At 39.9% G+C, this 143,262-nt stretch overlaps 9 protein-coding genes and 1 long non-coding RNA gene across 19 annotated transcripts in view; 5 read left to right on the plus strand and 5 right to left on the minus strand.

The window, feature by feature from the left end:
- Window positions 1-7,163: 7,163 nt before the first annotated feature.
- On the plus strand, window positions 7,164-37,639 carry LOC112562082 (rasGAP-activating-like protein 1). Of its 2 annotated transcripts, XR_003098782.1 has the most exons (21): window positions 7,164-7,311; window positions 7,808-7,864; window positions 8,657-8,770; window positions 11,977-12,047; window positions 12,296-12,431; window positions 12,869-12,950; window positions 13,665-13,805; window positions 14,557-14,657; window positions 14,803-14,920; window positions 15,463-15,619; window positions 16,689-16,753; window positions 16,897-17,006; window positions 17,288-17,477; window positions 18,291-18,428; window positions 19,454-19,595; window positions 19,958-20,133; window positions 21,019-21,156; window positions 22,924-23,059; window positions 23,610-23,730; window positions 24,081-24,353; window positions 32,507-37,639. XR_003098782.1 is itself a non-coding variant. In XM_025235082.1 (20 exons), the coding sequence occupies exons 1-20, from the start codon at window positions 7,244-7,246 to the stop codon at window positions 24,247-24,249; spliced, it is 2,427 nt and encodes an 808-aa protein (XP_025090867.1). In that variant the 5' UTR covers window positions 7,164-7,243; the 3' UTR covers window positions 24,250-26,356. The 2 variants fall into 2 exon arrangements, 1 of the variants encoding a protein (XP_025090867.1); XM_025235082.1 differs by lacking the exon at window positions 32,507-37,639 and having other exon boundaries at window positions 11,980-12,047; window positions 24,081-26,356.
- Window positions 37,640-38,426: 787 nt separating this feature from the next.
- On the plus strand, window positions 38,427-55,489 carry LOC112562232. Of its 2 annotated transcripts, none has more exons than XM_025235345.1 (19): window positions 38,427-38,707; window positions 39,769-39,940; window positions 41,420-41,537; window positions 42,911-43,033; window positions 43,689-43,818; window positions 44,271-44,444; window positions 45,115-45,198; window positions 45,451-45,579; window positions 46,659-46,768; window positions 47,192-47,335; window positions 47,913-48,004; window positions 48,170-48,247; window positions 48,786-48,918; window positions 49,449-49,579; window positions 49,917-50,023; window positions 50,741-50,843; window positions 51,286-51,431; window positions 51,881-52,058; window positions 52,250-55,489. In XM_025235345.1, exons 3-19 carry the CDS (start codon window positions 41,441-41,443, stop codon window positions 52,373-52,375), a joined length of 2,085 nt encoding a protein of 694 aa, XP_025091130.1. In that variant the 5' UTR covers window positions 38,427-38,707; window positions 39,769-39,940; window positions 41,420-41,440; the 3' UTR covers window positions 52,376-55,489. The 2 variants fall into 2 exon arrangements, with proteins under 2 accessions (XP_025091130.1, XP_025091129.1); XM_025235344.1 differs by having other exon boundaries at window positions 39,818-39,940.
- A 517-nt stretch (window positions 55,490-56,006) lies between these two features.
- Window positions 56,007-59,803, minus strand: LOC112562233 (zinc finger HIT domain-containing protein 3-like). The gene is made up of 5 exons (XM_025235346.1): window positions 59,676-59,803; window positions 59,489-59,520; window positions 58,719-58,790; window positions 57,274-57,348; window positions 56,007-56,490 (listed from the first exon to the last, which is right to left on the minus strand). Exons 1-5 carry the CDS (start codon window positions 59,741-59,743, stop codon window positions 56,294-56,296), a joined length of 444 nt encoding a protein of 147 aa, XP_025091131.1. The 5' UTR covers window positions 59,744-59,803; the 3' UTR covers window positions 56,007-56,293.
- Window positions 59,804-66,927: 7,124 nt separating this feature from the next.
- Window positions 66,928-72,469, minus strand: LOC112563081 (sulfotransferase 1A3-like). Of its 3 annotated transcripts, none has more exons than XM_025236801.1 (6): window positions 72,319-72,469; window positions 69,856-70,076; window positions 69,106-69,435; window positions 68,536-68,639; window positions 67,669-67,828; window positions 66,928-67,358 (listed from the first exon to the last, which is right to left on the minus strand). In XM_025236801.1, the coding sequence occupies exons 2-6, from the start codon at window positions 70,046-70,048 to the stop codon at window positions 67,246-67,248; spliced, it is 900 nt and encodes a 299-aa protein (XP_025092586.1). In that variant the 5' UTR covers window positions 70,049-70,076; window positions 72,319-72,469; the 3' UTR covers window positions 66,928-67,245. The 3 variants fall into 3 exon arrangements, with proteins under 3 accessions (XP_025092586.1, XP_025092584.1, XP_025092585.1); XM_025236799.1 differs by lacking the exon at window positions 72,319-72,469 and adding an exon at window positions 70,605-70,802; XM_025236800.1 differs by lacking the exon at window positions 72,319-72,469 and adding an exon at window positions 70,428-70,574.
- Window positions 71,582-76,809, plus strand: LOC112563080. 2 transcript variants are annotated; one of them, XM_025236798.1, is made up of 5 exons: window positions 71,582-71,739; window positions 72,557-72,612; window positions 73,669-73,800; window positions 73,929-74,420; window positions 75,009-76,809. In XM_025236798.1, exons 3-5 carry the CDS (start codon window positions 73,674-73,676, stop codon window positions 75,530-75,532), a joined length of 1,143 nt encoding a protein of 380 aa, XP_025092583.1. In that variant the 5' UTR covers window positions 71,582-71,739; window positions 72,557-72,612; window positions 73,669-73,673; the 3' UTR covers window positions 75,533-76,809. The 2 variants fall into 2 exon arrangements, with proteins under 2 accessions (XP_025092583.1, XP_025092582.1); XM_025236797.1 differs by having other exon boundaries at window positions 72,562-72,612.
- A 7,139-nt stretch (window positions 76,810-83,948) lies between these two features.
- LOC112563249 lies at window positions 83,949-95,284 on the minus strand. Its single transcript, XM_025237080.1, has 6 exons — window positions 95,190-95,284; window positions 89,934-90,260; window positions 89,179-89,381; window positions 87,397-87,700; window positions 86,911-87,040; window positions 83,949-86,546 (listed from the first exon to the last, which is right to left on the minus strand). The coding sequence occupies exons 1-6, from the start codon at window positions 95,236-95,238 to the stop codon at window positions 86,486-86,488; spliced, it is 1,074 nt and encodes a 357-aa protein (XP_025092865.1). The 5' UTR covers window positions 95,239-95,284; the 3' UTR covers window positions 83,949-86,485.
- Window positions 95,285-105,239: 9,955 nt separating this feature from the next.
- LOC112563226 lies at window positions 105,240-107,535 on the minus strand. The gene is made up of 4 exons (XR_003098989.1): window positions 107,502-107,535; window positions 107,126-107,155; window positions 106,203-106,232; window positions 105,240-105,611 (listed from the first exon to the last, which is right to left on the minus strand). It is a non-coding gene; the product is annotated as an uncharacterized LOC112563226 (long non-coding RNA).
- On the minus strand, window positions 105,584-115,857 carry LOC112562507. Its single transcript, XM_025235787.1, has 9 exons — window positions 115,634-115,857; window positions 111,267-111,656; window positions 109,706-109,822; window positions 108,362-108,407; window positions 107,976-107,996; window positions 107,502-107,582; window positions 107,126-107,155; window positions 106,203-106,232; window positions 105,584-105,611 (listed from the first exon to the last, which is right to left on the minus strand). The coding sequence occupies exons 1-9, from the start codon at window positions 115,722-115,724 to the stop codon at window positions 105,584-105,586; spliced, it is 834 nt and encodes a 277-aa protein (XP_025091572.1). The 5' UTR covers window positions 115,725-115,857.
- An 8,775-nt stretch (window positions 115,858-124,632) lies between these two features.
- Window positions 124,633-130,935, plus strand: LOC112562893 (structure-specific endonuclease subunit slx1-like). Its single transcript, XM_025236478.1, has 6 exons — window positions 124,633-125,028; window positions 125,930-125,981; window positions 126,999-127,254; window positions 128,444-128,577; window positions 128,833-129,045; window positions 129,307-130,935. Exons 1-6 carry the CDS (start codon window positions 124,856-124,858, stop codon window positions 129,364-129,366), a joined length of 888 nt encoding a protein of 295 aa, XP_025092263.1. The 5' UTR covers window positions 124,633-124,855; the 3' UTR covers window positions 129,367-130,935.
- A 4,977-nt stretch (window positions 130,936-135,912) lies between these two features.
- The window catches only part of LOC112561804 (putative leucine-rich repeat-containing protein DDB_G0290503), a 59,542-nt gene continuing 52,192 nt past the window's right edge, over window positions 135,913-143,262 (plus strand). The window contains exons 1-2 of one of the 5 annotated variants that reach the window (XM_025234540.1): window positions 135,913-136,266; window positions 137,591-138,191. The gene's annotated coding sequence lies outside the window, so the exon portion shown is untranslated. The other 4 variants (XM_025234542.1, XM_025234541.1, XM_025234543.1 and 1 more) reach the window with 4 other exon arrangements.

Genomic DNA, 143,262 nt, shown 5'->3' on the forward strand with positions numbered 1-143,262 from the left:
AAGCTCTGAAGCGAAGTTGAGCTGTTGTCCTGTTGCGAAATTGGGAAATCATTGTCAGAAGTCTCGTCTGCAGTTTCGCCATCTTTACCATCACTTTACGACTACAACCCCCGGTGTAAGGCAACATCTGCGGGGTAAAGACACTATTTTATAACTGTGCCCTTAACTTCCCCATGCTGCACAATGGCAACGACTTATCCTCTCTTCGATACTGTGGTTCCTAGGCAACAGTGTTGTGCCATTATTCAGAGAACATTACTAAAAATACAAATGTGAATACAGAAACAAATGTTTGATAGACTAAGTAATTTCGTTAACATATAACCTCAAGATGTTGGTTTTCGTCCCAAGCAGTCAGTCGTCTGTCGTCTACCAACAGCTGGTCCTCAGCAACTGAGAGCAACTGTCGAGTTTGGTCGAGTTTCTACCATCGTCTTCTTCCTGGGGATGTCCCATCATTATATCAACATGCTGCAGAATATAATAACACGAAATGTTCCTCATCTGTTTATTCTTCACGGCAATGTGAAGCATCAAACATTTATCTGTAAGACCGTTCTGTAATATTTACAAAAATGTTTATTTTTCATTGGGTAAATGAAGACGGAACAGGGGAGATTATTTCAATCATCTCGAAACATCTCCAAGTTAATCAAGGGCATATCACCACAGGAATTAAAAACATGTTTGTCAAACTATTCTTTAATATTTAAGAGAAATATGTTTTTAACTTCATAGGAAAAGGAAAATAAGTGAATGGTATTATAAACTTTCCTGGGAAAATGAAAAAAATATTTTTTTAAATTTTCCCAGGAAAATGAATTGAAGATGGAGAATAAATCGCAACAGAGTTTAGGGAAGTTAATTTTTTCCCCAAAATGACGTCCAGAACATCTCAAACACTGCAAGTTAATCAAGGAAACATCACCACAGGCAAGATTGGATTTCATACCTTTTGTTCCAGGAAGCCGTGAAGTTACTCATACTTCCTTTTCTTTCTTTTTTTTTTCTTTTTTTTTTACAAAAGTCGAATCTCTTTCCTTCCGTGTTCTTTCATCTGCCATTCCTTCCTGATGTTCATCTTTAGTGTTTACTCCCGTTCACTGTGGCATTTCAAAGGCAGGATTTTTTTCTATCCCTCCTAGCCAATCACGACAGCCGTTACCTTCAACGCATAAACTGAGTACAAAGGGGACAACACGCTTTCCTTTCTGGGATGTGGTGTTATAGACTGTTTCCCTCAGAGAAGTAAAGATAAAGAACAAAAGTTTCCAGAAGTGATACGAAACAGTGTGTCCCACGTGCTTACTCTGAAAATCGTGGGTAAAGTCATGAGATTAAAAGTTTGCATGGCTTAAATAAACTGAGGAGAACAGTACCTGCCGCCCACCTACTTCCCATTATGTCAGGTATACAGAACAGATACACCTATGGAAGAAGCAAAACCCTTTCCATGCAGGTATTTTTAACAGCTACTGATACATCATTTTTCCTCTACACAATAATAGGAATATAAATAAATAATCTCCTATAATGCATCTAGACAAGCACATATTCATTGTACCTGGGGGTTGAGGTTCAAGTGGGTGGGTGTTATGGTTACTGGGTATTTTATCCAAAACTGTCACATCATCAACAACATCCATACACATAAAGCATGGAGATATTGATAAAGGATTTGTTGCAGTCTTGACCCTAGAGAAGAGCTGGACATTTTGCCTTCAAACGGCTCGTAGGTCAGTAACGCATCACAGCACACGAGCATCAAGCACGCGCATCACATGTTCAATTATGCACGACATCCTGCACCTCTCACATCCTCCAGCCACCGGACAAGGCTGTCGCCTAATGAGTTCACGCTTATTTCAGCTGAGGAACCAAGTGAATGTCCAAGACATATATGTGAAGGTGCAAACATGCACACTTTGCAATCGATCCTGGAGCACCAGGTGAACTACCCGCCCCCTGTTCTCTCTCTCTCTTGACCAGAAGGTAAACCACTCTGAAAAACCAGACCTCAAAACAAGGCGATTTTCACTCAAATAAAGACCATATGACTAACAGATTCTGTTCTTTCTCAAGTGTATGCGTGTGTCTCTGTGCATAAGTGCGTGTGTGTGTGTGTGAGGGGGGCACGTTAGTATAAGAAAGAATTTCGTGCCCCTGTTGATGTGGTAGAGGGTGTACGTACGGTTCGTGCCCTTTTGTCGTCCTCACGGGTAGTTGATTATAAGATGAAAAATACGCCCCGTTCCCTCCCCTCAAACTTTCCCATCTCACTCTTTTGTGTGACAAGGAAACTCAGAGGAAGAGCTCCTCACGAAACCAATTACCCTTTCCTTCTTCCAATGAATGAACAGCTTCGTCTCTCCTTCAGTCTTTCTTTGGCTCTTCAAAGAACCCCGTGACTCTTTAATCATATCTTCTTTTGACATCTGCCACCAAGAAGCAATAAGAAAAAAAAGTATGTCTCCACCGAGCTACATGGCCCACTGTGAGAGGGACTGAGGATAGCATGAAAGCACTTATTATCCATGGATGCACATGAATAGATGAATGCCAGAGAAAGCCTGAGTTTACCAGTGGTATTTTCAGAAAAAAAAAATAAAAGAGGAAGAATAAAGAACTCAAAACCAAGAACAGCAACAAAGAGAATGTCTTCCAAAGGAGAATGTATTCTGTATTGTGGTGTTGGCCATTGTGTAATTGTGGTTTTAGCCTTCCATATTGTTTTCAGTTCTTGTGTGCTGTGAACTATGAACAGTGAACTCCAATATTTTTATTTTGTGGTACAGCATCATTTGCGGCTTGGGAGTCTGTTACTTTACTTGATGGAACCATCTGCAAGAAAGCAAGAAATATATAAATATATGTGTGTGTGTCTGTGAGAGAGAGAGAGTGTGGGTGGTGGTGGAGAGAGAGTGTGGGTGGGTGGTGGTAGAGAGAGTGTGGGTGGGTGGTGGTGGAGATATTGTGTGGGTGGGTGGTGGTGGAGAAGAGATCAGATGCTGGCATTCAAGCCTACAACATCTATCGTGTTGTATCGAAACAGACGGGTTATAACCCTAGAAGATGTAATATGAAGGTGTAAGTTGCACTCATTACGCAAAGATGTCTGGCCAGCCTGAGTATAAACATAAATCTGTTGGTAAAGCTCTCAGACGATGAAGAAAACATACGAGTCGCGACGGCGGTACATTCTCCTGGCCTCCCATCCCTGTGCCTGGATGCATGAAGTGGACTGTAGGGCTGGAACTTAACTCCACGTTATCACAAAGAGTAGTCTGCTGGTGTTTTACGTATAATAATAATATTTAATAATATAATAATAATAATACCATAAATTTGGCAAACCGAAGTACGACTTGTTAAAATCATGCGCTCATAAAATGGACCTCCAGGCGTTGTTGAACAATTGACATGTAGGTTTGTCACAAGGTAGAGCTGGTTGGCATGATACATCGTGGATCTTTTTCCTGACATATTTTCCCCCATTGCTCCAGACCATCCTCTGGGCACATGTATGTGTGAAAAGGAACTCTCTGGGCACATGTATGTGTGAAAAGGAACTGCACACAATCGTCATGCAGCCGACTCCAGTCGTCTGCACTCTTAGCGGCGCAGGACGCGGAGGTAAGTTGTGGAGCATGGAAACAGCCGCATCCATCTATTTTGGTCCGATGACGTAATGTCTGACCATGCGCTTATTAACTGGCAAAGTCGTTTTCCTTTGATGGATGCTTGTTTCATTCCTTGCTTCATCACCACGGAATGGATGCTAAATTTATGGTCGGCTAACTATTGCCGTGGATACTATTTGAATAGAATTTTTTTAAGTTTTGAAACACGCTTTGTTCGGCATAGCTTGGCTTGTGGCTGAGATGTGTGAGGACCTTGATAAATTATTATTATAAGTGACTCTTAGAAGCCTCAATCTGTTTGTCCTTAATGGGTTGATAGCCAATAATTTCAATTACAGAGAGAAAAAGCAGGGGGGGGGGGGGAAGAGGTGAGGCGGAAGGGAAGGGAGAAATTGTGTAGAGTGCCGCGATGGATGACCTGTCTATCAGGCAGCTTCTAAACATATAATGAACAAAGTCGTTCGTGCTTGCGGTGTTTGCCACCGGACCTAACTCTGGCTTTGGCCGCTCTTACTCGGGATGTAAATGACAGACGGTTTTCCCGGAGGGACACTTGCTCGCTTATCGTTATTTCATTTTGGCTCTTAAATTCCGTTAATGCCCGTCAAGTGTGGAGTCGCCAACGTTTGTAAGCCAAGACAAGAAGTAGTGTCTAATAAGATTACAAACTTCGAGGAAGATCCCGCGAATTGACTTTACCGACTGTCTCGCTGTCCCACCAAACGTGTAAAGTAATTACACGGGTCAAAGGCTGAACGACTCGCCAGGTCGTCAGCCGGATCGAAGAGAAGTAAGTATTAGGATGAAATTAAGAGTACGGTACTTGATTATCCAGTGTCTACGGATAAAAAAAAAAAACTCTGACAGTCGAGAGAATTTGAAAGAATGACGAATAATTGCATCTTTGCGTGCTGCAGTCATCGGCTGGAAAGGAAGAGGATTAGTTCTGTATGGCCAGTGGCAAAGTCGGGCCTGATTTTCTATCAAGGGCTCATTTCGATTAATGACACTTGACTCTGATGAGACCTCAAGCAGTCAGAACGGGACGTCTTTCTACCTAAAGGAAAAATGGTTGGGCTAAAGGGCCAGAACTTATTTCGCCAGACTAAGAAAAGGTCAAGTTTTATAGGAATGGATCTGCTAACGTGGTCGCACTTCTGCCTGTTTTTAGTAGTTGTTGGTGAATAAGAAGGCAGACAGTGCTTCTAAGGGTGCTCAAGACAGCCTTGCGAGAATGTGCCGTGGGCACGAAATGTTGTCCAGTAATTTAATTAAGCTTTTCCCTCCGTTCTTTTTTTCGTTCCAGATTGTGAGAATGGACAGCTGGAGCTTGAAAATTTTATTGCTGGTCTACACTGTGAGTGCGCCCACGAGATCTGTAAAGAACTGAGTCAACTGTTATTGTAATCTTGTGGATTCCAATTGCGACAAACTTTTCCACTGGGCAAACTGACGGCCATCTCCCCGGGAATCTGCCACGCGTGCCCTGTCACAAGCATCTCTTGCAGTACCTGTAGCAGAGCCACATTAAAGCCATCTTCCCTCTGATGCTCTCAAAGTAATCAAGAACATGGTAGAATGGGTTCCTTGCCTGCTATTCTAAGCGTAGAAGGAATGAGCTCTCAGGGGACAGTTCCCGCTGTGACCAGTACTCTGTAGAGAAAGACTGTCTCAGAATCAGCAGTAAACTGGAACAACTATTAAAAATGGATTGTACTTTATGTTCACATATTTTCTCTCTAGTATGCTTCTTTTGGTAAATGGCGTTCTTTGAAATTTTAAGTTTTCCGTGTTCTAGAATACCTTTTTGTGGACGCATGCTGAAAACAGATTATACAAAACCAGAAGACATAGACATATACACAAGCACACACAAACATATATATATATGGGTTGGAATGATAGATGATGACATTCTGAATCTTTCCCACAGCACGATTTTGAGATCCAGGAAGCCAGGGTTTTCAGGACAACAGCTAGAAGACTGCAGATGATTTTATCGACAATAAAACATGATAGCTCCCGAGCTGAGTTTTCAAGACGATTGTATGATGAATGGTTCTGCTTCAACCCGAAATTGAAAGCTTAAATGTTTCATAAATTGTATATCAGTTAAGTCCGGCTTTGTCATTCTCTTTAAACATGCGCGAAGGAAAAATTGCAAATCGACAAAACTCTCATTGTCTTCGTCGTCAACGTCATTAAATTATAGCTGAGCAGTCCCAGCTGGTGATAGCAGAGTTGTTACCCAAGCTCACAAATAAAGGTGGTACCAAAGATAACACGTGACTTTCGATGTGTATGGATATTTGTGTGGTTAATTGAAAATTAAAAATAAAAATCTGAAATATATCAAGTAAAGGTCTCACTCTGATGACACTGCGGACAGTATAAGAGGTTCACCGTATCTAGAATACCCGCAGCCCTCTCGTGTATCGTCGAAAATGAATTCAGTACCCATTGTTGCTGTGAGATAGCACTTATGGCTATATATCTATGGATTTAGGCGTGACTGATCTAAGTCAACAGCGAAGGAGATGGGGGTGGTGTAAACCTAAAAGCATCATCTCACATCCGTTAGTCTGAGATTATAACGCCAAAAGGGTATTTGGGAACAGTTTTGTCCATAATATTTTAACGTATTGTTCTATAAATTCTCGAAAAGTCGATCTGGTTTTGCCTCTGCTCGAGTTAATAAAACAGAAACTCCTCGATCATATTTACCCAGACTATATTATATCTACGTGGAGACGTTTATCGGCAGGGCCCCCCTTCGAAAAATTAGCCCCTAGGTAGGAAATATTACCCGGATCCCATGAAGACTGAATTGATTCTTCCCGGCAACAGATTTACCCCGTTATGATCTCCTCCTCCTTTGTTGGCCATAGGAGTGCCTCAGCTTTTACCGTTTTTCTGGATTCTCTGCCACTCTCTGAGATGTGCTGAATGACAGACCAGCCCACTTGTATTTTCTTTGCTCGTTCGTTCTTTTGTTTACCCAAGGACCATAGCCTATGTACAGTTTATATGGTCTGCCTCCTGTCTTGCCCTGCTGCATATCCAGTCCTTTTGCAAGTGTTGAGTTCGGCCCATACCACCAGTCTGCAACTTAACACTGTTATGTCAAACCGACTTTGAAAGGGCCAACTATTTGTCGTTATTTTCTGTCTATTGAAGATTTAATCCCACTGATAGTCTTGGAGTTGAGAATGGTTGGGAAGTAAAACTAATAATTCTTTTAAAAGAAAAGCGTTCAGAATAGATTCGCGGTTCAGGGGAAGCAACCATCAGGTTTAATCGCCCAGTCAGTACACTCCCTTTCTTTATTTATTCCGAATGGACGGTTTTTGTTATTTACATATTATAGTAATTAATAGGTACAACTAATCCTTCTATCAAATTAACTAAACCGTTCTTATCAGTTTTTTAAACTATTCTATCTACTTTGTTTAGTTTTTAAAAAATGTCCAAGGAATCATGTCGCAAGTAGTCATTAGGAATTAGAATAGCTTCCCCTGCTAATATGGCGGTATGTGGAAGTGAAAATCAGTACCGCTATCAGTGTCAACATTTTCGTCACGACAGCTAACTGGATATATAACATGATATCGAGACAGACTACGTTATACCTCAGAGTATCTGAGGCCAAAAATCTTTTGGCGAAAGATTTGTAAGTTGTCATGTATGTTATATGTATACATAAGATTCAGAGTTGTGGGTTTGGGGAACAAAAATATCTGTTTATTGACTTGCCTAAACAAATCAGGACTGTGCCTTATGACAAAGGCATTGCTATAAATACCATCCTCGAATGGCTTCAGGTGTTGACCATAACATGACAATGATGTGACTTGAATTATAATTTTTGTACAAATAATGTAAACCCATATTGCAACATTTCAAGATATTTTCTTGTATGCATTGAAACGTATTTAAAAGCCAGTATTTACTTTTCTTATTCTTATTTTCAGGAGAAACTGACTTTGTACCACACTGCATATTTAAGTTATGAGCAAAACGTTCATCACTTGTACATTGCCCAGCTTAGTTTCAATTATCTTGCATTTTACTATGGTCATATGTTATTGTAGGGACGAAACAAAGAGTATGTGTGTCTTTACTGCTTTGCTGATCAACTTTTGTGTTTATCTCTTGTACAATTTCAGCAATGGCAAGAGCGACCCATATTGTGTCATCAAAGTAGACAATGTTGTAATTGCAAGGTGAGTGTATAGTGTATAGCAACTAGTGCCTTTATCTTAATAGCTGTATGTACATTAGATGCAAAGTTGTAGGCTTGGAAACAAGAATATCTGTTCATTGATTTTCCTGAACATATCAGTAGCAGTGTCTAATGACAAAGGCGTTGTTATAAATACCATGCACAAATGGCTTTAGACTGTATGTCAGTAGCTCTGGCACCCGGTGTATAAAAGCATGCAAAAATAATTTGAACGACCTCCACATCAAGTAAAGAAAAGTTAGTAAAGGGTATAAAAATGTAAGCAGTTTGATGTTAGGAGTCTAGAAAGTAAGGATTTTAGAATGGTGGTCTCATTGGGTGTCATATTTGTTCAGTACTTAACATGCATGTCATCAGTGTACTGAAATAAATATGATATATGTATATGATCAAGTGCTTATGCTGGTTTTATGTCTCACTCTCTCCACCCCCACTCTTTTCTCTCTCATTTTCTCATTTGCACCCAAAGGTTAACCAGTGCAATGATGGCAATGTCAGTTATGTGAAATCACAATCTTTGATAAATTTTGTGTAACATTGGTTTTCATTTGTAGTTACTGGTAACATAAAGGAAAACATAAACATTACAATAAGGATGCTTTAGAGCAAAATGCATGCACCAAATCTACTTTAAACCTGACTTTAGACAAAGGAAATGCCTGCAAAATTTGGTTGGGATCATACTAAAAAAACCACTCATGCACTGAGGGCATGCCACAAACACACATACCACAATCCACTATGTATTTTTTTTATTTGAATGCTTTTGCAGGACAGCTACAGTATACAAGACTTTGAACCCATTGTGGGGTGAAGAGTTTGTGCTACATATGCCCAGTGGTTTTCAGAATCTTAGTCTGTATGTTTATGATGCTGACAAAGTCAGGTAGGTGCCATGTTTTAGTCAAATTTAAATATGTGCTATTGAAAGAAGAAACTAAAAATATTTGTTTACAAAATATTAGTTTATTTGGATAGATGATTTGTAATATTATTTTTATAGGAAACAGAAAACAACCTATTTTTGAACAGAAGATTGTATACTTAAGGCTCACGGGGATCAGCAGTTGATAGCTCCCTCAGACGCTTATAATTTAATATATTCAGCCATAGTTTCAGCTATTATCATCATTCCTGTCATGGCCTTCACTAGACGTTCTCCCTCTGTGCTGCTAAGCAGCGGAACTCTTTTCCACATAAGATTCGCCACCCTGACTCAAAGCCCACATTCAAATGCTCTCTGAAATCATATCTGTTTAGAAAGTACTATTCCTGAAATACTTTACTATTCTTAACTCCTTTGTAATATTGTCTGTCATGCTAACCATCAAGTATTGACTCCATCTTGCACTGTTATAGCTCCATTGATACTTTCATCCTTTGCCTTTACATTGTACTCTTGTACTTAATTTTCATGTTGTTAGGGGTGCCTGTACGTACCTCATTGCCCACTGACTGTTATCTTTCATTTATCATGACTTGCCTGCACAGAGAGTGCGATCTATCTTGGTCATGATGCTGCACGTTATAAGTACACATTATTATTATTGTCATTTTCTTAGAAAATATCTTTAGTTGATTGGAAGATATCAAACTCAAGTCATATTCTGTGATTTATTTTACAGACCATAGTGAGAAAGGTTAAGGAGAGAAGTGGGGTGGGAAGAAATATATATTGGTTGGGCTTCTGTGATTACAAACATTAGAAGCAGTGACTGTAAGAGTGTCATGCATGCATATGTTCTCATTCACATGTTCAAAAACTGCTTTCTGTGTATTTCACATCAGAGTTGTTCCTGTCCTTTTTTGTTCTTTTCTGCTGCTTTTACAATTTCAGTTGCCAACACCATCAAATTTGTGTTTTTTTATGCTGTTTAAATTTTGAATACATTGCAGCAGACAGCTTATGAATGGATGTGTCACAGTGTGTATTTTGTAGAATATGTAGTTTTTAACAGGTAATGGTAGGTGTATGATTTAAAGAAATGGAATAAAATTTAATGGTTTATTTGGTGATTCCTTTATTTTAAATGGTAAATGTAGAATATGTAGCTCTTAACAGCAAATGGTAGATGCATGATTATAAAAATGGAGTAAAATTTAATGTTTATTTTTGTGATTCCATATTTTTAAATGTTAAATACCTCATTAAATTATTAGATATATCTGGCTATACTAATTTTTTATTTGGGTTTTTCTTTCTTTTCCTTTCTTTTTTTTTTTTACCCTCTTCATTTTGCAGCAGGTAGGTTACACAGAGATTTGATTGCTGATGGATTTCTTGGCTTGGGTTTTATTTTTATATAACCTTCCTTACTATTAATACTTGATGCATGTAGGGCCTAAAGATTTTGTTCCTTTGTGGTGGTCATATTACTAGCAAAAAAAGCTTCAATAATGCATGCGCATGCACACATGCATATGTACAAAATGATAGATATATACACATACATTACAGATATCCATGCATGCATAAGCAGAAAGCAGTAGTAATTCACTATGCGTGTATTATTTCTTTTAGGGCAATTAAATGTGCCTCAAAGTCAATTTGATTTGAAGCCTTTATGTAATCTGGTTGCAGTTTGTTTTTTTTTTGTTTTTTTTTTGCATAGTTAATAGATTTTCTTTTAGCTTTTGCAAAATGCTGTTGTTAGTGAATGCTATTTTTTCTGTACATATATGATACAGATTTCAAATCAGCATTACATATTCTTTCAAGAAAAATCTTCAGAATGTAGCACATTTTTGTAAAATTAGGCTTAAAATTTAGCATACTTTTAGAGTCTTATTATTTTGTGAAAAATAGCTCAGTTAGAAGATATTTTGTGTGCATGCAAGTCAGAAATCATCTTTAAATAGATTACTAATTTAGAAAGTAGATGGCACTTAGTATTAGGATGTTCTCATTAAGCTAGTGGCATAGATCCTAAACTTATGCTAACAGTGCTACCAGATTAGCATTTTGTTGTGGGTCTTGAACAGATATTACAATCAGGAATTAATTATCTGGTGATACAATATGATATAGTTAATAATATTCACTGTTTAATTAGATCAATGTTTTGCCAAGTAGTAAGTTATTATTTCTCTTTATGCGCACACACACACACACAATTTAGTGTTTACTCAACTCTTTGCCAAGCTGACCATATACCCAGGGCTTGGAAATTATGCACTTTGCTTTATAATTAAAACTGCTTTTTTTATATAATTTTTTTTTTAAATATATAAGCCCATCTCAATAATATATGCGTATTTTCAATAATTTTTTTAATAGGTTCAAATTCTAATAATAGGGTTTTCCCTAGAGCCTTTGCAGATGAGGCAATAGTTTATTGCATGTTTTCCTATTTATCTAAACACAGAATTAATGTTTAAGTTTTATTTTAGAAAAATGTTTTACAAACTGGTTTGGGGATTGCTGCGCATGTACATGTTTGCTTTGTTTGCCATTCATGTTGAAGAAGACAGATAATTCAAAAATAAATCAAATGGAGCATTTAATATGTATGTTTTAGTTTCTGTTGTGCCATCTTTAATATGTTCAGATTCCTTCTAGACCTGTGTGAATAATATTTTAAAATTGTTCCCAAGTTTATTTGACCTCTCTTTTTTTTCCATGGGAAGAAGTGAATTTAAGGGAGTTATGGTATTATTTAAACACAATACATGTATATATGTTACAATAATATTCTTATTTCACATATGTTGAAAAAGCTTTATGCAGTTCAAGTTTCTTATAAAAATAGTATGACTAATACCGGAGTTTTCATAAGGTCGATAGCCCTTTACCACTATGGTAATTAGGTATTTCACATTTCTAATGCATAAATTCTTTAATTTCATGTTATATTTATGTGTTTATCTTTACCAAAGACCCTTCTGCTGAATGTGTTTTGATATCACATTAAGAAGAAATGAATGAAAAAGAAAACTATAAAAAATTAACATAATTTAGAGCAGAAAGAAGAGTTATCATTTGTAGATTTTCTGATATATATATATGCTTTTCCTTTGTGAGGCTTTTTTGTTCAAAATTGACCTTTTTCCTTATTTTATTTACTTTTTCTTGTTTGTTGCTCTTACTTTCACCAGTGGCGATGACATCATTGGAACAGTCTCAATTACCAAAGAAATGTTAAATAATCAACGAAACTTAAAAGGTATTTTTTTCTTATCTTAAAACATTCTTTTAATGCTCTAGTAATAATAAATGGAATATCGTCATGTATGCATGTACTTGAGTCTGTGTGAACTGGCTTGGTGTAATGAGCAGTGGAAAGAGAGGAGGGGGGAAATATCAGTATTCAGAAATGTTTATGCATCCACATAATGTGCTTGTTTTTGGGGTTTTTTGGTCTTATTCTCCTCTTAGCTGCTCTATAGGAACAGTTGAATGTTTTAATTATAGGACTAGAGAGCTGGTTTCCACTTCAGAAGGCAAACAAGGATCTTGAAATACAGGGGGAGATTCTCCTAGAGTACGGGATTCGCACGTCTGAAGCCACTGGACAGTCTCATTTTTTTGTGACTGTATTAGAAGGAAGGTAATAGATACACATCAGTACATGGACACATAGATATGCATACACTTGCATATAAACATAAACATACAGTAACTCATACATGTCGATTGACCTCTCATTTTTTTCTTCCATGGGAAGAAGGAAATTTAAGGGAGCTATGATTTTATTTAAACACAATGCTGCTTGATTCTTTTGTCATTTGGGGTTCTTTACACATTGGAACAATCTTCATATTGTAAATAAGTAGTTGCACATCACTTTATTTTTTAGTTTGTTGGAGGAATCAACTCTGTGCAGTTTAGAGTTCCTTGCTTAAATACTAATTTGATTGTTTTTTTAGGCTATAAAAAAATCTACTGAACTGTAAAAAATTCTAATATGGTTATTAACAAGTTATCTTGAACTGATTGTAAAGTTAAGATATAGTTCTTTTTGTTCTCTTTTCTTTTTTCCTGTAGGGACTTGGCACCCAAAGACAAGACAGGCTATTCAGACCCATATGTTAGTGTGACTTGCTTTGATGAAACAAAAGTGACTTCGGTAGGTAACTTTTAACTCAGTGAAGACACTTCATCAAGTCAGAGATGAATATTATTTTCTCATACAAATGACATTTAATATTAGAAGGGTTTTTTTTTTGGCATAATAAAGACCAGAGTGGTTAAGGAAAACAATATTGCTACCGGGATTTCTTTTTGACCACAGATTGGGTGGGCAATCTGTGTAAGAAAGTTTATTTTTCTGTTGTGCCCTACTGGCACATGTTTCAGATGGTGAACAGATTGCATTTTACACAGTATAGATTTTGTTTCTTTTGTGGTTGATAATAATCATATATGTGCAATGTGAGCCCCTTGTAGTGCATTTTCTGCTTATAACATTCAGCATTCATATGTGTCTTGATGATTTTTTGAGAGTGTTGCTTCAAAGACATCTTTTTTAATGTGATTTGATATTAGAGAATGTTCATGAGGCATTCAGGTAGGAATGTTTAAATTTTTCATATTTTTACTGGTTTTTTAATCAGTTTACCTTTCCAGTATAGTTCTAATTTAATATGTTTTGAATATTTAATTTAATTTTTTAAACTTGGTACATTTTTTATCTAATCCAATGTTTCTCCCTCAGTTGAATTATAAAGGGATCAGGTCTCTAAATTAGCGCCTTGCTCATTGGCTGATGTTGAAGTCAAGTTAATATAAGACAATTGCCAATTTTCTCAATATTGTTAACACATATGTATACTTTTTTCAGAATCAAAAGAAGACGCGATTTCCAGAGTGGAATGAGACACTGGAATTCTTACTGCCATCAGATACAACGTACACCAATATGTCGATCATTGTGACAGTGTGGGACAAGGATAAACTGAGTAGTGATGACTTCATGGGCCAGGTAATTAATATACTATGTTTTTAGGTAAATGTGCATATATTTTTATGTCTTTGTTTCTTTTGTCTTATTTCCTTTATGCTTAATTCAGTAATATGGAATGTTAGGAACAAATATCTAAGAATTACAAGTTTTTTACATGACAGCCACTTCCTACGCTGTGAACTGTGATGTAAGAACTTATATAAGTTAAATACTATTGACTGTATTTCCATAGAAAACTGGCAGGCTGCTAAAGCTTGGCTCTTGAATTTTTTTTTTTTTTTTTAAATATATTTATGCAAACACAATGCTATTGTGGGACATCAAAATTTTGGCAATAATGTATATAGGTGAACATAGTGCTACTATGAGACATCAGAATATCTGCAAAAATGTACTTATGTGAACACAGTGTTATTGTGACACGTCAGCAATAGTATAAAGAGAGTCATGTCCCTTCGCCTAACTGGCTGGAGGGGACTAGCTATCTGTCGTTTTGAAATTCAGAACATTGCTTCAATGTCCTTTGCTGGCGGGAAGGGAGTGAGCATAAATAAGGATAAAAACACTGAAACTTATTGTCTTTGAGAGCAGCATCCATTATTATTATGTTTGTATGTTTTTCTTTTTAGTAAAGCGCTTTGAGTCCACTTTAAAGTTGGGGAAAAGCAGTATGCAAATCAACTGTATTATTATTATTTATGTGAACACAGTGCTATTGTGACACATTGGAATATCAGCAATAATGTATTTTTCTCATGACACTGCGCAGATCCACCTCACAGTTGAAGATGTCACACATGGAACTGTTAAAAAGTGGCATGCAGTAGCTCGCCGTCCACACGTAGATGCACTGACAGTGCGCAGGGGAAGGTGAGCCCATACATCTGCTAATAAACAAGAAAAAAGAAAACCTGTTCAATAGTTTTTTTCTTTTAAAGATTCTTTCTTTATGCTGAGAACCATGACATGCATACCAACATGGTAAGCCCCAATTATTCATAATTTTGTATTTCAGCCGAATAGAACGGGGCAAAATTCGACTCAAATTACAACTTTTAGAAGAAACTGTTCTCCCTTCATCCTGTTATGAGCCTGTGGAGACACTGTTTCTGGAAGCAATTGATGAACACAAGGTAAAGAGCTTCTAGAGATGCCTCACACTCACCCACATAAAGTTGTTTTCAATGACTGCTATGTTTATGATATGATATGTTTATTTTCAAAATCTGAGCAATTTACTTCCTTCTATACACATGGTACAAGCCTTGTCTAGTTAACATCTGCTTTATTTAAATATGCTTGTATTGGTTGTAGCCTAAACAATGTATGTGTGTGTCTGTTTCAACACAATTTAGTCATTTTTACTTCTTCTGCTGGTCAGTATTTCAAGGATTGTATCATGAAAATTGGTATCTTCCTTTGAACATAAACCAGTTTATTTAAAAAATAAAGTGGTCAGGTGGCACTTTAAAAAATAAATGTGGCGGTCATATTGGAATAATTAACTTATGCATGATTGCGCAATTACAAGTCAGAACAGAACTTTGACAGATTGTGGGTAAAATTTGTTCTGTAAAATTGTGCTTATATCTGAACAATTTCAGATTATGAAGTCTCAAATAAACCATCGTAGAGAGAGTTTATACTTGGAGTTGTTAATGTTCTATTCGTTCAGGCACCAGGTCTGGGAATGATGTTGTGGGAGTTGCTGGAGCAGGAAAGAACAATTGAACTGAGTCATATGGCTGGTGCTCTAGTTAGGTTTTACCTGGCGAAGGAGACTGTGATAGAGTACCTGGACAAACTTATGCAGCGTGATGTAGACAACACAGGTAAAAGATCTTAAATACATTTTTTCTTTGAAAAATCAGTTCTAAAATTTTTGCAGAGAAATAGCTTTTATTTATAAGATGTTGTAAAACTTTGCTACAGTTGTAGATATGCTCACTGCTTTGTCTGTGCCAAGGAGTCTGGGAGCACAAAGAATTGATTGTCACTAATCGTATACCTACATTCCTTTGAAAAAAAAGAAATAGGAAACAGCAAACAGTTCCAGAACTACAGAATAATAAATAAGCCTACTCAGCCACCCAAGAACAGGCTGGCTTCAAACAGCTCGAAGAGGTAACAGCTTTAAGTACTAGGGAGCCATCCTCTCTAAAGACAACAGCTTCACAACAGAAATGTACATCAGGATTGTGGCAGCAACAATAGCTAGGCTGGCCAGGGTCTGGCACAGCCAGAAAATCTGGTTACTACAAAGTACAGCAATCTTTGCAAGTCCTTAATAGTACCAAGCCTCCTTTACAGATATGAAACATGGACTCTGCTTGCAGATATGGGTAGGAGAATCCAGACATTCAAAAACAAGTGCCTGAGGAGGCTGCTCTGTATCCTGTACTGAGAGCATAAAACCACTGACTTTGTAAACAGTGTGGCTGCCATACTCACAGAAACCTAGCAGTCAGGAGGCGTAAGGTTGTTTGGTTTGGCCATGTGACCCAGCAGGATATGTTCTCACAGACTATCCTTCAAGGTACATAGTACCTTAGAGGGTGGTCAATTTTCCAGCTGCCAGAGGAAGAGCTGGAAACAACTGATACATCAAAGGACGACTGAATGACTAACAGAATTCAGAAGTTTGGCCATTGTGCATTCTGTCTTTTTTTTACCCCAGCATTTGGAAAGCCTTGTGCCTGTTTATCAATTTATGGATGCCACAAGCATTCCAGTCTGGATTGAGAACATATCTCATTCAACAAAACATTCTTTAATAATTTGAATTTCTTACTGTCCTTTTCTTTCCTCACTTTGAATTCGTGTTCCTGTGTTGGATTTTGGGGTTGGTAAAAGTTGAAATACTTTGATCTGTATCAGTTGTGATCTTGCTTGTTTATACAGAAGACCCCAATACCCTGTTCAGAGGAAATACTTTAGGGACCAAATCAATTGACCAGTTTATGAAGGTAAGATGTTGGTAAAATCTTTTCACTTTGCTCTTGACTGCCTAGTGTTCCATTGGCATTTATAAAGTTTCTCATAAATTATCTGTCTTAATAGATTACATCATTTTATGTCAGTAAACCTCGTGTTTTGTGTGCATCTTTAGATCCTGGGTGTGCCTTATCTTCAAGAAACCCTCCAGCCAGTCATTGAGCGCATCTTCAATGAGAAAAAGACAATAGAGCTTGATCCCAGCAGGGTCAACAGTGTGCGCAGGTAGACTATTTTTATCTGTCAGTTAATTGTGTTTACAGGATATGATTACATTGCCAGGACTTAATTACCTCCCTTTGTCCTTTAGTCCTCGTCCTAATTCTGCATTTTTCTACTATCTCTGCCTCACCAAGGAGAATTATAGAAAATTAGATGCAGCACTTTTGATATAATTCATGCAATGTGTAGGAACCTTATGTGTTTATTTATTCATTTTTAACATAAACATGGGCTACTGTGTATTAGTTTTAAAAATATTTAATTGTGGGTTCATTGATTGCTAGGAGACACAGTCTCCATCGTGAGTCAGAGGAAAGCTTCATTCATTCGAGTCAAGATGTAGTTGAGTCATACATGAGTGAAGTCATTGACTGCATCACACGTTCTGTGTCTGCTTGCCCGCTGGCACTGCGCATTGTTCTTAGGAACACCTATCTTCGGGTTCGCTTCAAGTGGTCTCACGAGACTTATGAGGTAGAATATTGTTTTATTTGCAGTACTAAATGAATTATCTTTATCATCACTGCTATCAAACTATATGTCTGAATTATTTATTTTATTATCAAGTTTCCTTGAAAAGTAATGTTTTTAAGGACTATTTTGTTTGAGATTGGGATCATTTTTAATACACACCACCTGAGTATTTCCTGAATAGCCTTTATCCCTATCGCATGAATGGGCAGTAACCAAAGGTCAGCTACTTAAATGTTAAAGAACCAAAGGGTAAAAATTCATTACTAACGCCATTAGGAACATGGGAACAGTGTCTTTACAAGAAAATACTATTATCTGTGGCTTACGTATTTATGCATTTCTTTTTCTGCACTTCCTTCAGATAATTTTTTGTTTAAGTTTTATTGGTGATAGTTATTACTGCCCATTTTGAAAAAAATGTAATCATATCATTTCACGCCAGATTAACAGTGACACTTCCCACTCTTCTTTTTACACCACTGTGACTGTTTCATGTATGTTCAGTGCAGTGAGCTTGCTTGTTGGCCAAATTAACTTTACAAATTAGCTATCCAAATTAACTATATTATTATCAGTTCTTAATTACAGAATAAAAGGTCTAAATAACTTATAAATTATTTTTAATAGATATATTTAGCCAGATATATTACATTTGTCATATGGGAGCAAGATACATCAGATGCAGTAATAAGAAATAAACTTGTAGGAAAGAGTGTCCATTCCTGACCATTTTATTATTTGCTAGAATATTTTTAAATGAACATCGGGAAAAGAATGACATCATTTTGCCAGCATCTTCTGGTTTCTTTTTAGGACACACCATATCTTGCAGTCAGTGGTTTCATCTTTCTTCGGTTCTTCGCACCAGCGATTCTATCACCTAAGCTCTTTGCTCTGTATGATGTTCATCCCAACCGCAAAATTCATCGAACTCTTACAATTATGGCTAAGGTTTGATACTTTAGTGTTGTTTGTACCACCTACTTTGTGAAGTAGCTAGATTGAGACAGCATGATAGGTCAAATTGTTGTTGCAGGTTGTCAGTCTTCCAAGAAAAATTTCTTAACTGTTCTTCTGTTGTCTACAAAATATACAGAGAGGTTAGACTGTTTTTAAAGGCCCATTTATTCTGCATTAAAAGAGTTCTTTACAAACATTTCCAGTATGCCAGCTGAACAAATAGCAGGGTCCGTACAGGTCAGGAAAAACTTGAAAAGTCAGTTTATTTTGAAAAATGATTTCTAGGACCTGGAAAATTCAGTGTTCGAAGAAATTCATTAAAAGTCAGGGAAAGGTCAGAAAAAGTAAAAAATATTTGCTGAGAATAGATTGTGCTAAATTTCTGAAACATTATTTATTTTATTTTTTTAAAGATTTGGTGTGCTTGTTTGTTTTTCCATGAGTGGGAAATTAATCTATGGCTGCAGAATAACTTTTTCCTGCTGATTTGACTGATGCCATTTACCTGGCAGTGTCATCCTCTTACAATGTTGACAAAGCAGACTTACAAACTGTGGCTTACAGATGAAAAATATAATACTTTTTGGCCATGGCTTCAAGAAGTGAAGAACAACAAAGACAAATATAAATGTGATCTTCGCGACAAGGAAAGGAAACTTTTGAACATGAGTATAGATGTCGTATTATTCACATGGAAAGGAGCAGAAACAAAAGACTCCTTCTGTCAGAAAAAATCATCAGCGATGACAATTTTAACTAGCTTTTTTTCCAACTGTACTTTATTCTATGGTATTTCATGGTAATGTTAACTGAGTGCATTTGAATAATTTTGTATTTTTGGACAAATAGTGTATTGATTACTCCTGACAGTTCCGAAATATGCTTGTGGTATCAGTCATTGGGTGGAGTGGATGAATGATGTTTATCCTGGAAAAAGGGAAAAATCAGTGAAAAGTCAGGGCTTTGTTTTTTTTTCATAATTGTATGGACCACGAATATTTTTGCATGATTTGCAGATGACACAGACACTTGGTAACCTTGTCACACCACAGGGATGCAAGGAACCATGGATGGAACCTGTTGTTCCTTTCATGCAAAGCAAGATGTCTGCCATACGTAACTTCCTTGAGGAACTGGTTACTATTAATGTGGAGGATGGTAAGTATTAAGACTGATAAGAAGCTTAACCCATTTCTTCACAAGGAGAAACAAAACAAGGAGATGACACAGTCAAGAATTAATGCATGGGAGACAGTATTTCAACTATAAAGCATCATTCTTGTTATGACCACTGTATTATGTGTATGTCCCCATAGTTGTAGAGCATTAGAGAACTTGCAGACTGATGAGCAGTCTAGGGTAAAGGTGATGATATTACAGGTGACACATGCATATGATGATTGATACAATACCTGCTTGCTGGTCGACACAGAGTTCATGGGTGACACAAGCAAGATAGATACTTATGAAACATGATGCTTATGAAACATAAGTTATAAGTCCACCCCAAATTGTTTCAGTGTCTCCAAAATCACTCGTACGTCAACAAAGCAATGATACAGTTCTTCAACAAGGCTATCTGTACCTATGCCACTACCACTGCCATCGCCTCTTCCGACCTATTGTTCTGAGGAAATGCTATTTTTGTCTAACCCGTGCCATGCTGAGCTATAGCAAGACACCTGATGAGTCTAGTGTGAGTACTAATTTTCATTTATTCATTCCCATGGCTGCACAATTATGTCAACCTACTCTGTGCCTTTTCTGTACTAAGTCAGTTGTCTGTAGCATTCTTTCTAAAGTATGAATCTGTCTGGTTTAATTTGTATTTTTAATTTAATTTGTATTAATGAGTACATAAAAGATTGCTTACTGAACTTCAGAACCTGATATTGATTCATTTCTGCTGTGGACAGATTTTCTTTGCCAAGTGTGATAGCCGTCATTTTAGTTAATATTTCTTATGTTATGCTGTTCCCATTAGCCAGCATGAAGCCATAAAAATAAAAATTAGATAAGTCTGGTATCAGAATCATTGTTTCTTGGGCACATCATCTTGTGTTTTGATCAAAGGGTCATGCGAGGGATTTGCTGTCACATTACGTGTTTTCCATCCACACATCACAAGCGTGCAAGGTCACCTATTCTTTTTCGTGTTGCTTTGTTATACAAACCCTGTTCTATGGAAGGTCCAATGGTGCAACAGTTAACCCTTGTCACCAATACAGTGAAGGTTGGCTGTCCTGGGTTCATTTCTCGTCTCAGGGATGTGGCATCAATTTACAGGGCTAGCCGCCTTGCCGTGATAAAGCCTTAGTTGCTAGCTCAGCTTAAAACACCAATTTCTCCTTCCGCAATCCCTTTCCATCGAACCTCTAATAAAATCCTCAAACCATAAAATATATTAAATATATATGTAGAGGATGTGAAAACATTATCAGAGTAGGCTTTTGTTTTCACGTTCTTATATAGTTGTTAGGTGACAGCACATCAATGAAAGACAACTGCAGTCTGAATGTGCAAAGTTTTTCCAGAAGTGACATTTTCCATAATTCACAGAATTTGTTTGTCTGGTTCCTAGGAGCAAACAATGGTGATGGTAGAAAACATCTGTGCTGTTGAGATGTTAGATTACGGTGCGCTGGGCAAGTCAAACATGGGCCAGATCATCCATAAAACTCCAGACAATGGAACTGGCATCATATACTTTCAGGCAAAGGTGAAAATATGCTTAAGTTAATCTATAAACTAATGTGGCCATGTTGTATCCCTCAGTATTGTACTGTATCAAAATAACAAGATTATAAATGGAAGTTACGACTGTCACACTGTTTGTATTGTTGCTCATCCTGCACTTTTCAATTCAGATTGCTTACTTTCAAATAGATTTGCTACTTAAAAATCAGTTAATCTCTTTTTGTGCTCTTGGCATATTTTATATTTAAAGAAGTACTCTTTCTAGTGTGATGAAAATTATGTTTATCTCACTAGTATAGCTATTTCAACTTAAGACCTTCAAAACCGCCATACAACTGTGCTAAAGACATAAGATGCATCTGGTTTTGTTGGACACTGTGAATAAATAGTCAACAATGAGATACAGAAGTTACAATATCAGAAATGAAGGATGAGAAACATTCAGGTTTCAAAACTCAAAGAAATATGAGAAAATCAGCAACAGCAGCACCAACAGACATCACACCAGCACAACAAGATGACCTCCACCACTATCATCAACATCACTACTACTTCAAAGAAAATCTAAAGTCCTTAAACTATACGGTCCAAATACTTGAACACAGTTCCCTCTCCAGTTAAAATTCCAGGTTTTGTTCACTTCTGACGATGCAGTCCTCCACGAACCTTCAACTCCTAAATAATACTCAATAGTCTCCACTTCTGCCGTTGCCCTTCCCAAAGCTTGGTACGACCCAACCACTGACAGCTTGCAACAAAAGCAGATAGCCAGAAGAAGAAATAACAAAATAAACCTGGACAGAAAATTTACCAGTCTTTAAAAATTGAGATATCACTTACTAAAGCATTCCCCCAAACCAATAACCTACTTTCAGCTATTTACCTCATACAGAAAAACTATAAATCACCCTCTCAAAACAAGCCACCAATAATTTACAAACATCCAAAAGACACCAACCGCCATTTTTAAACAAAATCTGACACAGACTCACCCAACAGGTTTGATTTTGAAAATTTCTCTCTTAAGTGTGGTCAGGACATTTATACAAGGTGTGGTCAGGACTTGACTTTTTACTCACCAAGGAGACTTTAATGTTTTCGACTGGTCAAAGGAGAGACTACCACAAGATTAAAATAAAGCACAACAAAACACTCTTTTCCATTCTTCCCTTTTTTGACATTTTGACCTTTCAACAACCCTTAATTAAAAACTTGGCTGTCTCATGACTCAGCACCCAGACATGCCAATTCCTCACTTCTGCACCTTCCCCCTTCCTTCTCCATTTTCTATCCCTTTCCCACCTAAAAATAAAACAGCAGCTTTGTGGCAAACATCATTGTAGTTCTCATTATCATTATTGTCATTACCATCGTCCTCCATCATGACAATGGCTACTGTTGAAAATGGCCTTTGTACAGACTCTGTGATCACAGGGATGCAGACAAGGCCTTGAAAGAGTGGATTATACCATGCATTTAAAGTTTCTTTGATGTGGATGTGTGTGAGCAGCCACTATGCCACCTTTGTAGCTGCTCTGCATGATTGTATTGAATGTGTTGTGACACTTTAATACTTCAAAATATTGTTTACAACATGTAGATTGTCAAGATGTGCTGGATTTGATGACAGGGATGGTTATAGTATTGGTCGCTTATAAGTAATGGTAAGTAATAAGTACTGGTCACTTGTAAGTAGTGTTGCATAATAAGGAGAGAAAGCAGGCCGACAAGAGTGAGGGAGAGTGAAAGTAAAATGGAAACAATTGCATCTTGGCTTTCCATCAAACAGGATGTGAATGAACTGACAGGATGGATTTCTGCTATTCGTAAAACCTGCAAGTACAACAGCTGCCGAATAGACACCTTTCACCCAGGTGTCTTTAAGGGAGACAAGTGGAACTGTTGCCATCGAGAGCAGGATGTGGGTGAGTGCCTTATCCTAGGTTTTAAAGAAGATTCTTCGGAAGCTGTTTTGCTGAGAGGAATACTAAAAAATAAGTAGTTTTATGCCTGTGGTGTTGTTTATTCAGCTAACTACACTGTGTGTAGTGCTTAGAAAAAGTCACATTTTGCTGGTCTTGGTTCTTGAAAAGTAAAGCCAAAAGCACTACAGTTTATTCTTAAAATCAGTTTGCTTCTTTTTCCCCCAGCTTGAAAATATTTCTGTCATATGTTAGTCATTCTCAGTTAAGCCAGGGACTTGTTTGTCTTCCCAGAATGAGTGTCTGATTTATCATGAAAGGTTTAAGACAGAAGGGTAAATGGTTTAGCTATCTCTGACATCCTGTACTCGAGTCATAGTGAACCACATTGTTAAAAGGTAAAGTTCTCGTGATGGCAAAGGGACTTACTGCTCCCTAACAAGCTATGGAATCACCACAATAGTTATGATAGTTGTAGCTCACTGCATCTGTTCACACTAGTCCATGGAGCTTTTATTTCTCTGTGCTCGGTTATACATTTGTCCTATTTTAGCACCTGGGTGCAGCCAGACATACAATGGTGTAGTGCTGGGAGACTGGCAAGATCCCCTTGACGTGACATTGGATGCACAGATTATCTACTCACAACTTTTGCATGGCCGAGACTTACTCAGGTGAGATTATATCCATTAAATATTTGTGAATCTATCACTCACCATTTCAGTTACAGAATCATTGTATTTTTTTTTTTATTATTTCTTTTCTTTATTACCTGCGTCTTGCTGCTGTATGATTTACATTGTGTTGCATACTTCTGCAGCAGATAGAAGCATATGGCTATATCAAACAGCATGCATGTCAATTACTGAATGGATTGAAGTTGACTCAAATGAAGTAATAGATTGAAAGTTGATTATAAAATCACAGATAAAAGAGTTTTGAGAAGTAGCAATCTCTGCTGACATGTTTTAATACATGCTGTACTAAAGACCTTGTGTGTGGTCTGCAATTCAACTTTTCACAGGAAACAGCAACAAGACCTGAGGCTGCAACTAACACGGGAAAGCAGTCATGCTGCAGAGGAAGGTGATGAAAAAAGCAAAAATCTGCTGACTCGGCTGAAGTTGTTGTCTCGCATTTTAGATGTAATCGAACAAATGTCCATGCAGCATGAAGCCTTCAAAGATGGTTGATCTCCTAACTCCAGCCATCAAATTTTGTGGGGATGACCATTCCTTGAACAAGTCGCTACCATTGCCCTCCTTACTGTACACATGTTTTCTGGTGTCCTGAGAAGGTAACTTACCTGTGTTATCTTGAGTTTTTGGCTGTTTGCTGCATAAATTTATTCTCATGACTATATTTACAGTATGTTCTCTCATTTGACCTCTACTTTTTCCACCAGAACATTCCAGTTGCAACATAACCAACACATACAATCAGTGGTGTCACAGACCATGGATGACAAAGAGATTTGTCATAACAAAGCAAATCTCACTGTAGTAGCTTAATTCTATTCCTATGTATGGATTATATGTGTTAACCCAGTATCCATTTAAACAAAATAAATCAGAACAAAAATGTGTTAAAACATATGCATACCATCCTTCTTAGCATTTGCTTTATATTTTATTTCAACCTTGCAGGTTTGTACACGTAATAATTTTTTTTTTATTTCCTTTTTTTTTTTGGACAAATTGAGTGTTTTCAAGGAAAACAAGGATATAGATTTACGTTTGTCTACAAACTGAGTCTTCCCTTGATTTTAGTGAAGTTTTCACTTTTCTTTTATGCACAAAATTGTAAAAAGTTATTGATGAAATGTTGTACAAAACTTACAAGAGTGTTGTGTGTACTGTAAAGTATTTTTGTTTTGTCTTAGGTATCACAAAATCTAAATGAAGCCCAGAACTTTAACAATCAAATAATCTGTTACATTCCAAGGTCTTTCTAAGTGACTTAACCAAGTCTGACTTATTGCTTTTATTTTGTGTTTCTTGACCTTTTATAATAATTTTTTTTTTAAAGAAAGAGGATCATACAGATACCAGCTAAAAGTCATTGTACATAATACATGAATTGCAGCCTTTGTAGTATTAACATTTCTTTCAAACAGGTTTTGTTTCCTGTTAATTTTGGAAATATAAGTTGGTGTACAACTGACAGTGGGGATCAGTATGTATAGACAAACGTAGTTTGAAATTGTATTGAGGAGACCAGAAAATAAGAGCTTTGTCAAGACTTTAAGTTATAACCAAGGACAAGGATGGCACTACTTTGTAATAAGCAGTAACAAAGTAACTTAGTGAAGCCTGGGATATGTTTTCTTTATCTTTATTCTTTACAGTTTAATGGGAAAAGTAACTTAATGTGGATTTTGCGAAGACATGCTGTGTATTCACCAACAGCTTCTGTTTACTTTTTTTTTTTTTAACCTTGTAAGAGCAAATTGTTTTGTTGTTAGCTGATTATCAATTCACATATGAAACATTTTGTTGCACTTTTATAGACATATTCTTCTGTCTCTGTAAGTCATTGTTGCCATGACCACAATGACTGCACTACTTTATCAACCCACTTTACACCAAAGTTACACACTTCCAGATGCACAAAAGAGTCATCATGAGACTAAATTCTTTTCAGGAGAGAGATTTGTTGATATATATATATTATGTCACCAGATTCCTTTTAAGATCATGTTCATTTAACTGATGTGTCCATCCAGTAGTGATAAAGTCCTCCTCTAGTGAACATTCTCTGTGATCCTCATTTATGAATTGTGTCACTATTTGTTTATTTTAGTACATTCCTGTCGCATGACTGTATTGGCTGTTAAAACCTGTTAGCCTCTGTCTGTGTTCATGTTAGCTACATGAAAAATTTGCTCAAATTTCCTAATATGTCACATATTTTTCTAAAGAATTTTATCTACTGTTGACTGGAGTATGCCATGGGCATGAGAGTTTTGTGTCTTGGCATAAAAGCTTAATGTTGTCATCATGAATGAAACTTTTGTCTTTTCTTGGCTTGTCAGCTTTTGTTTTCCAGACATTGAGGGATGGGTGATCTGACAATAGCAAATATCACAGGTTTTGTGGGCATTTTTTAAAAATTTATTTTCTCATGTGCATTTTGAAGAGTTCCTTAATAGTAGTCATTGATGACATTGGCACTCCAGGGCAAGGCCAGTGACTGAAAAATCTCCTCTCTACGCAGCAACAAATGGCAGCCTGATTCATAAGGAAAGTAGGAAGGCAGCGAAAGGAGAAGGCTGGTCTCCCATTCACATGCCATGTCCAAGCAGGGTTCCCAGGTCCTTGCAAGGTCCTTTTAAGTCCTTTTATATTGAATTTTCGCCAAAAGGCCTTTTAAGTCCTTTTATTTGCCATGCGGTCCTTTCAAATTCTCACACAGGTCCTTACATTTTCTCTGTGACCCTTTTAAGTCCTTTTATCGATAAAATATTACAACAAATTTATTTCCGGAGTAGACTTTGGCGCAAAATACCGACGATTTTTCGCTGCATTGCTATTTTAATCACATGACTACCCAGTCTCGCTCGCGGCGGGAACGTCCGTTTCGGCCTTTCGCGAGTTCACTCTCGTCGTGTCGACCACATTTCTTTGTCTGCTTAACAATTTGAAAGATGCCGGGGAAGTGCTCTTTTCAGGAGAAGTGGCTAAAGGAAGACAAGTATAAAGATTGGTTAATAAAAGACTCGAGCAATAAACATTTGGCACGATGTGCTGCCTGCAAAATATCTCTGAATCTTTCATCAATGGGCGAAAGTGTTCTGAAACAGCACATGGTTACCGAAAGACACCAAAGGCAAATAAAAGTATTTCTGAAAGATGCGCGCTTTTGTGTAACTGATTACTTTCGTCATCGAGAACATCCACAGCCCGCTCAAAATCAGACGGCACCGACCAGCTCTGCAAGTGTGTCCAGTAAGTTGACAATTATTTATCTTTAGCGATTCATTTAGTTAACGATGTGGGTACTTAGAAAAACACATTAAATTAAAGCGTGCATAACATTTTGCGGTTTTTTTCCACTCTTTATTAAGCCTGTCGTCTAATTTACGGTGAAGCCAATAGCTTAAAGATCAGTAAATAGCAAAGAATTATTTAAATTAAAAAGTTGAGATTTTCATTTTCTCATGATTCGAACTACAAATAGAGTTTTATACAATCACGAATCTTACTACAGCTTTGCTGCAGAAAATTGATCTGAATTTTTGGCATCTGATCAGGAAAGATTAAAAAGAAAGTATAATTAATAATGTATGCTTATTATCCTATTTTACCAGCAAATACATTATTTTTTGGATTTTTAAAATCAAACAATTTAACATTAAAGCTAAATCAGTTAGCTGAAAATAACTTTCATTTTCAACTATGCTGCCATCTTTATACTTTAACTTAGTTTAGTATTATTTATATTATCATGTCATTAATTATTGCTTTTTTGAAACCTGTCTTTTATTCAGACAGAACATAATGTTTACAGACATAATGGTAACTTAAATGTTTTCTTTGAATAGGTTTCGTGATGAGCAATGAACGATTGAAGGCAGAGATCCTGTGGACTCTCAAGATTGTGGAATCACACTACAGTTTCAGATCTGCTGAAAAGTCTGCTGAACTGTTTCGACTTATGTTCCCAGACAGCCAAGTAGCTGCAGAATTTAAGTGCGGTCAAACAAAAGCCAGTTATCTAACTTCATTTGGGCTTGCTCCTCACTTTTCGAAATTGCTTCTGGACTGTGTAAATTCGTCGCCTGAGTATGTTCTTTTGTTTGATGAATCTTCTAACCATAAGACTCAAACTAAACAGCTGGATTTCCATGTTCGTTACTGGAGTGACAATGCTGTAAGGACTCATTACCTGACCTCGGAATTTTTGGGTCATTCCGCGGCCATAGACCTTCAACAAAAGTTCAGTAAGGTAATTAGCGAATCAAACTTCAAGCAAGCTAATTTACTTCAAATTTCTATGGATGGACCTTCTGTAAACCTAAACCTTCTTGAGAAAATTAATAACGACATGATTACCAATCACAATGTTGGTTTGTTAAATGTGGGCAGCTGTGGACTCCATGTTATGCACAATGCATTTAGGCATGGGTGCGAGGCTTCTCAATGGGAGCTTGAGTCATTTCTTACATCTGCTTATATCTTGTTCAGAGACAGCCCAGCCAGAAGAGAAGATTATATAAAAGTAACTGGTTCCACATCTTTTCCAGCCAAGTTCTGTGCTCACCGATGGCTTGAAAACAATTCTGTTGCTGAAAAAGCAATTGTTATGCTTCCATACTTGGAAAAATTTGTCAAAGCTGCAATGGAGAAAAAAATAACATTGCCAAAGAACAAATCTTTTGATATTGTAAAAGCTGGAGTCTTATCTACCCTTTGCTTTCATGTCGTCTGGCTTTCTTTAGTTTAATTGCCAGTATACTTGAACCTTTTTTGAGAAAATACCAAGCTGATCAGCCTCTTCTTCCTTTCCTTTGTTTAGACTTACATGACATTATGAAAAATCTGATGCACAAATTTATCAAGTCAAATGTACTTAATAAATGTGAAACTGCCCTCCAACTTGTGCAGGTTGATATATGCAACAGTTCTAACCATGTCAATCTGAGCATGATCGAACTTGGCTTCAGGGTTGATAGACTACTGGCTGTAGCTAAGAAACAGTCATCAGTAAACGATGGAACTCTCATGGCCTTCAGAGCTGAATGCAGAGATTTTTTGAAAGCAGTTGTTCTAAAATTGCAGGATAAATCTCCACTGAAGTACACCCTAGTGAGAAACATAACTTTCTTAAACCCAAAGACCATGGGGGAAAAAGACAAATCAATACAAAAAATGAAAAAGGTTTTGTTGTATTGCCAAGGTGTGAAAAGGTTTGATGATGTGACTTGTGACAAGGTATTGTCAGAGTTCCGTAATTTTCTTGACAGTTCTGCAGGTGAGTGTGGTAGTAAGGCTTTTGACCCTATGACACAAAGACTGGATAGTTGGTTTTATGATGCCCTTGCTGGAAAAGCAGAGTTTCAGGTGTTGTGGTCTGTTGTCAGACAGTTACTCCTACTCTCTCATGGTCAAGCTACAGTGGAAAGAGGATTTTCATTCAACAAAGAAACAGTAGCTGACAATCTTAGTCAGACTGCACTAAAAGCACGCAGAGTAATTCTTGATCATATTCACAGTGTGGGAGGGTGGAAAATGTTGAGATCTCCAAACCACTGATGATATCCGCTTCTAGTGCCTATGGCAGGTATGAACGTTACCTCTCTGAGCAGAAGCAGCAGAAGGAAACAGAAGAAAAGCAGGTCCACAGAAAGAGATTAGGAGATGAGCTGGTAATACTCACAAAAAGGCTAAAGACCACCAGTGCCGAAGAACGACACCTGCTGGAACTGGCTGACAGACATAGTTTCCAGGCTGAAGAGCAAAAAAGTTTTTTCACTTATTGAAAGATCTAACAACATGCGTTTGTTAGCCAAAGACAAGAAGAAGGAGATAACAAAGATTCAGTCAGACATTGATAGATTACAGGAAGAAATTAAAAGGTGTTGAATTGTGACATTCAGAATTAATGTTTATTTCAGTTTAAATAAGCCTGCACAATTCTGTACATGTATGCTATGGAACATGTTAAAAAACCAGAACTATTTAGAGGAAATTAGGTTGTGTAAAGAAATTGTATTGTTTAGTATTGGTAAAGCTGTAGGGGTGACAAAGAATTGAATTTCATCAATGAAACTTTTGCTTATAGTAGATGGATTGCTTTGTCATTTTGTAATCTTAATCTTATGTGTATTAGTATATCATGCTGTTTATGTATATGTTTGCATGTGTTACATGTATGTGTAATAAGAATGCTTAAATAATATCTCAAGGTTAAAAATAAATGGGCTGTAATGCTTGACAGTTTCGACTCATTCCATCTTTGGTTTAGCATTAGGATCACACTCTTTTCATTCCTCATCTGATCCTCCAATCCTTGGCATTCCTTGTAGTCACAAGAAAATGTTTGGTCTACACATCTGTACAACACTAGTTGCCCTTCCGTATTCGCAAAAAACGCTCTTTTTTTCAAAAGTTCTTTAGAAACTTACTCTTTCTTGAACTTTGATCTTCTAGTACTACTGTGCATAGCTCTATTTCTATCTCTCTCTCTTCCATTAGAGTGTGTGTGTGCGAGAGAGAGACACGTGAACTGACTTTTGTATTACACCAAAGAATGGCTTTCAGGTTTTGCAATTATTATTACTTAGATTTCTAGAAAACTTGGAACATTAACGGTGTATGTTATCAGCGCGCTAAGGACACTTTTTAAGTTATCTAATCTAAATATGGCAGACAGGCATCAAAATTAACTCTTTGATTATTTATTACTAGAAATACATGTATTTGAGAACATAGAGAAGACCACAGATTCATAAATAATACATCTTTCCGACCACACAAGAGAAAAACTTAAGCATTGATGACTGTCACTTAGGTCCTTTCGAATGCATGAAAGGTCCTTTTAAGGTCCTTTTAAGGTCCTTTTTTGGCACCATCCCTGATCCCTGGGAACCCTGTCCAAGACATCACTGTATATAAAGCTACCCCAGCCAAACAAACCACCTTTACCTGGACATACAGCTCTCCAGTACCACTGATATCAATCACACAAGATATGCACACACATAAATTCTGCTCTCCACACATCCATGCCAATGCTTTAAGTTATAGCTGGTTACCAAATTCCTTGACAGGTTGTTTGATTTCTGCTTGTGTTTTATGGGACTTATTTAGATCTTTTATCTCCATTACTCTTACATTCTTATCTCAGTACATTTGTGACTGTGCATACATGCACAGATGCATACATGCATGTGTACATTCTCTTCTATTTACTTTGTGTGGGTTTTGAGGGCTGCAGACATAAGATTGTAGTACAACATCTGCAGGTAGGATAATGTAGTCAATAGTTATTACTTTAAAACCTCTTTCAAAGGCCATTGATCTGAACAAAGAATATTATAATTTCCTGTCTTTTAATGTTGTATTTTCAGCGGTGCCAGTAGAAATAGCTAAATTATTTCAGTGGATAAATGATGGGAGTGTTACGTAGTTAAGTGTTAAGTTAACAGTAGCTGATTGTTTAGCTTATAAATGCACTTGTATTTGAATTTTTTTTAATTTATTGATTGTTTATTGTTGTTGGTTCTCCTTGAAATTACTTGTTCTGTTTATTTTCTTGTATTGTGCATGTGGTATCCACACATAAATGACTTAAATAAATCACCATTTAAATTGAGATGTAATCTCTAAATAAGTTCATTTGTTTTCTTCCTTCTGACATTTCTTTAGTTTTACAAATTCTATTTTTGATACCATCTCAGGGCTATTTTTACATTGCAGTGTGAAGTTTTCCTTATTAATTTTTACCAGTTAATTATTATTATTAGCAGTTCAGTTATGAAGGATTCATGCCAAGATGGGTTTTGAATTCTTTGGTTGTGCTGCTTGAGGAAAATGCAGGTTTTGGGAGTATTTTTTCTTCTGCTGCTTTGCCAGTTTGTAGAAAATTTCATATTAATTGGCCTATTAATTGGAGTAGTCAGGTCAAGTAACATTTCTTTTGATATGAGGGGCTGGAGAAGGGGGCTTGGAATCAGTTATTAGATGAGGTCTATTTTAAGTGTATATGCTGCAGAAGTACCTGTATTAGAAGGATATTCCTGCTTATTCAGTCCAACACTTGAAAAGTAAAACCTATATGGAAAAAAATTGAAATAATATAGTAATTTTTGTAACGATAATAAAAAAACAGGTAAAATCCACATCTTTAGCAGCTGTTTCTTAAGAAATCTTCATCTTTTGTTGGAAGGTACTTTTGTGAGTTATAAATGATATTTTATGGGTGCATAGCACTGTTTCTGTTCCTAACTTACTAGTGAAACTAGAAAGCTTGAATTGTTTTTATTCCTAGTACAGAAATGTACTTCTTTTATCCTTGGTAAACATGCAGGAAATTTGATTATGATCATCTGAAATGTCAGGAAAAATTAATGTGAAAGGAAGTTAAGAATTTTCATGTGTGCATCCATATTTGATGTGATGGAACTGTCATTAGAGCCTTAAAAACTTTATTGTTCAGCAAGTTGACTAGTTACGTTAAAGAAATAATAGAGTTAGTGAAAGGAGAGAAGCTTTGTATTGAATTAAGTATAATACTCCAAGAAAGAATGGTTTGAAACTTCCTCACATGTATGCCCATGTTTAGTCATATAAAAACATCATGTGAAATCGATGATTTATTTTCTTGCAATGTTAGCAAACAATTCAGACCTTTCAGTGTTCAGATTTATTATAAAAACATGTTTTCTCCTTTTGTATGATTGTTTTTATATGTTGTTTTATATGCATAGAATGTTTTGTTTATTTTCAGCTGACAATTTTTTTAGAGTATGGAACAGATTTTCTTTTCTTTTGGATGGAGAGGAACAGGGAATTTTGCTGTGTTTGTTATTTCAATTCTCAAGTCTAAAAGAGGTAAATTTTTGCCTGATTTAATGCTTGTAAAAGTCTGCATTTGTTAAGCAAAGTTTTGCTATTAGCCATAATTAAGACTCAGAATAATAAACTGGCCTGTTTGCTGTTTACTTTCTTTTGGGTCTGAACGGTCTTGATGCTTAATATATTTGTAGACTTGATTCCAAGTTCAAACATGAAATGCAATATTCTTTGTTTTTGCTTTTCACACTGCCTTTTTCACTCTATTTCCAGTAACATTCCCACAGTGTTTTGGTCGTTGTTACTATTTGTTAATTTGTTTGTTGTCATGTTTTCTATAAATATTATTTTTCAAAAAGTATAAACACTGTGCTTATGAAGTGAGAAATTTGTTGTGATCAGGTCTGCTTAGGATCTGTGATTTCATTTACAAAATCATCATCACCTCAGTTGTTGTTTTTTTAAATTTTAATTTGTATAATTTGTGTATAATATATATCGATGTGCTCTGTAACAATTTGAAGACATTTCTAGAAATTGCATTTAAAAATGAATCACCTGCCTGTCTATTTTCAGAGTCAAAACTTTCTCTTGACCATACATCTTATATTTTATTCTTCATTTTTACATTTTTCATCTTCGCACATTTTTTGAAATTTAGACATAAAATCTGTAGGCATAAAATTATAATCACATGTTAACTCGGTTTTTGATGTTCCTTGTGATTTTTTTTTTTTTAAAGCGTTTAATTCTGACCATCATTTTAAGACAACTAGAAATGCAAAACTGGTTGAAGTCATAAGAATTTGATATGGTGTTACACATTTAAGAGCTCAAATGATTATTTCCTTGTAATGTGTATGTGCATGTATGAGAGCATGTGGTTGTTAAAGAAAAGACCCTAGCAAGCCTTCCTGGGGCTAGCATACCACAATATTGATAATATTCCTTTTGTTTCTAATATTATTTTCTTTTTCTTTTTACCCCGGTGAATTGAGATTGCAGTTAAAAGATGAAAGTTAAATTTTTTCATTAGTTTTAGGGGTTTTTTTTCCCACACTCTCTCACTTACAATATTAATTTAACCCAACCTCACCTACAGAAATCTTTATCAATATATATATATCCCTGTATTTCTTCTTATCTAATGATTATTTTATCATAGTTTTATTTTCATGGCATTCCTGTCTCATATTTGATTGGCATGGGTAATTAATGGTTTGGTATGTTATGTATGTGGTGGATATACGACTCCCTCTGAAGAAAAAAAATCCTTACATCACCAACTCTGCTTCAATTCCTGCAGTACCTTTTGATGTCTAACTGTACTTTTAATTTTATCTTGACTATACAGTAATACTAGATATAAAATAAATCTGAAGAAAGTTTTCTTTAGAGAACAAAAGGAAATCAGTCAAGAAATCATGACTGGGAAGATTGGGTGGTGTCAAATTATATTTCTTGTGAAACATCATATAGAATCATGTTTCTGCAAAATTGTGAGATCTGTTATCATTTTATTGTTGTATCTGTGTTCTTGACATTCTCTTGAAACTGGTACTTGTAAACATAATCCTGTTTTTAATTTATATTTCAACTGAGCACATTGATACATGCATGCTTGATAATTCAGCATGCTTTTGATTTGAAAGCCACGTAAATGTTGTGAGAGGAGAAGTGTTTGTTGTGGCACAAATTCATCAGAAGTTAAGACTTTCTAGAATAATAAATCCAGTGCCATTATCAAAAAAGATTATATTTTTATCATTGTTTTTACAACTTGTACCATTCTGTTTCTGTGACAGATACATTTACCTTATTACGATGTCCACCTCTATTTGTCTCAATCTATGGTCATAATCAAGTTGATTTGTATCAAGCTACTGGTAGAACGCACTTGATTTCCCCAACATTGGTGTATTGCTTATACACTTTGCTTACGTGCAATACTTTTCCTAACAAAATCGAAACACTTGCCATACAGTACACATGGTGCAGAGAATACTAAAATACCTACATTATTGACATCACCTGCAGCAAACATTTAAAGCACCAAAACTGAAGCAATGCATGTAGTTGATTTAATTTGGAGTGCTAAATATTTGGAACACCGGTTATTGCAACACCTCAGTCATGGTTCACATCTAGTGAGATATCAATAGATATGAGACTTCATTGATATGTGATTAGTGGGCTCCACTCCAGAACAGGTTTCAGAGTCTAGGCTTGCCCAAGCTAATGACTGGTCCCTGTGTCCATTCAGCAGTGTCTGGGTACCGGATCAGAGAGCATCCAGCAAAAGGAGAGGCTAGAACTCTACCTTCCATGTGTTGTTCTCTAAAAACCGTAAACCACTTACAGTTCACGGCAGCTAGATTAACAGACCTTTACCTTTTTCGGTTTTATAAACTGTTTATCAATAAAACATATTTGCTTTATGTCAGTGTTTTTCAGGACAAAACACTGTTTATGCCATAGCTTGCACATTTCATGTCATTTCTTGCTTGATAACATGCCCTTCCCCTCCTTCATACTATGAGCTAATGCTGTGTTCTGATTCAGACTAAAAATAAGTAGATATTACTCTCACAGAGCACATGCACACAAAGAGTTGGGTATTTTATGCATAATATGTAATTATATCAGCCTTTTTAGCATATAAAGTATATATTTGCAACATTATTTTCAAATTAAAGTATTACTTTCATGAAAAGGTATTCCTAGAGCCTGAGTTCTTCGTTCTGTTTGCAAGATACTAGAATTTATATTCAGTTGAGCAGATAAAAGAAATATGCAGGTCTGTCTCTGCCCACCATTCCTACTCATCAGGATGACTAAATGGCAGTTAAAAATGGGTTCAAAATTCTTTGCTACTTTGTTCACTATCAGGAGCTTCACAGCTGGACTGCCCTATGATAGGTGTATAGGGACTAGGAGCTGGTCGGCAGCTGTGAGAGACATTCCTTAGCTTCCAAATGTTCTAATGTCTGATCTTATGTGCATAGTGCCTTGGCAATGTGTATTGTAGTTTTTCTCCCAGGCTAAATTCATGAATTATGATGACAAGATTTATGGCAAAATATGGCATTTTTGCAGATTATTATAGATTGACCTCTACATCATATTACAAATATTTAAAAAAGGAATGCCTGCATTAAAACAAAACTGTCAGGAAATTATCATGGGACTTCTGTAGTAAATTGCTTTAAAGATTGAAACTGACATGAAAATAAAGTTTGTAAATATCTCTTTTGTAAGCTATAGCCAGAACTTTGGTCAGTTGCTGTAACAGATTAGGAAGCTTTCCTCCTTGACAGTATTCTGTGGTTACCTGTGCCATTAAAACACATTTTTTTGTTCTTCACAGGATGTTTGACAGCTATTTGAATTCCCAACAATGAAAAGCTACAGCCGAACAAAAATTGTTTTAATATCTCCACAGAGAGCATGCTAATTTCATTTATGTTGCTGCTAATTGTTTTTGGTTTTGTTTTGTTTTTCAGCTCTGAACTTTACTGTTTAAAGCCTTGCTCTTATACCCTTCAGAATATATGACATTACTGCCATTAAAGTGTGATTAATATATATCTTAATCCCTCTGAATGTTGTACAGAAGATGTGCACTTTTACCTGCTTATTGTTCCATTCCATGCACTCGTGCATGCACACAAATACACTCTCAAACATTTTAGACATTTTGGTATTTGGGGCCATGTTGAAAAATCTTTATTTTCCTAGTGCAAAAGGATAACACAATCTTAGTTTCATTATATAAATAGCACATAAATGCATGCCTTTTAACAAGCTTATTATTTGTGAGACCCTGGCAAACAACGAATCTCCATTTTGCTTGTCATGTGCAAACCTGTAGTGCCTAACAACAAATAACCTTTATCTTCACCTTGCCACTTCCTGCCTTTTATTGAACTAGATCACATTGTCATTTTTATCACATTTTAAATAGAGTGATTACATTTTTTTTCTATAGGTCTTTCTCGCATTAGTAGTTGCAGTTACAGATGTAAATATCTACTTGACCCATAAGAGCAGTCAACTTTCAGTTTAATTAGTTTGAAATATGCTTCAGCTGGGAAGAAAATGTGGACAAGAGACATACAAGTAGTTATACTTGTTCCTATTCACCATCACACATTCAGCCCCCCAGGTACACACAAGTAGATACAGATGTGCAGACATTTACAGTTGGTCAATCTTCATAACCATGCTCAGTATTTGACATTTAAGATTTTTCTTGGTTTTCTTTTGTCATTTTTGTAACATCCATCATTTAAAAATTAAGTTGAACTTTAAGATACAAAACTCAAAGTATTCTTTAATCCCACCCACATTTATTCACTGCAGTCTCAAGAACATTAAAATCTTGTATTCAGCAATAGACAAAAGTGGGAAAAAAATTATCTAATATTTTTGTATTTGGATTTCTTGTTTGCACTGCATTCATGATAGTCTGCTACATTTGTGAAAAGCATATTTTTAACTGAACAGTTTTGTATTCTGCACATTTTTTGCAGAGGGTGTCTGTCTAGTCAACATTATTGTTACAGCTTAAAACAGTTGAAGTCTGTTCCTGCAGAACTTTATTTATTTAGTGACAGCATGTGCAGCTGTTGATAAAATTTTCATGATTGTGTTTAAATAATACCCTTGTATCAAACTATCTCATGAAAGGTTGTTATAAGAAGTCAGACATGTCACTTATTTTTGTTATGTTATAAATTTTGTTGAACAAATGTCCTTTAATTTGCATTTCCAAACAAAGCATTTACATAAATTTATTTATTTACAAAGTTTATTTACTTTCAGACAAATTTTAATAGTTTACGTTCATGTATTTCTTATAGAAGGTAATAGCAGTGTAACTATATTAACCTTGTTCAGAGTTTAATAGATCAGCTTTTTGGTCTCATTTTTCACCTTAGATATTTCAAATGTATTCTTTCATACAAAGTGTTTGTGTATTCTTTCGCCACTTTCCACCTTTTATTTGTGGAGTTCATAAAATTTGTTGTCAGCACCCAAGAAATAAATATATGCCTGACCTTGTAAATGAAGAGTTCTTTGATTTCAGCAGACGTGTGCGAGAGAAATTGAATGAGAGAAAGATCATTAATACTTAAACAACTGACTCAAGAATTACAAAACTAAAACATGACAACAACTAGTGGAATACCTAACAGCTGCTTGTACGTTGTATGCTGTATTTTTTGACAACTGGGGACCATAGGACTATATGTATCCAAGTGCAACACATGAAGGAGAATAATGGGTTAAAGATCAAGGGCTTAAGCATAACGAGTCAAATGAATGCTTCTCACCACTTTATAATTATATATACCCACACATTACAAATTACTATCTTTTGACAGGTAAAACTATAAAATTTTTGTATTTTCTTATGACAAAAATATTACTTTGGTAATACCAAAGTGCTGGTGGAATGGCAAATTAAGTGCTTTTCTCCCACTGAGAATATTATTCAGTTAGGGTGTTCTAGGTTTAGATGTTTTTGGATGACCTGACTGACGGTCATCTTTCACATATTTTATTGATCATCTAAACTGTAAAATTGTTCTATAAATTCAAGAATGTCTGGAGCGTTCTTGAAGCTATTCAAATTTGGTGCAGCAACTCTTTTGCACTTAGTTGTGGTACAACGATAAAAACTTATTCTTCTGAATCTCTACTAATTTTATTTTGTGGTGGTGCATTGCTTCGAAAAACAAAACCACTTAATCAGTTCAAGAGGTTTACCAACAGTAACACTGAAAACTGAATATGACGACTGTGTTACGAAGACAAGACACATAAAAATCAACTTCCGGTTAAGCCATTGCTCTTCACCGGAAGTTGTTTTTTTTTGCTCTGTGTTGCGAGTCCCGGGAGATGATGCGTGTTATCTAATAGTACAGGCATAAAGGCACCGTTTGGTCGCAAAGACCTCTTAAAGACAAACATGCCATCACGTTGCAGTATGGAAATTGTCAGCGTACTAATATTTGATGGAGACGATCGCATTCTTTTAGAAAATTTCCAAAATCGTGGACTGTGGTTGCCCACAGAGCAGAAGCAGGAATCGTCAACTCTTCTTTCTGCTGTACAGAGAATTGTTGATACTGTGAGTGTAGAGATCAACTGTTAATATGAAAGAATAAAAATTGTATTAAAGTTAACTTCAGAGGAGTAGCCAGACAAGTGTTATTTTTCATGTAAACAGCATGAACAATAACATCTGATGACTTGATAAGGCGATGCAGTGATGATTACAGTTCCACCAGAGTAAATACATTTTCCCAGTGTTTACTTTTAGAAAAATTAGTGATTTCAATTCGTTCTGTTACTTTTGTTCTCAGATAATCATTATTATTAACATTTGCTGACTACCTCTCATTCATATTGAAAATGGCATATACACCATCAAACTTACAAATTTTCAAGATATTTGAACATTTGGCATTTGTATTTAACCTTTGTAGCGCTATTTGAACAATAGAAAAAATTTCAACATATCTCAGGTTTTTTCCCTTGGTACTGTATTACATGCTAATACACTAAAACTTAAAAATATTAGGAGAGGATTTTTAATCATTTTTCTAATACTTATATATCACTTTTTAAACTACAAGGAATATATAGCTTTATTTCTCTTCTCTGGTAGGATTATGTACTACATCAACATAACCTGACAAGGTGCTTAAATGTTTTAATTTTAAATTATAAGGTTAAATGAAACTGAAGTATATATTATGACAGAAGCATGAAAATACAATGTGCTGCAGGAGAGTGTAAAGAGGCTGTTTTGATGTCAATAGGGGATTTTGGGGGGAGGAAATTGATAGTATGTTCGATCATTAGGCACTTGGATGGGCAAGCATTTTAATTACCCTAGTAACTGTAAGATGATAGTCTTACATTAGTTTTCTGAGAATTTATATACAGACAGTACTTTGACTAGCTTATGCAGGAGGTCATAGTGTCTTTCAATAGTTGCACTTGATGACAACACTAACAGTAATAATATTCACTGCATCATGCTTCATGACAATAACCAACTTTATTAATCCCAATGGGCAGTTATACTTATGAAGTGTACTCAAGATACATTGCTGTTATTATACTTTTGATATCCACTTTTGTATTGTATAGTGTATGTTGTTTATACCTTTTATTTTTCCTTAGTGGCTGCTAAATCATAAGTGAACTACTTTTTTTAAACAAAACACTCTAGTACACTGACCAAAAGGATGCTCTGAGAGGTGTTTTGAGAACCAACTTCACCCGGTTTGCAGATGCTGCACCAATTGTTCATGTTACATTTTGGGCTGGGCCCATTTCGAAGGAAAATATAAAGGTGAGTGAAAAACTTGACTACAGCAACATTTACTATATTCTTGCAATTAAGGCTTTTAATTGTTTAAAATTATTCAGCTCTTAAAAAGTTTAGCTAATGTGAAATTATTGGTAAACTTTTAACTCTAGGTTGATAAGCTGAAAATTGCTGATACCTCAACTTCAGTTTTCTTCAAGATCATTTATAGTAGTGCTGGGTTGGAAATTTGTGTATATGAGATAAAGAAGAGTACAGCCAGCTCTTTTGTTTGCATTTTAGAAAAAAGTAGCTGACTTGGAGTTCAGTCTGCATCTCTCTTTTTATCTCTGTCTTTCTCTCTCTCCCTCCCTCTTGGTGGTCTGGTGGTACAATGGTTAGTGTCTGTCACAGTAAACTGATACATTCAATACAATACAGTGAAGGTTGTCCTTGGCTCTCATCTTGGGCACACAGTTCTTTCTCTGCATGTGTAATCCATTTACAAGACTGGCTGCCTTTTCATGATATAGCCTTGGTTGCTGGCTCGGCATAAAATACCCGTTTTTTCCCCCTCCCCATTCTCTCTCCACTTTATGGTCTTTGTACTTTGGAAAAATCTGTGAAAACTCTGGTGCTGTTCTTCTGTTCAATGTAAAGTAATTATGCAGTCATACAATTGGTCATCTTCCTGATGATCATAGACTGGATTATGCATAAGACGACCCAAGACAACAACACCGGTATCCAGTGAACTTTCACCAAACATCTAGACAACCTGGACTTTGCAGATGACATTAGTCTCCTATCTCATCAGCAACAGCATGCACAAACTGAAAGACCTATCAGAGGAAGCAGAGAAGACTGGGTTAAAAGTCAACAGAAAGAAGACCGAAGTGCTGAGAATCAACAACAAGGAGGAACTCCCAATACAACTTTAAGGAGAGAACATCTAGGAAACAGACTGCTTCACATATCTGGGTACCATTGTCAACAAGAATGATGACATCAAAAGCAGCTTCAACAAAGCCAGGCATGCTTTCAACAGCCTACGCCCCATCTGAAACTTTTGAGCATTATCCCCCTACAGCAAAACCTGCATCTTCTACTCAAATGTAAAGGAAGTCTCTGTCATCAGCATGTGGGAGAAAATACCAACCAAAATCTCAGTAGCCAAGACATCACAAAGCTCAAATGGGGCTGGATAGGACACATCCTACCCAAGCCAGCTGACACCATTGCCAGGCTGGCACTTGACTGGAACCTTCAGGGGAAGACAAGAGTTGGGAGACCAAAGCAGATAGAAAAGAACAGTAGAGAGTGATCCACAAGATGCCAGAACCACATGGGCTCAACTGAAGGGGGCTGCTGAAAACCGGGTCCGCTGGAAAGATTGTGTTGTCACCCTATTCTCCTCAAGGAGTAACAAAGTCTAAACAACAAAACAAAACAATTGGTCAGTAAAAAATCTGTTCCAAGTAAAACAACTTGTATGCAACACTAATGACAAAAATCTTCATCTAGTTTGTGGCAGGTAGCCAGTGGATGACAGTTGAGGAGATGAAACAAAATCTGGAAGATGCCCTTAATCCAGGCCTGATGGGACTTGAGCCAGTCAAGTTTTTTACTCAGATTGAAGAAGGTAAATGAGAGCACATTTATCATGCCATCAAACTTAACATTATCTTTCATTCATATAAATGACCTACACTCTGTGGCTGTATCTTAGACGTATACAGTCAAATCTCCCTACTATGCCACCTACCGGGACCGAGCAAAAGTGGCATAGTAGCGAGTGTGGCATAGTAGAGAGGGTTCGTAAAAACGGCTTTATTTGTTCAAGTTACCCGTCAGTCCAAAGCAGGGGTGGGCAATTAATTTTCCCAAGGGGCCGCATGAGAAATTGGGATGGTTTTAGAGGGCCGGACTAATATAGTTAACTCAGTTTTACACAATACTGTATGTATAGTATATATACTGGCGGGCGGGATGGTCAGAGACAGGAGGCCTTTGCCCAGGTCTGGTCCAAAGCTCTCAAGAATCGTCGGCTTCGCTAGCTGTCTCCTCTCATTCTCCCCGTCACCTCTTCATCCTCCACCCCTTCCAACCACATCCGCGCACCTGCATCCTGTCGCTAGTCGACCCCCTCACACCTTCCCTCTGTCACGTGGCTGTCACCCGGCCAGCGACCACCACCCCCCCACATTGCCAGCCTCCACCCTCCCTGTGTGCGTGCTAGGTTCCGTCCACCTAACTGCGATGTCCCACACTACCGTACAGTATAATAATCGAGCACTGCGTGGAATTTCACAACTTGTGTCTTTTAACAGTCACAAAAAAGTGGCATAGTAGCGAGAGTCTGGGGTGGCATAGTAAATTTTTTTTTACATTGAATTTATAGTCGGGACCGAGCAAAAGTGGCATAATACCGAGAGTGGCATAGTAGAGGGGTGGCATAGTAGGGAGATTTGACTGTAGTGACAAATTATTACATGTTTTAAGTTAAATATTATTAGACATGAAACATGGAAAACAGCAGCAATTATGTTACTTGAAGCATTTTCTTTAGGCTATAGAAGATAAATAAATCAACTTTGACAGGAAGTTGAAAAAGTTTCCATCACAACCTTCCTTTCTGCATAAAAGTAGTGATGACCAGCAGTTCAAAGGTGAAGCACTAAACTACAGACCATATTAAATGCAATATTATTCATCACCATCATTATAGGCATATGACATTCCAGGCAGACTAGTACAGGAGAAGAACATCATTGTTGTCTGGATGTCTTATGGGATTCTGCGACCAATCCATGACAATCAGATTTTTGCCCTTTTAGGTTGGACAACTACAACACAAGCTTTGATTATTAGAATTAGACGAAGATGCTTCTGTAAGGCTGTCAGTTTTTAGTTACTTATTAAAACAGTCATCTTTGTAGTAAAATGAAATCTAGACATTCTTATGAACTATTAGAAGAGCTCCTTAAATTTGTTTTTAATCTGTTTGTCTGTAAGAACACAACATGCCAATGTCTTCACTTGGGGAGACAACCCTGGAGTACATTGAAGGACCTGCAGATGGCTCCCAGCAAACACCACAACAGGCTTTGCTGAAATCAGCCAAACTTGGCCGGAAGGGTAAGCTGCACAATTGTTTTATCTGAGATGTTGTCTAATTGCTAACAATAGTCAGCATCTGTACAGGACAGGAACAACTTGAAAAGTTAGTATATTTTGAAAAATTATTTCCAGTCACTGGAAAGGTTGGTATTTAAGAAAGAAAAAGACAGGCAATTAGCCAAAACTATTTTGATATTTTTTCAAGATAGTGGTTTCCCTCTAAGGCAAAGAAGCATGGTTAGAGGTATTTCTCCTACCATCCTACCAAACCCCCATCAGCTTGAAACAGACTACTTTTCAGCCTTTGTAACTCTGATTCTCTTACCACCAAAACTTAAGATGCATGTGTTTTCAGAACAAGCTTCACTGTGATCCTGTCCTGATCATAAGAGTGCATAATGTGTATCGGTATTTATCTTGTGTATGCCTAAGTGTGTTTGTGCTACATGTGAAATGGGGGCATGGTATTAGTGATTCGGTTTACCTAAATTGGTCTGTATATCATTTCTTTAAAGTGCTCTAAGCAAATTATTTGAAAAAGCACCATATAAATGTTTATTATTATTAGTAGTAGTAGTATTGTTATTTGTTTACAAAGAAGGGAAAAGTATCTGGCCTGACTGGAATGGTACTTGCAGAAGTCTATTCGTTGTGTATGGTATGTAATTTTCAGAGCAAGAGCTGCTGTTTCAAGAGTTCATGGAGACATGCCAGCCTAGCCACTACATGAATAGAGCCACATTCAATGTGTACATGACCACTTTGAAAGGTGCACGGCCAGAAATGGTTGATGGATTATTCAGGTGTGTGTCTTTTTAGAAGGTGTGTTAGCTATCCATAACAGAAAGTCTTTCTGAACTCCACTGTACCTCTTGTCGGGACCAGTACTAGGTGAATTTGGCCTTTTGCAGTCTATAGCAGTGTCTGTGTCTGTGATACAAGGGGAGTGTGGAAGAGAGAGCAAAAGAGGAAGAGGGGTAGTCTTGTTTTTATGTATAGGTAAGCTTGATTTCTTTTTTGTCTCTTCCATCATCAAGTCATATTCTAAGTGCATTGCCACTTGGCCAATAAACAAATTCTTATTCTTATCCTTATCTTCTAGCATGCCGCAATGTGTACAGTACAAACATCTTTGCACTCATTTCCATAGCCCCCCATAGCACTACTGTGATGCAGACCACACACACCCTCTACTGCTACCCTTCTTCCCTGGACCAATATGAGCTAATGTTTCTTCATTTTAATTGTTCTTCAGAGCCTTTGATGTGCACAGACATCATTTGCTGACATTCAAGGAGGTGCTTATAGGATTGGCAACACTAGAGCCATGCACACAGCATGGTGGCGCACCAGCAGAGTTACGATGTCGCTACATGTTTCGCTACTATGATGCTAATCATGATGGATACCTGCAGTTTGAGGAATTTAAGTGAGTATAGAGAATGCTTGGCAAAAAATCAAGATTATATGACTGTACCACCATGTTTATGCATCTGCACATAAATGCACGAGTGCATGAGCAAATCAGCATAAATATTTACTTATTTGTTTGTCTGCATCCATTTCACCTTTTTATATAACTGTTCTATTAATTAATAAATTATAGAAATGCCAATTTGTCCTCATGTTTTGTAAGAAATTGTCAATATTCATTAAGAAACTATGATTATAATCTGATCTTATGTATGTGCATATGTATAGGTAGACCTGATTATTCTTTTCCATCATCAAATCATATTCTGAGTGCGGTGTCACTTGGCCAATAAACAAATTCTTCTTATTATTATTGTATTATTATGTTAATAGTATTCTCAAACATTTGCTTCACAGGTGAAAATACAAATAGTAACTTTTTTCGTTTTGTTTTGTTTTGTTTGTTTTTGTTTGGTTGGTTTTTTTGTTTTTTTGTTAACTGAGCATCTGATGATATTTCTTTGATCAGCATTGGGTTTTTATCCTTTGACCATTATTTATTAAGTAGGTCTCTATCTTTCTGTCTTTCTTTCTTTTAATCTCAGCAGACATACAAACACATGCTTCCCAACACTCGTTAGTTGCTGTTGGTGCAATATGTCTTAAGGTGACCACTTCTCTTGCAGGAACATGGTACGAGACATTCGAGACCACAAGGGCTTGCCAAACGATGAACAGTCCCTAAGAGAGGATGCTATAAATAGTGCCAAGTAAGCCTACTTAATTTTGGTAGAGACAATGATTTATCAAGTAAGCTTGGTCTGTTTTGATAGGAACACTGACCCAGGTTATAGCAAAGACATGCACTATAATATGATAACATTATTGTCAACATAAAGCAGTATGAATTTCTGCAGTTTTTTTGTGGGGATGGGTAAGTGTGGTTTTGAGTTATTATATACTTAAACGTATGTTTCCTACACCTCTCCTCCCACCTTTTTTTCATTATTTTTGCATCACAGGCTGTTTGGAGAAGACACAAAAGACATGCTACCTAGCGCCGAGTTTCTGTCAGCAGTTGGTACGCTCAAGTTTCGTGGCACTTCTATTTTGTTTCGGTTACCTCAGTCCTGTATGGCTCAGCTAAAAAAGTAAGAAAGACTAGTACTTGTGAGCAGTTCTAAGCTGCTCATTGTTCTACTGTGATTATTTATTGATTATTACTTATTTGAATGTATTTTTATCCACAGTGTTCTGCAACTTTACTTTATACTTTCACTGAACCTGGCCTTACATATCTCTCTACCTTCCCAGTTAAGATGTGTCATATCATTTGAGTGTACATCTTGTACCCAGTGTTTCAGACTGGTGTGGCAAACAATACGTTCCACCAAATGTTGCGTTCTTCATGTGTTCTGCCCATGACAAATAACTGGTACATAGAGAGGTCTGCAATGCTATATGTCAGGCCAGGGTGAAACGTAAGACTAAAATTGAATCTCAGTTTGGTACAGGTAACATCCAAGCAGCTTGGCAGGGACTCAAGAAGATGGCCAATGTTGAAGATAGCTTAAGGGCATTAAAGTCAAAATCACCATCTTAGGTGTTGACAGTACAGCCTTACTTAATCCATCCGGCTACTTCCTCCCACCCACGCATCTAGACCTGTTCTGAGCCAATTCTGTGTATCTGCATGCAGGACTAACAGATTGATGCTGTCCTTTTTTGTTTTAGCTGTGCGACTGCTAAATGTTATGGTGTGGGAAGGAATGCAGGGATAAATAAAGTGTTATCTTTAAATAGAGTTTGTTTCAAAGAATAATTACAATGTTTTGAAAGTATTGATACAGTACAGTTGTAATAGTGTTTTTGTAGAGATTGAAAGGTTAAAGATTAAGGTACATGTGGTTTGCATGGTAGGACTTTCAGTTGTACCATGTTTATAAGCTATTGAGTGCTTGCTTTAGTAGTAGTAATGTAGTTGCTTCATCTTTTAACAATCTCTCTTTTTTTTTTTTTTTTTTAATCGAGTTCAACGATTTTGTAGAAAATTTATTTTTTCATTTTTACCGCATAGCCTGCTAAAGATTTTACCATTTACATAGGGAAAGAATGATAGGGTGTGTGTAAGCATGCACATGAACATGCACCTTCACACACACACACTAGTTGCCTGATTATTGTGCTGAGAACTTCAGTATATGATTAACACACTGCAATTTTTTCGCAGGAGAGACTCCAGCCCATGCAGCGATAGTGACAGCGGAGAAGAACCACCTGCTAAAAAACAACGCCCAAAACTTATTGATTCTAAGAAACCCAAGGGATCCTCAGATAATGGTCAGAAGATTTTAGGTGTCTTCCACCATTTCTGTAATCAGTCTTATTTATTGCAGTAGTAATGTGGCATTAATTGTTTGTGTTTGTACAGGTGCATAAGCATATACAATAATAAAGCAATAACACAGGTTATTTATAATATCCTGCTATTTACTTGTGTGGTAAGGTGCTCAAAAACTGGTCTGTTATCCATACAAATAGAGGGAGTATTGGCATCATTTTTGGATACATGTGCTTACCGGCAGTAAAGGCATTGTTATTTCTATTAAGCAGATTTCAGTCATTTGTCCTTTGACTGGTATTTGTTTTTGTGGAGAGTACATGAATAGAGGTGGCAGCTGACAAGACTCACCACTCTTGCATCTTTTGACTAAGTAGAAGGCTGAAACCATGTTACATTCAGATGTTTACATTTGTGCTCAGGTGAAGTGAGTATTTTCAAACAGCCAGAAGGAAGAGCACCATCTTCGCAAGGCAAGTCACCAAAGTACGAGCTGGCTACACACACAGTGCGAGTAAGGAGAACTGGTTCTTTGGCTGAGGTCATGGCCCTTTGGGATCTGCAAGGTGAGCTCAGGCCTACCCAGATAAAGGTAGTGTTAAAGCATGACCAGTGTGGATAATAATAATAAATGCAAAATTGTAAAGTGCATACTCACACTCCTAAAAAGCATGCTCTTAGCCCTTAAAAACAAGAACAAAACATGGACAGCATACAAGGGACAGGAACACAAACAAATAACATGAACTTTAAAATAATAAACAACTGTAATAAACGAAGAATAAAATCAAATACAGAAAATACAAAGAGGAACCAAATAACTTGAACAAGAGCTGAGAGTAGCATGATATTGCAAAAGGAAGGGTGTGAACAAGTACTAGCATTATGGGAAAGGTTGTTAGAAGTAATGTTTATGGAAATAGTGCATTTTCAGTGCATATTTAAAGGATAATATGAAAAGCATTGAAATGACAAAATTCTGCAATCTTGTTAAATTTTAAAGTGTGGTTGGGGCAAAGGAAGGATAAGGGAAGGTATGTTTGTTTGGATTTGCTGTTGTTATGGCTCCTGACCATGTCAGAGTTCTAGCAATCCAGCTGGTAAAAGCAACCAAATAAATTCTTAAAACAGACTTTTTTACAGGAACATCAGCTGTTAGTGGAAGTGCTGTTCACCACTTGGAGGGTGACATCTCCCGCGTTCAACGTATGCCTTCAATAGATTCTTTCAACCTGGTGAGATTTTGGTCTTTATTTTCTTAGTTTTGCAAGTGTGAGCTATAATACATGTATTTATAAGGAATGTGGGGAGCGTATGTGTGTGTGTGTGAGCATTCATACACATATTTTGCTTTTCCTCCAATAAAGTAATACAGGGTAAACATTTATTTTGTCTGCCAGAGATCACATGCCAATGAAATGTTGTCAGGTCTGCGATACTTTGAACGAGCAGTAAAAGGAGAAGGAGAAAAGCATAAGGTATTTAAAATTTATGACTTTTCCTCAAACTCCATCTATGCTGTTGTTACTTTCTGTGAATAACAAAAATTTTAATGTGTTTATCAACCATTCCACAATTTGCACTCTGCTTTGCAGTTTTATATAATATTCCATTTCTTTCCTTATATCTGAAAGCTTTTCTTTGCAATCATTTCAAACTGCCATAGTCTCATGCAGTTAGTATTCAGAATTTGTCTGTGTTCAACCTATTTCTTTGACGTGATGCTTGAAGGTTAGGAGCCTTGTTCTTTGGTATGAAACTGTTTATTTTGTGTGTTTCTCTGACTAGGCACAGTAACTGCTATTATTAGTTCTGCTAGAAATGATAATTGTGCTAGATATATTCTGTCTTTTCATTTTACCATTTTTTTTGTCTTCTTTATTGCTGTCTTGATTCTTATTCATTGCTTGTACTACTTTTTAAATCTGCGCTGTTGTCTGATTTTTGTGGAGTTATCCCTATCAGTGGTGTATATATGGAATCAAGTTCTTCAAATTATTACCATGTCATTTGCAGCCTGCATTTGACTGGGGACAGGTGGACAGGTCAGCCTTAGCTCGCTGTCTTCTAACACTGTGCCAACAGGTGCGAGAAGTGCTTATGGATGAGCCACGACTGATAAAAATCAGATCTCCTACCTACATCCTTGGTATTATTGCCTTGAAATGTCCATAAATACGTTAATGCAGTGTAAATATGCATGTGTGAGGGCATATACATGCATATATGTTTGTCAGTATATATTCATGCATGCATGATGATGATGATGTCGATTTGTAATGCGCAGGTATCCATTCCGAAGAATGCTCATTGCGCAGAAAAAAACAAAAGAAGAAAAAAATAAAGTGAACAAATATATAAAACACCAGGAAAATAAAATCAGCATATTCATACCTGAAAATGTTTTGTTTTGTTTTGTTTTTTTGGGGGGATATACATGCTTTAGAATAGCATTTACAGACCTGTTAACCCTGTAGGTTTCCTGTAATCATTAAGGAAAAATCCTCAGAATTACAAGAATTATGGCTAAGGCTAAAAACTATGTACATTTGTCCGATCTGTGACAATTAAACATGCTGAATCAACGAAGATTAATTTCAATATTAATCAGCATTTTTTTTTAAAAAGTTGTTTCTGTGTTTGTAAGTCTTTTGTCTATGTTTCCTAACTCTGCTGCAGGTGACATCCATGGCAACTATTGCGACCTTGTATCTTTTGAGAAGGCACTGTGGCGCCTAGGGCCAGTATTAACTCCAGCAAATTTCCTCTTTCTTGGTGACTATGTAGACAGAGGTGACTATGGTGTAGAGGTAAGTAGACTGTCTTCTACACCCCTCCTTCACCCAAATATTTTTTCCTCTTTCATGTTCATCCACATCCCCACTCCATCCAAATGACATTTTCTCTTCCTCCACTTCCTTTTGTTGTATTTTAGCATTCATCACTTTTGTTCTTGCTTATCTCAAAGCAAACTGATACATCATTTGTTCTTTCCATCTTTGTTCTTGACAGTGTAAATTATTTCAGATAATGATGTCCTTTTATAATAGTGCATTTTTGTCAACTGTTTGAGAAGTCACTAAGTCAGTTATTGCTGTTAAGCAGGGTATAGTTTAAATGTGCTTAAAAGGATTCATATTGTTGTAGGTTGTAGCATACCTGGTGGCACAAAAAATGCTAGCACCTCACAAGTTTTTCCTGTTGCGTGGAAATCATGAACTGCGCTCAGTCCAAGAAATGTTCCATTTCAAATCGTAAGGCTATTGTTCATTTTCTATGTTCTTTTTTTTTTTTGGGGGGGGGGGGGGGTTTATTGTTGTTTTTTGCAATAGCTGTGACGAAGATAAAAGAGACCTTTACCACAGGAAACTGTAAACAAACAAAATGAAGGAGGTATTAAAATAAGTTAAATTAACAAGACAAGCTCTGGGCTGGAACCCACAGGGGAGGTGCAGGGTTGGGAGACCCAGACTGACATGGAGGAGATTGGTCCATAGCAAGGTGGAGGCAGCTGGCATGACATGGTCCTAACTGGAAAGGAACTCCCAGAACCGGGGCTGATGGCATGCTGTGGTTGTGGCCCTATGCTCCACCTGGGGGACTAGGAACAACAAGAAGAAGATTAAAATAAGTTTATCATTATCTTCATTATAGTTTGAAGATAATTTTAGATATCTTTGTAAAAGTCTCAGATCATCCTAAAGTTTGAAAATGATTTACTGTAAGCCTTGACTATTTTTTGTCTACATTTTTTTCTTTTTCTTGGTCATATACCTGTTTGGTTGTCTGTTCCTTTTCCAAATCCTGTAAAAAAAGTTTCACAGTAAGACGCAACAGAAATTGTGGGTGAGCCTTTGAGTGTGTGGGTGTGTGTGTTGCCTGACCGATGTGATAAAGTCATTTGTTTTCGCTCTTAGTTCATTTTCAACCAACCATGTGCTTTGAAGACCATCCTGTGTTTGTATTGGTAGGGAGTGTCTGGAGAAGTTTGGGGAAGATATTGGCCTGCAGGTGTGGGATGCAGTCAATGATTGCTTTGACGCCATGCCTCTTGCAGCTACTGTGGACGATAGAGTAAGTGCAGAAGGGTCTTCTTGAAAATGGGTGCATAAAATATATAGCTGTAGTATCAAAAGAATATAGTCTATTGAAAAGATTACATTAACATGGTTGTGCATTAGCAGATTATGAATTGATCCTTGCATGCACATGTGTGGGTATAGCAGTTTGCACTTGTCTGCTTCTTGTCTTGCTGCATTAGCACTAAGAATAGACTCTTTGCATGCAGGATAGAAATTGGTGTCTTGATAGGAATATCGAAATGCCAGTCATACACCATCCTGGCAACAAGTATGTCAGTATAATTGGATATTTTTAAAATATTTCTTTTAGTTTCGTTCCTTTTATGGTTTAGGAATTGTTTGTACATTTGTTCATTTCATGATTGTGGTTCAAAGTGTGAACATAAGTGGCCAAGTGTTTTGCATTGTTCCATTTTTCATGTATTGCTCCACAGGTTTTCTGTGTGCATGGGGGAATACCCAGCCCAGAAAATGAAGGTGGAGGCTACATTGAAGCAATCAATAAAATTCCTGTTCCACTGCCAGATCCAGAGGCAGAGAGTCCTGTGGCTTGGGAGATCCTTTGGAGCGATCCCATTAGGTCTATCATCAAAATCTTCACCACTTTCATTCTTAACATTGCTGTATTACACATTACATTATAGTTATACATGATTCTATGCATTACTAGAGTTGTTCTCACTGTTGTCTTCATCATCGCTGTTTCTGTTATTACCTTACGATGGTGTTCCTAGTGCTTTGTCGTGTGTAATATTTGATTCTGCTCATTAACCAAGTACATAACATTGCTTGGCCATGCAACCTCTAGTTTAATTATATATTTGCCTTTCTTCCTTTTTTCCCCCTTTTGTCTTTCATTCGTCACTAGAACCCAGCCTCAGGCCTTTTTATTAGGGGATGTGTTCCTGTGTGTTTATGTAGGGGTTAATGTTGATGTGTATGCATACGGGTCTGAGGATATGTTGATCTGGGGATGTGCTGCTCTGTGCATCTGACATTACATTTGCATATGCATGTCTTTATTTTCAGTCTCGATTTGATGACACCGGAAGTCATGAGGGATATGAGAGAACACCATGGCTTCACATTTAACACGCGTCGTGGCACTGCCCACTTCTTCAGCTGCAATGCATTATTCAGCTTCTTGGAGCGAAATGGTTTGTCACATGTCATCCGAGCTCATGAGGTGCAGGAGGTGGGATTCCAGGTGAGCTATACCAATTGCTGATTGTCAGTCATCTTGAAAGTATTTTGAAGGTAGCTGAGAGTCTGGATGGGCAAATGTGATTGTCTAAAATGCAAGTTGTAGAGGATGAGTGATGGAGACATTGAAGGCCGCAGTAATATATATATATTTAAAGGTCTTTTGACATCATATAATTTGTGTCTTTCTTTCAGGTGCAGCAGCAGGGGAAACTACTCACTGTATTTTCGTCCTCTCGATACTGTGGAGGGTCTAACGAAGCTGCTTGTGTTTTAGCTGATAACTACAAACTGCGAATGATTCGCATAGACACTACATGATCATACAAAGCTTGTGCTTAGATAATTCTATGTTGCTCAGATGGACTCAAGTGTCGGATGTCTTTATATCACATGAATGTTTTGCAGATTTTTATCAAGCAAGCAGGCTGTGTTTGGGTTAAGAGAATGGACTTATTGTCTGTAGGTTCACTTTTCGTGATGGAAAAGTATTATATCACTGTTCCTTGTACTGTCACAGCAGGATGGAAGGAGAATGCTGGACAAAATTTTGACCGGTGTCATCCAAGTGCACTTTTTTCCTTTGAGGGAAAAATGCTTCTAAAAGATTATAATTTACTGTTAAGAAATAGTTCATTATTTCTAATGTTTGTGAATTATTCATTTGTAAAATTGCCAAGAGGTTTTTATGGTATGCTTGATTTGGGGAGGGAAGGATGTTGAAGAAAAGGATGAAATATTTTATAAGCTGTTGTCAGCATTAGGTGCATGCTGTCATAGTCATTATCTTGTCTCTTTCACTATCTTTCTGTCTTTCTCACTCACACTGACATGCACACACACACACATATGTGTCATGAATTCTTTGCCTCTTTTTCTCATTTTCCCAGCCTTCGTTTTCTTCCTCTTGTTCTCTGTGTTCTATTTTGTTTGCAGGTAGTATGGTGGCAAAACAGATAACAGTTCTTTTCACCATTACAGTTATGAATTGGGTATCTTGAATTCAGATTTAATTTGGGACACCCTGTTCTGTCTCTTTGTGTGTAACCTGTTTTTCTGGCTTGCTATAAATTACTACCCCTCCCATCTTTGCTTGCAATTGTTTGGAAACTTCTCCTCCTTAAGAATTTCTGTAGAATACTCATCATCATATCTGAATAACATTATTGTCATGTGGATTTGCATTCAGAACAAAAGTTTTCATTTTAATTTAATTTTTCAATTTTCTTGCACATGTTTTTCTGTTGATGCTTTCCACATTTTTGGGCGACAGCCCATTTTTAATGGGGGCAGATAGTATGGATTGTGGTCTCTAAACTAGAGATTGGGATATTGTAATGTGAAGTCATCAGTTAAACCTTGTGCTACAGTCACTTCAACCTGGTAAGTGCAGTCATCTGCAGTTTCATATGTTCACAAATTTTCTTAATGGGTTTTAGATAAATCACATGGATGTGCAAGACTGGGACTGCAGTCAAATGTTATGTGTTTAAGAGCTTGATTATGATTGTTATCAGTCCTATATCCACGGTGATTGCTGGAATTGAATGTATGGAAAGGAGATTTTTACTGAATTAAGAACCAAAAAAAAATTGTCAGGACTCAATAGCACACTTTCTTAGTAACGTGGTGCCAGTGTGGTAGGCATGGAGGGGGTATTCAAACTCGGACATTCTTTGTTTTTAATTAAAGGGCACTCTTTGCTCCATTACTTTAAAAACATTTAGTTTTCAGCATTCTGTTGCTGATTCAGCTTTCATTTGTGTATGTGTTTTGTTTTGTTTGCAATGATAGTTACTGTGCCTGAATGTTCATGATACTGCTTTATTCTGAGAGAATGAAAAGAGCATAATGTATAGTCATGCTGTTACAGAATGAAGGCAGTATGCTTCTTTTATTTACACAGCATTTAGTCTCCGTGCTGATTATCACGGTCTTTACTACACTGGAAATGAAAATCATCAAAAGTGTTTTCTCATAGTTTGAAGCAAAATTCTTGGCACAGCATACACAATTTCACTTTTGCAGTAAATTGTCATGTATCAGGATATTTCGAGGTTGTCAAGGAAGAGCATCGTCCCCCCCCAGTTAACATGCTCTGAAGTTTTTTTTTCACAGGTAACTTATCATTCAGAAGTTTCTCAGGTGCTGCTATATCATCTGAGTGTCTTCTGCTTGCACTCTGAGTATCTCAGAGTGGACAAAGGCAGCATTGCATTTTGTAAAAGAAACACTTTGGCGGTGCTAGAATGAATGCTGAAGCTTTCCTATGCATGTTTATGTTGCATGTTTTATCCAGCTGGCAACACGAGTGGGTTTTTCTTTGTATCTTTCAGATGTTCTTCTACAGAAAGCAATAAATTTGGCCAGTTGAGGGTAGGATCCTGAGCATGATTGGTTTACGTGTGTGCATGAGTGAGAGATTATATATTAGGGGTGTGTGCATGCACCTGCCTACAAACAGAAAATAAAACTCCAACAGTATTTTTAAACTTTAAAGCAGAATAAAGTCTATCTTTCCTACAGTATTCAGTTCATCATATTTCATTTATCATTCATTTTTGTCATCTTCATTCACTTTTGTACATTTAGACTCTATAAGATCAGAATCTGTCGAAAATATTTTTGTGTACTATAGATAGGTAGGTAAGGAAATTTAGCATGACCAGCTGTGTTCTCTCTTCTGAGTTAGCATCTGTGTAAACCTCATTTTAAGTTTTATGGGCATTGACATTTAGAAGAAACTTAGATTGTTTTGTACATTATCCACATGCAAGATGCCAAATGAAATTTAAGTTCTCCTATAAGCTTATGTAATTATCAAAGTTTGTGTGCAGATTATCACAGTAGTGATACTTATTAAATGCTAGTAAGTGCAACTCATTTTCCTATCAACTTAATAGTAAATGTTTTGATGCATTGCTGTATTGTGCACATTCAGCTGTCCTCATCTTTCATACCAACAGTTGTCTAACTTGTACTAGTCAGTATCACTAGCATAAATTTCTATACTGCTTGTCAATTTTTCTTTTTGAATGATTTTTTTTTTTTTATAGATTGTATAGTGTCCTTATATTGCCATATGTAAGATAACTTGGCATGTCGGATAGAAATGCAAAATTTAAATAATTTTTCAAAGAGCAGATTTTTCATGTAATACATCTAATGCTGTTTGTGTTTCTATAAACTGTTGATCCTGACCCTTTATGATTTTACATTCAATTTTAGCTTTGCATGTTTTTACTTCAAGCATGTTGACCTCTGATAATCAGTATGTAATGATCATCACATTGCCCCCCACCACATATCCATAGCTCTTATGTCATTTTCATGCAGCATATTGCTGTCCCTTTTAAGAAGTGGGGTGTAAATATTGAAAGGTAGTGTTTGTTTTTTTTTTTTTGTATGCAAACAGTTTGTATATTTCTATCAGAATTAAAAGTTTGGTCAATTGTATTGCTTATTTATTTTACCTTTATGAAGACAAACGGTTGAAAGGTTTAACTTCACTTATGAACTAAACTCTTTTTTTTAAAAAAAATTTTATCCCCGAGTTTCTTAAAATTCACTTGAGATCACTATCAAAAAGTATAGTGGAATTGGCCATGGTTTGATAATTTGTTAACACACAGTGATCCAATGTCTATTTTACAAAGTTGTCTTTTCCACCATATCTGTGACCTAATGTCCCTGCAATAGCTGTGGTTTTATAAATAACCATGAGATGAAATGTTCTCAACCCTCTTGAAATGGGGGGAAAGGTACCCCAACACACACAAAAATACCAAAAACAAAACAAAGGCCTGAGAAAGGGAGCACAGACCACAAATAGATAATCCAGCACCATTATAACCATTTTCCCACCCACCCCTCATGCTTCCTAGGAACCACACAAATACTCCTTCAATGTCATCATTGTGTTGTACATGCAGAATATCAAAACACCAAAAAATTAAAGTTACCTTTCTGTTTATTGTACTTTAAAAGATTACAGAATATACAACTGAACTTCTGCACACCTGAATCGTGAAGTTTCTACACTATCCTGGTAGCAACATGTTGGAGCATGTGTATGTACACAACTGAAGAATGCTCCACTGCATCTCCCCATAAATACCATACTTGGCTACTCATCCACACGATACCAATTCACACCCACAGCAGTTTATCACCAAGATGCATGCACCCACACACGTGTGCTCTCCTTCACACTTCTGTTTTTACAGTCAGTTTTAAAGTTCATTTTGAGACTGATGCCATATCAGGCTCCTTGTCTCCTTCAACAATTCTGAGGCACTCATCTGCCAACTCGACAAAGATGGGCTCCTGCATGGCATCCTCCATGTCTGCCATGGGGTCGATACTGTTCACCAAGTTCTCCATCATGGCCCGCAGGTGCTGGTTGTGCAACATACCTTTTAGATTCTCACTTTTACCTGAAAACATGAGCATGCATTCAGGGTTAGGCAACAAAGGACAGTTTGTGCAGTTACCCACATTCAGAAAAAACTGCATACAGAATGCCAAGTTTAGAAAATTTAATGCTGGGTGGAGAAAGCATGGAAAAAATTGATGTTTTATGATAAGCCAGCAACTAAGGCTATATCATGGCAAGGCAGCCAGTCCTGTAAATGGTAATGCTGGGTGGAAAAGCAGGGTGAGGGTCACAAAGGATGTCATCATAAGCAGAAAAATCTAGTACAAGTAGTAGCATTAGTCCTAACATTTCTTTCTTTTTTTTTTTAATGGCAGAGGAATCAACATAGAAAAGATTAGCTATTTATAAAAAAAAGACTACTTAAGCCACATTATACTCACACAAAATCAGAATAAAGCACACCTGAATCCAGTTTGAACTTCATTTTGTAAATCTAGAAGCTTAAGTCAAACAGTCTCTAAAATTTGTAGCAAAATTTCACTAGAATACATCAACAGTTCCCTAATATTCTCAATGACCATTATAGTCATTAACTCTTCCCTTACAGTTTGCACCCAGTAATGTGAACGTTTTCATAGCTCTATAGCTCAATTGTGTCATACACCCATATTGAATGATTGATTATGACTCTGACAGCATAACACCACGTGGGTCTTGCCATCAGTCTCAGAATACATTTCCTAATTCCACTGAAAGAAGTTACAGGACAAAATGACAGTCTCAAAAGGTCAATCTGATATGTACACCCACTTAAATGAATGCAACAATGTTTTAAGATTACACAGATTTTGCAGTTTCTCTTGTGGAACACGGTCTTCGGTCTCTTCCATAAAGCTCCATGACAAATTTGTTTCACCTGAAAGACAAAATACACATAAGCAACAGGACTGAAAAATGAACCAAATAAAAGACATCCCTCACACACTGATTTTGTCTAGATGCACAAGGCTAGTGTCTGCTAGACAAAGGTCAACACAATGTTTTGTCCTCTTGGGTTGCAGTTGACATGCAGTGTAAGTTGACTGCTGATGCAACAATTCTTTGGACTAGGGGACAGTTGCACAACAGGTTTCTAAATCTTAAAGCTGTTCTAAACAAATTTAGTAATATTTTCAAAAAAATCTCTCCTGCTTCATTTAGATGTGATGCATTAGAATTTTAGCAAGGTTTTTAAATTGGTTTTCCAAGCTTATAGGAGTTCATAGCTGCTTTAATAAAAATAAAGTTAATTTACATAGCACTTTAGACCACCATCAAGACTCATAATGCTTTACAAAAAAATAAAGAAAGGAAAACACACAGACATATTAACAATGAACGTTGATCAAAAAAACAACAAAAAAACAGCCAATGATTATTGTATGTCTATGTAAAGTGGCCACTCATGTTAAATAATGCCAACAGCCAATATGCATTCTGTATCCTTGCCATTGCATGAAATCTTTGATAAGCGAATACAGTTTTGCTATAGAAAGTAGTTGACAGTACCATGTTCTAAGGAAGCTCAATTGTCAATCTTAGGTGGATTGGCTTAAGTTTTGCAGACTGAAATATGGTTCCACAATGACACCTCTTGTTAGAGCACCACACTAACGGTCACAAACTATTTTCAGATAGATGCACAATGTTAGCCTATCAGACCTGCATTTACTGTGCACAAAGCTTGCTGTGACAGCTTACCATCAAAACTTTAGCAATCGTAGAAAAAGAATCAGTCTGAAGTTGACACTGCTGATGCACAGATCTAAAATGTAAGTTATGGCAAGATGGTGTTGCAAACTGTATTTTTACACATTATGTTCTTGCTCACATTTTCATAGTAATTTTGCAAATGACAATGAAAGTTTAAGCTATATCAAAACCACACTGGATATTCTGAAGACATCACACTGGATGTAATTAAGATAAAATAGATGTGTAGCTGTAAGCAATCATGTGAATGCAGTAGGAGATGAGTCTGCTGAAGCAGACCTGCAAAGTACCTCACAAATGAAAATATGTAATACCCATGCATAAATCTAGTCAATATCACTATGAAAATGGATGCCTTTTAAAACCAAAAAATGCAAAAAAAAAATACAAAGGCAGATTTAGTTGCATTAGCCCTTCAAATGAATTGTGCATGCACTGTTTTTGAAGCAAACAAATCTGATAAGGGGCATTATGGTAAATACTATACTGCGGTGTGATCACTATATTTGTCCTGGCAAAATGGATGGTGCTTACCTCCTGTGCAAGTCTTCAGTGGCTTCTTGTCATCAATGTTCTCTGTGTGTACTTGTGGTATGCACTCTTTCTCTATAGGATCAAAATCATATTTAATGATAGAACATGGATGATGCTATCATAGTTGTCTTTCTTAATCTCATACTATTCTAGATTTTAAGTATATTGCTTTTTAACTATTTAATGCGTTTCTCTTTATAAAATCAAGGTCTCTTACCACCTTTAAGTCTAAACTTATGACACATCTTTTCAGACTGACAACTTCACTGCAACCCTCTTCTGACCATCAGTGTGCATAATATGTCTGTAATTTACTTTGTATATGAGTAAGTGAGAGTTGTAGAAGTGAGTGTCTGTTAGATGCAAATCTGGGTGCATGGTTGTTGATGATTTAGTCTATGTATGATTTACATGAAGCGGTATGAGCAAATCTTTGAAAAGGCGCTATATAAATCCTCATGATTACTTTTATTATTATTAAGATATTTTACCACCATCCTCATCATACAACTGCTATTTACATTGAGTAACAAGCTAAGAGGGATATGTTCGAACACCAAGGAAATATGAAAGAGAAAACGCATATTTTGTTACAATTCCACTTCTGTCATTGTGAGATAAAAACTGTAAAAGGTAGCTTTTAACTGCCGTCTGTACTAAATGTCTTCTAAAATAGTAGAAATATTGTATTGTTTAAATCGAAAATCTCATAAATGCATGACTGACCACGCGTGGATATCAATGACCACTGTGTGCTAGTCTATGCTTACCTTTATGGCTTTTGCAGCAAGCAACTGAACAACTGAAATGAAAAAAATTCATAAAACTACATCAGATAGTGTATCGTCGATCATTTTCTTGATGAAAACTTTTATCACTATTTCAGCGAAAAATATTTTACAATATATAACAGAACGCGAGACAAAGACAGAGAAATGTATACTATATCTAACTTACTATCGCTCAAAACACCGGGGACATTTATATTTGGCTGAAGCAGCGTGACAGATCATGCAGGCGGCCATCTTTATTTGACCCGGAAGTTTTCATTCCCCCTCCCTCCTGTTTGGGTGTGGGGTTTTTTTTTCCCCACAAAACTTGCCTTTTTAGTCTGATTTTGCTTTTTGTATTTTTCTACGTGCACGGTATTGGGAGTGTATCTTGCAAGCGTAGTCGCTGATCCAAAACTAATTTCAGACCAGTAAGATTAGCGAACTGCCACGCATGCGCATCATTCAAGGTGCTAAATATACACACGCAAGGCATGAACTGCAGGACTGTTTTGGTTTTGACAACTTTCAATTTTAATGAGTTCAAAATAAATTGAACGACTATGCATGAATGTATGATTGACCAACTCAGTGAGAACTAATTAAAGTTGAGGTCGATATAAGGTTAAAAATTATTTAATAAATGCAGGCTATGCATAATATGTGATCGACGTGTGACACTATACGTATACGTACGTATGCCTCATGTGTATCGACCTTATAAACTCTAATTTACAGGATAATAAGTTTGCAGATAGAAAACAGTAGATTTAAATGTTGTAATTTTCAGCTTTTATGTTATCTTTCTCAAAACTTTCATGACAAACTTTTACTATAACATTTATGATACATTTTTAGATTAAAGAGCAGCTAAAATGTGTTTGACTGCATGACTTTTTCGAACTACAGATTTAAGTACTGCAGTGGCGTAGGAACCAGGGGGGCAGCGGGGGCAACCGCCCCCCCAGGAAAATACAGGGGGGGCAGGAATATCCTTTTACCCCCCCCCAATATTTGAGACGTAATTCCTCACAAAGAGCAAAGAACTGAAGAAAGGTAGGGGAACGTAGAGAGGAGACGGTCATCACCGTCACAAAAGCGGGCCCTGAGGCAAGTGGAGGCCCTAACACCTCTGACGATCAGATCGGGGACAGTCCGTTGGTCTTGTTTGCCATGCTAATTGCAGGCTGTGTTGAAGCCTGAGTGAAGAAAGCAGCCGGACAGTACATCGGTACATCGAGTGTCGTCTCCCTCCCCCCTCCCCCATAATGCGACGCCTTTTCTTTGGCGGTTTTCGTTTGACCAACATAAAACATCCCCCACGGCCACTCGCTGTCACCCACGGTGTACAAAAGTTCCAATTTTAAATAATCATTATGTTAAAATTAAAATAATACAAGATATGTAAGTTGCAAAGTCTTTCAGTGGATTAGTAGCAACAACCTCTACCGACAGGACGCCAGATATGACTCCACTTCATGATTTGAGAAATCTGTTTGACCAGACGTTTAAACAAAGAAAGTAATAATAAATGAGATTGAGGTATGTCACAAACCTGCTGCGCTATATTTTTAATTTTTTTTTTTTTTTTTTTTTTTTGAGCTAGGAAGGAGACAGGGAAAAAGTAACTGGAAGGGGGAGGTTGAAAGACAGCAATTACTGTCTGAGTGCGCGCCACACAGGGATGGCCGGCCGGGCTTTGTTTTTTTGTTGTTGTTTTTTTTTTTAATCAACTGGTGTTGATAGGTTGTTTTGTTCGAAGAACAAAGGAAAGAGTGTTTGAGTGTTTGGGATGTTGTTGTGTGAGTTTTTCCTTGACGGGGGCGGGAAGAAGTAACAGTCTCCTCGGTGTCATCAGTGTGTCCGGACGTTTTGTTTGCAACAAGTCTTGAACCGACTTGGTGTTGTAGTCCTGACCGGACTGTGCACATCCTGACCAGATTTGTGTTATTTAACAAGTCCTGAACAGAATTGGAAGTTAGCCTTGACTGGACTGGGCACATCCTGACCAGATTTGTATCTTGGAGGTGAGTGTGTATCTTTGTTGATTGTTCGATGAGCGTGTGTTTAATGTTTGAAGAATGTTAGTTAAGTTTTGAACTTGCCATTTAGCTAAAGACTTTTTTTTCTCCAGGTTTTTGTGGGTTTTTTTTCTCACTTTTGTTGTTTGATCTTCGCTTATTCATCGTATCCGCCTCGGGCTCACCAACCAGAGCTGAATTAGAAATAACTTCAGGAAGAGCATCGGTGTCAGTGAAAACTTTGTGTTACTTTCAAGTGGACATATTTGTGTTACCTAGAAGTGGAAACTTTGTGTTATATTCAAGTGGAGACTTGGTGTCATTTTCAACTGGAGATTTTTTTTAGGGGGGAGGGGGAATTGAATGGTCGGAAGGAACATAAGATGTGTTGTGACAGTGGAAGTGTTCAGACTGTGGGTTCGGAAATTTGGAATTTGTTTTTTTGTGCATGGACCAGCTGTGGAATGTGGCAAACATATCTCACATAAAATATAATAGAGAAGTCCGACATATTTTTGCCAAACACATCAACTTATCTATTGTAATTTAACAGCATTGATGCTAGAAAGCTCTGACAAATCAACTTTTTAAAAAATATGTAACAATTTAACATCTACATGTCAGTCCAAATTTTAAAATGACAACATGACGAGGACGATGTAGTTTAGCTTATAGTTTACTTATTTTATGAAAAAATAATGTATATTTAAAACAAACTTTATCACAGACAGTCACAATAATGTCTGGGTTTACTGTCGTGTACCTTGCTGTATGTAGGTGTTAAATAATTTACTGTATCATTTGACACTAATGACCCAGTGTGTCTCTTCACACCATTGAAAAATCTGTTTCAATACAATTTGCTATAATTTATATCTGATATCTGATATCTGGCATCGACATTCTCTCAAGATACCGTTTTTATTTTTGCGTTTATTCTAAACTATACGTTTGTCTTTTCTTGGAGGTGTTTCTCAAATGTAAGTTTTATTCACTCCTTCACGATTATCCTTCTCTCTCTCTCGCACGCGCACACACACAGATGTGGGCCCCGCTCTACAGTCTGACAGAAGCGGGGGGCGAGGGCAAACTGCTCGCTGGTTTCCTCCGACAATGGAAGAATAAGCTGCGGTAACCTAGTCAATGATTGCCAACTGGTGTGTGAAGGCGCCATCACTTTCATGCCACTTCCGGCGTGTCATTTTCCCGCGCACCACTTCTCTTTTGCCAGGGGAGGCTATTGAGGATGTTTGAGGCTGGGTGGGTGCACGGGAGTGGTACATCGGGGACTCGGACCCGAGGTCGGCGGCGTTCGACGAGATGCTGCAACTTTTGACGCCGCACAACAGCCCGACGTCAGGTCTGGTGCACGGGCGCCCCTCGCGGCACGAGGCTGACCGCCTCATTAGGCGCACCGTGTCGCCACGCGTCGCACGTGCACTGGCGCGGTCCTCGCGCGGCACACTTGTTTGACTTGCGGTCCGCCGCGGCCCACTGGGCCAAGGTGCAAGGCTCGGCAGCTAATCGCCGGCACTCCCCGACCTAATTGGTAACCGAACCCCTACCCCCTTCCGCTGATTGCTGCGCGCGCGTCTGATAGGTCACGTGGTGTGTCGACTGGTAAATCACCCATTTCTTCACCTTCTCAACTGGCGCTCCGATTGAACGCCGCATATTTTACGACCGGGTAGGTCGCCAGGCCCGTCACCACGGTCACGTGACTACCCTCGGGCAATCAAAATTTAGCATTCTAATGTGATGCAAGCCAAGACTGCATCGATATTAGCTAACTCTAAAATGTCTGGATCATCACTTCATCTGAGTTAGTGTCACTGACATTGTTCATTTAACGTATTTTTATTTTTTATCCAGTTTTTCTTTCATTTTAAATGGAATTTTTTATGTTAGGATAATGCAAAAGTAAATGTATTAGTCACCCCTTAGAATAAGGGTGGACTTCGTGTTCTGGAAGTTACTGCATATGGTCACTGGTTTGTGGCCTGTGGATAGGATTCTGCTTCCCCACCCCACCCCCACTCTCCATCCTGCTCATTCTTTTCAAGTGTTTATACCTTTAAATTAAAAACGTTCGAAATAACAGAAATTTTCTCATGATATGTCCAGCAATTCAATTGTACTTGCGAGGACGAGGGGATGATGTCTAAATGTATTTGTTGTTGTTGCTGCTGCTGCTGCTGCTGCTTTTGTTTGGTTTTTGGCGATAGCACAATGCGTCATACAGTCAATGTCCTCCTTTATACAACCCTTCCTCAGACAACCCTTCTCTCTCACTTCTTTAAGCTAACGCCACAGTTATCAAAAACTCTTCCTTGACGACAGAAGCAAGAGAAGAAAAAGAGAAAGAAGAGCACACTCACACCACACACGCACGCATGCAGAGACACACGCCCAGAACTGTAACAACCTGAGCGTTCACAAATCACATTCACAGCAAAGGCATACTTCACATGACAAAACAGATCCTGTGTCCAGCGGTCTCTGAAAGGTGATCAAAAATACACATTTCCTCCATCACACACATACACATCTTCCAGCCTGTCTTTGTAGTTAAGACGGCGGAGGACATTAATGCCGAACTGATGCAACCTGTCTCTCCCAGAGCGCATTTCAACTGTTTGCCCGCCACTGATCTCCACCAAGAGCGATTTTCTCGCTGAGAAATGTCTTTGTGATTGCGCCAGCTCCGTGGGTATATGTCTCCTTTACAAACATTTCGGAACATCTGACTGCAAAGGTTCGACAGCCACAAACAAATCGCAAACGTCTCACTTTCGAAGAGGCCAACCATCTGTGATATCATTTGTTTTAAATCGGAGAGGGAATCAACACCACGATGCCCAAACAATAAGGAAAGTGGAGAAGAGAAGACAGAAGAAGGAGGAAAGATACAGGGAGGAGGATACATGGAAAGTGTGGACAGCGCTGGGGCTTTGAGGAACCGTGAAAAATGGACAGAACTGGTGGCGAGGTCACCGTTGGTCAACGAGCATGAAAGCTGGGGGTCACATGACAGTGATTTGTCACTGGCCACCTTACAAACTCAGCTTCATCTCCATGTTCCGGTGAGATGGTCGAGGAACTCGGGAAAATGTGCTTCTGGGGAAGAGATGGAGATGAGAAATGATGTTACAAAACCAGATGCGTAGGTAGAAATAGGTTGCCATGAGAATGCTGAGGTAGGTAGAAGTGGTATTCGAATATTAACGTCTCTGTGGTAGACCTGTAAGTCCAGATGTAACTGTCCTTTCAACATGATCATAGACTTACAAAATGGTGGAAGCAGCACACACACACACACACACAAACCCACTTATCTTTTTAGTCTTCTTTGTCCTTCTAGTGCCGCAACCATACCACCCCAGCGGATCCGGTTCTGGGCCGAGGATCGATCTCCTCCTGGTCTGTCTCCGAACCCTGCGTTTCATCTGTGGGTTTAAGTCCAGAACTTGTCTCGTTAAACTCGGTGTCAAATTGCAATAAAATCAAATTGTCAACCGTACACTGCAGTCTATGCAAAAACTTATTAAATACATTTTTTACTAAAACAAGGATATCGGCCGGCAGCTCTTCCTTGCGATGTAAGTGTAGAAGCAGGACTGAAGTATCGTTGGAAGTCAGAGAAACATTGCAGTGTACTGCTGACATCAAGCAATGTCTGTAAGACACAATAACAAACACGTTCATGCTTTGTACAAAGCCAGGATAGTGTGTTTTCACGAGCAAACCTTCGATGTCGCAGTTGAAGATGTGAAATATTTTCACGGGTGAGTCCCGTGCTGTGTCCTGGTGACCGTTAGCACGGACACCTCGTGTCGCGGAGTCACTGGGTCAGTGGAACTTATTCTCTACCTTGTCTTGCTTGTGTCTTGCCGTCCACACAAAGTCCTCGACATTATGGTATAGCAATTGTCATGAACTGTGGAGGGCCGGCCATCTTGTCACTTATTTCTTGTTGGTGTTCTTTGTAGGGTACTGTTGTCCGTTTTCGATGTCCTCCATTGACTGGGCAGGCAACTCTGACCACGCGTACAATGATGTCTGGAGGGAGAGGATCGGGGTAGGTTGTTGCCGTCTGTCACTCCGATCTTGTTCACTCCATTGAGTATGACGTGTGTGTTCCTGGCAGTTGGAGGGACCTAGGGGGACAGTAGCAGGGTGTTTGTGGTCCGTCGTGCACTAGTCATCTTCGTTAACAGCAGCCTCGTTGTCGATGACGTCACCGGTTCTGGGGCGTGTGCGTCTCGGTTCAGCGGGTTTGTTCATTGCTGTAAACGGCGAACTTGACTTTTTCACGAAGTTTAGACACGTTAGTTGGTAACGGCTGTATAGCCTGGTGGCTAAAGACGAGGTCTGAAGACTGAAAGGTGGTGTGTTCAAATCTGACAGTGACAAGTAAAAAAAAGTCTGAGTGAGTGAGTGAGTGAGTGAGTGAGTTCTGAAGACTGAAAGGTGGTGTGTTCAAATCTGAGTGTGTGGACTTACAGGTCTACCACAGAGACGTTAATATTCGAATACCACTTCTACCTACCACAGCGTTCTCATGGCAACCTACTATTTCTACCTACACATCTGGTTTTGTAACATCATTTCTCATCTCCATCTCTTCCCCAGAAGCACATTTTCCCGAGTTCCTCGACCATCTCACCAGAACATGGAGATGAAGCTGAGTTTGTAAGGTGGCCAGTGACAAATCACTGTCATGTGACCCCCAGCTTTCATGCTCGTTGACCAACGGTGACCTCGCCACCAGTTCTGTCCATTTTTCACGGTTCCTCAAAGCCCCATGGGGAGTTAATCACACCAGCGAGTGAGTGAGTGAGTGATGCAATGCATCTATAATTTTGTTTTTTATGGCGACCTATATATGGCATCAAACCTGCCTGGGGACTAATGAAGTAGCTGCAGATTACCATGGCCTAGGGTTTCTTTTATTATTATTACTACATGTAAATATAATTCAACAACTGACCTTAAGATCTGGCAAGGAAAATGTAAACAGAGAACACTTTTCTTTCATTTTTTGAAATGAATATTCATTCAATCACACATACTCCAACTTCCAACTTATTCATTGTACATGTATTATATTTGTGTTTCTGGAACTTTTACTCTTGCAACATATTGTTTTCAGTTTCGACCAGTCAGTACTGTGCCCTTGAAGAAATTAATTGTGAACTAGACATACTGTAAATTTAATTTTTTTGTGATGTGTCTTGAACTTGTCTATAGTGCAGGGATTAATGTGCTACAAAAACAAGCTTTATTATTATGACTACTGATCTCAGCCTTTAAATCTGACATTTTGAACTGTGAACAAGAAACACCAGGCTATGGGCATCAGTTGTTCTTTCACTCCACATGACTAGCACATAATGACAAATACTCCAAATCCTCCATGGCATCTGCCAGGCTCATCAATCTGTGGCATCTGCCAGGCCAAAATACTTATGGCCCATTTCCCAGCCTTGTAGACTGGGCCTCTTGTCTTCCTCTTTTCCCTTCCATGATCTTAAATAAACCTGTTTATTCAACAGGTGTGGCTCACCCGCTCAACAACTACGTGAAAGTACGCTATGTTGTTCGCATAACGATGAAATGACTAGTGATGGATTTCTCCTAACATCAAGATTGGTCCTTAAGTGATGCCTGACTGAGCCTTCTCTCAGCATCAACCACACAGGGCAACCTAACAAACACTGAACATCCTGGTGGTGATCACATGACATAGTTGGCAGCAAGGGGACAGCTCTGTGCTCGCTCGCACAACATCTGGTCTAACCGCTCGTTTAGTGCAACGGTGATGTAGTTCTTCCAGTCGTCCGTGTCTCCTGTTTGTAGAAAGCATTTGTCTTTCAGTCATTCGTGTCAGAAGACAACCCTCCGTCTCCAAGTACATTTTAAATGTTTAAAGTAAAATTGTGCCTAAACTGCAACAAGAATAATTTTACAAGCAGTTCTTAGTGAATTTAGAGTATTTCCCCCTATCAGTCAATCACCCACACAGTCTGAGATTCATGAAACAAGATAATTCTACAAAATCTGCAAATTTACTACAATTTATATCAAACTGCAAGGTTCCTGAAAATCTACAATAGCTGTAATTTAACCAATGCCCTCTCTATCCTCAGAGCAAGATACCTTTTCTGTAAAACCTGTAGATGATGTTGCTTGGATCAAGCTTTTCTTCTGTTTCCTTTTGGTTCTTGAAGCTGCAAGCATCTGCAATAGCCTGGGAAAGTTCTTGTGAAGCAATTATTCCGAGAAACTGAGCCAGGTCTTTGACAGTCTGCGTTGGATTCTGAGGAGAAAAAAAACCCCCACATAAACACAACATTTGACAGCTAAACGGAGCTGAAGAAAGCAAAGTATCGAAACTCAGCAATAGTGGCGTGGTAAAATATATACTTCTATTAATTACTTGCATCTCGCGACACAAACCTCTCAAATTTCAACAGAAATTGCCACATAGAGGAATGCGTAGATATTTTTCTTCAACATTTTTGTGTAGTATCAGCCTTATTATGTTCTTTACACCTAAAAAAGTGAAAGATGGTGCTGATTGTATCTGTGTGGTAGAGGCTGTTGAACGACTGGTTGGTAGGGGGTTAGCAGTCCATGGCGCTCGTGTTTGTTTTTAGTCCAGTGGGGACCGAGGGTCCACTGAGAGACAAGTTCTTCATGTTAAGCTGTGGTTTCACAGACAGCTGCAGGTGGTCAGTAAGTGGTCATCATAATTAACATACGCATTGAGGGTGATATTCACAAAGTGTTCGCGAGTGTGTGATGGGCTGCATCTACGTACAAGACATAATTAATGCACCTTTAGGTAAAATTCTTTTGATATGGAAAACTTCAAGTTATGCTTTACACTGGCAATTATTTGGAAAAAAGAACACACTGCAGCTCTCTTTCTTTCATACACAGAGTGAGAAAGAGAGAGAGGAAGAACATGTAAAGAAAGATAAATGGAAAAAAGAGAATGAGAATCGATAGGACCAGGCTTACCATCAAAGCTTTCTCATAACACAAGATAAATACGGGATGGTCTTTGATTGAATTCATAAACGTGGTCACGCCTTCCAGATGTTTGAACCAACCACCGTAAGCCACTATACAGAACAACAACAACAACAGAAAATCATCTTGTGATCAGAGCACGGTTGTTCATGTCGGTCAGTTGCAGCACTGGCGTAATGGCGGCAACTATCACGTTGCTGCAGCTATACTTAAAATATTTTTCACAGTTACTTCCACATCTTATGTTACACAATTAATTATTACTTCCTAAGCATGGGTTGCACAGTTAACAATCCAAAAAAGAGAACAAAACTGAAAAGAAAAGCGCATGATGATGATTTGTACTGACAGAGACTGGCAAGGATGATTATGCTACTTAAAAAGCTAACTCGAGCACAAAAGCCTTTGAAATCAATGCATATAATTAATTACAAGCTATTCCTTTTCCAAATATAGATTTGGATAATGATCAAGTTGTGTTCGCAGAAGGAAGTTACTAAAACGATAACAATGTTGACGACGACAATGATAGTAGTAAGTAAACAGCTTGGGACTTACTGGGTGGAGTAAAGAAGAAGTCTGCGTACATGTCCATGGTCATCTGGTTGCTGCTTCCCGCCATCATCTGCGTGCCCTTGACCTGGCAATACCCAGAGGTCAGCACACTTTTCAGGTGCCTGAAGACGTACACTATCTTTGTTTTCTTGTCCTTCACCTGACGAGGCAACAGTTCGAAGGGCAGGTGAGAACCGAGGATGCGCGGGGAGTCAAGCTGTTCGATGTTCCCGTGATCCTGAAGGTCAAGGAAGGCAGAGTCAAGGCCGCGTGGTCCGAATTCTGCTGACCCCCGTAGTAACATGTCGACCACACGGTAGATCCAGTGAGTCCCTTTGCAAATGTAAGCAGAAGACCAGTTTATATATCAGCTCCCTATATTAATATAATAAATAAGGTAAAACAGAAGCATAACACACGCACACTAGTTATGAATTTCGTAATGAAAATGGTTAAAAGGGAAAAGTTCTTCTTTAATATGCATACTTGAACTTGGTTGTGTGAAATGGTTGCAGGAATGTTCTTGTTTATCATTGAGTAGTGTGGCAAACTGATTCTTGGAAACAAACATTTAAATCCTAAACAGAGTAATCTTGCTGAAAATGTTTCGAGCAAGTGCGATATTGCTAAAAGAGGCATTTTAATAATAAATTATCTCAGCTGAGTTTGGAGCTGAATACCGTTTTCCCGTGCATTATTTTAAGGCTAAATTGTTTAGGGCTATCTGATTCTGCAGGTGAGGGAAGCACGTACCTGATTTTGGAAAAGAACACAGCAGAACATCATCAGGACGCACTTCGAAGTCTCGAACCTTTTCCAGCACCGTCTCCAGGGGCAAGGACAACTGAGGCATGACCATGTCACCAACCTTTCCCACACGAATGTCCTTATGGCTAATAGAGAAATGCTTTGGTTTAGTGTCCACGACTTCTGCCAGGGTCTGCATCGTGGGCTCTTTTACCTCTTGGTAGCGGCTGAAATCGAAGAAAGATGTAGAGAATGAAGAGGAAAACGCGGAATAGGGGGTTTATATTATGTATCAACAGATCTCTTAGTTTGGTGATGAAAAAAGTCCCAAAATATCAAACCTAGCGATAATTTACTCTGAAACAATGATAACACAATAAAAAAATATTAAAAAATTAAGAAATGCTGTTAGTGCAAGGCAGGAGAATGTAAGGACACAGCATACTGAGACACGTGACATATATATACCCTCGATGACGGGTAATACCAATTCGTCTGCTCAGCCACACGTTAAGTAGTTCAAAGTTTCTAAAAAGACAGATAAATGAATAGAAAAATATGGAGTTTACAAAGATTACCGTGACTAGGCAAGGAACTACTTCAGATACACTGACTCTAGGGGTCGGTTGTTAGGAGCCGTGACTAAGTGTTAGTCCAGGTGAGCATTAACACGGATCGCTATGGCTCCAAAAGAAATAGATAACAGCCCATCTTTATCTCAACACGTTATATGTGAAACAAGCTTTTATTCCTACCTTGATCAGTCAGTCGATCCAAAATGTACCACCTTTAAACCGTCGAGATTTATATAAAGGCACGAGAGAGAATGCGCGTGCTGACTCATCTACAATCTAGGTTAAGTTTACTTGCTGCAACCTTGAACTGGAGGGTATGCCCCTTGGGTCACATACACCATGAGATGTTTGACACAGATATCTTTGAGTCTAGCTAATGGTTCGCTCAATAACAACAAGTATGAGATTCTCGCGTCGACTTATAATCACTCATGTTTAATGCATCCTCTTATCTTGTGCTGTCTTCCTTTTTTTTTTTTTTTAAATATAAATACAGCAGCATAAGAACTGAGCAAAGGCAGAGTCTATCTTGCAAGAAAATGCGAGAAGTGTGTTAGCTAGACTGTGTGAAAAATGTGTGCAATGTGAGATTATGTGTTTATATACTGTCAGTGTTTGAGAGAGAGAGAACATTGAGTGCGGGAATGGCGTGATCACATCCCGTGTTTTCTGCACCAGACCTTCATGGGGGTCATCACGCAAGATAACCTTTTTTTTTTTTTTAAAAAAAAATCTCCATTTGTGGAAATCCCCGAAAAAACGTGAAGCAGGGCTAGTGGCATGGAAGCAACACTTTCAGCATGTATGGCGAACACTTGACTGCTTCGTCATTCGCCGATAAAGCTACACAGACTACAGCGCCATGAATGGTCATCATATTACAGGTCACTGCACTGACACAAACTTAACAGCCATATACAGTGTTCATCTTGATAGTACGGTTGCTGGGATATAGCGCTATATAAGTTCACTTTAGTATTTATTAAAATGAGCAGTGACTATGTTAGACCTGACCTCTGACCTTCTGTGGTGCTAGAACTCGGAAATCTAAGCTCTTTACATTGACTTCGATCTCTTATCATCCCCAACTGTGATGTGTTTAATACATCCGTTGAGATAATTTCACTCTGTCTTTACAACAGCCTGCACTCACCGCCGACAGTTGTACAGAAGTTACGAGGCTATTATGGCGACATGGGGCACAATTAATGCCTCGTGAGTGTTAACTACTCGCATCTCACCGACAGCAGTAAACTCCAGCGACCTCACATGCACCACTGCACGATGTTCAAAGCATCTTGTCCTTGTCATGGCGGTAAGTTCATTGCTGACAAGTCAGGATCGATCTGTCCACGGGATCGATTGACCTGACGCATCTCGAGCTAACCCCAGAATAGGTAACTGCCACTCCACGTGTTTCGTCGGATATTAAAACGAAAGGTTTCTGATGTTAGAATTCTGGAGCTGACAAGTTGATTGTTTTACGTGTCTACCAGAAGCTGTATTCAAGAAGAGAGGGTAACTTTACCCCTGGGACTATAATTATAAACTTGTGGCAAAGATTCCTTGAGGTAGCGTTTATCCTTGATTCCCCCACGTTACCCGTCTATGGCTAATGTTCCCTCTGTTTAGGATTTTGACAAATTTCTTCCTCATGTGATGATAACATCTGTTTTGATTCCCAAGCTAGAAGACACACATCAGCATTCTATTCTCATGGCCATTGCAGTAAACATCGCCCATCAGTCAAAAAAACAAAAACAAAAAAAACTTGCGAATTAAAATACTCATCATCATCCATGCCTTTAAGAGAAATATAGTTTCCTCCACCTTCTAAATAACAGATGCTTAGATCATATTTTGTTGATATATTAATGCACCTGGTATACCATACCTTAATACGGTTATTATTACCCGGTGTCATTGAAGGGTATGGTGGGTTCAGATATTATTAGCGAAAGATTGAAGTTATTAATGACATCATCACTGCTACTCCTGGTGGAAACACACTGATGAAACTGATTTTGTAGACACCTACCCACCTTTTTGGCGCACTCTTTGCTACTGGTCTCACCTGCCGTGTGACGGTTTATTGATTCTTGATTGTTTTTTATTGTTGTTTTACTCGTAAGCTCAGTCAAACAACTTGTGCTGCCTGAACATCTGCACTGTTGGCGGGCGGGAACAGGTGAGTCTCACAAGTTTGTTCTTTGCTCGTATTCAACCCTATTTGTGTACCACTTTTCATTTGTACAGCTATTCTGCCACTCAATTAATCAAACTAACAATTAAGTGCTCTTTTTAAAATCAAAAGACTTTGATGTATTTTGATACGATTGAATTTCCAATTGTATTTCAATGCCAGTTTAGAGGACATGTATCAAAACTTTTCCAGAACATTGTTTTTATTTACGAATTACATCCTTCACTCTGCGTGTTGTAATTGCTGTACTATTTTCTTCACCGGACTACACAAGACTGATATTGTTTAGACTGATAGCGACGAGCGTGTGCAGTGAATGAAATTTCGACATTTTCTCTGCTAAACCATTTTACCCTTGTCAAAAAATCCGAAGTATTTGAAGACATCACAAAACTTATTTTAGTCGAAAAACGCAGCAGGTGCTGTTCCTGAAGGGAAAGGACTAAAAGTAACAGAATCGAACCTTTTAAGTTTAAGGGTTGCTGTCGAACCTCTACATCACTATTACAGACTGCTCAGTCAAAAATGTGGTCATTTTATGCTTCATAATTAAGAACCATCATTATTGTCAGTCGTATAGGTCTGAGTATCACAGAGCATCTGAAGACATTACAAGTTTTGTCTTCTAGGCTGTATGCCATTCTCTGGAATGCATTGAAAGACAGGATGGAACACATTTGGATGCTGTCTCACCTTCCCCATTTTTTTCTACCTCTATATTTCTTGGACTGTACCCGCAGGACTGCATTTTCTGACAATCACATGATGTACTCATACCAACTCATCTTGCATCTTTTTACAGTGACCATAAGACTTTCGTACTCCTCAGTTATGTCGATGATACTTTCGTATTTCTTTTCTGGTGGTATGAAAGTGAAACTATCATCCGGTGCCGTCTTCCTCGCAGCCGTTAGAGACTGTAAAGAGACATCAAACCGACAAACTAGTTTGGTTTTTCACCAACTGCGAGACAAAGAGCTTTCTCTGTTAGCCTGCCTCACCGACCAATGTCTACTGTCATATGACTTACGACTGTTGCAGATAAAATGATTCTACAGTGTCTAAAAATAACCTTCATCAAGCTGCTGGCGCTGATCATCGTGGTGCTTGTAGTGCTTCTGACGATCTACACCAACACTGATATCATCGCCTTCCTTACAAATAAAAAACAAGGTAAGGTATGAGAGTGTGGACACTTTGTATTGCTATCAAGGTTGTTGTCATCACGAACATCATAAAAGTCTCAACAGAGTGGGCGTAGAAGTAGACAGCTGTAAGTGGTTCATCGGTTTTGCTTGCAGATATCATCCCCTCTTGGGATTACCTCCCCTGTGACTGGAGTGTGGACAAAATTCCCCGCCCCATGCGCCATCGCGCTGTCCTGGAGTGTGGCATCTCCACCCGGATTTATTACGAGGAGGTGCCATTCAATACTACACCGGCGGTGACGACACTGGAGTCTCACGATCCCTGTCTGGCTCACCTGGCGCAGTCCACGTGGTGCAATGACCCGGGGATGCGCGTGCCCCGCCTCGTGCACTACGTGTGGTTCACACGACACACCCTGCCCCTGTACACGTTCGTCAGCGTGCTGAGTGCTGTTCGCCACGTCAGACCCTGCCTGGTGCTGTTTCACGGTGACGTCATCCCCGAGGGCCCCTACTGGCGCGCGCTGCTGCAGCTGGTGCCCAACATCGTGCACGTCAGATCCCAGAGGCCGCGCCAAATCTTTGGTCACGTGATCGATGTTGTAGAACACAGCGCGGATGTAAAGAGACTTCAAGTTCTTCTGGGTAAGAAATGAAAATTCACACACACTTAGGTTCATATGGTCGCAAGTACTCAGCATTCTGCCGAATACCAATATTCTAAATAATCCATCAAATCCTCTATCTCTTTATCTATAATAATGATGATGATAATAATAAATAATCGTAATAAATAATAAAAAAATAATAATGCTTTTGAATTTATAATTACATTTTCCTTTAATTCTCACTCATCAGTTGCTACGATATTCCCATAGAAGTCCTCAACAGGAGGATCGTTCCTGCTCGTGCTGACATTACCGATTCTAGGGGATAGAGTCCCCCCCCCAATTTTGTACCATGCTTTGCACTCTTATCTACCCACCCACGTTAATACTTGAGATAACCCATAGTCACTCAGAGTTAAGTAGTAGAACAATAGCTCCCTTAGAAAGGTTTCTCCTCTCACAAGTTCTCTTCAGACTATTGTTTCTTTGTCTTCTCTGTTTAATGTACCTACTGTACATTTCTGCAATGTCTTTATTATGCATATTTTGTAGACATTGTCTTCCCTGATCACCGTGTTAACATTCTCACCTTTGAATATATTTCTCCTTCTCGTTTGTCATTTAGAATATGGCGGGGTTTACCTTGATACCGATTCGGTGGTTCTCAAATCCCTGGACCACGTACGAATCCATCCCGTCGTCATGGGAACAGAAGTTAGTGGCTGGAACTTATGTAACGGCATGATGCTGAGCGAGAAGAACTCCACTTTCCTACAACTGTGGTTAGCCACGTACGTGGATTTTGACGATTCCCAGTGGGCTCAACACTCTACTCGGGTTCCATACCTGCTGTACCTCCAGAAACCCGATCTTGTGCACGTCGTTGACTCCTTCTTCAGACCCAACTACGTGGACATCGGCAAGTTTTATCGGAGCGGCGAGATACACCAGTGGGACGACTTGCTGGCCCTGCACCTGTACGTGAGGTTCCACCTGAAGTTCTTTGCCGAGGGTCAAAGTGCCATTCAGACAAACTGCACGATGGGAGAAATCCTGCGATATTCCCTGCACGGTGCTAGTGATGCTTGTCAGCTGACCACACTGATAAGTGGAAGTGACGGAATTTCTAAAAAAAGAAAAAAAGCATGATTGACAGAAATATAGTCAACTAACTTAAATAACCTGACATCATTCTTTATGTACTTTACTCCTTTAGCTGCTCACAATATGTTTCTGTCAACACAACTTTTCAACTTTGGTTATTCTGCTTGTATGTTTTTAGTTCGTGAACTCGTTAGAAGTAAACATGTAGCACTCTTATTTAATTTCTTTTCTAGCTACAGGTTAATTTATCTGAGTTATTAATTTATGGGAAATTTAGCTGGTTTTCATTTTTGTTCAGCTGATAACCAGCTGTAACTAAAATCTAGCCTGTAACATATCTTGGAAATAATGAGCAATGATTAAAAGGAGATGAGAAAATAGTAGTAAGCGATTAGCACGAATAAGTAATTAATGTATTGCTTTATATCTTATGATTATATTTTAGTACGGTCTGATATTTCCCTTTCAGTGTTAGTAGCGATGTTTGCGATATAGATATATATTGTTGTTTCACATCATCTAATTAGTATATGCAGCAGCATCAACTGATGGCAATAGCTGGAATGAGGACAACTTAGGTGTGCTTTTCTTTAGAAAATAATGATTACTGTTGTTTTTTATTTGTTGTAAATGTCTATCGTTCATATTGTTAATTTACTGAATTAATTTACAATAGTGTTGTGGTGGAGCTTTATACAAATGTTTATTACCATCACTATCTCCGTGTCGGCAAGCAGGTGTGGAGGAAAACTCGTCTCCGCCAGAAGAGGCGGTGTCTCAGCGAAGACGTTGTCAGATGGACCAGCGACCCTGCGCATGCGTAGTGCAGCCGCGCTGACAGGACACGTGTCTGCTGTGTGCAACCTCGAGCTGTTGATCTTTATTTATTTCTTTTCAACTAGAATGAGATCGATCAAGAACTCTTTTCTTTTTCTTTAAGCCGATCTCGGAAAGTGAGCTTAGGACCATCATACTCCAGTCCAAACCCACAACTTGTCCACTGGACCCAGTTCCCACCCCACTGCTGGTAGACAGTCTCGACATCCTGCTCCCTGCCCTCACAGAAATAATAAATGATACCTGGTCCTCCACCAGACTCAAAGGCAACATTCAAATGTTCTCTGAAAACATATCTGTTCACTAAGTACTATCCCTGAATTACTATTCCTAACTCCCTGGCAATGGTGTCTGGCATGTTATCATGTAACGACTCCATCTGACACTATTTATAGTATCTACATCCCTTCATACCTTCATCCATTGCTTCACGCTCTACTGCTGTACCTCATCTTTATGTTGTTCAGTGCCTATCCGTACCTCACTGTCCGCTGGCTGTTATCTTTCATTTATCTTTATTGGTCTGAGCAGTGTGCGATCTATCTTGGTCGTGATGATGCGGGTTATAAATTCACATTATTATTATTATTATTATTATTATTATTATTATTATTATTATTATTATTATTATTATTATTATTATTATTATATTTCCCATTATTATATTTATTATTACCCCTCAGCCTGAGACCCTTTTCAGCACGGCGACTTCACTGTGACCCTGTCCTGACCCCGAGCGTGCATGACGTGTGTCTGTATTTACTTTGTGTATGAGTGCGTGTGTGTTGTAGAAGTGAGCGTGTCTGTTATATGCAGATGTTGTTGATGATTTAGTCTCTGTATGATTTGAGTAAAGCGCTCTGAGCAAATCTTTGGAATCATCATTACTATAATTACTACAGATCAAATAAACATTTTATCCATCACTAACGAAACGTGAGATCGAATAGTACCCGTATGTGCTGCAGGTATTTGCCCTAAAGTTTACCCAACTTGAATACTTTACTGATTAACTGTAGTGATAGTAGCACTGTATTTAAGTCATGATATAAATTCGACAAATTTTAATCTGTCTAAGAGAACTGACATTTTAGCAAAAGCAGCTTGAAGCAGAGGAATCCAGTCTCACTAACAGATTATTAAGAACTCTAATCATCGACATCTTGTACATCACCTGAACACCTCCACCCGACAGTGTATTTGAGATGTTAACAACATGATCCTTCACTTGACACCCCTGAAACAAAAGCTTCACCCTATTGATCATTTACACATTTAATAATATAGATTTATAATGATGACAATATTTTATCCTAGTACAAGAAAGTCCTCAACATCTGCCATCTTCACCTACAGCCATCACCTTCACTGCATTTACCTTTTTTACCACTGCATTACCACTTCCTTTGCAGTTGTTGTCCATCTTTTTTCCTTCTGCAAATAGAACCCTGTTTCGTGTGTTGATTCAACCTGAGTCCATCTGACCTCTGTCCCAGGATTTTTTTTAAGCTTAAACAACTTACCATAGGTCAGAAAGTATCTGAGGTGAAAGTTAACACATCACAGTGAACTCAATGACATGCATGGTGTCAATTCAACATCTAAGCGATGTTATAAGGCTAATAACTTTGGTTGGTCTCCATGCTGCTCTCTCACTGGATGTTAACAGGACCACTGTCTTGCAATGGTTGGACTGCATGGCCTTCTTTCTGTTTTGAGTTGTGATATGTCTGTTCCGTTCAACACTCTTTTTTTATATTTTGTGTGTCTGTGTGATTGGAAGGGTAAGTCCATTAACTGGTGATCAAATTGACTCTTAACTGTGGTTCAGTTGACTTTGGGCAGTGGTCAAATCAGTTCACACATGCTCAAATCAGTAACAACCAACCAGTGAACCACCATAAAATAGCAGAGAAAAAGGAAAACTGAGGTACAGTACCGTGTTGAGATACAATGGGTCAAAACGGAGAGTGCGCAGGTGGCAGCAGGGGTAAGTTCCCATATATGACACTGGGGTTCCATGCTCATTGTTGTCACATTGAGGGGGCTCGGGGTGGTAACGACAATGACCAAATTCCGTCGCAGGAAACACATCACCACAGCCGGAGCAGGTCAAGACATTGATTCTCCCTCAGATCCGCCAGTAGACATCTCGCCATTGCTTCAGTTGTACTTTGGAGGTTGCCAGAGAAAGGACAACCGGAGCTGGCGAGAAGGCGGTACGAGTCGAATCAGCACTACAGAGAATGCCGAGTGACGGTGCTCCACCATCACCTGTTACAGCAACGACAACCCACCGACAGAGGGGAGGGCCGTCGCGGTATTCGTTAACCCGAGCAGCGAGCTGAAGATAGTCCCGACCTTGTGCACCGCACCGTGACGTCCGGGGGACCTCTGATAGGGCATACACGTGAGCTATCGGGGACCTCTGATAGGGCATACACGTGAGCTATCGGGGACCTATGACAGGGCATACACGTGAGCTATCGGGGACCTCTGATAGGGCATACACGTGAGCTATCGGGGACCTATGACAGGGCATACACGTGAGCTATCGGGGACCTCTGATAGGGCATACACGTGAGCTATCGGGGACCTATGACAGGGCATACACGTGAGCTATCGGGGAAATATGACAGGGCATACACGTGAGCTATCGGGGACCTCTGACAGGGCATACACGTGAGCTATCGGGGACCTCTGACAGGGCATACACGTGAGCTATCGGGAACCTATGACAGGGCATATACGTGAGCTATCGGGGACCTCTGATAGGGCATACACGTGAGCTATCGGGACCTCTGACAGGGCATACACGTGAGCTATCGGGGACCTCTGACAGGGCATACACGTGAGCTATCGGGGACCTCTGACAGGGCATACACGTGAGCTATCGGGGACCTATGACAGGGCATACACGTGAGCTATCGGGGACCTCTGACAGGGCATACACGTGAGCTATCGGGGACCTCTGACGCAGGGCATACACGTGTTTGCCTACGTGTACACTTGTCTTGTGAATAGAACAGACGGGCCAACCCACGTACACTACAGCTCTATCCCCACTCTCTCGTGGCAATGTACTCCAATAGTTGACCTATAACCTAACTACCTACAAGTGTAGCTTATCGACTTCAGGAAACAAGTCAGGTGCGGATACCAAGACATTTTTTACTTCCTGGTTCCCAGGAACAGTTTATGCTGGAAAAGGTGGAAGATTTATTTTACTCCAGCGAAGGGTTTTGTTTTGTTTGGTTTGTTTTTATTATCTAATTTAAAAGTTCCTTTTTTTCCCGTTCCTTCTTTATTTTTCCTCCTTTTGAATTGCTGGGTCGCACCTTGTGACCTCCAATGAACTTGTGTTTTGAACTTTCCATACGTGTGTGTGTTTATCTGTTCACTGAGCAGCGATTGGCTTCGTTGCTCGGTCTGTGTCTGTGAGCGCGTCTGTGTGTCTGTGAGCGTGCCTGTGTGGCTGTAAGTGTGTCTGTGTGTCTGTGTGACTGTGAGCGTGTCTGTGTGATTGTTAGCGTGTCTGTGTGACTGTGAGTCTCGCGACGCCCGATCGCGCTACGCGACAGTTGTAATGGTGTCGGATTTTTTTGGTCATTTTTTATATTTGTTTTTATGAGGGATCACGTGACAGCAGCTCTGTGTGCAGTTGGGTGCACTTCAGTGTAAGTGTGTGTGTGTTTAGTGCTTCTCTGCACACCGAGACACACAGCTAGTCCCCTGTGGTGTCACCTAACGCAGTGATATCACTGATCTCTGCTGACCCTTGACACAATGGCCTTTACCCTCTCTGTGCACTCTTCCACATCACCAGTTCCGGTCTGGTGACCACGTCAACTGTCCATTGTGTCCACCTTGGCCTACTATAGATGTATATTTGTAAAGCCTTCAGATGTTTGCATCACGGACTATTTTAGGGTACATCCTCACATTTACACCCGCGATTTTGAGGGAATAAAACTGAGATTGTGCGAAAAGAAAAATTGTGGTCAGATAATGTCAGATCTTTACTTGGTGACACGTAGGTGAAAACAACGGATTTGTGGAGATCGAAAACTCCAGCGTAAGAAATAAATAAAGAAGAATGGATGGTGTTGGAAGGCAAGTTTTACCTGGAAAGGTTTTGCGTGTATCAATCGATCAAAGAAAAGTTTGCGCCAGAAAGGAAGGCTGTGATCGGATACTACCAGTCCCTGGTGTTTACTCACTTCAGTATCGTAAACAAGGGTATTTCAAGCTCCAGACACACGTACATGCTACAGGCACTGCTTTCTACAGAAATTCGTGTGCTGCATCACCCACCCGCTGTAAGTTGAGGGGCAAGACCCGGGTACAGAGTAGACAGAACAACAAAGTGTTGTTCATCTTACCTGTCACAGCGCTCAGACTGACCTCTAACCCCGCTCTTGATAGGCTCTGTGCAAACTGAAGGCTGGTTTGGGGACAGATTTCTCCTCCTCCCATACACAAGAAAGTGTTTGTATCAGTCAGATATCTCAAGCTGAAGACAACTACCGTCAAGTACCTCGGTTATGCCATGTTTTAGTGTGGGGGGTGGTGGTGTGGAGTGTCTCCTCCCCATCAGCAGGTGACCACAGCCCGCTACTCAATGGAGGCTGAGTGGTGTACAGTTCCACAAGTTAGGTCATGCACGTGACCTTTCAGTGTCAAAACCAAAAGAGTTTTGTCAGCTCAATGCTTTATTCCCCATCGCACCTTCAAAACTTCCATATTTTGCTGGGCTCTCTAAACATTTAAAGTAAGTTTATTACATGCGAACATGTTTTGTTCTGAATTTCTTTAATGCAAGAAGCAGCCCATGAGTGTCGTTAAATTGTTTCAAAGTTTGGCCCGAAGTGCCTTAGTCCATCATTCTGTAGCAACATTTAAACCAAACAGTTGAGGTCGGGGGCAGACTTTACAAAAGGGAGGAGCTGGGTCCTCCCCACATAGTGTTTCTCCCATTTCCACAGGAACATGAAGACCAATAATGTTTCTTTCCGCATTGTCCTCACAATGAAGGACAAATTAGTCTGTATTGTCAGCAATGCCTCTGTAGCCTATTCTTTATGAACAAGGTCTAAAGCTTGACAGTTGTTCGGTTCCAACCCTGTGGTTTTATCAAATTTTTTTTGTGGTGTTTTAGTTTGGGATGTTTTCGTTCTTTAATATGATTTATTTTATGTCAAGCCTTTCGCGAAATCCTGTTGACTGCCAAGCGAAACCATATAATCTAGTGGTTACACACAGCACCATTTGTTTGACATCAATTTTTGTTAAAATCTATAGGTGAAGCTAATTTTTTATGTATTTTGTTTTGTTTTTTGTTTAGTCTTTCCCTAATATGAACTTTCCCTAATATGACCCACTACTACATGTATATACACAGCGTTGGACAATTGCTTTACTAGTTGTTTTTAAGATAGAAATCGCATCGGCAAATATACGTGTTATACATTAATGGGACAACTCTCACGTGGAAAACACGCGAACGAGATGAACATTTTCTCAGCATCTACCATCAACTCGAGTTTAATCTGTTACGATGGCATCAGTAAGAATGGATCAGAGAGATTGCGAGAGTGGCTTGGCTACAACGGCTACAATGGGGGATCACGCCTGCAAGTAAGTGTGATTCTGTGACGAAACGAGGCGGAGAGAAGGATAGGCCTAACTCACCGGAGGGGAAAGGGGTCACTTAAGCTGGCTCGCTCACCCGACTTTAATTCGCCCTCTCACCCAGTCACCCGCCTGTTCGCACGTCCTCACGCTCACTGACAGTCGCTCTCCTCGCGTGCGCAGACACAACTGACGAGACAGTTGTACGGATTATAAATTTATAATTAAAAATCAGCAAAGCAAATTAAGTTGACACATACGAGATGCAATATGAGTCTCCAAATACACTAATTATTATCAGGTCGCAAAATGTAAAGAATGTAAATGAGATAAACACACTTTCCTTCTATCCGTCCGAAAACGCACTCGACGAACACTTCACCAGTCTTTGGACAGTTCTTTCACAGAACAACCTTGGTACACTTTTGTCGTTACTGGCTGAGGTCACCAGCTCCTTGACGCACTGTCTCTAGTTCACTCGCATTGCTGCTCCTCTGGTTGTCCCGGGCAACGGATGCAGATGCGGCGACGCTCTCAGGCGACAGTGGTCCGGCACCGGCTCCAGACGACCAAGACCCCAGAGGTACACAGGAACAACAATCACTACCCCCGGTTGCCCCAGACAACGAGTGGCAGAATTGCTGTTGCCGGTTCAGACGGTGTACCTCCTTCTTGACGTCTGCGAGGACGGAGACACCTTTCTCACTCTTCCAGTTCCAGACTGCAGGTGCCAGCAAGCAGCGCGATACGTTCTCGTAGAACGGCCTCCACAGACTTGCTGCCTACACCTGATGCTACGCTCAGAGACGGTAGTCCCTGCTGGTGTGTTTGGGAAAGGCCACGACTACACATCTACCCTAAACTATATACTAAGGAGACACGTGACTTCTCGCCACCAAATCCACCCGGCCCTGACGCTCTCGATCTAATACTAAGGCGACTACTGACCACCGCGCTATACCCGTAACTACTTCATCTTACACCCCGGACCCTGGGCCTCGATCGCCTCCATCAATCAATTAAGGCGTAAAAACGGACAGAAAGGCTTCCCTCCACTGTCCGATTTCACCGACCACTGCCCATCTATAATTATCTACCCCCACTTCGGCCTGTTGTTCTGGCCTTGAACCAGGCTGGTTCGTGACAGATTCATTCAACTGAATTTATTTGGTCATCCAAAATAATGGTGTAAAAATGCAAGCAAAGCGTGCGAAAATCGGCCACAAGTACGTCGATCACATTTCGACCGCGTGCCGATCACTGAATTTATAGTCACACGTATGCTCGCACAAACAAACAGTAAGATATCATATCACCTCACAAACTTAAGTTCTTTTGAAATCGGGTTCATACGAGACAGAGTTGCGCAGACCATCCAAAGGTGCCACAGATATTTTGAATTAGGATTCATATCCAAGAATTAAGATATTGGTGTCACACTGCGCTTTGTATCTGTTACTTTCTGGTCAAAACAAAAAATACACTCTCAAAATTAGCACGGACCTTTACGGCAAAATTTTAAAAAATCCGAACACGTGATCTGCAGAAAACTGATTTCTATGTACTTCAGGCCGCTTGGCGTTTCCTCTGGGAGGCCCGAAACAAAGTACAAAAAGAAAGCAGGTCTCATCTACTGAGAATCATCAAGAAAATGGTTTATGCTCAGAGTGAGGATGAAATTATTAATGTTTATGATAATGCATGTAGAAATGATGTTGTTAGGGACAATCCCAAATTCAAACTGTATTTAGAAAAGCAGTTTGAACGAAAAAGTCTATGGGCAGTCACTTTTAGAAAAGATCTTCCTGTGCGTGGAAATAACACAAATAACTACTGTGAAGCAGCTATGCATGTTTTGAAAGATAAAATCTTCTGCCGCACAGAGCATATAACATCTTATTAGCATGGCTTCCTGCCTACTATGAAAGGCGGCTGCTGGACCATGCAAATGGTAGGAGAGATGTTACAATTAGCAGACGTTATTTATATGGATCGGAAAACATTAAGAGGGTAATGGTTCAGGCTGTAGGAGATCTTCATTTTGAAGTTGAAAGTGAGAGGGAGCATGGTAAGTCATACCAAGCAGACATGAACACAGACATGTGTTCTTGCCCAGATGGCATGACAGGTGCACCGTGCAAGCACCAGCATGCTGTTATAAAATTTTTTAATATTTCTTCATGTAATATATTTCCTGTTAAGGATGTCAAAGCAAGGAGACATTTCTTCCAGCTAGCGACTGGACATGATAGTATTCAGCAGGAATGGTTCCAGCCTCTTGTTGATGATCGAGAAGACATCCCTGAACCGTATACTTTGAGTGCAAATTTGGAAACAGTAAACACACCACTTGAAGCTGACAACAACAACAGGACTGAGGAAATACTGAAACATGACTCTGAGGATGAATTTGACATCCCTACCACTAACAGACAGATTGAAGTAATACAACAATTTAAAAGAACATAGACAAAGTTTTAAAAGAAATGGAAAATAATAAGGATGAACATATGTTGGGGGCAGACAGTGCTTGCAAAGTGGCAGAAAACCAATAAATGCTAAATTTTCTGATAATACAAAAAAAGAGAAATTTATCAGAAAGCTGCCAGCTCCTTCCAAGAAAAAAACAACGCAAAGCAACACACAGTATTAGCCAGTGTGTAAAAAACAATGAAAACCTAGGAAAGTGCCACCACGCAAAGTGATGAGTAATTGTAGTAATGGTGAGAAAAGTTGATGCCTTTATGAATTTTTTACGTTATTTGATAAATAGTGGGTTGACATCACAATATAAGCATAGTCTGTGTTATGAGTGACAATCTCTGTAGCACACTTACCCAAAGTAACTATAAGATTGGGTTAAAAAATACTACATGAGAATATCAGGCTGGTTTCAAAATTCCATTTCACTTCAACTTTAATTGCAAACTTTATGAATCATTTACAGATTGAAAACTGATAGGATTTTATAAATATACATTTCATCTTTCGAGAATGTAAATATAAAACTCGTTTAATGTATTCAACAGTATTTGGGTGTGAAAGCTTGCTTTAGAAATGGACATATTCTTATAGGACATATTTTTTCTTCTGGTGTCCACCAGGGATGCCTGTAGCCATTTTTTCTATTTATTAATAAACTTGCCGTTAAAATGATAAACAATAGAGGATGGAGTCATGTTCATGGACACGTGTGTGGCAAAAGATTCTATCTTTGCTACTTTATTAAATCATTCATGTTTCTTGATGTAATACTTCATACTTCGGAATCTAAAACTTGGGAAGGTAAAATTTATAGTAACACTGTTGTAACTACAGAATTGGAGAAAAAGAAAGATACACGTGGAATGGTTTTGTCTGTTGTATATGTTTATAAGTACTTTGATATCTACCATACAAATAGACTCAGTTTTATGTACAGATAATTACTCTGTAGATATATGTATTACTGACACTTTTTTATGCTTTGGTACAACTGTATGTAACCTTTCATGCAAATATGGTGTTGAGAAAAACAATGAGCTGATATACAATTACCATTATTTCAATGCTATGTTTATTCACTAAAAGTTATTACAAATGGATAACAACATAAAAATCTGCAATAACTATTATTTAATGCTGTTGAATCTTCAATGAAACTGAGTAAAGAACATGTGAAAATATTATATTATGTAAAATGTGTGTTTATGTACAAAACAAAAAAAATGCCATCTTAATGATGTTGGGTACGAATACCACTCTATGCTTTTATGGGAGTTTTTGAAAAGAGCATGATGTAAATTATTTTGCGAATTCTGCTGGAATATTCTAATCTCATACAAGTTTCAATATCTGGTAGCACTCGGAGAGATGTTTTAACAAAATTTATAAGAATAATCTAATTTCCAACATCAAAGCAAATTTGGTGAAAAAGAAGTAAGATCAAAGTTGTTATTGTGTACATAGTGAACATTTATATATAATTATTTTGTCTTCGTTTACTCTCTGTGTATTTTAGTTCTTGAAATATACTGTGCATTTATTACATATTTTATTATTGTGTATAATACAGTTTGTTCTACATGCCCTCTGAAGGTTCTGAGTAAACTTTGTTGGACTTTGAGCTTTGATTCTACATGTTTCAATATGGTTTTAAGAATGTCTGACAGAACGAAAGCCAGGGTGGAACAACAACTTTTTTACCTTATTGTTGACAAATGATAAATCTTTATTTACGAGGGTAACAGAATAAGCAAATGGGTGTTTTACATCTAGGCCTATATGAGAAACGTATGATACATTTTAAGTTTCAGTTAGTGCATTGCTATACTAAAAATGTCACCTCACAACATCAGTCCTTTACTTTTCCTTTGTTTTAAACGTGAACTTTACCTTGACCCCTCGATCGCTGAATACTATAGTTCGATCGTTTGAAGTTACACGTCATCACTTCGCAAAAGCGTGTCAAATGCGTATCCAACAACTTCATCTCGCAGTGGCTTTGCGAACAATTATTCAGCACCCGGGGTAAGCAGGCAAAGCGTTGAACTACGGACACTGAGAATCTCCTTGTGGTCTAGCGTTGGCTACCTCGGGGTGTACCTTCCACCTGAATAATCAAAACAAAGTTTGTCCTGGGTCGTGTGTATTATTCTTCACGTGGATAAGTGCTGAGCGAGAGAAGAACGAGTGTCTCAGCGAGTACACGTGTGTCTGTCTGTAGGAGTGTGCAGGCGTGTGTCTTGGGGGAGGGAGAAGTAACAATGTTGACATTGTTTGGTGTATTACTATTGCAGGCATTCTCATTTACATGAGATTAACTTAAACTGTCTGTGTGTCTGTCAGTCTGTCTGTCTGTCTGTCTGTCAGTCTGTGTGACTGTCTGTCTGTCTGGCAGTGGCTGTCCTGGCCTGTGTTCGTCTTACAGTTTACTCAATGTTTTAAGTTTCTTATCATCACAGAGCTCTCCTTACCTTCCTCTACAGCAGAGGATCGCCACTGTCGCAATGAGGAGTCCTAAACAGACTCCCCCTGCGAACCACCCAGCGACGTTACGTGTGCACGTGGTAGCGACGTCAGGTGGGCTTGTTGTTGTAGCACCGCCTGTCACAAAGTGATGGATTCATGTAACAACAAATCCTGTGAAATTCCGCCTACCAGCATGTGGAGAATGTGTGCCTACAATATTACAGAAATCCACACATACATTAAAATACTGCGATGACTGTTTACTGTGTGGAGACTACGGCGTCCGTTATGTGTTTACCTAGAAATATTTGTCAGACACACAACTGTTGCAGGAAGAACTGAACGCTAAGCCACCGATACATCAAGTGTCAACTACACACAACTGTTATCACACATCTCAGACGAAATACGGTTTTCTGTAGCAACACGTGGAGTGACTCGAGTAGTTAAATATTTAAAGACAAACAAGACAAGCTTACCATCGTTCTTACCTGAGGTCGTCACGTGGTCAGTGGTCAGCTCTAGAGGCACCGTACTGTCTTTGTCAGGGAGGTCTGTGGGGAGACCTATGTGCCCTGGATGGAAATGTCCTTGTGGAAATGTGGTGGAAATGTCCTTGGGGTCGTCGTTTCTATTTAAATTGATTTCCACCCCTCCTGGGGTGATTAGCATCTTAAGCTCTCCTCCCCTCAGAACTCGTGCCGTGATAGAGCATTCTCCTCTCATGTCGCCCTCGCTGTCTCTCGACAATGTCTTTATTGTGGTTGTACTAAGAAGCTGTGATTTCGTTTCATTCTTGGAAAAAAACAGAATTGAAGATTTGTAACAGCCGACCATATTGTAGTCGACCAAACGATTTCAAAAAGTTAGGGGACGATGTTTACCTTAAAAGACAATTGCTACCTTACTTTGTGTTGTGTTGTGTTTGTGTTTGTGTTGTGTTTGTGTTGTGTTTGTGTTGTGTTTGTGTTGTGTTTGTGTTGTGTTTGTGTTGTGTTTGTGTTGTGTTTGTGTTGTGTTTGTGTTGTGTTTGTGTTGTGTTTGTGTTGTGTTTGTGTTGTGTTTGTGTTGTGTTTGTGTTGTGTTTGTGTTGTGTGTCTTCTTGCACAGTTCTTTGTGCAGAAACGGTACAGGTTGTCAACATATGTCATTGACTCCATTTAAACTTTATCATTTTAGCCAACAATTAATCATAACTATTTATTGTGCTAACGGCAGCGTCTCACCTCGAATAAATAAACACGATGAACATAAATGAACATAAAAACAACAAATCAATATGAAAAAAACAACTAATATACAGGACAGATCAGCAACAAATCAACAAAAAGTCTCTTCGCCGACACTTTTTTTCTTATTTTATGGACGAGTATTTATTATTTATTGAAAAAGCGCTATATAAATCATCATCCATCATCATCCATCCTCATCAACCACCATCCATCGTCCATCATACTTTTATGTTCCTTTGACTTTGGCAGGTGTAGGGAAGGGGGAAGGACATGGAGGGTGTGGAGGAAGTCAGGGGTCGTTGAGGCCACATTTACTGATTAGTGATTATGCTGCCATTAATTCCAAGCAGTCTGTTTGTTCTCAAGTCTTTGGGCCGACAAGGTTCACTGTCCTGGTGACTGCGGTTATTGCAGGATCGAACCTACTGCTGCATGGTTCCTACTTTATAGCCAGGCACTTTCTGGTGAATATTTTATTATGATCATTTATGATATTTATGTTATGTATTTAAATGTAATACTTCTTATTTATCCGACCCGAAAGGATCAGACATATGAAGCAGACATGATGTTAGAGCTCATCAAAACATAAAACCCGTTTTCTTTACATTTGACTAAAAGGAAATACAGCTCAGTTGATTGAAACAAAAATTCGAAAGGATGCGATTTTATTTCTGAGATTTATTTTGCTTTAAAAACGAGAGAAAAATAGCGATTCTCATATTACTTAAATCTTAATTAAAACTGATGACTAAATGTCATCGCCTTCTATCTTGTAGTTAATGTCAATATATCAGACATTCAACATACAGAGCCGACAGAAAAATACTTATTTTCAACTGCTGTGAGTGGGGAAGTGGCGTAGGTAGGGTTGAACTGAGCAACTTAATTAATCTCTGATGGCAATGATAGCTTGGGAAACCTAGTTACAAAATCTATTAAAAAGAAAAAGTGGCAGTTACAATGCAAGATAATTCATTGGAGGCAGCACTGCAAGTACAAGATGACATTTGGTTTGGAAAGCTCCGTGGAAATGCTCACCTGCAGGACCTGATACAGGTCACACCTGTATCGTCCATTAGCTGAATACGCCTTGGTGATGCTGCAATGAGCTGACACTGTGTCTGTACCTGTGTCTCCACCTGTGTCTCTACCTGTGTCTGTACCTGTGTCTCCACCTGTGTCTCCACCTGTGTCTCTACCTGTGTCCACCTTCACATGGCAGGACGACTCGTTAGCGGGGTCTGCAATGTGTTACTGTCTTATAAACCACATCATCAATTTGTTGGCTTCTTTAATAATTCATTTCTTATATTACTACTGCTTTCCTGGCTACAACACCACGTATTGAGAGAAGAGGATGAAGGTGAAAAAATAAAGAGAAAATACAGTTAACATGCAAGAAGACACTTTACTCAGTCGACTGACCTTACGGAATAACGACCACGGTAAGTACACAAAACTCTACACAACATTCTCTTGCAATTTATCCATGTCTCTATTTGTCTGTGTACTGTTAGTTCTGTTTTTTTTTTTTTTTCTCTAGCTTGAAATCTGTGCTACAGTCTTGTTGCAAAATATTGTCCCAAGTCTCGCCGACCTTACTCATTCACGTGGAGGAGAGAAAAAGAAAGATATTGTAAACACTTTGGAAAGCAGACAAACTCTCGTCCAGCTGGTTGAAGGTAAGGTACTTCAACAAAATATACTTTTACACGTGTTAGTTTTATTATGCATAACAAAAATGCTTAAAAGTGTGTATTTCTAGGACTATTATTTCAGATGCCTTCACTTACATATCAAGTCCACTTTGCAAGTTGTTTCTTCTTCAGTTTCCGGGACTGCACAGCTCACGTTGTTCAGTTTGGATAAGGAACCAGAACTGACTGTGAGCACACTTGATGATGCAGATGTTCTTTTCGCGGAAATATTGTAGCGACTATTTAAAGTTTTGCACGTTTCTTGCTTTTCTTCGTTTGAAAATGATGGACACTGTGTGACCAACTCTCCATTTATACTCCAGACTATGCTGTTCTCTTTGCTCAGGCAACCACAATTTAGAATAGCGGTAGAATCTCGATGTACCTCGAGGTCTTGATTTTCACACAGACACGGGACAGCACCTGCACATGAGAGAACAAATACCAATGTCAATTGTTTCAATGTTACTGTGGTTCCTCATCACACGAGACATTGGTCCCTGGGAGCTGGGCAGACAGGAGACAGAGCTGTGCCCACCCACTGTCGGGGGAAAGGTGTGTGCGCCATGTTGACACGTCTGTCCACTCGTCTGTCCAGTAAGTAACGACACGCGGCTGACGAGCACAGAGTTGTGAGAGGCACCAAGAGTGACCAACTACGAGCAAGACGACTACAAGAAGCTCATCTCTCGCTCCAGACGGCTGGCGACATATGCCGAGTATCAAAAGCCACAGACTTTCAAGAGATGCGGAAAATAAAACATTTTGCTGCAGAATGCACATCAAAACCTGTGCAGACCATTGAAGAATCGACAAAATTAGGCGACGACGACTTTGTTGCTGTCAATCAAATGCATCCACGGAGTGGACTTCAGTGGTCAACGTGCGAGGGCGTGGCATCATCCTCATTCTGGACACATGCGCACAGGTCAACATACTGCGATACCATCTTTATGGTCGACTGAAGAAAACACGATATAAGCCTCCAAGGCTCATCTAACAACATACTGTGGTGAACGACTTTTCGTCATCGGTAAATAACACGCGTACTTGCATCACTCAGGTGGCAGGGAGTTCCAGGTTGTCAATATAAACATCAAGCCGATCTTGGCTGTCGCGTGTCGGCGATTGTGTTGTATAGTCCGTGTTGTGTGTCCGTACTGTGTTGACCTGTCGGTGGGTGTGTGCGCGCGGAGGAGGGGGACCAAGGGACAGTTCACGCGGCCCTTGTACCCTGACTCGCGGCGCTGTCGTCTCTTCTTTTCGGGACCGGACCGCAACCCCCCCCCTCCCTTTGACTTTTCTACCCCCCTCCTTTCTTCTTTACTTTTGTTCTTTTCGCGCGCGCGGAGTCCTTGGCGTGTTTTGCTGTAGTTTCTGGACAGTCGCCACCCAGCAGCGAACGGTGCCGGACGTGGGGGACGGTGCTAGACCGTGGCCCCGGTAGCCGGCGTTTTTCTTCTCGACAAACCGACCTGTCACGAGCCGTTTTGGGTTCCTTGGGTTCTACACCACTCGATCCAGTCTGTGGGGGCCTTTAGTTGGGGGTGGAAGTGTGAATGAGAGTATCTGTATATTTTTCACGTTCTAATTTTTCTTTTGAGTGTAAGACATGCATCTTGTGAGGATGGCATTTGTGTAGGCCGGGTCTCGGCGCATGTGGCGCGCGCCCGCTTTTCTCCAATGGACTTGTGTGTTTTAGGACCGGTGCTTTAATGGTCACATGTATATACTTGTACTAGAATATTTATTTACAAACTGTACAGTTGTGGGAGAGCCGTCTTTTGATTGGTTAGATTGTTTTCTCTACAGGCTCATTTTTCATTCTTCTGTGTTCTTCCTGTTGTCGTTGTGCTCCTCATCCGCGCCCACGTGTTTCCACATCTCTTTTTGTGCCACTGTTCGACGCTGCGTCCACCACAACCGCCACCCTGCACCCTCGTCACCTCGTCGGCGTGAACTCGTGACCCCGCTGCGCGAGCGTGCGGCCAGCCTTGTGTCGGCACCGTCGAGCAGGAGGTCACGTGACCAGCGACCTACCCGATCGTCTCGCACCTTGACAAGAGGAAGGAAGGGGAGCCAGCAGGAGGAGAGGAAGAGGGGGGGGGGTAGGGGGCGGCTCGCAGGGCCAGAGGGCGGGCGACACTTTGAGCGAACTTTTGGTCTGCCACCCGGCAGTACGTGCGGGTGGCGTGTGCTCCTTGTAATTACTTTGTATCTCGCCTGTGCACCGGGCAACTGTTTGATGCTACTCCTTTTGTTTTGATTACTCATTTTTAATCTATTCCCTTTTTATTTGTGTGTGAGCGTTAGAGCGTCTGTTTTTTTCTTTTTTTTATATATTATTTTTTATTAAATATATTATTATTAGTTATTTTACGTATGTAATAAATTAGTTTGTTCTGTTATGTCAATTTTGTCTTTGTGATTTCTGTGTGGTCTGCGCTCAGCTGCTGTTCGATTGTTACGTCGCGAACCGTCTCCGGACGAGCGAGAGGGTGGGCGCTCGTTACCAGCTGGTTGTGAGCATCCGGGGACGTCGGGGGTGGTCACGCGACACTGGCACTGTTCAGTTACCACACCCTCAAATTAATTCAATGCATAGAAGTCATCGAAGATGATCCAGCTTTATCAGATTGTGTGGATGTGCTTCAAAGCCTTGGAAATATGAGATATACATAATATATATACACAGCGCTTCGAGATGACTTTAAAAGACGAGTTACAGCAAATGGAGAAAATTGTCGTTGAGAAGGGGGACTACTATGAATTCTATGGTTGTCGTAGAGAAGAAAGGCAGCGGACTGATAATATGTTGAGACCCACGAGACCTTAGCAAGGCGGTGAAATGTGAAAACTATCAGCTGCCCACCATCGAGAAGATTGCAAGTCGGCAAAGTGGCAACAACACAGTTTTTAGTGTGCTTGACACGAACTCAGCATGGTAAGCTATTTGGGCAAATTTCTTCCCAACCTCTCAGCTATAGCAACACCTTTGCGTCTTCTACTAAAGCTGGAAAGTGAATGTGTGGCTACAGCAACATGACAGTGTCATCCATGAGCTAAAACATTTCGTTACCCAGTCTCTAGTTCCGGCCTGTAAGCTCGTTGTTTGGTCAGTGGATGCAACACCAGAAGGACTCGGTGCCGTGTTGATGCAAGAAGAGAGAGCTGTAGCTTTTGCCTCAAGATCCCTGAAGGACTGTGAGGAGAGATACACTCAAATACAAAAAGAAATGTTGGCAGTAGTTTTCGGCATAGAGCACTTCCACTAGTATGTGTACGGGCGCCCAGTAACAGTAGAAAGTGATCACAAGCCTCTGGGACCAGTCCTCAAGAAGCCACAGTCAGCGGCACCTCCAAGACTTCAAAGAATGGTGCTGCGCTTGATGAAGTATAATAGTGAGCTGGTCTACACAGCAGGGCAAGAAATGCTTGTCACACATTGCCCAGGGCTGATCTTGTAGTATAATACTGAGCTGGTCTACACACCAGGACAAGAAATGCACATATCACACACATTGTCCGTGGCTACGCCTCCATCACAGTCAGCGGCAAGCGATGACTGGGAGGCAAGCCATGAGTGGGAGGCAAGCGATGACTGGGAGGCAAGCGATGACTGGGAGGCACAGATTCACCTCATTATCAACAGTCTGTCGATCTCCAGTGAAACGCTGGACTTATTTAAAGTACAATTGAGCAAAGACCCAGCACTACAGTCACTGAAAAGATTTATCCTGTTAGAATGGCGACTAGAGAAGAAAGACACTCCTGAAAAAATAAGAGTGTACAAAGATTTCTCGGATGAACTGAGCGAAAAAGATGGTGTACTGTTTAAAGATGAACAACTGATAGCTCCAATGACATTGCAACATGACATGCTTTAGAGATTGCACCAAGGACACACGGACCGTTACAAGTGCCAAGAAAAGGCCAGAGAAGTCTTTTTCTGGATTGGAATGACGACTCAAATCATCAATCTGGTTACTAAATGCACAAGAGTTCACGAAGTTTGCTAAAGAGTGGGGACTTCAGCACACTTCTTTCAGTCCCAAGTACTCACAGCCCAATGGCCCAGCAGAGCATGGCATACAGACCTTCAAAACATTCTCAAGAAAGTCGTCAGGCCAAGACCCCTACATTAATTGCCGTTGTACAACACAGAAGTACCCCGCTACCAAACGGTGTGTCACCAGAGAAGTTGCTGATGAACAGGTGTCTGAGAACCAGACTGCCACCTACAGACGTCTACCTTAGACCAAGCATGCCGAACCAGCAGCAGTTGCAACAGGCAGCCAGCAAACAGCGAGAGCATCCAGCCAATGACAACAAGACGGCCTCGTCACAACCCGCAGAAACTGTCCGCATGTAGAAGGACAAGAACAGCACCTGGAAGTCAGCCACTGTGGTCTCCAGGGATACCATTGCTCAATCAAGCGATCACAAACGAGGCAGAAAGGACAGAGAAGAAGACCACAGACCAATGAGCAGCGACCAGCGCTAACGATCTCCGTACAAAGATGACGGGGGGAGCGACTGTCTTCCATTGTCATTATGTAACGACTGACCACCCACGGACCTCTGCGAGAGAATAACTGAAATCCAAAGATTGCTTCAAGATGAATTTTCTTGTATGAGCACTATGAACACTACTCCTAACACCCTTTCCCCACCATGATAGTCTTTTGTCGCACCCTTCCCTCCTCGTCTTCCTTCTGCAATATCATGAATCTCTCAGTTCTTGTTATTTGCTTCCTCATTGCGTTTTCTGTATTTTTTATTTTATGATTAGTTCTGTTGTTTACTTTTTCATAGGTCGTATGTTATTTGTTTTCCTGTCCGTCGTATGTTGTCCATGTCTCGTTCTTGGGCGCTAGCAGCATGCTCCTTAGGAATGTGAGCATGCGCTTTACAAATTTTGCATTTATTCTTATTTTTATATTTTAAAGCCATGTAATTTATAATACAGTAAAACCTCCTTAACTCCTTGACGACTAAAATGCAGGTGAAGTGGTAACTTAGTAATTTAGTGAGGTCGTGACTGGAAGAGGTCTCAATATGGAAAGCGACCAGTCTGCCTGGATTCCAGCAACCATGACTTCAGACATCTTTACATTTATTTTCATTCATTTCAATGCTCAATAAACCTCTTCAATCACTATCACATTTGCTTTTCTTGTTCTGTTCGCCTTTCTCTCGATAATTTTCGCTTATTCTGCCAGTTGACCGATGATTTAAAGGGGAAGTAACTGTACAGGCAACAACAAACAATTAGTAAATAAAAAAACATTTGTAACATCTTCTTGAAAAAGTGAGAATGAAGATGAAGACAACAAGTGTGGCTCTACTCACCCAGACTTCCGGTTATCAAACACAACAGTAAGAGCAGGTGGCTGAACATGGCTGGTGAGGCACGCGGCGCCAGGTGGAGGAGACAGAAGACTGCAGGCCACAGGTTTGAACTCTGGCTTCAAGCAAGGTGGTAGTTATACACACACGTTCCCTGTCAAGACAACAAAGCCGATAAAATATTGGTTTTCTAGGGGAGTCGTCGCACGATGTGGTAGTTACACCAGTGCATTGGAATCTTTAATTTACATACAGAGAAGTTCCGTGTGGAGGGAAGAATAATCAAAGGCCGCTACTTTGTCTCCTGACACGAGGTGGTGGTTGTTCCAGTGCATCATGCATCTGTTATAAATGATTATGATCTTTTTTAACAATTATAATACAGAATACAATAAAATTTTCTTGAAGATGGTGACTGATATCTATTATGTAATGTTATTAAAGTCAAGACTATCTTGGAAACGAGGCTGCGCCTGACAGGCTGAGTTGCTTGGTTGTCCCGCGATTTCTCTGCTTTCTTGTGCAAGGTCTTTGCTTTTCCGTATCTATAGATTTCTTGTAGCTACATGTTGTGTTTGTTTGTCTTAGTCTTTCCTTTGTTGTTGTTTTTACTGCTTGTGACTGCGTTGCTTGCTGTTTCTGTGGATTTTATTGCAGCGGCTACGTTCTCCGCCATTATTCTATTTGTAATTCTCACTCCTCGTCCTTTTTTCTATTTTCTAAAACTTAGTCTCACTAAGATTCTCCTCTATTATCTATTATCTATTATCTATTATCTATTATCTATTATCTATTAGCCTTACCATAATTCTAGTCCTTTGTCTCCCCCTTCCTTTTGTAATATCATGTTACTCTCAGCTCTTATTCTTGTTATTTGGTTCCTCTTAGTGTTTTCTGTATTTGATTTCATTCTTTAGTTCTGTTGTTTATTTTTTTATAGTTGATATGTTATTTGTCTGTTTTCCTGTCCCTCGCATGCTGTCCATGTTTCGTTCTTGTACATAAGTGCTAAGAGCATGCTCCTCAGGAGTGTGAGTATGCGCTTTACAAATTTAGCTTTTATTATTATTAGTAGTAGTAGTAGTAGTACAGTAGCAGTAAGACAAGAACTGTGGGAAGGAAAGGCTCACTTGTTATTTACCTAAAGTGGGTGGGGTCGATCTAGTCTGGCATCATAAAAAAACTATATTCTAATTTAAAAAAAATGTTTTAGTCGATTTGCATTGGTATTGCAGTTGCATACACCTCAACAACCCACTTTGAAGTTTTCCAGACCGGGTGGTGGTGACGACGGTCAGTGACAGGTACCCAGCGCCACGACAGCAACACTGAGTGCAGTCACTTTGTGTCTCAATGCATCACAAACAACACTTATTCTCCCGAAATGATGAAAGCACTTATTTAAGCTAGTTAACAATATTAAGATGTTTTGTGTAGTTGTGCTTCGTGTCCAATGAATGAGTACAGCGTAGCAGCGCCAACGACCTTTTGACCTGTACAACATCTGTGGAGATTGCAGAGATTGAACTTTGTAAACTATTTTCAATGGGTCCCCTTTTATGACAGGTGCTGATAGATTGAGGGGACTACCACATAAAATATTGGGGTGTACAATATTCATATTGTGTCTGTAATCAACACATTGCTGAAGGGCGAGAGGGCGGCGTCACGTGACTTGAGTCTAGCAGTGGAACGTGTCACATGCTAGGCGCTCCACATGACTCCATCGGACGGTCTTCACTGTTTGTCCTCCAAGTTACTAATAGTTTCTGTCACAACAGTCTGTTTTGTGGCCTGAAAGTCATGAAAGTTCATCAAATGTCTCTTACACCGATCTTTGAGAGCAAGTTGTCTCAGTGAGCAGACAGTCCGCACAGACTCCTGTTTGTCGACTGACAGTTGCTTGAGTTGTAGTCACATTCTCCTACAAATACTCCATGCCATGGATGTCAGTACAAAACTTTCTTTAGGAATAAAAACATATCAATAAAGTGACTTTTCACGCTCTCTCTATATCTAGGTAAATATATAGCTATGTGTTCTTCAAACAGCTGTTAGATATACATATCTCTGTAACAGCAGCACCTGCCATCTTTTTGTTTCTTAAATTTGTTTCTCTTCTGTGATTTGATTGCCACCTATTCTTTTACAATTGACTTTCTTGTGTTGTTCGATTACAGACATTACGTTTCAACCAAGGGAGGCTTTCATTCCCCCAGAGGGTCAGCTCGTGCCTTTTGGTGATTTGTGTTTCTTGTCTGTGGTCCTTCTGACAGACTTTTTTCTTCGTTCAATTTGCACTTCGTGCGTCTTGTAGGTTTGAAATTCTTTTGAAGGTAGACGAGAGTGGAGAGGTGTGTGAAGGGAGTGTTTCTTGTTCTATTCTTGTCCTTTGTCCTCAAAACTGATTCATCACGATCTCGACAGACAAAAACATTCGTTTGGTTGTTGAAAGGAGGCGCATGTGTGACGAGTGAGTTAACTTTAGCGACATTAGTTCCTGACTAGAACACAACAGTCAGACAATGACAATAAGGGAAGATAGAAATCAGTCTTTACAAAAGTGCTTTTGTCCCTCATCCCTGCACCCCTCCCCCTTGCACCTCTGCACGCCAGCGGGTCAAGGGACGAGGTGACCTCGCAATTAACTGATGACGTGGCGCCAGGTGTGAACAGCAGGTACACGTCAGTGTTGGCACCTGGTGACAGGTCCTGCTGGGTATTGAAGTAGGAGAGAGAACAGAGAATGTTGATCTCCTGATACATTTAAATTAACAGTAATTAACTGGTTTAGTCCTGTAAACGTAACTTTTGTCTTCTAAAAATAAACTCGCATTTTAAAACTGATAGCGACTGATGGGGTGGGAGTCGACAGATTTGGCTTGAAAAGCTTTTGTGCATCTTGGTCTGCTTGAATGACATGACGATTTCTGTTTTAGTAGTTGTATACAGGCAACGCAATTCAGTGCATGTGTGTGTGTGTGTGTGTGTGTGTGTGTGTGTGTGTGTGTGTGTGTGTGTGTGTGTGTGTGTGTGTGTGTGTGTTTATATGCGTGCAGTGTGTGTGTGCGTTTGTGTGTGTGTGTGTGTTTATATGCGTGCAGTGTGTGTGTGTGTGCGTTTGTATGTGTTTATATGCGTGCAGTGTGTGTGTGCGCGTACGTCTGTGGATGTATGCGGGTGGGGGTGGGGTGGGGATCAAGAGTGATAACATCTTGCTTGTGTAATTCTGGTGATTTTCTGACAGACGATGCCCAGGCCTGACCTGACCAGCTTGGAAACCTCCCAGGTGCTCTGTCGCCTGCCTTCGTCTTTCTTCGTCCTCGTGGAGCGATGAGGGCGGACCTTTGGCGAGTCATAAATATCCTTGCTTTCACTTGTATCAGGACTTTTAATGTCCTCCTCCATTTTGTTTGAACCAAGAAAAGCTTGAACCAGTCAAGCTACAAACACTAAGTTGAATATATTTCTAACCCACACCATCTCGCCTCGTTTTCTCTCAAGCCTGGGGGCTGATGGTTAGAGAGGCGAGCCTTCAGTTGAGAGTTGTGTGTGTGTTGTTATTGATGATAATTTACGAAATGAAGTTGAAAGGAAGGAACTTTGTTGCCGCGCGTGTTTCTCGTTTTATGTACATTGATAACAGAAGATAATTGATGTTCTCCCTTGTGCGTACCAGCAACTAATTTTATTGTAGTAGGGAGGGAGTAGGGAGGGGCTGCAGTGGTTTTTAACTGAAGTGTAATGGCGTGTCTTTAAGGTGGGCGCCAGAAGACATAAAACACTCGTTTATGCTAATCAGGGTTTACTATTCAGTCTTTTTCCATTTGTGTTGGTGAAGCGCGTGAGTTTGACGTGCGGCGACTACGTCAGCGGTCGTGTAGGCAACAAGCGGCGGATAAGAATGACAATAACAACAGCAGTACAAAGCACTTGAAGCCAAGTTACAGGACATGTTCCCGCTTGTCGGCGAGTTGGGTGGACTTGAGGTCAAGCACTCAAGCAAATAGTCACACGGCTGCAAACTTCCAAATCACTGGACATCATTTGTCCTTATTTACTGACCACTTACCTGTACACACCTTGAAACTGCTCATCTCGTGCTGTGGTGTAGACTGGAGGCAAAGCGGATAGCCGAGTGGTCATCGCTGGCATCCCAACTAAGAACACGCTGGTTCAATGCCCGATGAACGCAGCAAGCTTTCCTCCAGTCGACCCAGCTGGCGGCAACGGGTTCCTGACTGCTCTGAGGGTTGGGGAGGGTACGGCAGCGAGTGAGAGGACATGGACACCGACCTCATGTCAAGCTGGCCCTGAGAAGATTGAGGTCTCTAACGGTCTCTAACCCAACAACGACCTGACAATGTCAGGAAATAAACTTTTACCTTTTTTAAACTTGTTTGTGCGCTACACAAAATATCTGCAAGACGTTATATAGTATTAAATATATAGAATAAATATAAGTGTGTGTGTGTGTGTGGGATTATACTTCAGCTTCGTCTTGAAGGGAAACTAGTGTGAACAAAGTTGTCCAAGTTGTTTGACAGAAGCCTTTGTTATACTTACCTGTGTGTGTTATACTTGCCTGTGTGTTATACTTACCTGTGTGTGTTATACTTACCTGTACGTTATACTTACCTGTGTGTTATACTTACCTGTGTGTTATACTTACCTGTGTTATACTTATCTGTGCGTTATACTTACCTGTATGTGTTATACTTACCTGTACATTATACTTACCTGTGTGTGTTATACTTACCTGTGTGTTATACTTACCTGTACGTTATACTTACCTGTATGTGTTATACTTACCTGTATGTGATCACGATCAAACGCACCGTCATCCTAACCCTGACCTTGTGTGTCATCACAGACTGCAGGTCTTCATCTTCCCCTCTGCCGCAGCTACTTTTTGGGTGAAACAGAAGCAATCATGAATTCCTGACTACCTGCGACCTCCAGGCCACCTACTTTGTTAAACGATGTTAGTGTTTTCCTGGAGGAGAGCTTTGCTGTCCAGCACTGTGCCGAGGTTCTTAAAACTGTGGACCTGGTTATGCTGCTTTGTCACTGCCATCTTGTCGACAGTTGACGCAGTCCATAACAATTGTGCACGTGGTCATTCACACCAGCATCCATGTGAACACTGAATGCGGTGTTTAGTGAATGATGTGAGGCTGAGATTCTTTATGATGATGATGATTATTATTATTTTCTGTTTTTATTAAACTAGTCGAAATTGTTCACATAACCCGACTTGCAATCACAATGGGCTAACACCAGCTCTAAAGCTCTAAGCACCAAGGAAATTTCACATCGTGCCCGGAGAAATCCCCGACACCAGTCCTGCGGACATTTGACGCATACAGAGCGTGTCCCGAGACGAGATCTGAACCTTGAGTGTGTGTGTGTAAGTGTTTCTGTGTGAGTGAGATACTGTATGTAAAGACAACAATGTGTCTGTGTGTGTGTGTGAGAGTGAGATACTGTATGTAAAGACAGCAATGTGTGAGAGAGTGAGATACTGTAGACAAAGATAGCAATGTGTGTACATATGTATGGATGTATTTCTCATATCTCAATACACATTAGATGGTGACAGATGAATAACGAATCTTGAATCTTAACTTTCTCACTGCACTAGTGACAAGCGAGTGTTTGAACCCCTACACTCCCGGGCGCCCCCTTGACAGAGAGGTAGGGTTAACTCAGACGTGTAGAGGTGGACTGCTGTCTGTCTGCCAAGACCAGCGCTTGGCCTCCTGCGATGTGATCCGCCGTTAGTCTCGGCGAGCCGTAGCAAAGAATGGGACTAAACCGGAAGCTTTGTTGTATCATGCCTCGTTTGAGCAGTTAACTGTAAAACATCGTGTGCCAGCGGTCCAGCGATACTAGTGCGAGCTCAAACGGATAACAATGATCGCCAAAGTCGTCATTCGTCGTCACCCTCGTCGTCTTCACACGGACCGCGGTTACCTTCTTCCAGAGGCGGAGCAGGAGGCGGGGCTACTGGCGGTCGGCAAGTCAGGGCTACAAGCACACAGCGCAGTCTTGGCTCTCAGTTCCTCCATCTAGTGACACACAGTTACAGGTCGCAGCCCCCGTATCCTGGTCCTCGATGTCGCATAGGCGGCCGGACGGAAGCTGAAGGAACTATCATGTACCGACTCCATCTTACACTGTTCATAGTACCTACATCCCTTCATACCTTCATCTATTGCTTCACCTTCTACTCTTGTACCTCATCTTTATGTTGTTTGTGTGTCTATAGTACCTCATCGTTATGTTGTTAGTGTGTCTATAGTACCTCACTGTCCTCTGTTATCTTGTACCTCATCTTTATGCTGTTAGTGTGTATATAGTACCTCACTGTCCTCTGTTATCGTGTACCTCATCTTTATGTTGTTCAGTGTGTCTATAGTACCTCACTGTCCTCTGTTATCGTGTACCTCATCTTTATGTTGTTCAGTGTGTCTGTAGTACCTCACTGTCCTTTGTTCTCGTGTACCTCATCTTTATGTTGTTAGTGTGTCTGTAGTACCTCACTGTCCTTTGTTGTCGTGTACCTCATCTTTATGTTGTTAGTGTGTCTGTAGTACCTCATCTTTATGTTGTTGGTGTGTCTATAGTACCTCACTGTCCTCTGTTATCTTGTACCTCATCTTTATGTTGTTGGTGTGTCTATAGTACCTCACTGTCCTCTGTTATCTTGTACCTCATCTTTATGTTGTTAGTGTGTCTATAGTACCTCACTGTCCTCTGTTATCTTGTACCTCATCTTTATGTTGTTGGTGTGTCTATAGTACCTCATCTTTATGTTGTTAGTGTGTCTATAGTACCTCATCTTTATGTTGTTAGTGTGTCTATAGTACCTCATTGTCCTCTCTTATCGTGTACCTCATCTTTATGTTGTTAGTGTGTCTATAGTACCTCATTTTTATGTTGTTAGTGTGTCTATAGTACCTCATTGTCCTCTCTTATCGTGTACCTCATCTTTATGTTGTTAGTGTGTCTATAGTACCTCATCTTTATGTTGTTAGTGTGTCTATAGTACCTCATCTTTATGTTGTTAGTGTGTCTATAGTACCTCACTGTCCTCTGTTATCGTGTACCTCATCTTTATGTTGTTAGTGTGCCTATAGTACCTCATCTTTATGTTGTTAGTGTGTCTATAGTACCTCACTGTCCTCTCTTATCGTGTACCTCATCTTTATGTTTTTAGTGTGTCTATAGTACCTCATCTTTATGTTGTTAGTGTGTCTGTAGTACCTCATCTTTATGTTGTTAGTGTGTCTGTAGTACCTCATCTTTATGTTGTTAGTGTGTCTGTAGTACCTCATCTTTATGTTGTTAGTGTGTCTGTAGTACCTCACTGTCCTCTCTTATCGTGTACCTCATCTTTATGCTGTTAGTGTGTCTATAGTACCTCACTGTCCTCTGTTATCTTGTACCTCATCTTTATGTTGTTCAGTGTCTATAGTACCTCACTGTCCACTGGCTGTTATCTTTCCTTCATCATTATTGTTCTGCGCAGAGAGTGCCATCTATCTGTGTTTTATACTTTCACATTATTATTATTACAGCTGATCGTCAGCGAAGACACATAAAGGGAATAAAGGAAATGAGTGAACGCATGAATGCTAAGAGATAGAAGTGTAAATTATATCACTCTAAAGTCTAAAATGTCTCCTGTAAAAATGTCATAGAAATATTTACTTCATCCACCGGACTATGCTTTGTGATATTTATACTTTATTTCCAGCGATTGTCGCTCAGTGTTGTGTGGACATTCAGGACCTGAATTTTACATGAGAAGCGTGTTATGAAGATGATGTGCTCTGAGTGCACACGTGTGTTCTGTACAAGAACGTGTGTTTTGGATGTCACGTGGTGCTGCTGGTTGAACACTGCTACACCTGCTGGCAACACGTTTGTGGAAAGTCATCAACTACACTGAGACTATTTGTGGACTTTCTGTATACTTTAATATCAAACACTCTGGAGCTCTCTGACAGAGGCCTGCCGTGTGGTATACAGAAGTCATTTTTAAACTGCATGACAGGGGTTGATCAACAATATAGTGTATGGATAGATATAGATAGTTAGCCACGTGTGTGAACAGTGTACCTTTAGTTAATACATATGTTAGCATAAACTTAAGTTATACAAGTATTTCTGATGAAGGAGTGCATTAGTACAGCAGCACAAATGATAAACAGGGAGTGAGAATATTGTCTCACATTTCTAGAGGAGTTATGTTTACCTCCCTATGATTACAGCTAGAGCGTACGGTTGTAGATTTTTGACAAATATCACAGTTTTCACAAAAGGCATACTTTTGCGGATTACTTTGTTTTGCTTACAACCCTATGTAAAAACTTTCTTTCCTCCGCAACGAGGTTTACTTGTCACACTTTCTAAAGTTAAATGCGGCTTTATCATTGAGACCTAGCTAAACAGTGCAGACTTTATCATTGAGACCTAGCTAAACAATACAGACTTTATCATTGAGACCTAGCTAAACAATACAGGCTTTATCATTGAGACCTAGCTAAACAATACAGACTTTATCATTGAGACTAAACAATACAGGCTTTATCATTGAGACCTAGCTAAACAATACAGACTTTATCATTGAGACCTAGCTAAACAATACAGGCTTTATCATTGAGACCTAGCTAAACAATACAGACTTTATCATTGAGACCTAGCTAAACAATATCTTTATCATTGAGACCTAGCTAAACAATACAGACTTTATCATTGAGACTAAACAATACAGGCTTTATCATTGAGACCTAGCTAAACAATACAGAGTTTATTATTGAGACCAAGCTAAACAATACAGACTTTATCATTGAGACCTAGCTAAACAATACAGGCTTTATCATTGAGACCTAGCTAAACAATACAGACTTTATCATTGAGACTAAACAATACAGGCTTTATCATTGAGACCTAGCTAAACAATACAGAGTTTATTATTGAGACCAAGCTAAACAATACAGACTTTATCATTGAGACCTAGCTAAACAATACAGGCTTTATCATTGAGACCTAGCTAAACAATACAGACTTTATCATTGAGACTAAACAATACAGGCTTTATCATTGAGACCTAGCTAAACAATACAGACTTTATATTGAGACCAAGCTAAACAATACAGAGCTTTATCATTGAGACCTAGCTAAACAATACAGACTTTATCATTGAGACCTAGCTAAACAATACAGACTTTATCATTGAGACCTAGCTAAACAGTGCAGACTTTATCATTGAGACCTAGCTAAACAATACAGAGTTTATCATTGAGACCTAGCTAAACAATACAGACTTTATCATTGAGACCTAGCTAAACAATACAGGCTTTATCATTGAGACCTAGCTAAACAATACAGACTTTATCATTGAGACCTAGCTAAACAATATCTTTATCATTGAGACCTAGCTAAACAATACAGACTTTATCATTGAGACTAAACAATACAGGCTTTATCATTGAGACCTAGCTAAACAATACAGACTTTATCATTGAGACTAAACAATACAGGCTTTATCATTGAGACCTAGCTAAACAATACAGAGTTTATCATTGAGACCTAGCTAAACAATACAGAGTTTATTATTGAGACCAAGCTAAACAATACAGACTTTATCATTGAGACCTAGCTAAACAATACAGGCTTTATCATTGAGACCTAGCTAAACAATACAGACTTTATCATTGAGACTAAACAATACAGGCTTTATCATTGAGACCTAGCTAAACAATACAGAGTTTATTATTGAGACCAAGCTAAACAATACAGAGTTTATCATTGAGACCTAGCTAAACAATACAGACTTTATCATTGAGACCTAGCTAAACAATACAGGCTTTATCATTGAGACCTAGCTAAACAATACAGACTTTATCATTGAGACTAAACAATACAGGCTTTATCATTGAGACCTAGCTAAACAATACAGAGTTTATTATTGAGACCTAGCTAAACAATACAGAGTTTATTATTGAGACCAAGCTAAACAATACAGACTTTATCATTGAGACTTAGCTAAACAATACAGACTTTATCATTGAGACTAAACAATACAGACTTTATCATTGAGACTAAACAATACAGACTTTATCATTGAGACCAGACTAAACAATACAGACTTTATCATTGAGACCAGACTAAACAATGCGGACATCGCTGTGACATACCCTTTGATGTATACACACAAGATGTTGTTGTTGCCTGTACTATCATCCTATTACGACAAGCTGGTAACTCGTAATCAAGTGTACGTGTAAACAAATCAGTTTTTATCAAATTTCTGTTCTAATGATGGAGCTGCTCCCTCCCTTCTTGTCACAGCGGTTGTTGCGATGTTTTGTTGGAAATCCGTTTCTTTACTCCTCCGCTGGTGCTTCTCCTCCACTGCAGGAAAGAATAAATTCCAGGTGTCAGACAAGTCTTGAACATATAAACTAGTATCTACATTTGAATGTTTCTTCAGAACGTAAAAACAGTGCAGCACAGTTAAAGTGGAAAGTGAAAACATCAAATGTTGCCTTCAAGTGACAAGGTGTCTTGTTATCCCTGGATTGTGTTGTCTTTTAGACGGGAACCTACTTTGTTGCTTTGTAACCTAAAAGCTTGTAAGCAGCTACCAAGTTGTGAGATGTGTGCGATGAGGTTTTTTAAAAAAGAAGTCTGCATTTAAAACAATACAGTTCTGTAACACAGTGTCTCTGTGTCTCCATACACATCTACCAAACATATCCTCTGTCTCTGTCTCTGTCTCTGTCTCTGTCTCTGTCTACACATCTGTTTGCTAAGCCCAGATACATGTTATCGAGTCTATGGTGCGCCTTTCCGTCTGTCAGTCTAATGGACATCATGAAATGGTCATGTAGACGTTCGACCCTCCATCTCTTTACACTTCTGTCAGTCCCACCATCTCTCTGTTTTCAATTACAAGTCGCTTTGCTTGTCATATTTTTCGTCTGACTAGTAATGTCCACTTACCCTTCTGCTGCTTCTTCTGGTTGTTGTGACCTGCAACAGCAGATATAAACATTCGCGCTTACTTCAAAATCACTAACGCTGAAATACGAAGTAAAATGCCTGAGCTTCTCATGAATGGAGAACAGCACAGCTGATGTACATTTTAATAGGTACTTAAATTTACGACAACTCCGATAGAACTGTAAGGATACAACAACGCATCTCTAATTTTTTCTTTCTCTTCTTAACAAAGATGGAAATTTCTCTTTCTTGGCAGCTGTCATAAATAATAGACCACACAGACAAAATAAACAAGTCCAACAGTCAGCCACACAACCACTCACACTCAGCCACTCAGCGTCCATTCTCACAGACACACCATCATTACTGTCACAGGCTACGGAGAGAAAAACTAAGGTTGATTTACAAATCTTTTCCAAGTGCGGCATCGCAACTGATTAAAAGGACTTGGGGAAAGCTTTCTTCTTGGCGACTAGTTTCTATTGGCAACCAGAGGGCAGCATTTGGAAATGGTGACGACGGGTTGTGGTGGTCTGTGACATGGGAAGATTTATTTGTCTCCTTATCTATACTCGTACCTCAGTTTTGCAGGCACCTGGCATTTTTAAAAGCAAACTTTACTTTGAATGAATTTTCTAAAGATCATCAAAACTGTGCTCCATTGTCACAGGGAGTGTTTATGTCGCTACTGTCCACCTAAATAATGTGCTTTGTCTTCAGCAGCTTCCCTTGACAGGTGTGTCCTGTCTTACTTGTACTAACAATAAAGTCGCCAGTGAAATACATTTCTCTCACACTGTCTTTCTGTCGCTTTCTTAGGAAGTTGTATTAGTTCTATCATTCTTCTCTACCTTTAAGTTTGTTAGCATCTCCATCTGTCAGACGATGTCAAAACCTATTCAAGATATACAGTATTTACTTACTCTTCGGCACTTGCCCCTTCAGCTTCCTCTCTGCAGTAGGAAAAGGAATCCCAAGTTAAGACAATATTTTCAATATTGTCAATTAAGTTAATATCATTAGCATTTTACAAGAAATATTACTAGATTACCATACGCAGATAATTTAGTTCATTTTAAAGTAAAAGCATTGTCACATAAACTTTGAAGTGTGAAAACATGTCTTATGATATAAATATCTAGTCACCAGTAAAAGACATTTCTCCTACACTGTCTTTCTGTCGTTTTGTTAGGAAAGTGTATAAGTCCTACAATACTTCTCTACTTTCAAGTTTGTTAGCACTTCGATCTGTCGTCAGAAAATGGAGTACAGAGTTGAAGGTATAAACTATTTACTTACCCTTCTCCTTCATCCTCTCCTTCACTTTCTCCTTCACCTTCTCCTTCACCTTCTCCTTCACCTTCTCCTTGAGCCGCTCCTCTGCAGTAGGAAAAGTAATGCCAGGTTAACATAATAATATCAGCCTGTATATTAAGGTCATTTTGCAAACATTTTACCAGGAACAAGGCAAGATTTCTTTAAATACTCTGTTGTGTTTTAAAGTAAAAGCATTGTCACAGAACGTTCATGAACATGATTAAAAAGTGTGTCTTCTTGTTGAAACATCATTTTAGAAGTTTTACAATTCTTTCAGGAATGTGACAGAAGTGTCTGAAGACATTAAGTCGCCAGTGAAATACATTTCTGTAACACTGGCTCTGCCACTTTGTTAGTCCGGTGTATTAGTCCTACATTCCTCTGTACTTTCAAGTGTGTTGGCAAGTCTGTCTGTGGTCATAAACTGTTCAAAGTATTCAGAAAGCATTCACTTACCCTTCTGGAGCTTGTACGGGACTGCAGTAGGAAAAGGTAAGCCAAGTTTAGACAATGATATTTATCTAATAACTGTTAAAAGCTGTAAAAGTAATTCCTAGAGTTTAGCGTGGGAGCGGACCCAGGCTTAGTTTGTGTTTGTGTGCAAGAAATAATACCAAACACCTGAGGACGCGTTTGTGAGAAATGGCGAGCACGAGTGTCATGACACCTGTCCCCAATGTTTGTAAATTCATCGTCTCTAATTATCTTTCTTTCTTCATCTCAGAATATCTTTCTCCTCAAGAATAATCAGATGTTCTTAACAAAAGAACTAATTTGTTTAAACATGTCTAAATCACTCTGTCTCTTTTTTCTGACTGATAAGTTACCACAAAAATATTTACCCTTGGGCCTGCCGACGTTTTCTCCACACTAGGAACGCCACCAATGCTGCAAGAAACCAGAGTTTAAAATAGGATTGATAGATTGAGGCACCTTTGTTCTCAGATTCATAATTTCTTGTTAAGTTTTATCATCAAGCTAGCTTGAATATTCAAACCTTCATCATTATCATCATGAGCAGCAGCAGCAACATGTCCTGTTAACCCTCATTAGCGTGGGGGAGGGGCACTAAGTGTTCTGCACTTTTATGTGACTTGAAGGTCCGATTGGCTGCTGTGTGGATTTTGTTTTCCTCTCTTTTACTGTTTGCTTACCTAAAGGTAAGGACTTACAAACGCTTGATGTAGATCCGTGCCTACACTATTGACTCAGCCTGTGAACATCTGTATCATTTGACATACAGACATTGTAAAATATTTAGTTCAAGTTTCGATGTTTGCCACTCTGGAAACAATTGTAGATTATTATACCTTTTCTGTATTATTTTAATTATTTGCTTTCTGTCTAACTTTATTTATCATTAATATTTATACTTCTTCTGTTGTTTTTATTTAGTCGTTTCTGCCATATCAATTTCTACTTCGTCTTTGCCGTTGACCACGGCGTTGCTCTTGCCAGTGCTGGTCTCAGGTTTTGTACACGTGTCTGTCAGTCCGCTTGTAAGGTCTTACAGTTCATTCATGTTTTAAAGTGAACTTTTCAAAGCACAGTTTTAAAAATGATAGAAAACAGTCTGTTTCACTTGGTAACACTCTTGGTCATGTCATAAGGTCACGTGACGGAGAACGAGACTTCGTCTCAGTAAACGAAAGAGTCCTGTGTCATTTCTCTTCTTAAACACAACATGCTACAAAACCTTCAACTTTTCCCACATGAACAGACGCGAGAGTAGACGAGATTCACGTGGATCATACTCTTTACGCAATTCTAAGCAGTTTTATTCTGCCGTTACAATCCCTTTAAGACAGGCACGTGGTGAGCATTGTAAGTCCGTGCACTCATCCTTCTGTTGTCTCCGAGCAGTGCGTGCGTGCGTGCGTGTGTTCTTTCGTGCGTGCGTGGGAGCTAACATTCGATAGCATCCGATCTCCCGTTTGAAAACTGAGACAAGAAACAACTGACTGGCGGTTGATACTCTTTCCTCAAGGGTCTCATCTTAATTACTTCCTTCCATTATGAAAACAACACACACACACACACACACACACACACACACACACACACACACACACACACACACACACACAACACAACACACAACACACAACACACAACACACACACTGCAGAACCAGCACGTGCCCTGTGACGTTCACACATTATTTAACACAGACATGTATTACTCACCAATCAAACCGGCAATGCCAAGTGCAATGAGAATTGCTGCCCATAGGGGAAATTCTTCCTTTGGTGGGAGTGGTTTAGCTGCTGGTGGTGGTGGTGCGGTTGTTAACGTTTCATTCACTTTGAAGATTGAGATTAAAAATGAACTTCATTAGCTGATATTCCGGACACTTACATTTTGATGGAGACTAATGATTTCTGACAGATGTTTGTTCTAGCAGTAGTGATATCTAAAAGTCAACAGCATTAAACATTTTTACACTTGTTTTCTGGATATTAACGTGTATTATTCTATTTTCAATTTACAAAATCTTAATCTCAAAAGAATACTTTACTTGATTACAAACAACACTTTTATAAATGCGGCCTACACTTTAGTGAAATAAAAATAGTATCTACCTACTCCAAAGTAACACAAACCGACTTGTCTTCTGTTTGTGTCGCCAAACAGCAGCTAAGACTTGAGCCTTTGCCCCATGTAGCCAGTCAACGAGCGTGTGCTAATTGTCTGATTGTAGTCAGTCATTACTCGACCTTTCAACTGCATGTCAGTCTTGCTTTTCGCATCTCACTCTCGCAGAACGAAGTGCCCCAACCTTCCCTCCAGCATTTCAACATAGTAAAAGTGAATGGCTCTACATTATTTCTACAGGCCTCTTCTTAGTTCATCATGCCTCTACCTTATTTTTATATGAACTTTTTATTTCTGTATGGCTCTACCTTATTTCTTCATGTCTAATCTCGACTTGTAGCTTTTGATCGTACTAAAGCTGTGTATGTCAACTATCTCTTCATCCATCAAAACTGTGAAAGTTACGGCCATGCTCAAGACATCTTAATACTGAGCCCAGGGCATGTGAACAAAAGAAAGCAGCAACAGATGTCCAGGACCAGATACCTAGTCCTGTGACTATGATATCAATCACATACCTAGTCCCGTGACTATGATATCAATCACATACCTAGTCCCGTGACTATGATATCAATCACATACCTAGTCCCGTGACTATGATATCAATCACATACCTAGTCCCGTGACTATGATATCAATCACATACCTAGTCCCGTGACTATGATATCAATCACATACCTAGTCCCGTGACTATGATATCAATCACATACCTAGTCTCGTGACTATGATACCTAGTCTCGTGACTATGATACCTCGTCTCGTGACTATGATATCAAGCAGATACCTCGTCCTGTGACTATGATATCAATCACATACCTAGTCCTGTGACTATGATATCAATCACATACCTAGTCCCCTGACTATGATGTCAATTCAATAACTAGTCCCGTGACTATGATGTCAAGTAGGCGACATCAATTTTTTTCCTCGAAACCCAAGAACACGAGAAAACTCTCGGGTCACCCATTTCCAATTGTAGGACTTTCATATAATATCTCAGCACTTCTCGCAAAGTTTCACACTGTAAGTGCTCACATTTTCTGTTCACAACTCTCCGTGAGTCACTGACAGTAGTGTCTATGCCTAGTCTCGGACACAAAGGGGAAGAATGAGTGAGTGGAGTGTTCTCGCACGGAAACAATAACAACTTACCAAGTATGAAAGGCGGACAGTTTTGGGTTTTGATGGCCGTATGCTCGAATTTGGAACTCTTGCAAGTGAACACACACCACGGTGTAATATTTAGGTACTGGTCAGTTGCAGTAAAATAGCAGGTGTAGATCCATTCGTTATCCTTTAGCTCACAGGTAACGAGTCCATTTGCAGGCTCTGATGAGCATTTGCTTGGATTTAATAAAACATCTTGTTTACAAAAGTGTAACAACTTAAATTTACTGGGTTTTATCATGAAATTAAGTTCGCTGGATCCATTTTCGCACTTCTGCTCAAATAGGCTCTTATCCGCTTGACATGAAAGACTTGACAGTTTGTTTCTCACGTAAACTTGCTGACATTTGATCGTAAACCTCGAATCCTCGATAGCTGAAAAACATAAGATTACTGATAATCATCATCAACAGTTTCTCTTGTAGATTTCAAAATTTACAAAATCAATCTGTAGTCCGGTAGATCTGTGGTTGAACCCAAAACTAACTGGCACAAAAGCAGACAAAAGGTTGTACATAAGTGAGTTGCATAGCAGCACAGAGAGAGGACGTCCGTTGTCATGTGACTTGTCTGTGGGAGAGGACAGAATGCGGGAGTCTGAGGAGGAGCCAAGGTTTCAGGCAGGAGTGTGGGCAGACAAGATTTCAGTAGAGTAGAGGGGGAGGAGCCTTCAAAGAATCCATAGCATAAAGTCAAGAGCATGTAGACTATTGTAGCTTTAACTGGTAGCCAACGGAGAGAATAAAGAAGTGGTGTGATATGTTCACATTTGTGATTCCCGAAAGCGAGACGAGCAGCTGTGTTGTGGACTTTCTGATGCTTGTCAATGAGGTCCTGTGGACATCGAGAAAGAAAAGAGTTAAGTTGTCTACTTTAAACAGAATGAGCAGATGAGGATTTTGGGGGTTGAGATGGACAGAAAATGTCGAATGGATCTGATGTTTCGACGCTCATAGTATACAGAACGACAGATGTGAGAAACACGTTCATCAAGAGACACGTCAGCAGACATTATGTAACCTAAGTCACGATATATTGTCACTACCTGTCAATAATCTCTAATTCCTAACTCAGTCCTGAGAAAAAGTTCCTTTCATGATGCTTAACTTGAGAAACAATAAATGTAAAGTTCGGCACAACACTGCTTTCACTGTACCAACAGTCAGTGGGGACTAATGTTTCATAAGTGTGTCTTCTTCTTCGTTCCTATTCGCCCCCAGTGGAGCATAGGGCCGCAACCACACCCCGCCATCGGACCCGGTCCTGGGCATCCCTTTTAGTTGGGACCATGTCATGCCAGCTGTCTCTGCCTCTCTGTGGACTGATCGTCTCCACGTCTGTCTGGGTCTCCCAACCTTGCGCCTCCCCTGTGGGTTCCAGCCCAGAGATTGTCGCGTTATATTGTCGGCTGGCTTTCGTAGGGTGTGGCCAATCCAGCTCCACTTCCGCTTCTTGATGTCTAGGCTGGCAGGGTTCTGGTTGGCTCTCTCCCACAGGGTGGTATTGGAGACCTTCTCAGGCCATCGGATGTTAAGAATGCGACGCAGACATTTATTGATGAATGTCTGTATCTTGTTGGTGATGGCATTTGTCACCCGCCATGTCTCAGACCCATACAGAAGGACTGACTTTACATTGGTATTATAGAGGCGGATCTTGGTGTGTAGAGACAAAGCCTTGGAGTGCCAGATAGGTCTTAGGGAGTGGAATGCAAGCCTGGCTTTGTTTATTCGGCTTCTGACATCTTCATCTGTACCTCCGTCTTTGCTGCTGACTATGCTGCCAAGGTAGGTGAAACGGTCAGACTCTGTAATACATTCTCCATGTAGTTGGAGTGGGGCTTCTTGCTTTGTGCTGACCCGCATTACCTCCGTCTTTTTGATGTTGATGGTCAGGCCAGTCATTGCTGCTTCTTCTGCGAGCCGAGTGAGCTTTGTCTGTGCGTGTTGTTGCTTGTGGGACAACAGGCTGATGTCATCCGCAAAGTCAAGATCCTCAAGTTGCCTGGCGAAGGTCCACCGAACGCCCGTGTCGCTGTTAGAGGTTGTTCTTCTCATGATCCAGTCTATGACGATCAGGAAGATTGTTGGTGAGAGCAGACAACCTTGCCTCACCCCAGTCCTCACTGCGAAGGGGTCACTCAGCTTACCCTTGTGTATCACCTGGCATGTCGAGTCCTCATACAGCTGCTGGATGATGGCAATGAACTTTGGTGGAAATCCGTAGTGCTGCATCAGTTTCCAGATGGTTTCTCTGTCTACGGAGTCAAAGGCCTTCTCAAAATCGACAAAGGTTATGTATAGTGGTGACTGCCATTCGATGGACTGTTCGATAATAATTCGCAGAGTAGCGATTTGGTCGGTACATGATTTTCCCTGCCGAAAGCCTGCCTGTTCTTGCCGAAGTCTCCTATCTAGGGCGGTTTTCAGTCGCTCCAGGATGATTTTGGTCAACACCTTGCTTGGAATGGACAACAGCGTAATCCCTCGCCAATTGCTGCACTGTGTCAGGTCCCCTTTTTTGGGTAACTTCACTAGGTAGCCAAGCTTCCAGTCTGCTGGAACTTGCTCCTGCTCCCAAATTTTCTTCAGCAGGGGATGTAGCATCTCTGCTGCGGCTGTTGGGTCCGCCTTGAGTGCTTCTGCAGGAATGCCATCTGGGCCTGCCGCCTTTCCAGAATTCAAGGACTTGATGGCTTCGATGATTTCTGTCTTGGTTGGCGGGTTGGTATTTACCTGGAGCTGTTCTGCAGCTGGGGGAATGTCCAAAGTGTTTGTTGGTGGTGGTCGGTTAAGTATTTCATCAAAATGCTCCACCCATCGTGATCTTTGTTCTGCATCCCCGGTGATGACGCTGCCATTCTTATTCTTTATTGGTCTGCACGCATTGGTGTTTTTCCTTCCTAACAGAATTCTGGTAATTTCGTGTAGTCTCTTTGTGTTATTTTTCAAAACTGCTTGTTCTGCCTCTTCTGCCATTCTGTGTGTGAACTGTCTCTTGTCGTCCCTTGCGCTCTTTTTCACTTCTTTGTTTATCTCCCAGTAGTTTGCTCTGAGCTCTTCTTTTTCCTGCTGGTCTTGACATTGGTTGATCATCTGCTTCAGCTCTTTCCTTTTCTCTATCTTTTGCCAGGTCCCTAAAGTCAGCCATTCCTTGTGCTGGTTTCCTTTTTTCCCCAGAACGTGTGTGCAGGCATTCTTCCAGGTCTCTTGTAATCCTGTCCAGTGGTTAGCCACTGTTTCTTCCAGGAGTCCTTCCAGTGTCGCAAATCTGTTTTTAACTTCGCAGTTGAACTCATTTTGCTTTTTACGGTCTCTAAGAAACTGCACATTGAATTTGTGGTGCGGTCTGTCTGATGTGTCGTGGAAAGACTTCAGCTTAATCTTCATGGTTGCCACAAGCAGGTGGTGGTCTGTGGCTACATCTGCACCTCGCTTTACTCTGACATCCAGCAGGCTTCTTCTAAACTGGCGATTAATGGTAATGTGATCGATCTGGTTTTCTGTATGTCCATCGGGTGAAGTCCAGGTGGTCTTGTGGATGGTTTTGTGTGGAAAAACTGTGCCTCCAATTACAAGGTCGTTGAACAGGCAGAAGTCTGTGAGCAGCTCCCCATTGTACAAAAGTTTCGAAAAGATTGTTCTTTTCAATGATTGCACATGTGGAGCAAACTCATTTGCTTAATCTGTTTCAGCGGACTTCTAGAAAAGGTCATGGTACTGAATGTGCACCTCTTCATGTCGTACACCATCTACTCCTTCGTGCCTACGATGACAACCACTTCTCACTTCTCACCTGCAGGACTTATAAGGGCGTCAACAAGATTTTTTTGCACGTTTCATCAAAGCTTGTAGTGCAGTTAGTTCTGGGTCTTTAGCACTTTTTTTCACAGATCCCCCGGACTAGTAAACGAACACTAAATCAAAGAGCTCGCGACTAATTTAATAACTACAAAAATTACTCAGTGGAAGGGGATGCGGGGTGGAGGGAACAAGCACTGTCAGCAGTACCCGCTGACCTAAACATAGCGCTCCCGCTACACAGGAAAGTAAACAATAATTCATATCTACAGTCATTACAACTAAATAATTGGCTTCAGTAACCAAATCTAACTACGGAAAGTCTGAACGTGTATGAGATCTAAACCGTTAGATTGACACCTCAAGCAAGATCAGTGACAATTATTATTATTATTATTATTATTATTATTACTATTATTTATAAAAAGCTTCGATAGTGTTGTAAATTATCAGTCAAAACACACAGAAAGTAAAAAAATGTGACAGTGAGTAGCAAGTTGTACAGATTGTGTACACGCAGACAAACACAAGAGAAGGTAAAATCGTTCTAACTCTGATTGGAGCATCGAAACAGCAGAACCAGCAAGAAGCAGAAGACCAGCACACGTCTGAAAGATGGATTAGATGTTTCTGCCACCTCCATCTCCTGACGGAGTGCTTGACAGAGGCTGAGGTCAATTCGGCTTGGAATGTTGGCCAGGACAGGACAGGTCTGTCTCTACAGGCTGCTCTGATGTCCGCCCTGAGCGTTACTACGGCGGAAGTGGAGTGACCGTTGGTAGTGCAGTCAATAAGTCCACATATTCCTACAAAATCTCAAGCTAAAAGACAGGACAATTTCACGGTTTACTGTTGAAACGTAAGTTTAGTGTTGAGTCAGCTATAAAAATACAGTATTTCTATTTATTCTGGGCCTTGATGACATAAGCGGATGTGAACGTTGCACTATGTCAGATCACTGCGCCATCCTATTGTTGTCACATAGATCTAACCACGAATGTATAAAGGTGGACTGATGTCATCAGAAATAAATTGAATAAAAGATAATATTTTACTTGTCACCTCTTTAGAAGTTTGATAGATAATATGCTTGATAAGAAAGTAATTTTTGAACAAATCACTGAAATATTCGAGCTGTTTATCTCATTCCAGTCAAATTTACAGTTTACTCACAAAGGAGAAGATTCTTATTTTGGGGGATGTAAATTTTCACTTTGATAGACCTCAAGATAGTGATGTGAAGCGGTTGATTGAGGCTTTAGATCAGTGGTTCTCAAAGTTTTTCGGACCGCGGACCACTTTACTTAAGTAAAAAATATGGCGGAGCACCAAGGCCTAAAAATCACTCTGTACTATGAATTTCAAATTTAAATTGCCGCTTTTATTTCATTTTAATTGAAAACAAAATGTCCTTTTGTGACAGTAGTATAGTAATAAGTTGACATAAAACTACGTACCTCATTCTTTGTAATTAAAATGTTAATGCCAGGAATGTATCACTTTAAACCTCACTTTGCTGACATATGACGACTGTCAGCCGCGGACCACCTGACATGCCCACGGACCACACTTTGAGAACCACTGGTTTAGACAGCCGTGGTCTTTGTCAGCTGATTGATAAACCAACTCATAGACTTGGACACATTCTTGACTGGGTTATCATTCGTGCGCCATCAGAGTCACTGGTCAAGTCAGCTGTTGTCGAGGATTTTTTGCTTTCAGACCATTTTGTGCAGTCCTTGGTGACTGATCTTTCTCGACCAAGGCGTAGAAAGACATCTGTTTTGTGTAGAAATTTGAAGAAGGTTGACCTGAACGCTTTCAGAGAAGACCTGCTTCAGTCCAAGTTGTTATTAGATCCTCCCACAGATGTTGATGAGTTAGCAGAGTTATATAATCAGACTTTACTACAGCTGCTTGATAAGTCTGCAGTCAGCAAAATTGTTGTAGATAGACCATTGTGTGTGGTTTTGTGAGGGGGTGAGTGAAGCCAAGACACAGAGACGGCTGGCAGAGAAAAAGTGGAGGAAGACCAAACTTGAGATTGACAGACAGCTGTATAAGTTAGCCAGAAATAAATATGTTTGTGCTGTAAAAAAGGCTAAATCGCTATTCGTGCAGGAGCAGCTAGAGGCTGCGAGTGGAAATCCCAGAAAGACTTTTGACATTGTGAACAGCTTGTTGGGTAAGAACGGAACTAGTCCGGTTCTTCCTGAGGTGGATGTCAAGTCAGCTGCTGATCAGCTGTCTTCCTTCTTTGTTAATAAGATACAGGAGATTAGTGCTGGACTTGAGAGTGCAGCTTGTGAGTTGCCAGAATGTGAGGCAGATTATTCTGTGCCATTTGCTGGTGTTCCGCTGACTTCTTTTACGTGTATTGATGAGACTTACTTGAGGAAACTTGTAGCGAGGTCAACTACAACTTCATGTGCCGTGGATCCTGTACCAACTAAATTTATTATTCAACTTCTGGACATTCTATTTCCTGTCATCTTGGACATTATTAATGCCAGTTTGAGAGCAGGATGTGTTCCACGGTGTTTTAAACAAGCTGCTGTGAAGCCCTTGTTGAAAAAACCGAACCTGGATCCCTCCGACTGTAAAAACTATCGTCCAGTGTCAAATTTATCATATATTTCCAAGCTACTGGAGATGGTGGTTGCAGAGCAGCTTATGACCCATTTTATTACTTATGGCTGCCTAGATAAATTTCAGTCAGCGTATCGTCCTGGCTTCAGCACAGAAACTGCTCTTCTTCGTGTGACAATGACATTCTGTGTAGTGTCAACTCTGGCAACTTAGTGCTGTTAGTATTACTCGACCTGAGTAGTGCGTTTGACACCATCAACCACCGCATGCTGCTCCAGAGACTGTCGTCAGAGGCTGGTATCCAGGGCGCTGCACTGCAGTGGATTGCCTCCTATCTTGCCGAGAGATCTCAGAGAGTGATTGTCGGCTCTGCAAGCTCTGAGGCAGTTCCTCTGGTGTGTGGCGTACCACAGTGCTCCGTTTTGGGTCCATTATTATTTTCGCTATATGTTTCACAGCTTGGACGGGTCATTGAACGCTTTCAGATGGGACGTCAGTTCTTTGCGGACGATACACAGATTCTGAGCAGTTTCTCCCCCGACCCGGCAGTGGCTAGGGTTGCGCTTCAACGACTTGAATCTTGTTGTGTTGCGGTGAAGGCGTGGATGACCAGCAATCGTCTTAAACTCAATGACGACAAGACAGAAGCGTTACTGTGTGGCCCCAGGGCCAGACGGGAGCAGATTGGCATTAGTGCCGTGCAGGTCGGTGATGCCTCCATAGCCTTTGCTGACTGTGTACGGGATCTAGGGCTGTTTATTGATGCAGAGCTCTCCATGTGCAACCATGTCAGTTCTGTTGTGGCTAAGTCCTACTACTTTTTGAGGACTTTAGGTAGACTACGGCCCATGCTGACTCAAGCTGCTGCCAACTCGCTTGCTGTGGCTACCATCACATCAGGATTAGACTACTGTAACAGTGCATTGTGGGGTATACCTGCTACTCAGCTGGATCGACTCCAAAGAGTTCAAAACGCAGCTGCCAGGATTGTCTTCCGTGCAAAGTCGTCCACTGAGCACATCACCCCGATCCTACAGAGCCTTCATTGGCTCCCAATGAACAAGCGTATTGACCACAAAGTACTTTCCATTGCTAAAGACTTCAGTCTTTTGCGAAACGTGGTAGTTGAGGTGATGGTGGAGAGTGACGATGGCAGAGCATTCCACAGCTTAGGTGCCGCGTTTTTGAAGGCCCTGGCTCCAGTGCGCTTCTTGTTGGTGTCTGTCACTGCAGGGAGACAGAAGCGTGACTGGGAGCCTGAGCGCAGGCCACGTGACGGCTGGTATGGAGGAACGATCTCTTGTAAATAGTCAGGAGCAGTTTTAGACATGCAGGACTGAGCAATGGTACTAACACACAAGAGTCATCCTTCTGTCGGGTCTGAGTTTGTTCTGGGATTCACTACACTAGCATTATTACAGGTTATCATAGCGTTGAATGATTTCATTACATTTGTCTCATTTCTATAAATATATACTTTCAGAGGATGAAATTCTTGAAAAAGTCCAGTTTCTGGATGACTGCCTTGTGCCATGCAAGATGTTTGTTCGCACTTCAAGGGAAAAGGTATGAGTTTATATCATGCTGCCTGCATAAAGAATACGAGCTCTGTGGTGGAATTCACAACATCTACATCTGCTGCTGCATGGCTTTGCCTGAAAACGTTTGAAAAGTTAGTTGTTCTGAATTATCCAGTGAACGCAGAGCTAACTCAGGCATGCCAGTCATCAGCAGTCGATGATAAAGTGAAAGATATCATATCTCATATAGGAGGCAGCATTGTAGCAAAAATAGAAGATCCGTTGACGACAATGGTGAAGTACCTTCCTCTGGCTGACGTGTATCTCTGATTTTAACTAGCACCCTGAGTACGATTCTACTTGCAAACAGTGAACTTGTTGACACCCTTAGTTATCGCCTGCTTGAATTATACTTCACACACTGACCAGTGGGCATACTGATCGTCCTAAGATTAGGTAAGAAAACGAGACTCATCTTCATTGTCTTCAGTTCAGTAAAGTAGCAAAGCGTGTTTGGTTGTTGAGACTATTGCTGTTCCCATTACTTACAGGAGATGTCGGAATATAGAGCTATGTACAGCTTTCCAAGAGATGGAATAAAGCTCATCGTATCGTGAAAAGCAAGAAAGTGTCAATGGTAAACTTTTAAACCCTTCCTAACCCAACAGATTTGTTTATGACAATTGTTTTAACCAAGAGTCTTTAAAATCATTGCTTACCCATTGAGGAACTATGGTTTTTAATAAAATAATCAACAGAACTGTAGCAATGGTGTTGTCATTGTTTATTGTTTCTCACGCAGACTATCTGACTGGCCGGATATCCCCCACAATCTACGTACCAAGTTTTCCGAGACCAAGGCTTCGAGTTAAAAGAAAAAGGCAAAACATCGCAGCAATGAAAATGATGGTAGATTTTTCTGTTTCTAGAAGTATTCGGGATAAAAAGAATTGTAGCCATAAAACTTGTTTATCCAATATGGCAGGGCAAATCTGTTCTTTGTTCTTTGTATGAGGTCATGAGCAGCCTCCTCAAGCACTTGTTTTGAATGCCTGGATTATCCTTTCCATGTCGGCGAAATGGGTTCCACGTGTCACATCCGTAGAGCAGGATCTGGACTACCAGGGGTTTGTACAGCTTGGACTTGGTAGTGAACCTTATCTTATATCTATACCAAATGCTGTCCAGTCTAGCCATTGTTGCTGTTGCTGTTGCTGTCACGATACTGATGAGGACATCTGGCGTGGAGCTGCCGTCCTTCGAGAGGGTGGTTCCTAAGTACTTGAAGCTGTATACCGTTCATGTAGACGAAAAAAAAATGCATTTACTGACAAAAGGAATGGCCTGCAGAGGTGGACGTTGTTATTATTCACATCACATGTGTTTCTTATACAATACAGATAAGAAATGGCAAAGAGGGGACAAAGAGATCAATAACTGTAAGGCAACAGGCAATAAATATTATTTCCTGGAGCTAGGACGCCATGTTACCTGCAATTATTTATCTCTGATTCAATCCAGATATAAAATCAACTCCTTGCTTCTTTGCCACAGTGTCCACTTATCTATATACATACGTTTGAACTGAAGTTATTCTGTAATGTGGATGTGTGCAGATTTTTAGACGGAGCGGAATCTGTCTACTGGCTTTTGCAATCATTTACATGGTTTATCTGCTTGTCAATATCCAACTCATGACAACTATAATCAAAGCCTTTCAAAGTAAGTCAGGGTTCGTCTTTGTTAACGGTTAGTATGATTTTCAAAAGTGTCAAACTAAATAATTTCTTCCAGAAAAGAAAGAAATCACTGGCAAAATTCAGGTCCAGTAGAGCAGGTCTCGCATTAACGAAGAACTTTTGCCCAGTGTATCCAAGCTGAATAAGTCGCTTACACTCAGAATATCTGCAAACTAGGAAAAGGTATAATTGTATGGAGGCACCCAGACCTACTAGATATTCCATGGAAACCTATACATTATCAGACCTATTACACACGGGATAAACTGCCGCTGGAAGCCCCTACCATAGTTGACTATATTAGAGAGAGCATTATTCAACATTTTCTGCTTTCACAGGTAACAGAAATTTGTCCTTCTAAATAAGAGATTTAAATACTTTGAAGTTCTTGAAATACTGTTTTCTTGCAGGTATTCAGATCTATTCGGACTACCTTCCCTGTGACTGGAGAGTCCACAACATACCCCGTGTCATGCGCAGTCGGGCTGTCCTGGAATGTGGCATCTCCGCCCGGATTTATTACGAGGAGGTGGCATTCAATACTACACCGGCGGTGACGACACTGGAGTCTCACGATCCCTGTCTGGCTCACCTGGCGCAGTCCATGTGGTGCAATGACCCGGGGATGCGCGTGCCCCGCCTCGTGCACTACGTGTGGTTCACACGACACACCCTGCCCCTGTACACGTTTGTCAGCGTGCTGAGTGCTGTTCGCCACGTCAGACCCTGCCTGGTGCTGTTTCACGCTGACGTCATCCCCGAGGGCCCCTACTGGCGCGCGCTGCTGCAGCTGGTGCCCAACATCGTGCACGTCAGATCCCAGAGGCCGCGCCAGATCTTTGGTCACGTGATCGATGTTGTAGAACACAGCGCGGATGTTATGAGAATTCAAGTTCTTCTGGGTAAGAAATGAAAACTCGCAAACACGCATACCATTACATCGACACCAGCATGCTACCTTTTTAATAATCCATCAAATCATCCACACATCCATACAGAAATATGTACATGTATTTAAGGCTTTAGACTTTAGGATTAAAGTCTCCTTTGTTTTAATCCTGGCACGCGAGTTGCACAATTCATGTACTTTATCTTTTTTATCACTGTGATATATTTCCCCTTCAGAGAGGGCGTAAGGAATACGCGGGGCCTGGGGCCGACCATCCGCGCGGGGCCGGGGTAATGGAGTACGTGTATCAATATCCCTATTGATGTGACGCCGGAAGCACTGATTTATATACAGTTAGATAGGCGAATTTGATCTTGAAGAAATAGTATTTTAAAGAGCCCCTCTCAGCATTTTTCCATTTAACGCAGAATATATTTTAAGTTGAAAAACTCATAAAGGTGACCTCGGGGCTGAACCGCGGGGCCCCTTCGAGAGCGGGGCCTGGGGCGGCCGCCCCATTTGCCACCCCCAAACGCCGCCGCTGTTCCCCTTTCTTTCAGCTTCGAATACATGTTCCCAAATTGTCTTGATTCCAGAATATGGCGGGATTTATCTTGACACAGATGAAATTGTTCTCAAATCCTTGGACCACATATGACTCTATCCTGTCGTCATGGGATTGGAAATTATTAACTGGAACTTCTGTAACGGCATGATTCTGAGCGAGAAGAACTCCACTTTCCTACAACTGTGGTTAGCCACGTACGTGGATTTTGACGATTCCCAGTGGGCTCAACACTCTACTCGGGTTCCATACCTGCTGTATCTTCAGAAACCCGATCTTGTGCATGTCGCTGATTCCTTCTTCAGACCCAACCCCGTAGACATCGGCAAGTTTTATCGGAGCGGAGATACACCAGTGGGACGACTTGCTGGCCCTGCACCTGTACGTGAGGTTCCACCTGAAGTTCTTTGCCGAGGGTCAAAGTGCCATTCAGACAAACTGCACGATGGGAGAAATCCTGCGATATTCCCTGTACGGTGCTCGTGATGCTTGTCAGCTGACCACACTGATAAATTGAAGTAGAACAGTTTTGAACTACCCACCCTGAAAAATATGCCAAAATAAAAAAACTGATACTAGCTCTTACTCTTTCTCTGTTCTTTTCCCTTGTCCTCTAATGAAGTGTTCTGGTCAACACAATTTTTCAACTTCGCTTATTTTGTTTTTGTTGATTTTCGTGAAAAGGTCCGGTCAACGTTAAACACATTTAATGCTTTAACAGAGAAATAAATAAAACGATGGAAAAAAAGTCTGATTTACGGTCAGCAGGACGGATATGATTCTCCCAGCAAATCACACTTAACTGTCTGGACAGTCCGCCCATCGGGTACTCCAGCACATACAGTCAGGTGATTCAGTATCCACTTGCACCGCCGAGCTGACGATCACTGGACTGTATCCTAGGTCAGGGGTGTCAAACTCAATCACAGGGGGGAGGGGGGGGGGCAAATCTCACATCATACACATAAACACAGTTGCGGGCCGAACGTTATTTTATAAGTCCGATAACTTTTATTGAACAATAGAAAACTACACTTTTTGTTATTGATTTTATTTTTTAAAAAATCATACATTAAAACAAAGTTAAAGTAATAACAAACGAAGGCTTAGTCTGTTTTTTTCTTAATTTACTTTGTCAAAAGTGGACGATTGATATCTTTTCTTGGCTATACAAGTCCGTTTAGGTTTGGAGAAAGTTTCTGTGTTTTCCCGACTTAGGCACCGAATTTTGTGTAATACGAAATGACACAAGGGACGAAGGCCCAGCCCTGTCCATGCGGCGAGGGGCTGGAAGTATTAATGTACTTAAGTATTAATGTACTTTCATTGCACAACCACAGCCATGACTATTTAGTACAAGTTCGTTTAGGTTTGAAGAAAGTTTCTGTGTTTTCCCGACTTAGGCACCGAATTTTGGGTTAATGTCTGCGAGAATTGCATGTTTGCCAATGTCATCAGTACCATTGTAAATTGTAAACATTTGAATTCTGGCGTATACGGTTTTTTTTTTTTTTGGTATATGACACCTGTTCGCAGGGCTGGTCGTCGGGGGTTTCCTTCCCCCTATCCCTCTCCCCCCATAGTGCGAAATCGTCGCAAGGGGGACCAAGTACCTAAAAGAAAGAAAAATAATAGAGGAAAAGACCCTCAAAAACAAAGAAAATAATCCAGCAGATTAATCAAAACAAATTAACGGGCACCCGCACTGTGAAAAGTAAATACGTTGCTGCTCATGTAAAGCTGGGGATCGCCACACCTCTCAAGGGACGACTTGACTGAGTGACAGCTGGGACGAGTTGAGCGGTCCGGTGGCGCAACGGTTAGCGCTGTTAGCGCCTGTCACCAATACAGTGAAGGTTGGCTGCCCTGAGTTCATTTCTCGTCTCGGGCACGCTGTTCTTTCTCTGCACGTGGCATCTGTTTACAGGGCTGGCTGCTTGCCGTAATATAGCCTTAGCTGCTGACACGGCGTAAAACACCAATCCCCCCCCCCCCTGGGACGAGTTGACACGCTGTGGGGCGAAATGACCGATCCTTCTGCTTACTTGTGCCTTTAATTTTGATTTACTGCAATTAAAACTTGCGCTCGATTATAAGCTGTAACAAGCAGCGATCGAATTGGTGCTTTGGTGCTGTACAAAACGGTGTCTTCTTCCCGTAGCAGAAAATGAAGAGTGCTTCCTCCTCGCATGATGACTTGACCTCAGAGTAGTCTCCCTTCAGTAGAGCTCTCCTCCTTCTATGGCGCATTCGGTCGCAGAGCAGACTATTTCCCTTTCCAATGCTGTGTATTCTGATTCATGTTTTATATTTGCGATGGCACAACGGTAGATTTAGACGATAATATGACAAAGCTTAAAAAAATAAATACACGACTGTTACACAGCATTTCAACACCATGATCTATGTGGTCGTGTGCATTCCAGAAACAATTTGAACTGAAGGAAGCTACAGCAGCCGACAATAACATAAATGGTTCATGAGGTTGAAGACTTTCATGGTGTGTACTTGCTATGCTCCTTGAATCCGCGCTACAAAGGACGAACATACATTGGGTACACAGTAAATCCCAATCGGCGAATCAAACAGCATAATGCAGGCTCACAAGCAGGAGGAGCATGTCGAACCAGTGGTCGAGGACCATGGTGAGCATGACAACATATCAGTGATAAGAACATAGCCCTACCAAATGTTTAAATTATGTATTTAATAATGAGCCTTCTTCATTTCGTCAAACTGTAGTTTTGTGACAGTATTTAAACACTTCTACAAGCATGTACAATCCCAGCCTTCCTGGAACTGCTGTTCTCTAAACTCTTCACTTCTCTCCGCCGTTTTGTAGTTAGATCTGCCACTATGAAAAGCATCATTAAGAAGCTGTTTGGAGTCTATAAAATATATGTTTATAATTAAAAATTTCTTTTTGGAGACAAAGTATATAGTCTCACAACCATTTCTCCTAATGCACAATTTTCTGTTATTATTACTTAAGTATTAATGTACTTTCATTGCACAACCACAGCCATGACTATTTAGTACACACATACACCTGTCCTAATGGCTTAGCTTTGGTACTGTTCTAAATAAAGCACTGTAGTGATGATCTTAGCATGTGGGCTACTTTTGGACTATATTACCCTGAAACATATATTTTTCAGGGGTAGAGGGGTGCCATAACAATTTTTATCTCCCCTTCCCCTTTACTACAGTCATTCTCATCTTTAGACTCCACCTACATGCTAACGCACTAAGTGTGATACTGACATTAATTTATTCTGACAAGTTATCAATACATCGCATTTCACTATGATCGGGTGCTTATTGTACTTTACTATTAAGCTTATTAAATAAACATGAAAGTTTGGTTTATTTTTGTCTGGCACATAATCCAATTTATTGTTTAGAATGTAACATAACCCTGCTGTTCTATTCATTCTTTCTGTCCACTCAGTTTTGCATTAAGTTCTTAGCACAGTCAAGTTACAAGTTGATTCTTGTTTCCTAGTTTATAATGGCGGACACCATCATAGTTGCTCTCTTTTACAGGGAGATGGCGTTGATTATTCATGGGTTTCCAAACAACATTTCAGCTTTGCAGGTTAGTAAATGTAATTATAATTACAAAGTAATCAAACATATTAAAATTTAGCTTTTGGGGGTTTGGGTGGTGTAGATGCTGGTGATGTTTTATGCGAAAATAATTTACAACTTGCATTTTGTACGTACGCATGCACAAGGAGCTTGAGAGCAGTTGGCATTTGTCGCCATGTCAGTCAGTCATCCCTTGACCGGCACCTGTTGTTGGGGAGAGCACATAGACGCGGCAGCTGACAGGGCCTGCCACTCTTGTCACGTCAGACGATCTTGACTCTTTACTATTCTCTCCCTTGGTTTATTTAATTTATTGAAACCCCTACACATCATAAAATTCCACACAGTTTATTTTATCATCAAAATTATTTTAAAGCTAAAAGTCATCCCTTTTATTAGTTGGGGAATGAAGTATAAGAGACTTTACTTTTCTTGGAGCCAGCTTCACATGTGGTGCCGATCTACTCTCCCTTGCTGCATTACCTTCCCTAGCCCTCTGTGAAGTCAGGTACTCATTCTCTTTCGATTTGGATGCCAGAACTTTAACCACCTCACTATATACACTGCCTATATTAGGAGTGCTTAAAAATAAATAAAACATCATAATTGTACCCAAGTAAAAGATGTCTTCAAAATGTTGACATAAAATACAGAGAAAAATCATGTGGCTTCCCTCCCTTTACCCATTACTGGATGTACATGTAGATTTTTACAGTACCCTTAGACTTGAGCAACATATTTTTGCAACACATCTCAAAGCTAACCAATCATCGTACAGATTTTTTTCTTTGCCAACAACTTTTGAACTTTTTATCTCAAAAAAATTTAATAGATTTAATGTAGAAAATTTTATCAAGATATATATTAGGAGTCAGAAGTTTCATTCCTTGTTCAACATTATTTTCTTAAACTAATTTCTGGATGATATTAAATTTCTTAAGTATATAAATAGTTGTCTAATGCAGTGACATTATTCTGCATGCTAGAAATTAACTTTTTCTACCCCCATTTTCTCATCTGGCAGTTTGAATGGGCCTGGCAAAATCCAGATAAATGCAGGCGCCTTCGTGATGCCCCTGTTTTGAAGAGACGTTCCGAAACTGCCTTCCAGCATCGATGGAGAATAGCCTGTCTTCTTCTTCAAGTGGGACCCTGGTATCGCTTTGCCTTGACCATACGGTGGCTAAAACAAGATTACAAGCTGGACTTCCCCACAGACCTTTCTGCGCCCTTACACATGCCTGTTGTTTTTGGTCCCGTGATCAGCAAAACTCTTCAAGGTATTCCTTTTTCAGGGTACTAAGATGTGTGTGTGTATAAGTATTACATTTCTCATAAAAGTGTGACACTGATCCCTCCTAGCCTTGTAGAGAAATTTTCGTATTCCTTACTTCTCCATCCATTCTTAAATGTAATCTTTGTAAGGACAGTATGAATTATTATTTGCAAAGTTACGTTTTGTGATAAAGCCCATCCCCTAATCTTTTGGTCATTGGAGAGTGATATCTAAGAGGTCACACTTCTCAGACTGAGGACTGCCTTACCTTCCCTAACCCTCTGTGGAGTCAGGTACCCATTCCCGATTCCGATTGCTGGGGAAAGTTTGCTGTGTCACATGGGTATTGAACTGGCACACCTCTAGGCTTGGATGCTAATACTCTAGCTACTCAGTTATCTGCTTCCCTACCATTTTCACATACTCTTCTGCAAATAAATACAAAAAACATCCTGGTTTGGCACTGAGACTCATTTAACAAGAAAAGTGTCAAGCAATGCTGGGGTACTGTTAACAGCTTTTCTGACTTTCCAGCATGACCCTGGTTTCCAGCTTGTGATCCATGAGAAACATGGAAAACTGTTGCAGTCTGCATAATGGCATGGCGTATGAGATGGAGATAGACTGGTATTCTTTAGGTCTTTTCTTGGTTTAAGCAGGGTACCTGTGAGGCACTAACTCTCTTTGCATGTGAAGATTTGTAAACTTTCTGCTTTCTACAACTGGTCTCAGTGCAAGTGATTCAGAAAGAAGTTTAATCAGTTTTGTTGTGGCATTCTTCTGTTTTTTCATGTCTTGTTGACCAGGCATTCAAATTCTGTTAATGTTAACTTTTTCTCTGTCATGCTTTTATTTCCAGTTTGCTCAACTTTTCATCGCTTCTCTGGTTCAAAACTATATGCCATGATTGCCAGATTCAGGATGTCAGCATTTTAGTAACCACACTTAGGAGACTGAAAAAACACTTATGTCAGAAGGGTGCCAGAGATGCCATTAGGCAACAAAGCAGGTCAACCTCCATGAACCAGCCAGATCTGTGTTTAAGACATGATTTACATAAAGTAAATGGTTCCTTCCAAACCCTAAATTTTTAGCATCTCCATGCATCCTTTCATTGTATGTAAAACCCAAGTTTTACCCTTGCAGCAATTTTTTCTACCCAGAACGGATGTTTAATCTTGTTTCCTTATCAGACAAGGGCATCAGTCCAAAGAAAAGACTAAAGCCTTTAGCAGATGAAGAGAGTGCACTTGAGGAGGAGCTGAATAGTATACCTCGTCTCATCAGAAACAATCGTGTGTGTGCGGTGTGCCACCGTAAATTAGAGGTAACTAATTTAAACAGTAAAAATGTTTGTTAGTCACTGCCATAACAGTGCCATAACTCAACAACCTTCAAATCCATAATCATAAAATGACCATCCAACTTTCAGACTGTGGAACTTCCCTAAATGTACAGGCTTAAAACAATTTGCTCTAGACAAAATTTTGATAGATTTTTTTTTTTCATGGTCTCAGAGGTATGATTAGTTTAGTACTGATGGCTTAAACAATTTTTGATAATCTTTCTTTTTTATCAATAGCCTAATGACAAGCGTCTGATGTGCTTCTTGCCAAACTGCCAGATGGTCAGCCATATCATTTGCCTTGCTAACCGCTTCATTGGCAATGCCCAAACTATGGACCTCATCCCTATCCAGGGTGCATGTCCTGGGTGCAAACAAACGTTGTTGTGGGGGGATTTGGTTCGTCACTTCCGGGGATGCTATCAAAACCTGTCGCAGTCAGCAACAGATGTGAGTAGTTTTTTGCTACTTTGCTATTCAAGATAAATGCATTTAAGTATGGGTATTGCAATTAGGCATGTGATATTGCTACCTAATAAAGAGTATCAGATTCTAAATCCCATTCCAAGCCATTGATCTCTGACTAGAGTGGATGGCATTTAATCTTGGCATCTTGCGTGGTCATTTTTCTGTACAAGATTGGTTGTCATCTGTGGTCTGTATTTGGGAATGGATTTCTAACAGGGTGTGTTAACGACTGCTGTGTTTCAGAATGGTCAGGCTGATCAAGCAGCTCACTGGGCTGATGAAGTACACTTGAGCCAAGTCTGATGGCAGAAACAGCAGTGCAACATTGTTTCAATCAAGATCTATTTAAGCAGCTCATAAGCATGTATGTGGTGAATGATTCTTAATAATTTTAAAGTAAAAATGTTATATAACGTGCTAAAGAACAACAGTAGTTAATCAACACATTTTTTACAGCTCTGTTGAGCTACTTTTAACTAATGAATGGATTGTTTTTGTTGCAATAACAATGTTTTATCTTCTTGCATAAGCTCGTCATCTGTCGGCAAAATATAGTTATCCACCAGAGTAGTTCTTTCCCTCTGTCTTTACTGCTCTCAGGTGTGGGGACATTTTTCTTATATCTTGAACTCTCCAGGAGAAATCTTTATGAATATAAATATTTGTCCATTTTGGTTTTACTCCTTTGTTTCAAAATTTTAGCTTAGTCCTTAAAGAATGGCTAAAGCAATGATCGGTGAGTTCGGTTTGTTGTGTACATGATCAAACACAAGCAACTTGGTCACCTATAATTTCTCTGGCATTATCTCTAGATTAAATGACAGATTTCTGGGCAAGTCATGGTTTGTTTCTTTTGTCATCCTGAGAAATCTCATACCTGATGATGAATTCTAGATATGTCCTCAAGATCAACTGTCTTTCAATGTCATTTAGAATTTGCTTTAGAAACAAGTTCTACTTAGCTTGAGTATCTTCTGATTATTTTAGCACTTTCCCTTCCACAGTCAGAGTACAAAAAGCACCCTTGATCTCACATTTAATTAGTTTGTTCACATTTAGCAGATCTCTTTCTTTCAGAAAAACAGAATAATCCTTGTACATGCAGAATTTGTTCTGGCTCAAATAAGTTGAGTTTTTCAAAGGTTTAAGGAACCTTTGACAGTTCAGTCCTGATATCTAGCAAACTGGTCAGTCTTGTAAAAATGGAATGCACAGTCTCTTGTGGTTGACACAAATAATGGGGACAACAAAGGCATAAGTCAATGGGCCAGAAACCACAGCAGGGAACTTTGGAAGGACAAAAACCAGGTAAAAACATGTGATCTCCCCTTATGAATACATTTGACAAGTAGTAATATCACCAAATTGTCCACAGACATTATTACTAACCACTAAATAATAAAAATACTAATAATTAGCGGTTATTTCAAGCCAACATGTCAAAAGTAAAATTAATCTAAATGTGAAAAGAAACAACTCAAAGTGATGACTGGTACAACCAAAAAGAAGAAACAATTTTTTCTTTACAATTGTTAGACAGTAACCCTGGTCAGGGAGAATTTGCTTTCCTCGCCATACATTTCTCGATTACTCTCCAGGTTGAACCTCTGAATCTTTTTCTCCTCCTCAGTCAACCGCTTGAGATCTTTTTGTATTTTTAAAAGTCCTCCCTGTTCTCACTGGTGAAAACTGATTTAGAACCATCTTGATCTTAGGACTTGTAGTTTGTTGTTAGCATGTACAACACTGTAATGTTAATATCTTAAGAATTCTTGTAATTTTATGCTGTGAATGAATTGATAAATTGCTGTTGAGCTATGCTTCTATGAATGTGAATTAAGGAATGCTGTATGTACTAAAGGTGGAAGAGGGGACAGTATTTTGACAGTTATTTGTGTGTGTGTGTGTGTGATGCATTCCGGTGAGTTTCTGGTTGTCCAGTGGCAGTTTGAGTAAAAAGGCCTTTAATTTGTGTTACAGAAAAAGTTCAACATGTACCCATCCTAATGCTTCCAGCTTTTATTCAGTCGCAGAAACGAAGCCAGAGTGCATTAAACCATAAGTGACACATAAAAAGCAAGGCCGCATGAGATAATTTCTCAACCGGCGCCGATAAATTATTTTAAAAATCGCCACCGGTCCAGCCCGTTGTAAAATGACTACCCGCCTCCCCGTAATTAGGTGAAAGAAAGACACAGGCAGAATACCACGCGGTTCGATTTTTCCTTTGCTGACTTTGCTAACAATGACTGGGGCACAAATGTTGTCGTCTTGTTGAAATTTGCAGTGTTTCAAGTATGTTGTTCAGATATGGATGACTTTAGTTTCAAGGTTCTGCAAAGCGTGATCACGAGTATAGATATCATTATTTGATCGAGAAATATATTCACCGTGCATAGTAAATAGAACGTGTTGTAACAGATTCGTTGGTTACTATGAGATGTCTTCCTCAGTTCTGTTCTTAAGAAATGGATACATCTGATGGTGTTTCTCAGATGCAGAAGAGTACTTTTGCGCCAGTTCCTAAATCTTTGTACCTGGATGCAGAGCCGAAACGAGAGATTCTGGAGGACAGTCGTGGGAGTATTTATAGTAAGTAACGCAGTCTGATCCAGTGTACATGTTTATGTACAGAGTGGGAAGGACAGGACCAAGGGAGCTCTGAGATTAGCAGGGTAGGTGAAGATGAAATAAAGAGACTAATTCTAGTCTAGGTATCAAATCTGGAGTCGGTGGTCATGTGAAGAGGATTCAATGGACACACACACTGATAGTAGATGTGATATACCTGTAATCCTATTGTCAGGTGGAGGGGTTGAGGTCTTGGAGCACGAGAATTGCTTCTGTTTAAGAAAGTTGTTATGCACAGAGAGCTTCACCTGAAGAGGCCTTCACGCCTCGTCTGACTTTTACTAAGTTTTGGCAGACAGTACCCGGCACTGTCAGGGTTTGTTTTGACACGACAGAGAACCCACCCTTGTCCGGGTAGCGGTGAGGTGAAGGGTGTGAAGGAGGTCGCTGACGGCGCGCGGGTCATAACATGGCAACGGACACGGGGCAGGGGGTCGTGTGGGAGTGCCCTGTTTTGTCGAACTCTTCTGTGAGGCAATATGCTTGAAAGTGCTGAGAGATCATTGATATGAAGTGCAAAACAACAAGTACCGGGATGTCTGCAGTGTTCAACCTTGGCTGCAATGAAGTTGTTTTCCATTAGAAATACGGTGTTTAAATATTTCTCAATCTAACCCTTCCCTTTGATACCTTATCATGTACCAGGAAATATCGAATGTAATCAATATGTTAGAATATACTTTTGTTAGTAGTTTCCAAGTTGTGAGTATAGGTGTCTGTAGAGGCGAAGAGACTAACAGGTGAACGCTCACACAGAAATTGAAATACCAAGAAAATATCAGCAACAGGAACATTGATAGTGTAAATGATAGCGAAAGTGAGGCTAATTAGGTAAAACTGTCGACCTAGCAGTACAGGGAAGGCAATACGGAAAGTGGAGCCTCATTTTTTACCCATTTTAGCCTTCCATGATAAATTAAGCAGTGCTCATTTGCTTTTGGAAGGACGGAGGGACTGGTCCAAGCAAACCTTCGAAGCCAGGACTTTCTCTAAAACTGATCGCACACCACTCGACCATGGGATTTCTAGAAGTACCAGAACAAACCTTGATATCACGACTGTGGAATCTCTAGAATGCTATCACTAAGTACACGACTGTGGAATCTCTTGAAGTACCAGGACAAAGCTTGATATCACGACTGTGGAGTCTCTAGGAGTACCAGACAATGGTTGATGACATGGAAATGGAATTTATCACGTTTCACGCGCCATGTTTATTTCTAAAATAAATCGATATCCCAGAGAGATCGATACCTATTTTCAAAGTGAAAAGAAATTTGAGGAAATAAAAGCTATGTGCCCGGGGATTGTGGAAAATCCAACTACTCCTGGAAGTAGCCCAATGTTTTAGAACTCAGAACGTTCTTCAAGTAGGCAGGAGATATCCGCAAGACTGCACACACACACCACCCGACACACCACCCGACACACCACCCGAGTGGTGATCAGACGGCGCCATCAAAGGTACCCCGCTGAGCCGATTGTTTGCCGCGATTGTCTCCTCTCTTCGTCCAACGGCGAGTCGAGGCAGAACGCTGCATTCTGGAGGGAGAGAGACAGAAGAACAAAAGAGGTCACGATCCACGTGTCACGGACATGAACATCGTCCTTACACGCAGGAGTACATAAGGAGTACATAAAGTCTTTTATCATCGGGTGGCGGTAGGTTTTCACGTGGTTGTGAATAGCGAGTTATGAGTCTTCACTGGGGTGCAGATAAAGCCACACACTCACACAAGTACCCGCCACACGTACAAACACACCTGCACACATGCCTTCTCGTCGGGGGCTCCTGTCTGACTGCCTGTACAATGTTACAGTGGCGTAGGAAGATGTTCGGCGTTGGGGGGGCAAACTCCCTGCTGACAGTGAACGGCCTTCGCACTCGCACGGTGATGACCGTCTCCTCTCTACGTTCCCCTACATTTCTTCTGTTCTTTGCTCTTTGTGAGGAATTACGTCTCAAATATTGGGGGGGGGGGGCAAAAGGATATTCCTGCCCCCCCTGTATTTTCCTTGGGGGGGCGGCTGCCCCCGCTGCCCCCCTGGTTCCTACGCCACTGTGTTAATCTTTAATGAGTGATGGATAATTAATCCTCCCTTTTAGCACAAAAAGCAGTGCTTTCGAAGCAGTGTAGTTCAGTTGAAACCTTTGACCTCTTGTGATGTATTCGGAGGCAGTTGCAGCACAAGGTAGAGAACTAAAGCACTCTTACGATGTTCTCAACAGCAGGTTAGAACACATTATTAAGAAAAACTAACTGCATACCCCCTTGATTTTGGAACTGTTTTAATAATAATAATAATAAGAAGAAGAAACGCGATTGATATTTATAGCACCTGATCAAGCTATTCATACCTCGCTTTTAAATGCCTTCGCAACACGCAAAGAAAAGTTTCAAGAACTCAGATGTCAGGATTGTATGCCATACTTTTACATTGTAAAGGTCTCAGCCAATGAGAGATTGTGTTTATTAGGCTGCTTTGTACAAACGTGACGTCACGATTTCGATCTCGTTTGGTGGGTAGTGGTGGCTTTTCACAGAAAGAGGTCATTTATCCAGATGTGATACCTAAATTCGTGCACTGAGCTTTATCCAATAATTAGAAAAAATGTGCACCGCACGAGCCATTTAACCGTGAATATCATGCAGACACGTCAACAGTCATGTCCATTGTTGTGGTCGTCCAGTGACAGAAACTGAATAATTACAGCAAATCTTTTGAAAGTCTGATCCCATTCACACATGTCGGAGTATTTAAAGATAAGTATCCACACGTAAAGAAGCGTTGATGCACGTGCAAGCGCACGCACACAGGCACGCATACGCACGTGTTGTGAATGTTATCTGTTGCCACATACCCTGTTGGTACAGGGTGTTTACCTTTAGTACATAAGCAGTACACACGGACAACATTGTATAATTGGTTCTTTCGCATCACGTGACCACTCCTTAACCTGTCCACGTTGAACCTTGACACTCACTATACTGGTAATGAGCTGAAACCCAAACGGCAGTCACGTGCTCTACATCTTTCGTTGTTCAATGGAAATCATTAACTTTTGATTCAAATGCTTCATTGAAAAGCATTTTTCCTGGCATACACGTGACATAGTGCTGAAATAGCTATGAAATGTCTACAGCAGTTAATTTACACACAGTTGTATTTACCTACACAGTGAAGTGTTGACAGAAATACAGACCGACGTCCGAGAAGGACAGGTCATTGCATTCGGTCCGTTTGATTGTTTACAGGTCAACTTATGCTTTCTTTTTAACGACTGAGCATGCTCAGGACAAGGACCCTTTCTGGAATCTAGGGGTCAACATTGACCAGCACTGACAAGAGCAAATTCATGGTCGGGGCAATGGCAGATGTCTGAAGGAACTTGGCAAGGTAACAGCGTTGAGTGCTGTGTCAAGGAGGCAAGAACTAGGTTGGACAGGGTCTCACATCAGGGTTACTACCAATGAAGTTGTGTACAAGACCCTCGTACTACCTGTTTGACGGATGTGAAATATGGATTCTGCAGGCATTTGGAGAACAAGAGTCTGAGGAGACTCGTCGAAAGAAGATAAAGTAAGGACTGTGTACGAAGTACACTCACAGGTTGCCACGTGACCCCTTGTGACCCACATGACCTTTTGTCGGAGACTTCAAGGTACGGATGGACAGCGCGAGGAGCGGACTGTGCACAACCTGCTCGCCATCGCCTCATAAATTGCTCCGCACTAGGCCTTTAAGTTTTGCTCTTGTATTTCATTTTATCATTCAGGCTGAGGTATAAATTTATTTATTTATTATTTATTTTTTAACCACTGTTTTCAGATGTGTGTATATTTCGGGCGGGACATGATTGCTGATTAAAAAAAAAAACCGACAATAAATGTCCGGAAGCACGCGCCGGTGGCATCAAATGTGCTCTGCCTGTGGACTGTTGACAATTGAAAAACAAAAACATGCTTGTTTACTTTAAGAGTATCATTTTCCTGGAAGAACCAGTTCCCAGCCAGGCATGCAGCTGAAAATGAGCAGCAAGGGACGATCGAGTGATTCACTGACCGAGACTCATTTTTTTCTTTTTTTTACATGTTGTTATTTATAGTTATTTGATTGCATTCATTTGTTCTTTTTTTCGCACTTTTTAGTATTAATTTTTTATGACTGGGTACACGAGTGTAGAGGAATTTATTTCCGTGTCGTTTGGTTTTTTTTTTGGAGAAAAAAATAAGAGGGCGAGAAAATGTGTGTGTGTGTGTGCAAGTTATTTTAAAAATTATTTCACCAACCGCTAGTGACGCAGATTGGTAGAAAGCCTCACGTCTCAGCGAGTTAACGAGCCTGACGCTCACCTGCGCCAGGTGGGCTCGTTTCCCACAGAAGCCCACGTCACAACAAGCCTACCTCAGCGCGCCGCCTGCCGTCCAGTTCCACCCGAGTGTGCGTGTGTGTGTCTCGATACACAAGGCTCTCAAGCAGGCTTACTGAACACACTGTCACCACCCGCACGATCACATCGAGTCGTCTGCAAGCCGAGCGCCAGAGACGGGAGGGTGCAGGAAAGAGCAGGTAGGTGACAGGTCACGTCTTTCTGCTCTGTATGATAGGTTTACCTACGGGCTAGTGTACCTGCCAGTCTGTTCCTTCACCCGGCACCTTACTTCGATCTGCATACCTCCTACTCTGCGCCCCGTTGGCCTGTCCTCCCCTCCCCTCTCCCAGCAACCCCCCACTTCCCTAGTTCCTCTGTCTTCTGACTGATCAGCGGTAGACGGTGGCTTGTCTTCTGAGGTTCAGGTAGGTCTGGTGTGGTGCTCACCTTTCGTTTAACGAGTTCAGGTTAGTCCTTGTGATTTGAACACACACACCAACACACACACACATAATAACAGGTTTTATTGTTGACTGTGTCCCATTGTTAACAGTCTGACCACGTGACGCCCACACTTCAAAGTCGTGTGGCGGAGATGGGGGTTGAGGTGGGGTGGAGTGGGGTCTTTACAATTGATCACACTCTACCTATATACCCGACTTTGCTACCTTACATCCTTGTCCTTAGATATTAGGTTTCTTAAACGTTTGTACCCGAGGTGTTCCATTGTGATGAGGATCTCATTAAAACCTCGCACTCTGTGTGTTAAAAATAACCAGAAATGAGTGACACGTGGTTTTTACAATCACTGATGTCACAATAATATTGAAATGAAAAATAACAACAACAGTTCTGCTACATTAGAATTAGCTGTAACTCAAACTGTGTACCTGGCGGCTGTTACAGTCACGTGGACACAATACTTGGTTATTACCTTCATCATGTGGCGACTACCTTTCTACTGTAATTGGGTTCGAGAGTTCAACAGGTGGACCACTGACCACTGACACGCATTCATCGTGTTTCTATGATAAACCTGTGTTTATCCGTGATAACCAAATGACCAGACATGTAAACCTGTTTGTATGTATTTGAGTTTAAGTGGGGTGATGGCGGTTTTTGTCCCAACACGACTTGACGCTGCACCTGTGGCAGGTAGTCCGTAGCCTGCAATCACCGACTTTCGTAGCATGCGCAGTGTAGCGTGACTAAAGCTCAGGTAAACGGAATGCTATACCTGCACGCAGAAGTAACGGGTACTTGAAATCGTGTATACCCTGTTTAGTCAAGCTGTTCAACCTGAGATAACTCGTGTATGTGTATGATAATGTCGATGTCTCTTTAGATAGGTCTTGATTATAAATTTTTTATGATGCACCACTTGCCTTATCCTCATCTTGTAATTTAATTTGTTCTGTCTTTATTTTTGTAACTTTTGTAATAGCTCCCTTCCCGAATATAAACACCCACTGGGTTAATTAACGCAGTTATTTATTTATCGTTCAACTTTCTCATCATCAGCTCTAGGTACAGCCAGGTCCAGAAGTGTCGCCAATAGCAACACGACATCGTGACTCGTCGACGATAGAAGATTTGTCCGAGGATTATCGAGTGACTCGGTCAGGGTGACCCCTCCCCCCAAAGCTGGTCAGCTGTACCCTCCCCCATCTCCTTTGTCCAGTGGAACGGGGTCGTCGGGGTCAAGTCAGCAGGTTCTGTGGACAGACTTCAGGAGCGGAATGTGGTCAGGGGTTGTTCGACTTGTAACCTGCTTGCTCCTGCTTGATGGGGCGTGTTCACACGCACATGACTGTGATTTCACGGGAAGTGAACCCCAGCCATCGCAGTGGAAACGGTGTGCTCTGTGAGACAGACGACTATCCAGAAGACACACACAGAGAAAGGACAGGACAGCATCCACAAGAAGCAATACATCACTGAGCAAGTTACCTACAGGTGGGAGAACCGTGTTGTGAAGTCTGTAGAAAGTAAAGCCGGCTGTTGTGTTCCTCCTCCACCACCCAGTTCGTCGTGGTTTGGATTACACCTGTTGACTGACCTTGAGATACCTTCAGGAATTCGTCAATACCGAGCGATGACATCAGGCCACGGGCACTAGCAGGTAAGATGTGAACACACCTACACATTCTCAGAGAGGTGCAAACATTCATTCACCTGGGTGTGTATTAGAGAAAACATTGCTGTTGTGCTGTCTGCTGGTATGTGTGTATACATGTCGAGTGTACACACAAGCAAATCATCGGATAGATGTATGTGATGTATATATATAAATTATACTATACTCTCTCCCTCTCTCTCACACACACACACACTCTCTCTCATATCCGTGAGTGAATACTTGCATTCATTCATGCATACAAATACATGTGAGTTTGGCATCAACCTATATCCCATAATTTGTATGTTCAGTCTTCAAAGAGGAAATGTTCAAAGGACCCACACAAATCAAGGTGTGGACATTTATTGGCAGTCGTCGTGTTCAAGCAAACAGCCTCGCGTCCACCCTATCTCGTGCTGGCCATTACAAGTCCATAAACATTCACTTAATGGCTAAATGTACCCGCTCGTGCGCACCCTGCACTGTTGTGTGGAAGCTCACACCCCTTCACTCAGTGGTCAATCCTACCAACCTTTCAGGGCATTCACAGGTAGGCAAACTGTAAACAGAACGTGAACACACAATCCTGTCAAATTTTAGTTGACCTCAGAATACCTACAGTCTACAGTCTACAGTCTCTACACCCTCTCTCTACCTTGTTGGCAGATGTTCAAACTAAACCTTATCTGGGAAAATTCCGTATGGTGGGGGACCTTATTTTATTTTGGTTTATTTTATTCAACTTTGTTTTTTTTTTTTAAAAAACTTACCTTGTAAACAACTTATTTTGTTCATAGAGCATCACTTAAAAATCATACCAGATATATATATATATGAGATAGTAAGTTGTCACAGAAGACAGAGGTGTCAGTAAGCTATTATTGTCATAGCTAAAGCTTTTTTTCGGTTGAGGCTGATGAGTGATTTTATTGTTCCCTTCTCCGATGATCGGTTTGTGGTGAGTCACAGGAACCTACGACTTTAATATTTATTCTGTTGAAACGTTTCTCACCTTGTCGACAGAGTCAACTGTGTAACAAGCATGTAACACCTATGTAACACCTATGTAACACCTATGTAACAAGTATGACAAGGATAGAGGCTATTCCAGTGTGTAAGAGTAGGGTGAGCACCCCGTATACCTCTAACATAAAGTCGAGAGCGACTTCGTTCACTCTTATTAAAAATATATAAAGTAGTTGATTGAAATGATCATTCCGTGAGAATTTCTTTTGAACAGACAATGAGGATATCTTTATATTTCTTTCCTGCTTGTCGAGGGAAAAATACCCTTCGCGATTATACATGGCTCATATGTTAATATTTAGAAAGGTCGTCTTCGCTTGCTATTGTTCCCTCCGTAATATTGCGAATGAAGATTGAAAGTCGACTGAACACAAAAGTGTGTGTGTGTAGGGGGGGACTTCTTTTATCGTCGGGATTAACTCTTGGCGAGCTTGCATGCACCGACTGCCCGAGAACAGCATGATATGGAAGCAGCCAGGTAAGATATTCCTTACCTGCCCTGGCGCTACACAAGGGTCACGGGGTGTAGAAGATCGGATAGTGTTTGGATTACTGATGTAGGGTGGAGGGGGATGATTTCATCGTGAATGTTAATGTCAGCAGATTAAACGCTGGGGGGGACTTCTTTTGGAGGGTGTGGTTGTGTAATCAGTAGGAAGGGAGTGAAGGGGAGACCGGGTATTATCATAAACGTGCCGATATGAACGTTCTCAGTAAAACGCAGACGATAACCTGACAACGGTTTTAAGAGACATCCATGTGTGGAAGAAAATATTTGTCCACTTGTCTGTCGGAAAAAGAGACAACCAAACGGCAGCTATAACTTTTGTACGGGTAGATCGGTTTGACACCTGTCTGAAGAAGCAAACTTTCTTCACTTGATCCAGCTGTTGAACGACCTTCTAGACCCTCAACAAGGGTTGAGGAAGGAAAGTCAATGAGAGAGAGAGGAGGGAAGAAGTGTACCCTGCGAAAAATAAGGTCTCCAACACTCCACAACGACCGAGGGGCGGTCCGGTGGCGCAATGGTTAGCATCTGGTTGTTCTGGGTTCAGATCTCATCTCGGGCACCCTATTTTTTCTTTGCATTTGTTTACAATGCTGGTTGCCTTGCCATCATTTAGCTTATTTAGTGGCTAAGCTTAAAACACCATCCCCTTCCCACCCAACGACCACAAGATCACAAGAGACCTCCTTCACCTGTCGGTTGGCTAAGGTCAGAGGCACAGGTAGGAGGAGCTGCACGCTAGAAGTATGCCAGGTAGTAGTCGCTCATGGCAACGAGCTCTGCTTGTCGGCGTTCCTTCCCCTCTACATGATCGTCTCACCCCCATCCATTCCCTCTCACCTTCACACGCAATATCTTTCTCATTCTTCCCCGTGTTCTTCTTTCTATCCTCCTATCTGATCGCCTTTGGCCACGGCTGACTGAAGTCGGGGGGAGACAAGGCGTGAGTGCCGGCAGTTCCGCTGGTTGTCGTCTGCTGACAGAACCGTTGCTGTTCGGCCTTTTGTCACACGGTGCGTTCCCCGAGCTCCATGATTCAATACTGTTTTGTTAGGAGTCACAAAAGCGGGTATCTGAAGCAATAATCTTCACCCACCGCCATGTACCCCAATAACTGACGATGGTGGGGGTCGTGTGATCGTCTGCTACCCCGGACCCCACGACAGTTGATCGTCTGCTCAGGTCCGATCGCCTACTCCACTAAAATCGCTCATGAATGCCACGACACTTCACTGAGCGTTTTAAAATACATTGTTTACTTTCAAGTTGATGTTTTATTACTTTGATTGTAAAAAAAAAAAATCTTCTCGAAGTTACTGGTGGAGTAATGAACCTTGAGACTGCAGTGAGACATAATAATGACCAATAACAGAAATGTTAGCTCTTCTTGAACGAAAAAAAAAAAAAAAAAAAAGAAAAAAAAAAAGGAAGAGAAAGAAAGGAGAAAGAAAGAGTGTGTGTTTGAGTGTGTGTCCGTCTGTGACTCTATGAATATTCATTCATTGTCTACTCGTCGTTATTGTATTTACACAGGTGTAAGCTTCTCTGTCGTCCTTCTGACCCAAGTTTGCACCTGCTTGTACACGTGTGAGAGAGTAGGCATGGTCTTGAGTGCGGTACTCATACCCTCACACACACACGCACACTGTCTCACCCTGGAGAGGTCAAGATTGCAACCACTTCGTCAACACTTTACAGGGATTCCCAGGTCACGTGACGTAAGAATGAGGTCAAAGAGATAATAACATGTCGACAAAGTCTGATGAAACAGACATTTTGGAAAACATTTAAAATGTAAATAAATGTGTTTAAAAAAGTGAAAAAAAAGACAGTGATAACAGGTTGACCCCTTACCTGGAAATTTGTTTTCTAAATAAGAAATAGTAAGTGATGTCCGCGCTAATGACATGATCTAAGTGGCTCAGCTCTTTATTTTTTATTTAATTAATTTAATCCTTCCAAATTCTCATCATTTTTATCTCGAAGGGTCCTTAAATGTTTCCGTAACTGTTAAAATAATTTTTTCTTTAATCACATTGGACTATGGAAGCTAATCCACGGCCAAATCATTTTCAAATAGGTGGAGGGGTGAATTCATTATAAGATTTTAATTTCTAAAGTATAAACGTGTTTAGTTCGTGTTTTGTGTCTCGTGAGATACGAACCTTAAACATTTCAAGTTCTCATCAGGGTTGGGAAACATCAGTAAGATTGCAGACCAAGAAGGCCTCACAAAGATACCATCAAATCTTTTGCATTGGATGCGGGCTTCAGTGGCGCCGGAAGTTAGAAATTAATTCAGTGGACATAGTTCATAGTGCAGAAATATATATTAATTCAACATTCACAACTATTTTTGTAGGAAACTAGCTTCCTTTTTTTTAAAACTAATTTACCGAGTTAAAGTTCCTAGTTCTGTTTTTGTTCTGCTCATTTTTGTGACAAGTTAATCTCACAAAACTCGCAAGAAACCTTGCTCTGTTTGATACCTATAACAAACTTTCATTTTGTTTGCGTCAACCACCCTTTAAAGAACGTTTTTTTTTTTGTTTAATTTGATGTCCTCTCTCTCAACTTGGACCACGGCCTAAACTTTCTTTCTCTCTGTCTTGACATAAATTTCAGAGGAGTAAGACTATCCCTTGACCTTTACCCTTTTTTAAAACTTTTCACTCTGACTTTGCTTGGAAGTTCGTTGTCATCCCTGTGTGTCCAAGTCTCGATTTATTGCGCTGCTCCGGGTGGCAGGAGTAAGACTAGGTCCGTGTCAAAGATAAAACCTGACATTATATTCACTTTTTTTTAAATTGTTGGAAACTAATTTTCTCTTTGCCCGTTGACGTTACCATCTACGAGGCAGCCGAGGGCCTGCTAATACCAAACATTACTTTGTCGAGCGCCTGGGGCAGACACGGGAGGCAACCTGACACGGAAGCAGGGGGGACAATTTAGTTGGTTTTGGTGGGCTTCAAGATGTCACCCCGGGTACCAGCCATTCCTTTTCGTTGTATCGGGTCACCGTGACATGTTGAGTGAAATATCGAGCATCAACATTTGAAAATCTCGTCCTGACTCGCGGCTCCATGTTGGTGTGCACGTGGAAGGCAGGCGCGTGCACTTGCGATGAGATAAATGACTGACGAGTAAGTAATGGAGAATTTAGTCTCGTCTGCTTGTTTACGGATAGGCACTGAACGGTAATCAGTTTGCCGAGAGCTTGGATTTAGGTGGATGTTTACAGATTGTCATTGAAAGGTAATTCATCAGTGAAAGTGTAGTGACAGATGAATTGGCACTGACAGGTACTGACAGGTAATTAGTTAAACCTGAGCTTAGTCTTATAAGGATGATTACAAGAGATCAGTGATCGAATAAAGTAGAGTTTCGTTGTGCAATGATGTTTACCGGAAGTCACTGGAGGTATTTAATATGGATTTAACTGGAAAATGAATGTTTACAAATGGTTGCTAGGAAAGGTTAGCTGTCAAGAGCTTTAGACGGATGTTTGGAAAGGAAAGTAGAGGTCGGGTAGACTAAGGC

Source organism: Pomacea canaliculata, linkage group LG4, assembly GCF_003073045.1.
Source record: "Pomacea canaliculata isolate SZHN2017 linkage group LG4, ASM307304v1, whole genome shotgun sequence".
NCBI lineage: Eukaryota > Metazoa > Mollusca > Gastropoda > Architaenioglossa > Ampullariidae > Pomacea > Pomacea canaliculata.

Coding starts and splice junctions, on each gene's coding strand:
- LOC112562082 (XM_025235082.1), top strand. CDS start 7,244: ATGATATCGAGACAGACTACGTTATACCTCAGAGTATCTGAGGCCAAA. Junction 7,865..8,656: donor GACAATGTTGTAATTGCAAG/GTGAGTGTATAG, acceptor ATGCTTTTGCAG/GACAGCTACAGTATACAAGA. Junction 12,432..12,868: donor GTGACTGTATTAGAAGGAAG/GTAATAGATACA, acceptor TTTTTCCTGTAG/GGACTTGGCACCCAAAGACA.
- LOC112562893 (XM_025236478.1), top strand. CDS start 124,856: ATGGTTCATGAGGTTGAAGACTTTCATGGTGTGTACTTGCTATGCTCC. Junction 125,982..126,998: donor ACAACATTTCAGCTTTGCAG/GTTAGTAAATGT, acceptor CTCATCTGGCAG/TTTGAATGGGCCTGGCAAAA. Junction 127,255..128,443: donor GATCAGCAAAACTCTTCAAG/GTATTCCTTTTT, acceptor TTTCCTTATCAG/ACAAGGGCATCAGTCCAAAG.
- LOC112562232 (XM_025235344.1), top strand. CDS start 38,546: ATGCCATCACGTTGCAGTATGGAAATTGTCAGCGTACTAATATTTGAT. Junction 45,199..45,450: donor GATGCTATAAATAGTGCCAA/GTAAGCCTACTT, acceptor TTTGCATCACAG/GCTGTTTGGAGAAGACACAA. Junction 50,844..51,285: donor CAGCTACTGTGGACGATAGA/GTAAGTGCAGAA, acceptor ATTGCTCCACAG/GTTTTCTGTGTGCATGGGGG.
- LOC112562507 (XM_025235787.1), bottom strand. CDS start 115,724: ATGGAGGTGGCAGAAACATCTAATCCATCTTTCAGACGTGTGCTGGTC. Junction 108,408..109,705: donor TGGCATTGCCGGTTTGATTG/GTGAGTAATACA, acceptor GGTTTCTTGCAG/CATTGGTGGCGTTCCTAGTG. Junction 107,156..107,501: donor GGAGAGGATGAAGGAGAAGG/GTAAGTAAATAG, acceptor TTCCTACTGCAG/AGAGGAAGCTGAAGGGGCAA.
- LOC112563080 (XM_025236797.1), top strand. CDS start 71,694: ATGCACCACTGCACGATGTTCAAAGCATCTTGTCCTTGTCATGGCG. Junction 71,740..72,561: donor ATCTTGTCCTTGTCATGGCG/GTAAGTTCATTG, acceptor TCGTAAGCTCAG/TCAAACAACTTGTGCTGCCT. Junction 72,613..73,668: donor CTGTTGGCGGGCGGGAACAG/GTGAGTCTCACA, acceptor CGACTGTTGCAG/ATAAAATGATTCTACAGTGT.
- LOC112562233 (XM_025235346.1), bottom strand. CDS start 59,743: ATGGCCGCCTGCATGATCTGTCACGCTGCTTCAGCCAAATATAAATGT. Junction 58,791..59,488: donor TTGCTGCAAAAGCCATAAAG/GTAAGCATAGAC, acceptor TTGATCCTATAG/AGAAAGAGTGCATACCACAA. Junction 56,491..57,273: donor AGAGAAACTGCAAAATCTGT/GTAATCTTAAAA, acceptor TCATGTTTTCAG/GTAAAAGTGAGAATCTAAAA.
- LOC112563081 (XM_025236801.1), bottom strand. CDS start 70,048: ATGCAGACCCTGGCAGAAGTCGTGGACACTAAACCAAAGCATTTCTCT. Junction 67,829..68,535: donor GTTATGAGAAAGCTTTGATG/GTAAGCCTGGTC, acceptor TTTTCTCCTCAG/AATCCAACGCAGACTGTCAA. Junction 67,359..67,668: donor CTACAGGTTTTACAGAAAAG/GTATCTTGCTCT, acceptor TTCTACAAACAG/GAGACACGGACGACTGGAAG.
- LOC112563249 (XM_025237080.1), bottom strand. CDS start 95,238: ATGTTCAGCCACCTGCTCTTACTGTTGTGTTTGATAACCGGAAGTCTG. Junction 90,261..95,189: donor TTTGATAACCGGAAGTCTGG/GTGAGTAGAGCC, acceptor TCTCATGTGCAG/GTGCTGTCCCGTGTCTGTGT. Junction 89,382..89,933: donor TTGCAAAGTGGACTTGATAT/GTAAGTGAAGGC, acceptor AACACATTGCAG/ACCCCGCTAACGAGTCGTCC.